A 144179-nucleotide genomic window follows, 5' to 3' on the forward strand; every position below is an offset into this window, starting at 1 on the left:
TTAATTTGATGTCCCCATAATTTGAAACTTTATATGTATTTTACAGATTAATTTTCAATTAGATTGTAATACCAATAATAAGGAAAGCGTGCGGAATAATACATAAGAAGAGGATTTAATACAAATTCTAGCTGCTTTTCTATTCCACTTTTCATATTTCATATATCATGATTGTGTAGCGTAAAGATTGTAAATCACTATTTATTACACAAGATAATGTATACATTGAGGATGATTTTAACTACACAAACATGTATACATTGGTGATCGGGAACATTTGTTGTGGTTTTATAACGATAATCTAACCAACAAGCTATATACTATATCGCAAATTAGCAAACTTTCTCGAATATTAAAATGACCATTTTTTAATTTATTTTTATACCAGTAATTTGAAGATACAGAAAAAACAAAAACGTTTTATCGCATTCTTGCTGACCATTAAGAATGCTGTATTAAATAATTTACACTCGTGAAAATTTTGAAATACAAGTTCACCTAAACCACAGACAAATACTAAACAGCGTTTGTTATTGTCTGTCAGTCAAGCCAATTTTGGGATTTCGACTACAGAACAAAACAAGCCAAATATAGTGTACACTTCAGTGACACAGAAATGATACCGTGTGGCTGTGCATACATTACAACACATCTACGTCAATACAAAATGTATTTTACTTTTATTTATTAAATGTATTAAAACTTAATTTTTGACGCCACGTCATTAGTTTTGTGTTAGACAATAATAATCAATGACACAAATCTATACCACCAGTCCGATTATCCATGAATGACTTTAGTATGCCTTCTTCAAACAGTGTGTTATTTTCGCAAACAATTTGGACTTACAACTTGACTCGGAAAACAAAGAAACCCTCAACGTTCCTAGACAATCGACAGAAACAACAACAGCTAAATTTACATCCCGTTATTGTATCGTAAACTTCCAATGTTACAAAACTGACGCTACCTGATCCTGGTCCTTCATCAGTGCCGTCTCGTGTTAAAATTTTCAACGTTGTAGTACGCATTCGCAGTTCATCCACCATGGTCCTAAACGTTGCTTGTTGGTGAGAATCGCAATTGACAAAGAAGTCATAACTATCATTACCTCTCTTCGACGGACGAGACTCTATGTGGGACAAGTTCACCTTGTGTTTCTGCAATACCGGAATTACTCAATCGTTATATTCACGAATTTAAAGAAGAATATAGAGTTATACATCACTCCGTTATCAATGACGATAAGTTTAATGTGTTTTGCACTATTGCAATTATTAGCCAAAGTTCGATTTCTTCATCAAGAAACTGATACACTGAGTCATAATGGCGTCCTAAATATTTTTACCTTACGTTAACAATAGCACAATATCTATTCTAAATACAATTCTAAATACCCCCTGATAACAAGGTATGACCTTTACCTAGAACTTACCTTGAAAACTTTGAGACAGCCAGCCAGTGCCCCGACCTCCTCTTTCGTAGAGAATAGGAGACTGATGGCGTTTTTATCGTGTTCCTCCTCAATGTAACCATGATATGTCTTCAGGTCACCATCTTCCTACAGTTTAAAAACAGATCATAAAGACAGTAATTTTTACTACATAACAGAAAGAGAATATTGAACTTTTTACAAAGAAACATTAGCTTAATGTTTCGGAAACAATGGGCTATGACTAAGTCTTGGTAAATCAGGGAAAATGTGGATCCTTACATGATATTGAGTTTTGTATAGTCATAGTAACCCGGGAAAGAGATGGCATCATAAACAATAAAATAAAGACAGATGTAACATACCACGCTGTCAACATTTCTCAAACCATTTACTTATGATGGCGAAGGTGTCTCTAATGTTGTAAAATGTCAAAATGTCGACATTTCCTCATAATATTTCACAAACCATGCATGTGAAATTAATATATTCTGTCCTTACTACATTCCCTTCCGCCAGTCTCCTTGTCTCTCCGCTTACTAATAACCTTGAGAATGATTTTTCCCCAGTCAATATACTGCTACAAGCTACACTACAGGTGAACCAGCGAGTTGTAACGTGTGTTTTGTATATCATAGTTTGTGTTAAATGTCCTTTTCAGAGCTGTTGTTACGGTGATTAAATATTACAGCACGTATGACTACTTGATTTCAATATGCATGCTTCAGAACCATGACACTCAAAATGGAAAGAAATTTTGGAGTGTTCCTTTATAAATGGACAAAACAACAACCTATTGACGTAAGATAGAGATAAAATATCGAAATGATCAAAGTTGAAACCATAAAAACTTTCTATAAAATATATCGAACTTAAACTATCTTCATAATTATATAAATATATACTATCAAAGGTGTCATGCTTTAGAAAATAAATTTCCCGTAATTGGAATAGAGCTACACGCCTTTCATCTTCATTGGTAAAGTGTGACCTATAACAAGGAAGACACCCAACAAAACTGTAAGCTTCCCCCGTCTTTACGTGACAGCAAACTGCATCAGCACATTTTTATCGTGGAGCAGATAAAACATATAAACGGGAGTTCACGGTCAGGTCGACTTAACTGAAAGTCGATAACACTTTGGTACACCCGGTGTGTTTACCAAGCACTGTCGTATATTACAACTTCATCTTCGATTTCTTGCATATGTAAATATAATGCTGAAGAATAAGATTTTTCAAGCATTAACCGTGCTTACACAAACTATAACACGCCGTTTGATCAATATAATTGCATTTTAATGCTTTCCTCTCAGTACTTAAAATTGCATCGATTCTTTGAGCTAATTATACATGATAACATGTAGCAGGGTTTAACAAGCCATCAGTACAAAACACTATAACCAAATCATGCATTATATTAACGTTATGACTCTCTCTTGCGTTGTTGGCTAATACATGTGACGTAAATGTATTAAAGTATTCATAATGGAAAAATGAAATTTCAATCCTCGTCATTATTATTCTGTACAAAGCACGTTAAATGCAGACTGGATATTTCATCTTATCCTTGATGAGGTCGTTTATAAACTGCATGTCTACAGTACATCCTACGTCACGTATCATTCCGTTATCTAACTGGCGTGTTCGCATGAATTTAGCATTGCATTATAGTACATTGGTTTGCCCTTATCTCATACTCCATAAGTTAGTTTGTGACACATGAAACAATTACCCACGTCATATTGTTCACGTTTCAAGCTTTTACATTGTTCCCGGGTTGTTCTTTCCGTTTGCTGATTTTTTTTTTTTAAGTTTCTAAAACAATATAACTGGCATTTTTCATTCTTCTCACAAAAATATATGCTTTAAATACATATATTTCTCTTGTAATATTTTAGAAAGAATTGGCAATGATGAATCGTTTCGATATATTCAAAGTCTATGGCTCAATAGATCACATGAAAATGTGGTGTAACATCACGACCATGCACAAAAATGCGAAATACACCACCGTGACTTCCGAAGTTCTAGATAACAGCGGGAACATGAGCGTGATAAATTGATTGTGACATACAGGTAAATATTTGCATACCAGACGTGCACAGGCCTATTATTATATGAAGAAAAAAAGGACATCCGTCGGGGATGTTATAGTGCATTGAATGTGTTCCGAAATGGTCATTAAAAAGTAAGAACCGTTTATTTGTCAAAAAAGAAAAAAAATGCAAATGTGAATTTGGCTGGTTTACCTAAAACTAACTCCTGATATGTAAATTAATAGATGATGAACTACTTGGGTCACTAAGGCAAGGCTAACATGTCCATTCCAACTGACAGGTGACAGATGTAGCTATAGGCTAGAGGCCACTCGACCAACACAAGTTTACCGCATTAAAGTGGCGTATTTCATCATAAAATGGGACACGATTTTATAGTATATACAAGACGTTCGTGGAATAGAGAGTGTTGTATTCTAGACACTCATTTACATTAAGCAGGTGATAATGTTAAAATCTAACACAATTTTATACAAGAACATTTATGACTTGGTTATTAACACAGGGTATTTATACAGTTATCTTCTGGGTTGCAGGAAGTTTGACATGTATAGGCATTCTATATTGAACTTTTCGCAGCGAAGAATCGTGTGGGTTTAAAACATCTGTAACTATTTTGCCAGGTATTTGTTTATTTCTAGTTATGACATTTTAGTATTTACAACTGAATGTACCATTGGTTATGAAAGCCCATGGGTCGTGTGGGAACGTGATTAATTGAAATATCAAGCCATTTTGGGTTAAGCTTGCCAAAGGGGATTACACGAGATTATCGTTTGTCAGTAAATGCCATATAAAACGAGCAATTGATCTATATTGAGGTTATATTCCAATATTGCATGTACTATGCAATAGCCAGCTTCCTTGGTAAAAGTCTATAACAGGAGATGGTTATTTTAGCAAGCATTTTTGCACTAAAAATATAACAGACAATAAGATTAGCATAAATCGATATGTGGCTATATTTGCCAGTCTGTGTTTAAACACACGACACAACAATACACATGCACAGTTGTTTTTCAACATAGAATACACACTGTAAAATTTATTTGACGCCGAACAACTTTACTAGCCAGCTAATTGTTGGCATGTTTCCAAAAACAGTGACGCGCTGATATCGGAGTGGTGATTAGTGTTTTTCGCTTTACAAAACAAATTCGATATGTAGTTAACATAATTTATATATGATTATCTCTATATTTCAGTGATACACACTTACGGTATTGCCATTGTCGACTTTTGCCCGTTTTGCTGGACTAATCTCCGCATCCATGTTGTCCTGTCAAAACAACGAATGTCTGTTTACAGTAGCAGTCTACACAATATGACCTCCACATGCACACCTACAGAAAGAACGTTTTCATTGGCCAATACAAACACACCTCCCGACCACTACTATAGCCCGTTTCAATAATGTCTTCCTATTTGATAAAAGAAATTATATTAATTATACATAAGATATTTCTTACAATTAAGGATATATATGAGTATCCTTTTTATATACAAGTTCTTTCATATAGTGTATAAATTTATCATATGTCTTATCAGAGACGTTATATATGTCTCTGATCTTATACAAGACTAGATTTTCCATGTGTATCAAAATGATACTTGTTTACCTTGCCTTGAGAGTATATACGCTGTTAAACTTGTACACAATGAGTTTGTTATTTCTGTTGCAATAAATTAAATAAAACAAAATATACCACCTGTCATCATTAAGACAGCCGTGAAAATGAAACCACTATGCATAAGGTTAATCAAATGGGAATCATTTACGATCTGATTACGTTTTTGCGAGAACGAATGTATTGTACATTCAAGGGTTCTAGTTTGTTTGTTTTTTCCCAATGTGTACAAGTCTACTTAATGTAAAGGTTTTACACCGTACTAATATCATTGCAAAATATTAAAAACATTATATGTTATAGACTTTTGGAGAAATTATCCGTTCCACAAAATCCCAGCCAAATACAGTTGTGACCAATGTGATTTAATGGCTCAAAAGGTATATTTTCTTAGCATTTATGAACATATACGATAAACCAAATAACATAATATAGATATATATATATATAAGATGGAACTAAATTTTGATCTTTTAATCGTAATGTTGAATATAAAGTTATCTGAGCTTTATATTTTTTAACAGAGGTTTATCTCGATAATGGAATAGAGGTAAGTTTTCTTTAGTACAAATTTCAAACCTTTCTGTCTGCGCGTACATTACCCATGGAACTGTATACATTATATGTAATTTATATTACCATCGCCTACCGTGTCAATTTCTGTCTGAACCTCATAGTGTCGAAATTGATATAGTTACAGAGGGGATTCTCGACGTAGGCTTTGTATTCGCTCTGCCAATACATGTATTTTCGTTATAATGTTATTCCCAAGAATTTTATAAACTCGTTCACAGCCATTAATTCTTGAACGAGGTTAGCTGTCTGACATCCACCAAAATCAAGAATCGAAGTTTGTATTCTGTCAACTTCGCTTTTTTCCCCAACAGTCATGCAATTTATACACTTTTTAACTGTCAACAAGCCATTATGGAGTTCCTGTCTCATCGGGTTAAAATTGATTACCGTTAGTATTGATTTATCAACGTCAACAACATTTAGAAGAAACAAGAGCTTTTGTTTAATTTTTTTTTTTTTTTTTTTTTTTTTTAATTTGTTAAATTATTCTAAATATCAAGCATATGAATCATTTTGAATAATTGCTATATGCGATACATGCATATTCGTGTCCTACCTTTTTTTAATTGGTCAATTCCAGCCATTGTGTGGACCTTAACTATTACCGTTAATAGAGTCTAGCAGATCTGTCATGATTCACTTTCCTACGAATGTTGGAGACTCAAAGATGATTCACGTAAAAAATAAATAAATAAATAGATAAATTGAAGTTATACTCAAATTAATCGATACGTCATTTCTTATTTCTTTATAAAATTGACGGAACAGTTTTGCTTTAGATGCGCTGAGAATTTCATGTGATACCAACTATGTATTTTAAAAACACACCAGCAGTTTCAGTTGAGGAAGACCTTATCAGAAGATGTTTAGGAATAGTTGTTCAGTACTTACATCGAATGAAACATCAATCCAGTTATACTTGGAACTGTTCGTGATGTCATCAAATGTCTGGTGACATACCCCAGGGCCTATTCTGATCCTCTCCCTCACCAGCTCACCTGAACTCGCCATACCTTGGCCAGTTTTTGAAACTCAGGCAGAAGTTATGTAAAATGTCTCGAACACAGAAAATCTTCTTTTTCAAAATTATGTACACATTTGTTCTTTTCCAGATTTTAAGCTCTACAGTTCCTTCACTCTGCAGAATATGAACATGTTCAAATCCAGATTTGTTTTGTTATCTGATGAAAACACAAAACTTGACCGGGATAAAATCTTGTAGTGTTATCGGTGAAGGTTGTGTCATGCCAGCATAAAGTGTAAACATATGACGACGCTGCGCAGAAAATTGTCACTTATGTATTGCCCACCCTGTGCATATAGTCTTAGAAATTATCCCTCATGACGTCATATTATTACATGCATCAAAAGTCAGGCTGACCTATTTTCCAGTGATCGCGACAAGGAAGCGTATAGTCCAGGTTGACTACCGCTTGGGATTAAATACAGAGCTGTAGCATTTTAAGTGAATTGAACCAAATAAACACCATAGTACCTGTCACTTTGTAATCAAGAAATCAATACAAAGAAAATGACACAATGGAGATATTGAAATACACTATAATTTTGACTAAATCAACATCAGTTAAATCACTGCCTATGCAGCAGAAATTGAACTGTGTAATTGATTTGTGATCGGATTCCCTATATACAAAACATTATAGGGGGAGAGTAGTGTTTGTATTAACACGTAAATCTGTTTAAATGGTTGGAAATATTACACATTTTAGCTATACTTACTCACTAATACAAACCTTGATATTGAAAAACAAACGCGTTGATGAAGTTGGAATCCAAGAAAAGAAAATTCACATCAGACCACACTATAGAATACACAACATCTGTTACACCTACTCTCTCAGCATTCAGTAACTGTAAGGACGTCAGTTATAGTAACTCTACCACGTGACTGTGTCCCTTTCAGTAACTGTAAAGACACCAGTTATACTTACTCTACCACGTGACTGTGTCCCCTTCAGTAACTAAAAGGACACCATTAATACTAACTCTACCACGTGACTGTGTCTCCCTTCAGTAACTGTAAGGATGTCAGTTATAGTAACTCTACCACGTGACTGTGTCCCCTTCAGTAACTGTAAGGATGTCAGTTATAGTAACTCTACCACGTGACTGTGTCCCCTTCAGTAACTGTAAGGATGTCAGTTATAGTAACTCTACCACGTGACTGTGTCCCCTTCAGTAACTGTAAGGACATCAGTTATACTTACTCTACCACGTGACTGTGTCCCCTTCAGTAACTGTAAGGACAACATTAATACTAACTCTCCCACGTGATTGTGTCTCCCTTCAGTAACTGTAAGGACAACATTAATACTAACTCTACCACGTGATTGTGTCCCCTTCAGTAACTGTAAGGACAACATTAATACTAACTCTACCACGTGACTGTGTCCCCTTCAATAACTGTAAGGGCAATATTATTACTAACTCTACCACGTGACTGTGTCCCCCTAAGTAACTGTAAGGACGTCAGTTATAGTAACTCTACCACGTGATTGTGTCCCCTTCAATAACTGTAAAGACATCAGTTATACTAACTCTACCACGTGACTGTGCCCCCTTCAGTAACTGTAAGGACATCAATTATTCTTACTCTACCACGTGACTGTGTCTCCCTTCAGTAACTAAAAGGACACCATTAATACTAACTCTACCACGTGACTGTGTCCCCCTCAGTAACTGTAAGGACATCAGTTATACTTACTCTACCACGTGACTGTGTCCCCGTCAGTAACTGTAAGGACGTCAGTTATACTTACTCTACCACGTGATTGTGTCCCCCTCAGTAACTGTAAGGACATCAGTTATACTTACTTTACCACGTGATTGTGTCCCCTTCAGTAACTGTAAGGACAACATTAATACTAACTCTACCACGTGACTGTGTCCCCCTCAGTAACTGCAGCTATACTTACTCTATCACGTGACTGTGTCCCCTTCAGTAACTGTAAGGACGTCAGTTATAGTAACTCTACCACGTGACTGTGTTCCCTTTAGTAACTGTAAGGACATCAGCTATACTTACTCTACCACGTGACTGTGTCCCCGTCAGTAACTGTAAAGACATCTGTTATAATAACTCTACCACGTGACTGTGTCCCCCTCAGTAACTGTAAGGACATCAGTAATACTTAATCTACCACGTGATTGTGTCTCCCTTCAGTAACTGTAAGGACGAGGAGAAATGTATGTAGGAGGCGACGGGTATCACAAGAGATGTATAGACAGGAGACGATGAGGATCACAAGAGATGTATAAACAGGAGACGACGAGGATAACAAGAGATGTATAAACAGGAGACGACGAGGATCACAAGAGATGTATAAACATGAGACGACGAGGATCACAAGAGATATATAAACAGGAGACGACGAGGATCACAAGAGATATATAAACAGTAGGCGACGAGGATCATGTAAGATATATAAACAGTAGGTGACGAGGATCACAAGAGATTTATAAACAGGAGACGACGAGGATCACAAGAGATATATAAACATGAGACGATGAGGATCACAAGAGATGTATAGACAGGAGACGACGAGGATAACAAGAGATGTATAAACAGGAGACGACGAGGATCACAAGAGATGTATAAACAGGAGACAATGAGGATAAGATGAGATGTATAAACAGGAGACGACGAGGATCACAAGAGATGTATAAACAGGAGACGACGAGGATCACAAGAGATGTATAAACAGGAGACGATGAGGGTCACAAGAGATGCATAAACAGGAGACGATGAGGATCACAAGAGATGCATAAACAGGAGACGACGAGGATCACAAGAGATGTATAAACAGGAGACGACGAGGATCACAAGAGATATATAAACAGTAGGCGATGCGGATCACAAGAGATATATAAACAGGAGACGATGAGGATCACAAGTGATGTATAAACAGGAGACAATGAGGGTAACAAGAGATATATAAACAGGAGACGACAAGGTTCACACGAGATATATAAACAGTAGGCGACGAGGATCATATGATATATGTTAATAGGAGTCGAGTTGTAAACAATGGTATAAACAGAAGGCGTCAAGAATCACAGAAGATATGTATATTAAACAGAAGGCGACGAAAAGCATATGATATATGTAAACAGGAAGTTACGACGACTAAGGATAAAATAGTAAAGACAGTAAGTTGTATACGAGAGATGGTCAATTGCATAACAGCATTTCCTTCGTCAGAGAAATGCAGTATTTACATGTGCAAATGTATTTGAAATGCCTGGTTGCACAAACCACAGGTATCAGCTACGTACGCTCAAACATTATAGTGTAACCGACTGGAAGGTACCCGCACGCCATTACCCGGTTATCACATTCTAGAATATGTTAGTGGGACAGGAGATCTGACGATATGAAGGTCGGCCTAGGATACCCTTTTCTGTCCATTGTTTTCAGTGTTGGTTTCACTATAATGGTGCCTTGCCCTGAACTGACGGAGTGCAGCTGTGATGAGACTAGCATTCACTGTCACAGTAGCGGTACAGTCAACACAAGACTCAACCAACAGTTTTTCGACGAATTGTATGCGTTTATCGGACCGACCACAACACATCTTACGGTCTCTGGTGGTAATATCACAAAGCTCAAGAGAAATATGTTTGGAAAATGTAAGGGCGACCCATCAAAACGTCTCCATTTAACAGACGTCGTTTTGAGAAACAACAACATTCGTACTATCCACAGGAAAGCGTTTTACTGCATCCCCTACCTTAAACACTTGGATCTATCGTTGAATAGTTGGTCTATGGATGAAGGAAATATTTTTGCAGTCTTTTCGAAAATCCCGAACCTTCAAAAGCTTATATTGACGAATTCAATAAAGAGGTCAGACTTTGGATATCTGTCTTCAGCTTTTCATGATACTCATATGGAAACATTGACCGAGCTCTACCTCGGAGAAAACAATATTTGGACATTTGCTTCAGATATGTCATCAACTGTATGCAAAGTTGCAACAAACTTGCAGATTTTAGACTTGCACTCAAACAATTTAGCCAAACTAGTGCTTGATCCTTGCTTTAGCAACATGTTAAACATGCAGCTCCTTAACTTGAGTGACAACAGTTTTAATCGTGTTACCTTAACGACGATTCGAATGTTTGATCAACTTCATGAAAGAAACGTTAATTTCACAGTGGATTTACGAGGGAATCAATGGGCTTGCGACTGTAATATTGTGGATTTCAAAAACTGGCTAATGAAGACCAATGTCAATGTCGTAGACAGGCAGAACATGACATGCCTCGATGGTCATCACTTTGGTAGAAACTTGTGGGATATATCTCCGAATGACTTGGTGTGTGTTGATTCCACAGTACAGACCAATACTGGGTTCATCGTCATAAGCATACTCTTTGCTGTAATCGGTATTGTCGTTGTCGTCGTCTGCAACATCACGGTTTTCAGATATCTAGGTAAACTCGGTAACACAAAACAATCACAGTTTTCTCTTTTGTTTGAAACGATGTCAGCAACAATTGCGATTGGTTTGGATAAAGATAAAGGACTGAAGTTTTCAACTCTAACCTGAAATACACGGAAGAGCAATACAAGACATTCAGTTCTCGTTTGATTATGAAACTGAACGTCTCTTTATTATGATCATTACTGTTTCACGTGTGTATACTGTGGATTGTATTCTTCATTTGTAAACATCTTTAGGAAGTGCCTTGCGTCGTAGCCTAGATGATATACAAAACGGAACGTGTTCGGCTACACTTTGTTGATAACAGCATGCCCACTAGTGTACATATAGCACGTAAATATGTAAAATTTATGTTAATATCAAAAGTCTAAATTGTGAATGCTAATATAAATTATCGTAACATTTTTGAACCACTGATAGACAGATTTAGACTTTAGAATTTAAAGAACAGGACATTCAACTCTCAAAATCCCTCAAATCCTGTAGTCTATATGCTTTTACTGCTAACTTCTGACTAGGATTCACTGTTTGTATCAATTTTGCCACGGATATACACACATTTCCTTGTTTACATTACCACTGTTGACAAATATATGTGTCATCATGTTAAAATATCTTTGTTGCAAAACAGTTTTATTTCTACGAAACTGACAAGCCGAAATCATTAAAATCTTATAAAATTGTACAATAATATCCTGTTTATATATTTTATAATAACAGCTGTGTTCTAACCACAAACGCGTATCCAGAGATGTACCTACATGTATAGTATTACTGAGTAAACATTGTAGCTGAATCATGATCGTTCGATAAAGATTTTCCAGTAATTTAAATTGATATGTTCGGGTTTCGTTATAGAACGACATATAGTGACTAAAATAGAATATTTCACCGTCAACCCGAAAAACAGGATCATATGAGAAATGTCCGCCTTCTGTCATGGTCAGTCAAAGATTAAGATTTTTCAACAACTGGTTAAAAAACCTAGGTGATTGTTGTTTTTTATCATTATTGTTATCATTTTCCCCCAAAATTTATGGACTCCTAATCTTCTGATCGATAACATGAAGGTTTATAGTCTATTTAGAATGTTGTAGGTACGTATCTAAAGGTGTCAAAGCAACATTTCTAAGCTGGTCATAAATCCAATATGACCGCCACGGCGTCATATGTTAAAACAAATTAAATATCCATATCTCGACAATAGTTGATTGTACAGAGTTTGTGCAGTTATATTATTTGTAGATGACCTTTTTTTATCTGACTTTTCCTCATTACATGTTAATACAAAATATGTCATAAAAAACCCTCGTTGTTGGGTCAAAAGTCACAATTTTTTTCTCATTTTGTGTTACTTATGAAAACTTCTTTGCAGACGGAGGCAAAAGGTCATTCCGATATATTAAATGCCTTCGGGTTTTCTTCAATATTTACCGTTCCGCTTGATCTCTTAAAATGCCGACAAATTGATAAAACTTGTTTTAGACTTATATCATTTACTTATATTTTGCTAAACTGTTATGGGAAAGGTTACCCAAGATGTTTTCTACTAGTTTCAACTTCATCAGGAAAACAAATGGCCACTATGACGTAATGTCCGATTTTAACTTTAATTCGTCATACTAATTATTGACCGAATATATTGTATTTGAATATATTTTAAAAACAAACAAAAACAAATCAACAATTATCAGGACCCTCTCCTTTTTTTCATTTAGTCAATTGTCAGCTTCCAGTTATCAGTAAGGATCAAAAGCTCAAATTCTATAAGGCCTACAGACAAGATATTTTACATTTATGATGCTCAGGACATTGGCTATCTAATTTGTTCATATAAATGACCTTGACCCAATTTAAGGTAACAGAGGGCAGCAATGTCATAATATCTAAGTATCATTTTCTCAAAGACCAAGAGGAAGACGGTGATGAAATTTTGCCTGTAGCATACTGTGGTCGATTGCTATTGAATGTATTTATAGGAGTAAAAGTTGAAAATTGCTATTTTAGGTACATACTGAGAAATTCTCAAGTTCTGCAAGGTCAAGGGCCTTGATATATCAAGTATAATTATGGACAAGGAAAACTTTAAAAATCTTTGAAAGTGGGTATTGATGTATGAAATGTTAAGTTAAAACACTTTAAATCTCCATTGAATTGCTATAACACCAGTACTAGACCTGATGATTACATATGCTGGATGGGATGAACTTGGATGGGGTGGGTGGGTAGAACAAAAACACTCAATGTAACAGTTATATCTCATATGTTTACAAGTACATAGGTAAAAGAACAGCAATACATAGTCGATAATATAGGAACATAAAAAAAATCCGATATATTCCAGGTGTACAGATGAAGTCAGCTACTTACAAAAGACCTAAAGGCTTAGAAAGAAATATGTTTGCTGATGGGCTGAAACACTGAACATATATGGAAGTAGGTCTGTCAGTGATGTTCTAGGTGTTAGGTTCTAAATCATTCAAATTTATCATCCTGATTGTTGCGAGTATTTGCGCTTAATTTCAGCTTAAGGCAGGTCATCTAAAAAGGCGCCATAATTTCCCTCTAAAGGTGATTGTTTTTAAAACCATGTTGTAGGGCACAGCTGCATCAGGTCACAGTAGTATCATCAGAGTTTGAAACAAATTTTTATTGGAAATAACTGAAGGTATAGCTGGACATTATCTTATGAAGACTTATAACAATGGGGTAAACTTCAATAAAAGGCTTATAACCGGATATCTTGTTTATTGTCCAATCTATATCTAAGGTCATTCAAGAAGGTATTCCCTAGAAGTTTTCAGGAGAATGCAATATATTCAGGTATCTTTGTGATAATGTCGAACTGAGTTTTGTAGTTTGTCACAGATTGTTTAGCTGGGAGTAGCTACTACTAATCAAGGTATGAGGACGGAATCAAAGGCTTCACCACAGGTGCAACCACTCCACTAAAGGCTTCATCACAGGGGCAACCACTCCACTAAAGGCTTCACCACAGGGGCAACCACTCCACTAAAGTCTTCACTACAGGGTCAACCACTCCACTTAAGGCTTCATCACAGGGGCAACCACTCCACTAAAGGCTTCACCACAGGGGCAACCACTCCACTAAAGTCTTCACCACAGGGTCAACCACTCCACTAAAGGCTTCATCACAGGGGCAACCACTCCACTAAAGGCTTCACCACAGGGGCAACCACTCAACTAAAGGCTGAAATTGAGGCAGTGTCAAAGACAACATTTACAAGAAACTATTTGTTTAGAAAGAAGAGAGTGTCAGGTGCAAAAAGTCACTTTTTACAGAAGAGGGGACTACCTACCTAGATGAAGGATCACCTGTATGCAAAAGGAAGGATCGCCTGTATACAGAAGGAAAGAACACTGTCTACAGAAGGAAGGAACACTGTCTACAGAAGGAAGGATAACTGTCTACAGAAGGAACACCATCTACAGAAGGAAGGATCGCAGTCTACAGAAGGAAGGAACACTGTCTACAGAAGGAAAGAATGCTGCCTACAAGCAGAGGAATCACATATTTAGATGAAGGATTCACCTGTTTACAGAAGGAGTGATCACTGTTTACAGATGGTGAGATCACCTGTTTACAGTCTGAGGGGTCACTGTCTACAGACAGCACAATCACCTATTTAAAGACAGAGGGGTCACTGTCTACAGACAGCGCGATTACCTATTTAAAGACAGAGGGATTACTGTCTACAGACAGCGCGATTACCTATTTAAAGACAGAGCGATCACTGTCTACAGACAGCGCGATTACCTATTTAAAGACAGAGGGATCACTGTCTACAGACAGCGCGATTACCTATTTAAAGACAGAGGGATCACTGTCTACAGACCGCGCAATCACCTATTTAAAGACAGAGGGGTCACTGTTTACAGACAGCGCGATCACCTATTTAAAGACAGAGAGGTCACTGTTTACAGACAGCGCGATCACCTATTTAAAGACAGAGAGGTCACTGTTTACAGACCGCGCAATCACCTATTTAAAGACAGAGGGGTCACTGTTTACAGACAAAGAGACAAAAATATGATGGTAGGCTTAAAATGTGACATTGAAAGACAAAGGCAGTTTTGAATTTAAATTATTTTTATTAAGTAGTTTCACAGCTATTTTCCTACACAAATAGTCAGGAATCATTACAATACAGAATTGATTACAATTTCTATATTTCACAACATGCAAAGGAAGTAGACTCGGCACTTGCAGCATACAAAACATTTCCTTGGGTGATGCATCATCACATGACCAATCACATGACCAAGTATTCATAGAAGGTAAACATTCCAAAATTAGCAACTTTCTTATGCACATAGGTATGTACAAAATGTAAATGCACAAAGGTATTTTTATATGTAATGTTTCCATGGCAACCACATCAATATTATATAAACTAAGGTCAGTACTAGAAAATTCACTAAAATTTTATCTACATACATAATTCAACATTGTGTTGCTTCAGGTGTCGAAGCCTGCTGCAATCCAATTTGTCCTTGCAACACCCAGAGCATCATCAGTCCAAGCTCCATCAACAACGGGAGCTTCTAAACTTTCTATGAAAGACACCTTTGATGTTGGCTATTTTCTAGGAACTATCACAAATTTGGCAATTCATGGCATGGGATCACTCAAATGGAGTAAGTCCCTATGCATTTGATTTAGGTCAAAGGTCAAAGCTGACCTGTATATAGCACTGGCCATGCTACATATATAGCACAATGTGTGTAAACATCATTAAGGGAAGGAAAAAAGCAAAACAAAATCATACATAATACTGTTTTAGGCATAAGCCATCATGTAAAACAACCCCCATAAAACTCTGAAAATGCTGAAATCTTGATGTTGGGAAATAGACCCGTACTTCAGTCACACTCTATGTACATCCATGGCAATATAACATTTAGATGTTCTGTTATGTAGTATTACAATGTATAAAATTATATAATATTATATATATGAATATCTGAGGTCCCATTTCATCTGCAAGAATCCATTTTGTTGAATATTTGTGCTGAGTTGTTTCCCTTTGACAGTTAATATCTTTTATTCTATAAAACAAAGAGGAATCTTGTGTTGATAAAAAAAAAAGTTAGTCATGAAAATTGGTTATCTCAAAAACTGGCTTATTATTTTTTTAAATCAGTCTGCGATTGTTAACAGATAACCTTTGCTTTGTAATACATCAGTAATGAACTTATCGGAGACACCGTAACCAATGTATTTTAGAATCATTAGAATTTTCTCAGTGGATGTTGGAGACAGCAGTGAAAAGTACCACACTGTATCAAACACAGCTGGAATGCATAAGTGAGACCCTTTATGTCCTGGAAATACAGCTTCTCTATATCACGTTCTTCACTTATAGGTACATCCATGGAGTGTGGATCACAGCTTGACTAGTTTTGGAAAAATATTTCTACAAAATTCCTGAACAAATAACTTAAACAATCAAGTTCCAGGAATTGACAAAAAAGCTAGAATATGAGATTGCTTCCACCAAGATTAGAAGGAAAAGAGAAAGAAGTAGGAAAAATATCCAGTACTACCTTCACATAATTTGTCATTAATATTTTGGAATAAATGTGGTAAGTATGCATGTCCAGAGTCCAACATGTCACTGTGGAACACCTACACCCACATCGTCCACTATTGGTCAGAACTCTGTTAGCAATGACAAACAGTGGACAATGAAGGCTGTGATATCAGCATTCTTACCAGACGTATCCATCAACAAGTAATAATCAAGTAATAAAGATTCCCCATCTCCCAAACCTTTCAAAAATAATTCATGTTTGACATTTACAAATACCTGGTATGATTTCAATATATCTTCAAGAGAAAATTGCTTAAAAACAGAAATCTTTTTTAGATTGTCGCTTTTTATTTAGTTGAAAGAAGAATTTGAGGCAGAAATAGAGGTGAAGAAATAAGGAAGAGAGAGACTGACCTTGCAACATAAGCTATCTACTCTGCACACTACGGTAAACCTAGCTAAACAATTAGCAATAGCAAACTTAAGGTCAGTCTAACTAATTAGACACTTATGTAAGTGTAGCACAGCTATCAATATTGTACAAACTTTGGGTCCAACATGTCACCGAAAGACAGTCTTCCCCAGTCCTCTATCACCAAGGACGGACAACTGGGGTGCTATTATGTACAATACCAAATAATAACCATCAATACACCTGGCTCTGCTAAAAGTAGACAAATACAAAGACCAGGGACATCCAGTTATTTTGCTAGGCTACCATAACCGAGGTCCATACACAAACAAGTGGCGACCATACCTGTTTGACATAGTAACACATCTACCATTCCTCCATCCAAGACGAAATTCACGACAAAACATTTGCACCGAAAAGCTCTAAAGTGAGCTAGGAAGCGATGGTGGTAGGTGTCTGTTATGTCAAGCAGTTGTTAATACAGTAAAGGCAGGGAAAAGCCCCCAAAAACATGAACAAGCAATAAATATATAATATTGTACAGTTGCATAGGGAATGACAGTATAGACTTGGTCATAAACCCTGCATGCAAAAGTAACAACAATAAATGGCAACAATTAACAATAGAGAAAAAACAACAACAATCAAAATCGGGTGACTTTAGGATTTAAAACAGCCAGAGGTCAAAGATCACCTATCCAGAGCTGACTCTGGGTCCAACATGTCACCCAGAGAGACACAGAGGCCTCGTCCTGAAGGTCAAAGGTCACTGACAAATGATTGTCAGTGACTCAGGCCCTTGAAGACAAGGTCAGAGTTCATGTAAGCTCAAAGACCTGGTGCTTTAACAAACAATGGTAAGTCTATGTGTAAGTTGTGTGCAGTCCATCTTGTTACCATGGCAACTTAGCTGTCGACATTGTAAGCAAGCCCTAAGTCCAACATGTCACTTAGGGAGGCAAATCTGCAAAGGTCAGAAGGCATCAAAGGTCAAATATCACACCAATGAAATAGAAGACCAGGGACAGGTACGGACCAATTGCAGTTGCAAATCTGATGCTTATGGCCAAGAGATAGGTACCAAATTTAGCACAAGACCTAACAACACCAACTTTGATGAGTTTTAAGGTTAACAAGAGATATAACCTGCAGCAATGTAAAAGTGTCTGTCTGGTATGGACATACCAATTCAATTTGGACCCAGTAATGTCACTGGGGATATTACAATGTCAGCTGTCCGTATCAGAGATACACTACCAAGTTATCAACCTATTTAAGTGAAACCCAGCAAGATTTGGCAGTAGGGAGTGCCAGGCGCACAGTTAGTGGAGAAGGAGGCCATCATCATGGCCATCACTTGCATTCAAAAAACGTAAAATATGTCAAAATATAATATTTGGAAAATAGAGCTTTGACAAGCCATAATATCTGAGATCAAAATATATATATTCATAATATAGACATGTACAATTGTTATCGAACATTGCTAGAAACATAATGCATATTTAGGGTTTAAGACTAATATCTAACATTACTTGTCCCAAAGCGACTATATGTACAATATATACATATATTTACAAGTTTTATTATTTACAATTGGCATTTTTCACATGTTTAAATAGCTATACAGGTAATTTATGTCATGTACAAGTAATCATACATGTTTAATCTCATATTGGAAGTGGAATAGTACTGAATTTGATATCATTTGTTCTTCTTCTGATGATTTTTTGCACACCTGATGATGTATGGTGGAATAGCTGATGACTTACTTAAGCTATATGATGAATTAATCATAGTTAATGACAAAATTCTTCATTTAAATAAGACTTTTATTTTTGGATCCTGAAAGTTGAAGATCGTGCCTGACAGAACATAATTTCATTACATTTCGCCACTTATTAATTTAATCTAAAGATTCAGAATTTTGGGTGATAGAAATCCTGACGACGAATTTATCTTATTTAACAAAATATCATATAATGCATGTTTGCACACATAATGCAAAAACCATGTCCAGAAATTAGCTGACCAGTAACTGGTTTGGAAATGAAACGTTTCAATAATTTCTCACCACACAAATGGTAGATAGGAGGGAATGATTCAATCTGGTAGGTCTGCATCATCTGATGTCATGTTCAGAATATGGTAGTATGGGATTGATGGTCACAGGTGTCAACCTGGTCCGATGAATCAGCGGGGAAGTCTCCCGACATTCTACATTTACACAAATCTGACTACTGTATGTTACAATCAGGATTAAATCCTTTCAAAAGGCTGAGCATTATCCATACATAATTTATCAACTGTAATGAGCACAATCAATCAAAAATTACAAAGTACTTATGAACACACTAAAAAAAAAAATTTACATTCATGATTTATTTGTGGTTGCCATGGAAACATGAAAGAAGTACAATGTATTTTGCGATTATTAGCACCATATTGTAACATGGAAAGAGAGGAGTCATGTGCAGCACTATCTTATTAATCCTCCCCTCTGACTGGTCAATGTGAAGTCATGTGACTCTTTCTGATGTCACCGCAAGAGAAAACTGTCCTGGGTCCTACAAATGTGTCTGTATAGACCATATCAACATAACAAGTGCCAGTATAACGTAAACAGGCAGCAGATACATAACGGACTACTACTCTCAAAACAAAGGATATCTACTATTTCCTTGTACACTGTATTGTGAAATCTTACACAAGAATACATACAATTGTTTAAGACTTAAATAGGTAACAAACAATGAACTATCTGGGTCACCTGTTAATATTCCATGTACATGTTTTTTAAGTAAGTTAGCTTGACGTTGAGCTACAAGAAGGATACATAAATACATATATGGTAGTTAGCTTTCGTTAATCTTATCATCGTGTGTAGTATAAATGTCCCTGTGCAAATATTACATCTCTGAGGTCAGGAGATTAAACAAACTTTAATCAAGGGAGGTAACTTCATAAATTAGCATTCTGCAATACTCAACAGTAATCTCTGACCTCACAGACAATGTGTTACCTTCAGTGACCTCCTATAGTTTTTCCTACAACTCCTTAGCTAAATGACTCTTTAACAGAATTTTTTTATCATTCCTGGAACATTCTAAGGAACATCGTGGTCAACTGCATGAAGCATAAAAAATAAGGTTTTCAAAAAAAAAAGAGAATACCGACTGTTATAAAATATGGATGTACCAAAAGTTCCTAAATAAATATCCAAAAGTGGGAAAAAAACCAAAACCCATCAAATCAAAATGTGCATCAGACAAAAACCACTCTGTAACGACAGAGAAGCCTAGAATTTTCTAGCATGTTTTCTATCCCCTTAAGTGTTGAACAGTTAGCCTACTGGACACATTTACAATTACAGACTTGAGACAAAGAATGGGATTAAGGTACATGAAGAAATGTACCTATTTATCATATGGATATACATGTACTTTTGGAAAATTACACAAATTTTCCTCTACCCTGTGTACATTAACACATAATTCATGAACAAACACTCTAACAAAGTCACTTTTAGGTTCATGTTATAACTTTACTTCTAATATATTTATTTCTTAAAACTTTAAGAAACAAAAAAAAACCTCTATATTCCATTTCAAATTCAAATTTATAGATATCTATTGTTCTTTCAACAAATAATTAGATGCACATTCATGAATTGAGGATCCACTTCCTTAAAAGGATTTTAAAAAACCGATGCTTGATGTCTGAAACAATGAGGAAAAAAAAAAAAAAAGTCCCCCCTCTTTTTATTTCTTACAAACTAAACATAAAGAGTCTATATCTGAAATAATTAAAAACAACTTTTAATTTTATCTCATTCAAAAATATGAAAAAATTAAACCAGTATGGCCACAAATGATAACATCTTAATTTATATTGAGTTTTAACATATCTCGTATACAAAACAGTATTTACGTACCTTCGCAAGGAACTGAATGACGAGAATAAAATGTATTTTGATCAATTTCAGACTGTTTTAATTTCTGTTATTGAACATGTACATTAAATTGACATTAACAGTTTAAACCTCCTTTCTAGAACTCTTTCTTTAACAGTTATTTATATGACCCAAATTAACACAAGGGACCTTTATGGGGTAGTGTTATGTCTATTTGAAAGATACAGTAGCAAAAGGTGATGTCTAAACACACTTTATCTCTGTCAAGCAATGATAAAAGTAAATATAAATTCTATTTATAGTTTCAATATTAATTTACATATATAGTTCCTATACAGATATATTATAGTTCATTTATTATAAAGCTATATACAAATTTATGCTAAGCTTAATATATTAGGTACTTTATATGAGCACCTACAGACTTAACTTACTACTGACGAGAGCTAAAGTGTGGCTAAACTTCACCTCTGTCACTGTTACTTTACACCTGATAGAAAGAGACCAAAGAAGGTAGAAAGTGACCCAGAAAATTAAAACCTATCAAATAAGCTGAAATTAAGAGTCAGTTTGAAAGATGACAGATGATATGACATTTTTGCTAAAAAAAATTGTGGGTAAGAACATATTGTATTTTAAGTCAACATCTGTGTCGTTCAAAGATGACTTCTGTCATCCTACTAGGACAAGCATGTACATTCACTATAGACATAATTCCTCATATGTCTAAATGCTTGGCACGTAATGTATAATCATCACCTCGACAATCTTGCATGTTTTGATGTCCACTTTGTCACTGATGTTGCTAAATGCACCGCAAGGAAGCATATCCCGAAAGACGTACGGTGCACATGTCAAACTAACGCAAATAGCATGTGATAAAACTGGGTTGCAGGACCTGTGTTTATCCTGTGTCGGAATATGTTAAGGCAGGAGCTAGGGTTATGTCCTCGGGACTGTTAATATTACATCCACACATACCGCGATCCAAGTGTTCGTCCATGCAACTATCTCTGCTATGGAGATAAAGTGCCTCCACTATGTGCCGAGGACCACCCAAATCAACGTCCACACACATGCATACACTCCTTGTAATTCCAAATGTCACTGCATCCCCTAAGAACATTGCACCTTCCGTTAAATTCGCTGTAGTCTCCCAACTGGTTGGCCAAATGCTGACCATACCAGCCACCTGAAAGACTACTTTGACAGTTTGCTTATCACTCGGATTAACGCACCATTCTCCTCTTTTAAGCGCTTGTTATCATCTTTAAGTTGATCCATTTTCTGTAAAAATTGAAATTTGTATTAATTCTGAGGGAACAAGATAATACATACATACATTCATTCTGAATTATTCAGAAGGTTGTTAATAATGTGCATCAATGAATGAAAGATATTGGTGCTGCTGTTTATTGTTTCGTCTCTAACTATAGACATGAGAAGTGATAGATTACAATTATGGTAGTATTTCAACTAAATGTAGTAGAGTTATCTCCCTTGATTTACACACATTGAACTTTGTTGGTATATACTTAGATTAAAAAAAAAAAAAAAAAAAGATTATACAAAAGTATCATACAAACAATGAACTGATAACAAAGGTCAAAAACATTATCTACTTCAATCAAATATATTACTGACAAGCAATACTGCATCAATCTATCAAAATCAACATATCATGAATATATTGTTGAACTAAATCTACACATGAGCATATGTGCTGGTTAATATAATATCTATCCACAAAAAATTGGAAATCCACGTTGCCTATACAATAAAAAAACTTCATCAAATTAGTAAAACATTGAAAACAATCATAATGATACTTTCCAACTATCAAATTATCATGTATCTGTTTCATTAATGGAAAAAAACACTAATCCAGCTAAGTCATGCATGTCCATATATAATGCCAGTACTTTTGGATGAATATAAAATGTAGTGTTTTTTCTGACCCAATCACCGATTCCTGTTACTTATATATGTTACATCTTGATGACATTACTCCTTACAGCTACTAAGATGTACTAAGATGTACTAATTCTAATTCTGTGTGTCTTCTGTACTACAGCATTAATATCATACAGTGTAATTAATTCAAAAACACCACAAAATCCTTCATGCATTCCCATTTATACCATTCTGTGAAGAAGCTAAATTTAACTTAACTCAATAACAAAAGAAAAAAAAGAAAAAAAAAAGGTACAATCAAAAACGAGACAAATATACCCAACACAACACATGACCCTACTCCAATTCTGTCACTGCCAGACGTGTGATGTTCACTACGGCAAGCCCGTTCTATCACAAGTGTGCAGTTCTGAGTGGTAAATAACATTCTGCTGCACCTTCATACATAGTGAATCTAACATTGAATGTTTTGTGACATCTAATACTCCTAAAACATCCCATCTACAAACCATTCTGACTAAAAATGATCAGATATAGCCCTAACAGCTGCATGTAACACCAAGAAGAAAGGGATACAATAGTGTGTATTCCTATTCATGACAGAGGACAAGAAATGTAGGACACTGAGTGTGCAATACTTTTAAATGAAGAAGACTGACAGACTAGTTTAACTTTCTTTCAAGAGAGAGAGAGAGAGAGAGAGAGAGAGGGAGAGGAGAGGGAGGGAGGGAGGGAGGGGGGGGGAGGGAGAGAGAGAGAGAGAGAGAGAGAGAGAGAGAGAGAGAGAGAGAGAGAGAGAGACTGCAACACCAAAACTCTGACAGATGACAGAAAAAAAAAATCAGTAAATATTACTATTTTGTCAAATTATTAAAAAAAAAAATATGAAAATATGGATTCCTTCAACCCTGATAACTATTTCTAATACTTTAAATGATATTGGAAGTTAATAATACATTATGAATCCAAACAAAAACATAAGATGTATATAGCATAATACACCAGTGATGGGGAAGCCAAGCTACAAACTAATACAAATGTTTACAACAAATATTGTTTATCATATCAACACAAACCTTAGGGCCAGCCAACCAATGGGTCATGATTTAAGCTTTGCTGGCATTTGCAAAAATGGTTTGTCAAAACCATACATTATAAGGAATATCTATTGATATCAACTGGACCTGACAAACACTTAAAAAACAGAAACAGAAAATAAAAAGTGCATGATATAACAAATAATAACTTCAACATACGACATGACAGTCACAGAACAAGTGCATCACAAAGCCATGGCAACAGAGTTCAAAGCTCAATCGACATAACAGCTTATTATGTTTGGAGTCAAGTGTTCACTTTCAGGTCTGATATCCTGCCATACAAAAGCAATGATTGCAAAACAACAATAGGGAACCAAAATATGGCACTGGGGAAAACAATGAGTTATACATAATTTTAAAACATTCAGGTGTGAGATAATGATCTCCCTTTATCATAATATCACTATACTGGACAGTCTCCTACAACTCTCCTGTTATGTTCAATATTCAATCCCGAGAGAAAATTTTGAGTCACATATTTGGTTTTATTTAGGGGTCTCATCAGATTCATCAACATTTTGGAATCTGATATACCTCTCAGAAATTAAATTTATAAACATTTTTAAACTGCTGCTAAAAAGTCAAGTGTAAAGACCCCAACAAAATTCACTGAGAAAGTGGGTTCTTATTTTTCACTTATGATTTCAATACCATACCACAATGATGATATTATTTACTGTACAAATCATCACAGTAAAGCTGGACAAAACCATATCTATTGCATCACAAAATATAAATCTGAATGTGCCAAATCCACCCTGATCTGTTACAATTAATTTGGCAGTGATAGTATTGGGTTGGTTACAAAAACAGATGACCAAGTTGTCACCTTAAAAAGGGTAACTTCCAGTCTAAAAGCGAAACGTTCACCAAAATCAAGAATAAAACAACAAACAATACCAGATACAATATCCTGCCCTAAAAGTTACAAATTGATAAGAATATTAACTAACACAGGACAAAATAACATACCTTGGTACACATAATTTGGAAATTCTTTGATGTAAATGAGGCTCAACATAGGACTTTACCAAAGAAATAGAAATAAATGCAAATTCTAAATGAAACCTTTCAAAATATTGATGTCTTACATTTGCATGTGAACTCTAACGTTGATGTCATACAGAGTAGAAAGACTGATTAAAACTCTATCAATTAATACCATCTCCTTATTTGTAGCAGCGACATATAAACTGAATATTTTACTGCCTAAATGAAACAGCTAGCTACAATTGACATTGCGAGTCAGTACTTATTAGTTTATATATCCAGATGGTAGCCATGCTCCTCAAATGAACCCCAAACTTTCAAAGACTTCCATACCAAGGGCTCCCACAGAAAATTAAATATTCTCCACTGCATCATATCAAGCTAACATTACATGACTAGATAGTGGTAGTTCTGTGCCATCTCTTCCTATCATTAGAGGAATTCAGTATGAAACCTATGATTTCAGTCAATTTTTACATTCCTGAGTTTCAGTAAGTTTACCTAAAGGACTTAGAAAGGTTTACATCACAAACAAATTAGGATACTAATTGATACACTTCTAAAACTACCTTAGTGTTATGATTCGCTACAGAATTGTCCATGTAACTTGTCATTTTTGTAAATACAAATTATACCCTTGCTTATTGACAGTTTAAAATTGTTGCTATTTGCAGAGACTGTGGGAACCCTGCTACTGATCTAGGAACAGTGACTACATTAACGGTGTGTCAGAAGATGTGAGAAGAGGCAAACAACGCATGCATAGTCCAGTTAGAAGGGTGTTCCAAACTGTCTCAATGCAGATTAGGCAAAGGACAATGTTACCTATTTTGAAAGTTTCGATATGACTCGAGTAAGTGCTCTATTTTCTTCTTTTAATTTTGTGTTTTCAGCTCTAATTTTGTCCATATGCTGGAAATCAAGATAATGTTACAAATCAATTGTCTTGCCACAAAAAGTGCAAGGAAATTGCATCAAGGGAGCTAACTCTACTATGAAGTTAAATATGACAGGTGCCTTGAATAATTATGAAAAAATTGAATTACTGTTTGTCAATCGTGTTGTTTTACTTTTTCTTTAAAACCTTTTTTAATAATAAAAAAAAAGTAAACAGCAATATCAAACCATTCAAAGCATCTTTCTTTACTCATGACTGCATGATATTAGTAATCTAAGATGTTACCTGTTAAAATGTAATCTTAAGTTTTGCCACCATCTTTTTTAATCATTTCAATTCATTATGGTACATCTTTTTTTTCTTTTTTTTTGAAATCCTTGGGACTTCAAGAGCAGTTGAAATAAGGATAAACCAGGATAAATTTGATTTTCTCTTCTATTTCCTTTTTTCCAATAAAAAATTGTTATTGCAATAATACAAGACCATAATCTTTAGAACTTGCTGCAGAATACCAAGACTATAGAAAACTTGTTACAATACACTAATATATCAATTGTGTTCCTAAATTCCTCAAATACAATTTTTAACAGATTTGACATGGAGTGCTTGAATATATAAATCTCTCCTTATTGTTTTATGTTTTCAGCTCTAATCATAGCTTTATGCTGGAAGTCAATACAACATACATCAGCTACCTTTATGTAAAATAGTGTGAAGAATCTGTATCAAGGGAGCTAACTCTAATACGAAGTTAAAAGATAGGTGCCATGATTGTTTATTTCATTGTAAAAGTGTATTTCTTTTTGTTATTCACTTGATATTTTTTGCTTTTTTCAAATCAATGATTAAAATGACAATTTGTATTAGAAACTCAGAGCACCTTTCTTTGTAACGATAACGAGATATTAGCAATGAATGTATTTTAATTTGAGTTAGTAGAAAATGAAAAGCGAGCTTTTATTAATAGAGAAACATCTGGCTTACAGTTAAACTATGATTTCAGTTTTTCCAAAACTTAAAATTAATTGGTATGCAGGAATAAGTAAAATATCAACATATGTTGCTATTGTGACTTTAGAAAAACTTGAATAGTCAGTAAGGCTGAACAGATTCATATTTATCTGTATTGATTGACATCAATACGATACCACTACAACTCTTTACCTTCAATTCTTCTTCCATCTCAGAAAGTTTTCGTTCTAATGCCCGTTTTTCCTGCAAATACAAAACATACAAAATTTAAATTGACATAGATTTGCAATTTGAAATTTTAGCCTATTAAATCAAATCTTACAATCAAGTCCTAGTTGCCTTCCCTTCGTAAGCAATTGAATACTTCAAGAAATATATTGTTTCAAACATGAACGTTTTTGGGTTCATTTCAAGTGTTTTATGTTTATTTATAATGAAATTCACATATGAACCATTATGGAAGAAAAATAATTGCAACAAATGACATTAAACTTTGTATATTATTTCAATCTCTTCGTAAGAAGAACTACATAATCTAGCATGACTTACAAAAGCGTTTAATATATTTTTACATAAAAGAATTTAAATTAAACATAATCAATTTCAGCCTCAATTCTTTTATATGTATACTGTAAGATCTTTTATGTCCTATTGTATTGGAAATGCATACTCGTTTATCATTTGAATCAGATGCCTTATTTGCCTCCGTCCGTTTCACTAGACGATCAAGTTCTGCCTTAGCATCTAGTAACTCCTTCTTTGTCCTATCCAGCTCTTTACGTAGTCTGTCTGTCGTATATTTTTCGTCTTCATATAGCTAGTGGAGAAAAATCATTAAAGTATGGTGTAACATGAAACAAATGGCATCCACGTACATCACTACATAGTGCTATATATTATACACTTATAACATCTACTGTATCTATATGGAAATGAGTACATGCCTGGTAATACACACGCTCACAGATATTCCTGTTTAGTAAAATTATCAACTGATTCAAAATTATTAACCTGTAATAAGCTGACCTCGTAAGCTTAATGCAGAATAAGACTGATCTAATTTGCAGTGCATGTCGGTGGTATCAGCATCACAGTTAGATGGAATCAGACTTATCAAACAAGACCATGATTTGATTAAACTTACTACCAGGGTAATTGGTTTTACATTAAAGAAACAATCGATACAGGTTATTTTAACATCAAAATCTCCATATTTGTAACTAAATCATACAAATGACAGATCCTAAACAGAACTTAGAGACAGGTACGTGATTAGACTGATCACACATTCACATCTTCACAACTGCTGACAAAACATACAGCAATTAAACTAAATCAACTACATAGTAAAAGACATGAAATAAAAAATAATCCACAATATATAAATCGCCTTACATACATGTAGATGGTTTTGACAAATGGAGATTTCCTAGAAATATCATGAATGACCTTGGTCCTCTTTGAGAATCTTAATATTATTATAGGCCAACATCTCATCACTAGCTTCTCTACCTCTCTCTATATATTTTCCATATTTAACCGTTTATCCCAGTAGTTCATTTGTTAGAAACCTCAACTTTGAGAATATGAACCTTTAACCTTATAGAATTTTAGGAAATCCCAGAAACAAAAGTAGATGGATAGACAGATGCCTTCATATAAACAATTAAACTCATGTTTTTTGACTGATGTATATATAAATAGTATATATAGATATATGAATATGAATAATATAACTCTAACATATACATAAATAACCCTTAGATATATACAAATAGTACAACCCTTAGATATATACAAATAGTATAACCCTTAGATATGTATAAATAGTATAACCCTTAGATATATATAAATAGTACAACCCTTAGATATATATAAATAGTACAACCCTTAGATATATATAAATAGTACAACCCTTAGATATGTATAAATAGTATAACCCTTAGATATATATAAATAGTACAACCCTTAGATATATATAAATAGTACAACCCTTAGATATATATAAATAGTACAACCCTTAGATATATATAAATAGTATAACCCTTAGATATATATAAATAGTACAACCCTTAGATATATATAAATAGTACAACCCTTAGATATATATAAATAGTACAACCCTTAGATATATATAAATAGTATAACCCTTAGATATATATAAATAGTACAACCCTTAGATATGTATAAATAGTACAACCCTTAGATATGTATAAATAGTATAACCCTTAGATATATATAAATAGTACAACCCTTAGATATGTATAAATAGTATAACCCTTAGATATATATAAATAGTACAACCCTTAGATATATATAAATAGTATAACCCTTAGATATATATAAATAGTATAACCCTTAGATATATATAAATAGTACAACCCTTAGATATGTATAAATAGTACAACCCTTAGATATATATAAATAGTATAACCCTTAGATATATATAAATAGTACAACCCTTAGATATATATAAATAGTATAACCCTTAGATATATATAAATAGTACAACCCTTAGATATATATAAATAGTATAACCCTTAGATATATATAAATAGTATAACCCTTAGATATATATAAATAGTATAACCCTTAGATATCTATAAATAGTATAACCCTTAGATATATATAAATAGTACAACCCTTAGATATGTATAAATAGTATAATCCTTAGATATATATAAACAGTACAACCCTTAGATATATATAAATAGTATAACCCTTAGATATATATAAATAGTACAACCCTTAGATATGTATAAATAGTATAACCCTTAGATATATATAAACAGTACAACCCTTAGATATGTATAAATAGTATAACCCTTAGATATATATAAATAGTATAACCCTTAGATATATATAAATAGTATAACCCTTAGATATATATAAATAGTACAACCCTTAGATATGTATAAATAGTACAACCCTTAAATATACATATATAGTATAACCCTTAGATATATATAAATAGTACAGGCCTTAGATATACATAAATAGTACAAGCCTTAGATATATATTAAAAGTACTGGTACAATCCTTAGTACAACCCTCAAATATGAATTGGATGGATTTTTGTACGTAACTCTATGTGGCTCCTCCACAATACAAACAAGTGGGGAAGGGTATGAAATTGTAAAATCTTCAATGTGTTTTTTTATCGCCTTCTGGTGACAAACCTTTTTATAATTAGAGTCGAGGGAGGGTGTTGACTGATAGTGGTCAGCATAGGAGCTAGGTCGGGACGAATACTTGTCACCAACATCTGATGTTGAACTGTACTGCCCTCTGTGGCGATAAGAACTCTGGAAAAAAAAAGTTACGCCATTTCAATATAACTTTCAACCTGAACATTAGATTATGACTAAAAAGTAAAAAAGAACACATATCTACCAATATAAATTACCATATGTCTATCAATTCTTAAACTGCATTTTTACACATGCATGAGGTGTATCTAACCTGTGCCGTTATTCTACTGTGATCCTCAGAGAAGAACCTGTGCAGTAATCGCCTCTGCTTGGACACTTCCATATCACATCTACTAAGTTTACATAATTATACAATTGCTTTGAGTCCTCCTAGCTCTCTGTAAAATCTACAAACTTCTACACATGCTTCTTAAAATTTCAAACCATGTTTACATTCATAATACATTTTTTGTGTTACTTTCCAGATGATAATCCACTTCTTTTATACACACAGTCACTCAACATCCATATATCAAACGATGTTTAATGAAACTTGGCAAAAGTATGTTCAGATTAAATGCACATTAACTCCGATACCAATAATTTATAAATAAGTTTGATATCACCAAAAGTTATTTATAAAATGTTAAAACATCCAACAATAGAACTACACAACGTCCTCAGAAAAAGTCAATATGACAACACCATTTGACATTGAACAATGGTACCAAAGCATAGGACAGTAGGGTAAAGTAGGTGCCTGGAACACTCCACACTGGGTCAGATACACTCATTATACAGGGATGTCCTTCCCAGGCTAAATGTCTCGCTTTACAAATTTACAACAAATACTAGATTTTTCTTTTGGAAGAGCAAAGTAATATTTGTAAAACGAAAACTACTTCCAACAAAGAGGCCAAGTGTCATTTTACTGTCAAGGTATTTTAAAGTTTTAAAATTTTAAAGGATTTATTCAAATTGAGTTTAAAAGGTTTGACAAAGTGGCTTATTGATGCGTAGTACATGATAGGTAATGGCAGACCTACACCTATACCTTTCATCAGAACACTGTTTACAGTATGCATCACTGCACACAAATGTAAACTAAATCTGCTGGAGCATATAACTTAACTACAGAGTTACTATTGGGTACTGTGTGTGGTTTTTTGGTACTTCAGCTTGGGTGTCATTTATGGTATTTATCGTGAGATTGTGGTAATGGGTACTATTTGGGGTATCTATAGTGAGGCTGTGATACTACAGAGTACCAGTTGTGGTATTCATAGTGAGGCTGTGATACTACAGAGTACCAGTTGTGGTATTCATAGTGAGGCTGCAGTACTACAGAGTACTAGTAGTGGTATTTTTGCTGATGTTGTGGTACTTAAGGTACCATTTGTGGCATTTATGCTGAAGATGTGGTACTACAGGTACCAGTTGTGGTATTTATGCTGAAGATGTGGTACTACAGAGTACCTGTTGTGGTATTTATGCTGAAGATGTGGGACTACAGGTACCAATTGTGGTATTTATGCTGAAGATGTGGTACTACAGAGTACCTGTAGTGGTATTTATGCTGAAGATGTGGTACTTCAGGTACCTGTTATGGTATTTATGCTGAAGATGTGGTACTACAGAGTACCTGTAGTGGTATTTATGCTGAAGATGTGGTACTACAGGTACCAGTTGTGGTATTTATGTTGTTGCTGTGGTACTTAAGGTACCAGTTGTGGTATATACCAAAGGTTGTATATATGCTGAAGATATGGTACTACAGGGTTCCATTAAGAACACAATAGACCACAACAGGCACTGGTTCATCAACAAACAGTTACTACCTTAATGTTACACACTCAGAACTGTGGAATGTACTGCAGACCAAAATAGCATCAGCACTGCAAAAACAGGAGCGAATTCACTTGGAGGCCAAGCATTTTTCCCAAGAGGGATAAAAACATAAGTATGCTGGCAAATGAATTGCTGGAAAGGGTTCAAAGACTTCTAGTTTAAAGTGTGTTATCAATTCAGAGAACTGCTCCACCAATTACAAGTCACAAAGAAAACGCTGTATGATCACTTAAATACTTTTATAATGAAACTGCTTGTAACCAATTGAAATTTCCTTTAACAACCTATCAAGATGCAGTTTACATTGCGAATGTTTAACTTTCAGGATATAATTCCTTCCAATTTATATACTCAGAAGAACTACGCAATATCAATAACTCCATTTATATAACATAGATGCTTTTTAGAGATGACTAACACATCCTAACATCAAACCCTAAAGAAACATCCAATCTTGAATTACTGATTGGTAAAAACAACAATTAACGCATTGAAAGGTAGAGCAGGGACGGGAATATAAGTAAGTGTCCACGCCCAATGCTAACAACATCCTTCAGTCTACTACTCAACAGACATAAACATGGAAGAAGGCTGATGAAGTATGAGTCATTTTCACACTGGAATCTTAGAGAGGGTAAGAGAGTTCTATAAATACAACAATGCTTTCCCACATGCAGCTCCTTTCCACTCTAGGGAGAGGGAGGACAAGGTCACATGTGTAAGAAATAAGCTTCCAGCTCTGTATCTATTTCTGTAAAGCCTCACCCCCAAAGTCGGCTAGTGCAAAAGATGAGTCAAAGTTGAGTTCATCAAAGCATCAAACATTCTACACTAGTAAGCTAATAACACTAGAATATCTGTAATCATGTTGTTTTGAACTCTAGATTTCAAACATTCTACACATCCTTCTGAAGGATGCCAGAAGTGTTCCTGGGTAAACATTTAAAAAGGAGTAAACAATGATGTCCTAATTTTGATGAATTAAAGAGAAAGGGGTCATGAGCACAAAATAAGAATAACTAGTAAATATCACTCTCTCTCCCCTCCCCCATCCCCAACCCTCCTCACAAAATACAATGTAGGTGTTCTTTTGGTTACCATGGTGACTAAGAGCACCTTTTGAAAGAAAGTACCAATGCATTTGCAATCCAATCTTTCATCTTATTTGAACAATACTGTATATATTACCAATCAGCAGCCTCCATTGTGTTTCCATAGCAACAATTTTGGAAACATCTGATGTATCAAATAATAGGCTTTGATATAAAATTGAGCTATGGGCCATTACATAAACACATATGTATAGTGACCTGGTTACTTAGACAAGAGATGTTTTAGACATTTCAATTCTGATCAATCAGAACTCTCCATTATTCCCTTTGGTTACAGTTCTGGAAACACCTGTGTATCAAATTATAAGCTTTGATAAACATTTAATCAAGTTTCATTAAAATCAATCTACAGGGCACATGACTATGGGTAAAGTGGCCTGCTTACACTGGCACCAATAACACTTTATTAATAGTGATGGGATTCAACAACATAATTTTCTTAAAGGGAAGGGGTCCACAACACTATTTTCAATAGTGATAAGTGTCTACAACATACAATTTTTAATAGCTATCTAGTCTACAACACTATTTCTAATATTGATGGGGGTCTACAACACATTTTTTTAATAGTGATGGGATATTTAACACTATATCTGATAGCAATGGAGGTCTACAAACCTATGGAGGAGAACTTTAAATCACCTTCTAACATGGAAGAAGGGGGCAACTCCACTATTTCTAATAGAGGACGGAGTATAACACCATTTCTTGTGGAAGACATCTAGAGTTGACCACCATTTCTTATGACATAGGTGATCTACCGTTTTAGTAATACTGAAAGGAGGTTTTCACACTTTCATGTAAGATGGGGTACACATCAGCTACTTTTCATAAAGGTGTGGGTCAAAATTCTGATATAGTTTGGGCCACAGAGTCCAAAACAATGTGAGAACCTTTTTGGCAGGAATGTTGCTTATAAATGGGGATGAGATTTTCATTTCAGACATAGACATAGCTAGCATATCGTTTTAATGTTGAAACGTGATAGCCTAGTAATATCTCCATGTATCTTTTTATACACCATTAGAATTTTTTCAAATAAACAACATTTAAGTTTGATCAGGTAACATTACCAATGTTTTTTGATGTTTATAAACAATGTTTTCCCCTCAGTTTAGACACAGCTAGGAAACAGCATCTTGTGAAGATTAAGCCCAATGTTTCTATGTGATCAAACAGTGTCTGTGAATTTACCAATTCATATCAGGAGATCCATGAGGGAAAAGTCTGCATTTTAAAAATACAGAAAAAAAAAAATCTTTACGGATGTTTCTTGGTTTAACAAAAGATTTCATTAATGTTTTTTTGAACACATTTGTTAATATATGGAAAAGGCAATATCAGTGTTTATTGATGAAACCATGTAAAAATCATTGAAATTTCAAAGCAGGACCACGCATTGGAAACATAGGCAATGGTCAATTGCAGTCAATCAGCTAAACTATGAGAAGAGGAACTATATGTTGAGAATATCTGGCCAATTTTTGCTCAGATGAAATGACCTAGATAAATTGAGGTGTCTGGTTTGGTGATGGGGGCTGCACATATGGGCAGTGGGATTGTTATTATGGGAGATAGCAACCTCGAGTAGGATGCTGGTGCCCAAAGGTCAACAGAGGTCAACAAAAGGAGATGGCAATCAGGACTCGAAATCAACAACTTCCTGTGTGTATGAAACAATCTGTATACTGACCTACTATAGTACGTTTATAGTACAATGACCTACTATTATGTAGTGTCTACTATGGCTTAATCTTATTTAGTTTGTGTCTCCCTCCCAAAGTGTAAAATGGCCTAACCTTCAATAGGTAGTGTCTACCAGACAGACGTTACAATGGCCTAAACTTATATAGGAAGTGTCTACCAGTCAAATGTAAAATGACCTAATCTTACATAGTGTCTACCATGCAGGCCTTACAATGGCCTAACCTTAGATAGTGTCTACCAGGCAGATTTTACAGTGGCCTAACCTTAGATAGTGTCTTACAAGCAGATTCTACAGTGGCCTAACCTTAGATAGTGTCTACCAGGCAGATTTTACAGTGGCCTAACCTTAGATAGTGTCTACCAGACAGATTTTACAGTTGCCTAACCTTAGATAGTGTCTTACAAGCAGATTTTACAGTGGCCTAACCTTAGATAGTGTCTAACAGGCAGATTGTACAGTGGCCTAACCTTTGATAGTGTCTACCAGGCAGATTTTACAATGGCCTAACCTTAGATAGTGTCTACCAGGCAGATTGTACAGTGGCCTAACCTTAGATAGTGTCTACCAGGCAGATTGTACAGTGGCCTAACCTTTGATAGTGTCTACCAGGCAGATTGTACAGTGGCCTAACCTTAGATAGTGTCTACCAGGCAGATTTTACAGTGGCCTAACCTTAGATAGTGTCTACCAGGCAGATTTTTACAGTGGCCTAACCTTTGATAGTGTCTACCAGGCAGATTTTACAGTGGCCTAACCTTAGATAGTGTCTACCAGGCAGATTTTACAGTGGCCTAACCTTAGATAGTGTCTACCAGGCAGATTTTACAGTGGCCTAACCTTTGATAGTGTCTACCAGGCAGATTTTACAGTGGCCTAACCTTAGATAGTGTCTACCAGGCAGATTTTACAGTGGCCTAACCTTAGATACATAGTGTTTACCAGGTATTATACTGACACATAGATGCCCTTAGATAGTGTGTACCAGGCAGATTTTACAGTGGCCTAACCTTAGATAGTGTCTACACCATATAGTTAAGGGCCTAACCTACATATACCAGACTTAATTTGCATTTTACAGTGGCCTAACCAAATTTCATATTTGTTTGGCAGATTTTACAGTGGCCTAACCTTAGATTCAGTATATAACCAGCAGATTTTACAGTGGCCTAACCTGGCCTAACCTTTGATAGTGTCTACCAGGCAGATTTTACAGTGGCCTAACCTTAGATACATAGTGTTTACCAGGTATTATACTGACACATAGATGCCCTTAGATAGTGTTTACCAGGTATTATACTGACACATAGATGCCCTTTGATAGTGTGTAGTAGGTAGTCTCAAGAACAGCCTATTCAAAGAGTGTCTACACCATATAGTTAAGGTAATATTCCTACATATCAGACTTAATTTGCATTTGGTCAGTTCTGATGTTTGATTGCCCAAATTTCATATTTGTTTGGTCAACTTTATTGTTAACCCACATCAGTATTCACTTATATAACATATCAGCATGTGCTTGGCCTCATCACCTGTTTACCATCACCTGCTTACTAGGCCCCATCTCAGTGTAATCATGGCCCCATTTTGTGTTTACTTGGCTACATCTGGTGTTTGATTAACCCCATCTGGTGCTTACATTGCCCCATCTCGTGTTAACATGACCCCATCATGTACTTGTATTTGGTTGGCTCCATCTCCTCTTTACTTGGTCCCTTCTCAGCAAAAACTTAGCACTATCTCATTTTTATTTGGCCCCATCCTGTGTTTGGTTGGCCCCATCTCCTGTTTACTTTTCTCCATATCAGTGTTTACTAGACCCTGTCTCAGAGTTTACTTGGTCCTATTTCAGTGTTTACGTTGTGCCATCTCAGAGTTTAGTTGTCCCCATCCTGTGACTACTTGGCCCAACCTCCTGTTTACTTCGTCTCAACTCAGTGTTTACTTTGCACCATTTCATATTTACTTGGCCCCAGCCATCTCGGAGTTTACTTATTTGCCTATCTCAATGTTCACTTTACACCATCTCTTATTTTCTTGGCCCTATCTTGTGTTTCGTTGACCCCATCTCCTGTTTTCTTGGCCCTATCTTGTGTTTCGTTGACCCCATCTCCAGTTTTCTTGGCCCTATCTTGTGTTTCATTGACCCCCATCTCCTGTTTTCTTGGCCCTATCTTGTGTTTCGTTGACCCCATCTCCTGTTTTCTTGGCCCTATCTTGTGTTTCATTGACCCCCATCTCCTGTTTTCTTGGCCCTATCTTGTTTTCTTGGCGCTATCTTGTGTTTCATTGACCCCATCTCCTGTTTTCTTGGCCCCCATCTTGTGTTTCGTTGACCCCATCTCCTGTTTTCTTGGCCCTATCTTGTGTTTCATTGACCCCCATCTCCTGTTTTCTTGGCCCTATCTTGTTTTCTTGGCCCTATCTTGTGTTTCATTGACCCCATCTCCTGTTTTCTTGGCCCCCATCTTGTGTTTCATTGACCCCATCTCCTGTTTTCTTGGCCCTATCTTGTGTTTCATTGACCCCATCTCCTGTTTTCTTGGCCCCCATCTTGTTCCATCTTTACACATTTTAGTGTTTACTTAGCCCCATTTGGAACCTCTTGGGACATCATCCGTTTATTATTTGTATTCCTCTACATCCCTTCCTTGAGCTGAACTTAGTCTATCAATTTTTACTTGGCCCACTATCACTATCTACTTCATCTAATATTTATTTGATATACTCCACCTCATTATAAAGAACTTTTAATTTCATCCAAACCATGCTATTCAGAGCAATTATTTTAGATGTCATATTTAAGTACAGGGATTTTTGAAAAAAAAAAAATGCTCAACTTCAATAGAACAAGCCAGCAATCAACTAAACACTTGACACACTTGTCAAACTATATAAATATTCATTACTTACAATTGACCTTTAATAGCAGAATCTAATCCCACCCTATCTATCAATCCTTACTGAATACAAACACAAACAGTTGAGACACTTAAGCACCTGGTTCTATACACCACACCAAGTCCCTAGTTCTCTACAACCTTATCAGGGAACACCTAATGTATTAATTCAATAACATTTGCATCTATTAGAACCTACAGGATTAGCTTGTTGATAAGAAAGCTACAACCTTAACAACATGAACTACAAAGTTCTCAGACAAAATTGCATGAAAAGAACTAGCTTATGGTGATATAGGGAGGAGCGATATATAGGTACATATACTGGGTCAAGTAAATCAGTGGTAACTCACACTTGGTCTAGGTCAGGATGTCAGTGGTAACTCACACTTGGTCTAGGTCAGGATGTCAGTGGTAACTCACACTTTGTCTAAGTCAGGATGTCAGTGGTACCTCACACTTGGTCTAGGTCAGGATGTCAGTGGTAACTCACACTTTGTCTGGGTCAAGATGTCAGCGGTAACTCACAGTTGGTCTAGGTCAGGATGTCAGTGGTAACTCACACTTGGTCTAGGTCAGGATGTCAGTGGTAACTCACACTTGGTCTAAGTCAGGATGTCAGTGGTAACTCACAGTTGGTCTAGGTCAGGATGTCAGTGGTACCTCACACTTGGTCTAGGTCAGGATGTCATTAGTACCTCACAGTTGGTCTGGGTCCAGGATGTCATTAGTACCTCACAGTTGGTCTGGGTCCAGGATGTCATTAGTACCTCACAGTTGGTCTGGGTCCAGGATGTCAGCGGTAACTCACACTTTGTCTGGGTCAAGGATGTCAGTAATAACTCACAGTTGGTCTAGGTCAGGATGTCAGTGGTAACTCACACTTGGTCTAGGTCAGGATGTCACTTGGTCTAGGTCAGGATGTCATTAGTACCTCACACTTGGTCTAGGTCAGGATGTCATTAGTACCTCACAGTTGGTCTGGGTCCAGGATGTCATTAGTACCTCACAGTTGGTCTGGGTCCAGGATGTCATTAGTACCTCACAGTTGGTCTGGGTCCAGGATGTCATTAGTACCTCACAGTTGGTCTAGGTCAGGATGTCAGTGGTACCTCACAGTTGGTCTGGGTCAGGGTGTCATTAGTACCTTACAGTTGGTCTAGGTCAGGATGTCAGTGGTAACTCACACTTTGTCTGGGTCAAGGATGTCAGTAGTAACTCACAGTTGGTCTAGGTCAGGATGTCAGTGGTAACTCACACTTGGTCTAGGTCAGAATGTCAGTGGTAACTCACACTTTGTCTGGGTCAAGATGTCAGCGGTAACTCACACTTTGTCTGGGTCAAGGATGTCAGTAATAACTCACAGTTGGTCTAGGTCAGGATGTCAGTGGTAACTCACACTTGGTCTAGGTCAGGATGTCATTAGTACCTCACACTTGGTCTAGGTCAGGATGTCATTAGTACCTCACAGTTGGTCTGGGTCCAGGATGTCATTAGTACCTCACAGTTGGTCTGGGTCCAGGATGTCATTAGTACCTCACAGTTGGTCTGGGTCCAGGATGTCATTAGTACCTCACAGTTGGTCTAGGTCAGGATGTCAGTGGTACCTCACAGTTGGTCTGGGTCAGGGTGTCATTAGTACCTTACAGTTGGTCTAGGTCAGGATGTCTGTGGTACCTCATTTATTTGGTTAGATCAATTAAATAAATTGAACTACATATACAGCCTGGGTCAAGTTGGTCAGTAGAACCTAATATGTATTCTCAAGTCTGGATCAGGTATATTAACATTTCCACTTAGGTCATGTTTAATTTTTGACTTATGTTATTTTAGTCCAGATGTTCTAAACATGTCATATTAATGTACATAGAATTTCCTGCCTCTGAATGAACAATCCTTTGTCTAGCTTAGTAGATAAGTTTCTAGCTAAGTGGATGTTCTTCAAGGTCTGGTTTGTTTAGATTTTGGTTTCTTACCAACTAACAGGTATACCAAGTAGGTACAAGGCAGTAACTACAAGTTCAGTTGATAACTCTCGGGTAGAGTTTCTTTTATCTGTAGTAAACCTCATTTCCACAATATCATATAACACTATAGAAATAGGGCTGATTTTCTTACCCTCAGGAGTATCAACATGTGTATTGATCCAATAAGATTTATAATTTCTTTCCATCTTTGTAAATATCAAATTACTTCATTGATCTCCTACTTACTCTACACAAAAAGAAATCTAATCCAATAATGCTCTTATAATCATCCTGACTAGTGCTTTATTTCTGATTTTTTTTACTTTAGCGAGTATATTTTCTTTGTATACTGTATAAAGTTCTCAGGACTGACTATCAAATTTGTTACCACCAAGGGGATACACATCATAAAGGAAGGATATGAATTTGATACAGGAGAATGTGAATTCTGATAGTATCAATGCTTTATCTATCTCCTTCACAGCATTCACATCAAATAAAAACAAAAACAAGGTATGGGATTCCTTAAAAATTTCCACAATTTGTTTTCCCTCATTCCAATTTTTGTACGTATTTCACATGACATTTCGGTAAAGTTGTTTTTTCTTCCACATTAGTTGTCTGCTTTTGTTTTTAATGCACATGCGAGTCTATCACAGATTAATATGAGCAGTCCATACAAAACCTCGGCAGTTAGAAAGTGCAGCCTGTTCATAGTAAGATAGTAAGAGTTTGGTTCCATTTACAAAAAACCCATTATCTTATCTATCAGTGGCAATTGTACAATGGTTCAATGATTCAGATATCTATTACATATATACATTTAAAACAGTAAAAATTTCCTATCCTGACACCCTGTCTTACCTAACTTATCAACTCTACTAATCAAGAAAACCTGTTTATTTTGACATTCTGCCTAATGTCACTTTTGTCCTATTACAGTTTGCAGTAGATATAATCCCAGCTACTTTTCCTAGTTCCCACCAATCGAGTTGGCCATATCCTGTTATATTTCTTCCCGCCCAGCAGAATTACACAATGTTACACCCCATCCCAACCTCAGACATGTCTGAAAGATAAGAATCAATTCATTAGCAGGTTGATATCTGCCCGACTTCATCAGTCTGCCATGGTCCACATTGTGTACTGGGATAGAGAGAGCCTTGTATTGGTGTAGTCAGTAATGTATAGCCACTGCCCAATACCCACTAATAATTACATACAAGTTACATACAACTGTCACTGTTAAAATAAGGATAACTCAGTGTCAAGTCAGTTCTGTCTAAACAAAACCAAGGTGATTAATCAGGTTCTGTGATTAACCAGAAAGTTCTATGTACTCGGTGATTAACCAGAAAGTTCTATGTACTCCGTGATTAACCAGAAAGTTCTATGTACTCGGTGATTAACCTAAAAGTTCTATGTACTCCATGATTAACCTAAAAGTTCTATGTACTCCGTGATTAACCAGAAAGTTCTATGTACTCCGTGATTAACCTGGAAGTTCTATGTACTCCGTTATTAACCTGAAAGTTCTATGTACTCGGTGATTAACCTAAAAGATCTATGTACTCCATGATTAACCTGAAAGTTCTATGTACTCGGTGATTAACCAGAAAGTTCTATGTACTCGGCGATTAACCTGAAAATTCTATGTACTCGGTGATTAACCTGAAAGTTCTATGTACTCCATGATTAACCTGAAAGTTCTATGTACTCCGTGATTAACCTGAAAGTTCTAAGTACTCCATGATTAACCTGAATGTTCTATGTACTCCGTGATTAACCTGAAAGTTCTATGTACTCCATGATTAACCAGAAAGTTCTATGTACTCCGTGATTAACCTGAAAGTTCTATGTACTCCGCTATTAACCTGAAAGTTCTATGTACTCCGTGATTAACCTGAAAGTTTTATGTACTGTGTGATTAACCTGAAAGTTCTATGTACTCCGTGATTAACCTGAAAGTTCTATGTACTCCGTGATTAACCTGAAAGTTCTATGTACTCGGTGATTAACCAGAAAGTTCTATGTACTCCGTGATTAACCTGAAAGTTCTATGTACTCCGTGATTAACCTGAAAGTTCTATGTACTCCGCTATTAACCAGAAAGTTCTATGTACTCCGCTATTAACCAGAAAGTTCTATGTACTCCGCTATTAACCAGAAAGTTCTATGTATTCCGTGATTAACCTGGAAGTTTTATGTCAGTTTTACAAGGTAATTAAGTATGGAATATGCTCTATAATAAGCATACAAAGTAATGCTCATAGTAAATGAATGTCAACAGTACTTTTGGCTAATATTGATGTAAAACATACTTTATAATTAGTCACATAGTGTTTACAAAGTGTCAACAAAAGTCTATAAAATACCATTCTCTTTCACACTGTTAAATCATATAACTACAAGAATGAACAGATTATTTAATTTTCTTTCCGAAGCCCATTAACGTAATATATACCTCCTGAATGAGCCATTAAATTGTATATTGTAAAACGAACTGATATTGACCGACATGGAACCTTACAGTTTATCAAGCTACTGATCTGGTGTCATATACTATGTAACTTACATTAGAGTTTCAATGTCATTAAGATATGGCTTTACAAATATCGTGTAACCGAATCCAGAATTTACTGGTATTATATCAACCCTAGTAAATTGTAAAATTATTTTGAAAAAACGTACATTAAGTATAAATGCCAAATGGTCATTCATCAGGCTATATTAATGAATCATAAAAATCATAATTACAGGTTAGAACTATGGCTATCATATGACACAATAACAGGAAATATGCTGACCGGCCGTGATATTGACGATAACCCATAAGAACTTCCATACAATGACCCTGATCCACCTCCAAGGCTTGATAAGCTGCTCGTCGACCCAGATCGAGAACTGTAGTTGGACCCAAGGCCTGAACTCATCCCAGAACTTAATGGAACAGAGCTAGTAGAACTTCCATAGGAATTTCCATATAGTCCACTTGTATAACTTCCTGTCAGGCTGCTGGGATAGCTCCCCAAGCTGTACCGATTATGGTATGAACCGTAAGACATAGTTATTGGTATATCCCAACTTTCGAAAAAAAAGTGTAGATGTGTGATTGATGTGGAAGTGTGTTGAAGCTGAAGGAATTCTGTACACCAAATCTACACAAGTACATTGTTCATGATGCAGCCAGAAACCTAAAATCTCAGCACTAATATATCTAGATAAGGTGACTGAATCTAACACAGATCAGCACCTGTAGGCTGGCATAATGTCACTCCAAAATCTAGGCACAAGTTGATGTGGAGATCTTTATACCGTGTGTTGGACCCTTACACTGTTACATCATGTAAAACAATTTTGTACAGTTTTTCACACCCATAGGGCTTTGTTTCCCAAAACACCTGTCTCTGTGACTCCAGGGGAGCTGTTAGTCCTAGGTGGGCTGGGAGGGGGAAGTCGAAAGTAATGATGTATAATTAACAATGATGAGGTATGCACTGTAGTTGTGAGCCAGTGTAAATGTTAGCATGCTTGTCTGCTAGAACACTTCCTGAAAATACCAGAAATACAACATGTAGGTGTTTCCTCACACTAGGAACATAGTCCCCCTCCACACACATCAAACTTATGCCAGCAGCATCAACTTTGTTCAATTCAGCGTATGGTATGGTCCATCTGGTACAGATTTCCAGAGGGGTGTGCAGGTTATTCCACTTCACCAGACCTGTAAATCCCAGTAGGGAAAACTCCAGGAAGCAAGTTAAATGTAGGCCTCCTAGGTATATTTAGTAGTGAGAGTACACACACCTTGGATATATATACACTGAACAGACCCCCACCCCTGGTTAATATACATCAGTATATAGACATAGCAGATCAATTCTTTACTTTAACAATCAGGTAAAGTTTCCGAACTTATCCATGAGTGCCCTAAAACTAGTCATGTGATACCACGCAGCTATTTTGATAATATCTTAACACATGTAATTATGAGTAATAAGTTGTGAGCCCTTCACTAGTGGTACCTATATGTAGGTGTATCATGTGTGGTACACAGGTCAAAACAGCTGGGCTATCATCAACAAAACACAACTTCTGTCAATAGATAACATACACACCATAGATCAATCTACCAGATATACAAAGCAAGTGGCTTTTTCCACTTCCTTTTTATCTATGTTAGGTCAGTATATGAACATGATAGATTTTATTTTCATATAAATTGTCGTATCTTAAAATGGAAAATTTGTGAAATAAAAGAAACTATAAAACAAAACACCCAGATAAGATAGGAAAGTCTATAAGACAGAAGTGCCCAGGCTTCCATACAGAATGTAATCATCTGTAGAACTCGGTATCTTTTATGTGACATTTTGGGTTAAATATGAACCAAACCTTGAAACTGATTCTGAACAGGAAGCAATGTGATATAATGGGGCAGATGGACAGACAGGATTACAGGAAATGTCTCTATTGTCTACCAATCTAATATGACAATGACCAAACCAATAGTTCTTGTCCTTTTGATGTTGACAAATTGATATACAAATAAAATGAAGACATCATAGCTCTGTACAAAGTGTATTTACATATCACAGATTGTACACAAACTGACACCATTATGATAAGCTATGGAGTTAAACCAAGTCTATGACAGGGGCCACCTAATTAACGTAGAAATCCTGTAGTAATTTCAATCTTCCTGTGTTATTATAATGTAAACTCTTGCGTATAAAATTTTCAATATTATCAAAAAGGAAAACTTAAGTAAAATTTTATTTTATGACAATTATAAAACATATCGTCCCAAGATAGAAAAGAGCACTTAATGTGGAAACCAGCTTAACAGGGATAAATCACAACGAAAAGCATTTAATTCTCTAAAACCAACGTTAGATTTCTTATATCGCATGTAAGTAAAAGCACAAATAAACTTCTTTAACTTGACTATCCAATAAATACAAGAGAAATAATTGCCACAAATAAGTTGCCAGTAAGAAGGCACATATTAACAAGATAAGTCTATAATAGACCACCTCATTCCATGGACAGATTCAGTATATTAATGTGGATTTTTATGTAAAGTGATCTGAACCGGCTACTGTGTTTGAAGTGCCCAGCCCAGCACCACACACAGCCATGTGATCTAGTAAGCCTGGTGACAGCTGACTGGCCCCAACTATCTTTGTCTACATATCTAATCTAGGAATTATAAACATATACTGATGTTGAAACAAGAAGCTATTGTTTATCTTAAATATAATTCACATACATTACTTGGGAGGTATTCCTCAACAGATGGGCCCAGTTGGTATTTTCTAACTATTTGATAATGTTATCTAGCTTCCACATTAATTCAGAAGACAACTAATTTTTCTAATTAAACAAGAAAATAGAGAGGTATAACTCAGTTTATACTGAGGGCTGAGACTTGAATTTCACAACTGATGTTCAATCTGAAAAGTATTTAGATTTAAAATTTGGCTAGGTAAGGTGTGCATAGGAAAAATTTAAACACATTTGACAAAGTGACATAATTTTATGTTTAAACTGGATACATACTTTGGTTTAGCACTTGTAAGTAGAACAGTGTGTGACAATTAAAATTCAGACTGTCTCACTAATAGAAAGAAGGACAGAGTACAAACCTGTACTGACGACAATGGGAAACTACCAATGTTTCTCCCATGTTATGAACAGGAAGCAAACACATATATCTTCTGATTTAAAGTAAAAAGGAATACTAACAGGACAACAATAAATCATTTAATGGCTTTCTGAAATAGATGTGGGTGGGCTTATTAACAGACATGGGCTTATTACTGAATAAGCAATAACTAGCATCATTTTAAGGAGGGATATGGACAGTTAGTGCAATAAAAATCCCATCTTGGCAATGTAAGAAAGTATGATATAATTAAACTTAAGACATCAAATTAAGTATTCTTTTTTTTAATCATACCCTACATCATATTGATTCAGCAAGTAACACCTAATGTTAACAAGGAGTTCTTTATTATGAACAAAATGTCTTGATCTTTTCTCACATCAAAACTGAAGCATACTTACAGTAAATCTAAACATTTTTTTTCTGATGAATAGCTCTTTCATGTTGGAGATACAAAACCTCCAAGATTCCTTATCAATTTATCTCTCCCTTTTTTTCACAACAGACTTTGATGTCAGCTCCGATTCATTGGTAGAGCTAGGTCACCTGATTACTTGATGAAATACTCATCAACTCAAATTACTTTCACTGTAATTGTTGCACAACCATTGCTATCTTTATTTAAGCAAACTTAACGACAAATTTACTCATATTACTGCAATATCTCCGTCTGTATACCTTTCATACTGAAAGACACTTTTCTCATTAAAATGTGAAAACTGATTCATCACATAGCTACCGTGTTATTCCACCCAAATCATCTAACTACTGTAAACAGACATATCATAGCAGTAATCTAATTTTAGCCCTCTTCCGCTGTAACTACTATGCTAAAATATGATAGAGCTAATTGCAGTTTCTGGATGTGGTTGATACACCAATCATTGTAGATGTTCTAGTCCGTCAGTGCATTTACTTGCCAAGAAGTGATATTGTGCTAAAATTTGACTGCACCATTCAAGTGTGTTTACAGTATCTTGTTTTCAGTGACATAACATCTATTCCATAACTACCCCTTTATCAGTAGTATAATATCCCCTGAATTCCTTACTAGCATCTATTACATCAATCTGTTATGAATACATATTTAGTACCAGAGATAGTTGGTTCTTTAATTATGCATGAAAAGAGCTTATAAATAAACTATGGTTCTCTGTGTAAGTACCCATTAACAAAATGGGTAATCCGAAAATATTTTTATTTCAAAATATTAGCATGACTTGGCCTGACCATTGAGATGCCCAACTTTAGCATTAAGTACTAAGAGATTAATACAATCAGTGTACACAGTACATGCATTCACGGCTGTACCAATATCACAACCTTATCTAGAGTAAACAATCAGCTCATCCTACATCAATAAATCTACACTGATATGTCAAAGTTTTTAGTGTTGACACAAGATTAGCCCTACACAGTTTAACAAAAGGTTATACATCCTAAACACCTGCATATTTAACCAACTTTAAATAAAACACTTTCTTATTTCATTGACAAATATTCCTTTTAAAATAATTGTGTATTGCTCAAATGTGCATGACATTCCTCCAACAGATATAACTACAATAATGTAGGGTTTTATTTTATAACTAGAAAGTGTTTATTTTCTACTAAAAACAACATCAAATTTCTCTTTGATGTCTATTTCAGCAGTGAATATGGTTAGCTTATAAACCAGTAATCCTTAAGTAGAGTTGTGAGCTGGTTCATTGTAATAAGATACAGTCCATAACATCAAGATGACAAGGCAACAATGCACGAAATAGTGCTCAACTGTATACAGATACTTTATGTGAAAGCAAAAACTATAAAGGTAGTGTGGTAGACTGAAACATCCTCAACTGTGAGCAGATTTTAAGTTGGTGCAATTCTCCTATTGGTACAGATCTTAAAAAAACTTTAATAAACTTTTTGAAGAACACAAACACTTGAATTTCTTATTTTGCAACTGCCATACTAGTACCTGGGTATCAACATCAGACTATAATAAAGGTATCTGGTAAACATCAAACTACAATACAGGTATCTAATAAACATCACACTACCATACAGGTATCTGGTAAACATCAAACTACCATCAGGTATCTGGTAAACATCAAACTACCATACAGGTATCTGGTAAACATCAAACTACCATACCAGGTATCTGGTAAACATCACACTACCATACTAGTACCTGGTATCAACATCAGACTATTATAATAAAGGTATCTGGTAAACATCAAACTACCATCAGGTATCTGTTAAACATCAAACTACCATACAGGTATCTGGTAAACATTAAACTACCATCAAGTATCTAGTAAACATCAAACTACCATCAAGTATCTAGTAAACATCAAACTACCATCAGGTATCTGGTAAACACCAAACTACCATACAGGTATATTGTAAACATTAAACTACCATCAAGTATCTAGTAAACATCAAACTACCATCAGGTATCTGGTAAACACCAAACTACCATACAGGTATCTGGTAAACATTAAACTACCATCAGGTATCTGGTAAACATCAAACTACCATACAGGTATCTGGTAAACATCAAACTACCATCAGGTATCTGGTAAACACCAAACTACCATACAGGTATCTGGTAAACATTAAACTACCATCAGGTATCTGGTAAACATCAAACTACCATACAGGTATCTGGTAAACATCAAACTACCATCAGGTATCTGGTAAACATCACATTACCATACTAGTACCTGGTATCAACATCAGACTATTATAATAAAGGTATCTGGTAAACATCAAACTACCATACAGGTATCTGGTAAACATCAAACTACCATACAGGTATCTGGTAAACATCAAACTAACATACAGGTCTCTGGTAAACATCAAGCTACCATACAGGTATCTGGTAAACATCAAACTACCATACAGGTATCTCGTAAACATCAAACTACCATACAGGTATCTGGTAAACATCAAACTACCATACAGGTATCTAATAAACATCAAACTACCATCAGGTATCTGGTAAACATCAAACTACCATACAGGCATCTGGTAAACATCAAACTACCATACAGGTATCTGGTAAACATCAAACTACCATACAGGTATCTGGTAAACATCAAACTACCATCAGGTATCTGGTAAACATCAAACTACCATACAGGTATCTGGTAAACATCAAACTACCATCAGGTATCTGGTAAACATCAAACTAACATACAGGTATCTGATAAACATTAAACTACCATCAGGTATCTGGTAAACATCAAACTACCATACTGGTATCTGGTAAACATCAAACTACCATACAGGTATCTGGTAAACATTAAACTACCATCAGGTATCTGGTAAACATCAAACTACCATACTGGTATCTGGTAAACATCAAACTACCATACAGGTATCTGGTAAACACCAAACTGGCATCTTGTTAAAAAATTCCTACCTTATCTTCAGTCTCTTTCTTTTCTTCTTTTTCCTCTTCTTTTTCATCATCTTCCTAAAATCAGAATTGCATCTCTGGTCAATTTCATTCTATAACAATTACCAATATCATCAATACCAAACTATAATAACAGTGATATTCAAATTTGTGATATAATCAATAAAAAGAATTTAAAGACAGATAATGTAACAATTGCGTTGACAGAAATTGGTTTAATTTTTTTTTTTTTTTTGTCAATACACCTGATAAGCTGAAAACATCAGCACTGAAAAAAAATTGAACTTGAAAACAAAAGTATGTATGGAAGACTAAACAATATGGCTACATAGACATGCTGAATATATAATGAAACATTTGTAATGGATTAATGATGAACACTTTCCTTTGGAATGATTTTCTGAGGTTCAGCAGAAGGAACAATACAGAACATGCTGTTTGGACGGAACAGAGTGTGTTTTCTAAATAGGAAACAATTACTCACTAGTCATAACTGAATTGTATGTCAAAGGTACGACATATCTACACCAAAGCAGGGAAAGTTTTCAGATCAGCATTGTCAATGCCTTTTACAATAACAAAGAATGGTTTAATCTGTTGGGTGTAAATGGCTAGAATGCACATTCTGATTTCCTTGACAAATGAATTATCACTTGTACACATCCTGGGGCAAACTGCAGGGTGCAAGCATGAATAGGGAAGATTGCATGCATAATGTTTCTGGAAGTGAACATGAATTGTGTTCAAGGCAAGTATCAAAGTAAGGCAAGGAAGATATTTTAAGTGTGAAGCATGAAGCAAGTATCATGTGTAAGGTAATAAATATTTATTGTGTGTAAGGTAAGGAACATGTATTGTGTGTAAGGTAAGGAAAATGTATTGTGTGTAAGGTAAGGAAAATGTATTGTGTGTAAGGTAAGGAACATGTAGTGTGTGTAAGGTAAGGAAAATGTATTGTGTGTAAGGTAAGGAACATGTATTGTGTGTAAGGTAAGGAAAATGTATTGTGTGTAAGGTAAGGAACATGTATTGTGTGTAAGGTAAGGAACATGTAGTGTGTGTAAGGTAAGGAAAATGTATTGTGTGTAAGGTAAGGAACATGTAGTGTGTGTAAGGTAAGGAAAATGTATTGTGTGTAAGGTAAGGAACATGTATTGTGTGTAAGGTAAGGAACATGTATTGTGTGTAAGGTAAGGAAAATGTATTGTGTGTAAGGTAAGGAACATGTATTGTGTGTAAGGTAAGGAAAATGTATTGTGTGTAAGGTAAGGAACATGTAGTGTGTGTAAGGTAAGGAAAATGTATTGTGTGTAAGGTAAGGAACATGTAGTGTGTGTAAGGTAAGGAAAATGTATTGTGTGTAAGGTAAGGAACATGTAGTGTGTGTAAGGTAAGGAAAATGTATTGTGTGTAAGGTAAGGAACATGTAGTGTGTGTAAGGTAAGGAAAATGTATTGTGTGTAAGGTAAGGAACATGTATTGTGTGTAAGGTAAGGAACATGTATTGTGTGTAAGGTAAGGAAAATGTATTGTGTGTAAGGTAAGGAACATGTATTGTGTGTAAGGTAAGGAACATGTAGTGTGTGTAAGGTAAGGAAAATGTATTGTGTGTAAGGTAAGGAACATGTAGTGTGTGTAAGGTAAGGAAAATGTATTGTGTGTAAGGTAAGGAACATGTATTGTGTGTAAGGTAAGGAACATGTATTGTGTGTAAGGTAAGGAAAATGTATTGTGTGTAAGGTAAGGAACATGTATTGTGTGTAAGGTAAGGAAAATGTATTATGTGTAAGGTAAGGAACATGTATTGTGTGTAAGGTAAGGAAAATGTATTGTGTGTAAGGTAAGGAACATGTATTGTGTGTAAGGTAAGGAAAATGTATTATGTGTAAGGTAGAAAACATGCATTTATTGTGTGCAGGACAGGGAGTATGTATAGTGTGTAAAACAGAGAACATGTATTGTGTGTAAGGAAGAAAATATGTATTATGAGTAAGACTGAAAACATGTACTTACTAAACAATCTCTCCATTGGTTACTGTACTTTTAAATATTTATAAAGGCCATTGCATGCAGACCAAATTCTTATAGTGCCATATAATTCCTTCTTGTAAGTTGCATGAAGCCATTATTATCTTATTTATCCTAAACAAGCATGGCAGTCGTTCTAGAATGTGACCTATAACCCGATGACCTATTGATCCCAGGATGTAAAAGGCTATTGTAAACCTCTGGTAAACTTCTGCCATGGCTTCAAAGTAACAGTGAAAGTCCAGAAGATATCATTGTGATTCAAATTAAATGGTATCATCAATTGAATCCACAAGAATTTTACTTTTAATTCAAATCTTCAAATCAACCTGTATACGATTGCAAATGATGGTTCTGGATGATTTGTTTCAGTCATAAACACATGAAAGGAAGGTACTCATAAAAAACTTAGTACCGTCTCTTAATGTGTACTGGTGCGCTTTCTGTCTTGTGAGGGTTTTTTTTTTCCATCCTACAGATTTTTTTTTTGGTCCACATAAAAGTTGCACCCATATACAAGCATGTATTGTGTGTAAGACAGAAAACATGTATTGTGAGTAAGACAGAAAACATTGTGTAAGCTTGTAAGGTAGGGAATGTATTGTACATCAGACAGCAGAATTATGACAGAATGGTGTGTAAATATGAGTGAAGGCCAGCAAATAACCTGTTTACCTTTTTAAAACAAAAATCTATGGGCAATGTTAGAATTTTCTACAAATGAAACAAAAACACAACTTGCATTACACAAGGTTAATGATGTAGCAGCAGATAAATGTGGAGATTAGTGTAGACAGTGATGATTTAATACTCACAGCAATGACAACATTAACCCATGAGTAAAGTTACAAACGAAGGACATTAAAACACAACAAATGTGAATTAAAATGAACCATGATTAAGATAAATAATTCCCTCTACAAATTACAGGTTAGAAAAACACATTAATAAAGAACTTGTCAAATACATATATTCCATATGAAATCAAATCCAAGGGAGATAACTTACATCATTTTTGGCATCATAGGACACTATACCCGTTGATCGTCTTTCCTTTCTTGTTCTCCGAGCTCGTACTGTCCTCATATCATGGGATTTCTCTTGTGAGTCTGAAGAAACCAAAATTAAATTAAAGCAAACAGTTTCATTTAGTTTCTGTTTCAGTATTTTCAAAATTTCCAATTGATCAGTTACCAAAGTTTGTTTTAATAGATTTACCTAGTCTCCAATTTTTAGTTCTGCAAGCACTCCATTTAAACATCAGAACTTGATCAAGATAACATTTCCCTTTCACTTGAAAAATTCAGCTCTTCTAATAAAATTCAATATACATTGCTCTATTCCTTCCCTTGGAAGTCAATATCTTTTGTCAATTTGTTTGATGCTTATCTGACACACCTACATTTCCAAAACTCAATGTTTACTGATTAAACTCTAAATAGAAGTCTGAATTATGAGCTTCCTGAAGATAACACATTACATATACATATTCTGTAAGAACACATTTGCTTATTTTTGTATGAGCACACACTTTTTCACATTTTTGAAAGCACACAACAGCCAGCTGATTGACAAACACACACTAAGCCAGCTGATTGATAAACACACACTTAGCTACTTATCTGATAAACACTCTTTGCTAGTTATTTTATAAACACACATTTCAAGTTATTTTAAAAACACACAAATCACTAGCTATTTATTGAACACACCTGGTTAGCTATTTGATTTAAACATAACACATATTGCTAGTCATTTCATGAAAACTCATCATCTAGCATTTCAGCAAGCTATCAGATATAGGAATACACAAACAGGGACATCTGGAATATATTCAAACAGCTCCCAACTATCTGTGTTGTGTTTTTACCATCTTTAGAATCTTTAAGCCGTTCCTCTTTCTCTTCATTACGACTTTCTAACTCTCCATTGCGTATCCGGTTGGTGCGTAGTGAGGAGGCGCGCGTAAGCCCGGACCCCGTGTTCAGACTAGAAGTGGTGGAGGAACTGTCTGATGTTGACAGTGTGTTCCTCTCTCGCCGAGGTATATATGCTGAAATCAAAAGGCAGTATTAGGGGAGCATGCAGGACATTATACTGGAATACATTAGCCAGGTGAAAAATCTGCCAGTTTTGTTTGCAAGGTTGAAATATGTCAGCTGTAAATATAAATATTTCTCAAAGAGACAAATTGTGTCAATCTTTCAACTTGGTAAACAAGTAAGTTTGGTTTCAAGGGGATTGGTTTTCCAAAAATATATCAAAATGGAAATGTTGAAGGTCCTTATGAATAAATGCAATCAGCTATCTCTGTTACATATCACATGAAGAATTGAGAGTTACCATAATCAAGTATATATACATGTAATTTAGTATTCATTTCTGTATAGACTTGGTAAAAGTACTAGCCAAAATATACTGCTAGGATAGAGAGATCCCTTCTCTCTATCCTAATCGGTAAAGTATAAGACTATAGAGTCAGAAGTCGCGGGTTTTAATCCTAGTAAAGGCATTGAAATAAATAATGACCTTGGTTTTATGTTAAACAAAATCCCTGACTACTGAAAATTTATTTCTACTATCTAAAGTTTTAATGTGGTCAGTGGTGATATAGCTGATATCATGGTATCATCTTCCCCTATCATGATTCAATTCGAATGTCCAATCGGACAGGCATTTACAAGTGTATATTATCCAAATTTTCACTTCTAGTTCATATCTGAGGTGTGGAAACAGTGCTGTTTCCTTTTTATATTCCAATGACTTAACAGCAATGAATTTGTTCCAAAAAAGATGACAAATGTAAACTGTGTATAACGTTAACTGCTGTCCCATGCTACGGCTTCTAGCAAAGTTTGAATTGAAAGAAATTACACTCAAAGATTGAAGTGTCCAATATTAACTCTCCCATTCATGAACAGTACAACATCTTCGAAATAACATACAATTTGACCTATTTTTGGCCCTGCCCATCAGCCCCTGGGGCTCAGCAAAGGTCAATAGGTGCATCTCATCAAACTGTCAGCTTATACTAATGATTCTTACCAAGTTTGAACTATTTCTTAAAGAAATAAACTAATTGCGTCAAAAATGTAATTTTCCGGTATAAACTATAGTAAATTTTACCTCCTCCCGAACGGGAAATGTGAGACCCTGAGGACATGAAACTCACTGTCATCTTATACTTGTAACTCTTACCAAACCTTAACAACTTCCAATAAAAAAATAAACAAATGATGTTCAAAAAAGTAGTTTTCCTATATAAACTCTACTACATTTTATCCCCTCCATAGGAGGCAATGCTAGATCCTGTGATGATGAAATTTACAATTTGGTGAGTTATCTGAAGGCTTTTCCATCCATAAAGAGAATTTGATTCCACCATTTTTTTTCTCACACCTACAGCTCTGAAAATTATTCAATATTTTATCAGAGTTTAGTATATCCCGTGAAAGCCTCAAACCACCCACACAGCATCTTCACGTTTGGATAATGCTACGTACACAATGTAGGCCGCAGCTACAAGGAATCTGAACAACATTTTTACAATGACATAACCTACTTTTTTGTTGAAATGCACAAGTGTAGGTGCCACTTACATGTGGATGACCTCCATGCGTTAAAAATTCCGTAAAACTTATGTAAGGGTACCAGACAGATCGGGCGAGATAAAAAAATCTAGGATAGGATATTAAGCGGGATATTCCTGTCTGAGGTGCGAGAAAAAAAGGATTGCAATAGTTCACCCTGAGACTTTGACAGTTCCTTCAACACCTCCATTTAAATAGAATTCCGGAATTTTCTCTTCTTGGGTATATATAAGTAGCAAAGATTTATGCTTGTTTACTCGAGTATTCTCTTTTTCAATTCTGTTTGTATCATCTTCAAGCAAACAGTAGCACATTCATATTATATCAGTTACAAATTGTAAGGAAATTAGTCTCCATTCATAAGTCTGACAAGATGCAGAAAAATGAACAATGAAACGTACCAGATTGGAGTTTTTATTGATATATTGAACCAATGAAGAGGTTAGCGATATCATCATGACTGGGCGGTGCATATCAAGAGATAAGGAAGTAGATGGGATTCAATGGAAGGAAGCTATGATCATGATATAAAAATGAACATGCATATTATACTTAACTGTAGGCATTCGATGAATTGCATCCCTAATTGTTTGACAGTTCAATCGATGTGTTAAGGTTGATGTAGTGAGTTGTTTAAATATACCTACCAGAATCTGTAGAGTAATCCTTGGTGGCATCTCGAGACTTTCTGTAACTGCCTCTCAGGTCATCCTAAAACATAGATGTATCATGAAACCAATACCTATATTGTTAAAGGCAAACAGTGACATCTTATCAAAAATATCTAACAGCATTTTCAGGGATAATTTTAGAGGGTTCGCGGGGCCTCAAAAACTCTTACTGACCCATTTATTATTCCATTTTTCTTTTAATTTTACAAAGGATGTCCAATCATATTTTTGAGATTGACAAAAAATGGCTGAAAATGGTCCCCTGTTCTCCGCTTCCAGCTTCCCTCAGGTTTATTTAACATAATAATTTGACTGTTCTAACCTGTCGACGTTCCTCTAGAGTACGCCGACGTAGCACCGTGGTGTCCTCTGTGGTGCTAACTTCCTTCTTAGTACTTTCTAGTCCAGGTACACGTTCACTGTCCTTCTGGGATCCAACCTCGGGTACTCGACTCTTGTCATCTGTAGAACTAGTACTGCTTGTTGTAGTTGTTGTCGTCCCAGTTGTCGTGGAAGTGACCTTTGATGGATCCTTTAAGGCTTTTTCTGCTTGCTGTATATCTTCTAACGTGACACCCTAGAATTCAGGCCATAAAAGTTTTTTCAAGATTATCATAAATTCAATATTTGTCTTCATACTAGATCAGATTTCACAACTCTTGGCAAATATTTCAGATTGATAGGATCTTGTCACAATTGAAAGGATGCAAATATCGGGATGCAGATATCAGGAAGAGGATATGTAAGATTATATTGTATCAAAATTCATCAATGCTGATATGGTTTGAATGTTTAACGTTCTGTATGTCATCTATGTACAATTCCCAATAAACTTACATCTCCTTCATTAACACAACTGTGCAATGTCTTGGGCAAGTATATTCACATTTCTTTGTTAAGCATAATGCCATTTCCTAAGAGTATTCTATATGCAGTCCATCTTCCTATCACTTTAACATCCCAGCCAACAAGAGTGATTAACAAATTGTTACTGTATTTGCTGGTATTTAACTACCTGTGTGGACCTCCTTGTCTCCCGAGCACGCTTGGCCCGAGCCTTTCTTAGCGTCTCTGCCTCCTCATCTCGTTTTGGTGGTTCGTAAGATCTAGGTGACAGTAAACAAGCCATTGATAATCTCTTGAAAGATCTATCATCATGGTTTCCTATATCACTATAAAGTCTACATTCAATTCTCAACAGTAATTGTTAAGTTCAAGTCAGTATGTTATTTGACCTTTTCAGTGATTTGAATGTGAAACATGGCACTAGTATTAAAATCAAATTCACATGAAAAAAAATTCATAAACAACTTGATAGCAAGATTTCCATGTGTAGTTCAAAATTTCTCTGCTTTCCCAAATTCATACTTTGAATTAAAACTGGTAACAAACAAGCAAACAATGCAAAAGTGCAAACTGAAGCATGTCAACTTCTGTTAGTGCATTCTCATGAAGCATTCTCTTATGTTAATTATGATAATTGTTTTCTTATAAAAATCTGATCAAAACATTTAGGTTAAAATCTTATAAATTTAACATTTCCAAATAATTTGATTTTGGATATTATGTTACAGGTCAGCTATGGTTTTGTAACAGTTGTGATTACAGTTGGGAAGACGCCCATTTGAGATAATGACATGTGATAGATTATCTGAGAATTAAGCCTGATATTTCTCTTTGCAGATTAAATCCAAATATTTCTCTGCAGAAATAATCTTCAGGTAAAAAAAAGTTGTTGTTTTTCAGTTTATCTATTCCAATACAAAATGTATTAATGTGGATGTTAAGTAATAACTGCGACAATGAAACAGACAAACCTTTTACTAAATTGGTAATTAGAGTAGGGGGAGGTAATGATGTTAGATGATGACGATGATGACATAGACGATGACATGCTTGATCCAGTAGATGAGGTGGGTGTGGTTGAGCCAGAGAGGCGTATGTTGGCTGCAGCTGCTGATTCTCTTTCTCGTTCACGGCGTTCATTGTTCTCCTGCTGACGTGTGTAGTAGGGGATGTACGCCGGTAAGTATGATGACGAGGTGGAGGTAAAGGAGGTTGGTCGTCGATAAGGTCCAGTGGATGTACTGCTATACTGTGAACCATACCTGTAACATGAGTATTGCCACGATGGCAGTCACACTACAGCATGCCCAACATGCAATGTTATTGTAACCTGGTACTCATGCTAAATCGTATGTATAACCCAAACTTGTACTTACTAACTCCTCTTCTTATCACAATGGCACCAGGGTTGAAATTGAAATGCAGCCATTTGTTGTGGGGATTTTCAGAAATTTTAGCATAAACAGTTTTTCTCAGAAAATGAAGCTTGACAGTAAGAAATTCAAAGATCAAGTCCCATATTTTGACAAAAACCCAAAAAATTACAGATTTCTAAAGATAATAATAATGGTCTGAGATTTAGACAGAAAAACTTTGAAATTGATGACATTTCAGTAAAGATAAACAGGCTAGTACCTAACAACATATATTAACATGAGCACCGGGTATAACATCAATGTAACAAAAATCTGACACAGACATTGTGGCAGTCAAAACAATAAAACTATATTAGAAAATGGGTGATTCCTTAATAAAAACGTAACAAAAACAAATCAAGGGTAGAGCAGAAATTCTTGTCAACAGTGAAATGCATCAATTTCAAATTAAAATGTAGTCAGCCATGCATGAATTGATCCAGGCATCTTTAATGACAGCAAATGATAATTAATATTTTAATAATGAACATTCACCAGCATGATGAAAGAAAGGATGATGAAACAATAAACCTTATTTAATACATACACCTTGAACAATAACTTAACAATATAGACACAGAACAATTGCCATTAAACTTTGCCTGACCACTATTAAAGACTTTCAACCAAATTTTTAAACATTTTTAATGACATATAAGGAAAGAGATTTATAATTTCGATAAATTCTCAGGAATTTTTGCCACAGATTTTCTTTCCCCTAAATGGGCCTTTTTGACTGATAATATCAAAAATGCCCAAATATGGAATGAATTTCCATCTTGAAGGTCTGAAATTTGTTGAAGATATAGACAGCTAACAGAAGGAAGATTTATTCTACATAGTTTTACACTTTTTAGCACTTTATATAGACAACCGTCTTCCAAGAACAACCAGTATGTTATACACATCAGCACCAAGACAACACTGACTGTCCCTAAGTACCAAACCATCATAATTCTGTAAAATATCCACCATTACCTCATAATCTTACTCAACAAAAAGAAAATTACTATCAAACATTGTTCCTTTTATCTAGCTCGCCTAACTTCCAGGTGCTTTTGCTGTGAGATGACTTGATAGTAAAGAACATACCAACATGACAGTAATACCTCAAATTTAGAGACAAATGACTTGTCTTTATATTGTGAAAACTGTTGCTAAGCAAAACTTCACAAGATTGGTCAAAATGTATAAATATATAGCTGTTAAAACCTATATAATAAAATCTAAAGACATTGAAAAAATATCTATCCTAGTTTATAATAAGCATACTAGATATGTTGTTACACAGGTAGGAAAAGTATCTGTCTATAGGAAACAAAAGGAATGCAGATATTTATAATAGAACAGCCACAAGTGAGAAAGCCAGAACAGAAATAGACAAAAGAGAAAGAAAACAGACAGAAATAGGACCGGTCTCCTGGAAACAGAACAAAATCACCATATTTATACTAAAAAAAGTTAAAATTATGGACCAGAATTGGAATGTTGACTAATCCAATAAGTATGGGACTATAGAATCATAGAGTGAATTAATAAATACAATTTCAATACATATCTATTCAACAGAATCATTCTTTCTGTAAGGTATAGCATTACAAAATATAATTAATAACCTTGAGATACTTGACCTTGAGCTTAGTTTCAATGAATTGGGTGGCCTTGAACTTAAGTAACCATCATCAGAGTGGCCTTCAGCTGAGTTACTGCTGAGAAATAGCTAGATGACCTTAACTTAGTAACCTTGATTAGTATGGCCTTGCACTGTGCAATCTTAAGCTGAAAGACTCTGATGAGTAAACATATGATTAAGGTTGAAGGTAAGTAACAAAGAGCTGAGTGATAACTACTCTTCACGAGAAATGCAGATCTACAAAAGATATCTCACACCCCCTAAACACAAATATAAACTCAATGATTCACTTCATCTTAGTTCATGAACTAATTTACTCATGAAAATTCTTGTGGATGTAAACAATACAAGCTACAAACCACACAAATACTATACCTGTCAGTGGATCGTGAATCAGATGTCTCCGATACAGTGGACGCGGGGAATGACACCTTGTGTCCCGACTTGTCCTGTAAATTCACAAAGAAATATATAACTTTAAATTGGAAGGAATGACATGTTATTTTTGGACTTGACCTTATGAAATTCAAAGTTATCAGAGAAGAAATAAGACACTATTCTAAAATATTGGTACAGAAGATAACTTTACAAGCACCTGTTTCCCCTCCCGTTAGTAACATACCTAAGTTAAATCTAATCAGTTTATAGTATGCTGAAGTCAAGATAAACCAACCACAGAATTCTTACAACTTCGGAGACAGAAATTTGAACATAGTACCATAAAACATGATGATTTTAGTTTTTATATACTACACATATCTATACAAATGGTGCTGCTTTTAAACTAAAGAATAGATATACAATACATGATCCTTGTATGTATAATAAATATCGAGGCACTGTTCCTGGTTGGTAAGACTTGTATAATGCAGACTTCACCACTTCATCAATGTCAATAATTAATGTCTTAGTGTTCAAATTTACCCCAAATACATTTCTGACATTTTGGTTTTGCTTTGTAAAAGAACTGATCACATGAACTCATGATGGTATGAATGAATGATTTAATAAGCAAATAACACAATACACATGTATAACATGCATGGAAACCACACACACCAGCAACTAACATTTACTTTACAATTATTTCACCTAATGTGTGTCTGTATTATGCAATTTATTCCAGGGACGATAATGAAATGAATAGTTTTTCATGGTTACATATTATTTTTCTTTTGTTTTGATTTTCAAATAGCAATCTTAACTTTGTCACTCAGACTCTTACATAAATGACATCAGATAAACAATGTTCAATCCTTGTTAAAACCATCCTTCAACCATGCAGTCATGCGCACTTGGAATGAGGTGGAAAATTCAGTTTAGTAAGTATCTTATCTGGGAAATAATAACGTATTTTTTTTTGTAAACCATAAATCATTACTGCAAAACCTCCGCTGGGTACCTGGTTGTTGTCGAGTCGCGGACTGGACGCGGACCGCGCCAAGGGTTTGTCAGTTTCTTTCTCTTTTGACATAACCGACCCTGTCACTTGACTTGTGCTGCCTGTCTTCCTAAGCCCTGCACGCCAAGACGGTACCTCCTTGGTGTTGGTGGGCTTACTGATCTCGTTAGGGAGGGGGACCTGTGGGATATCATGCTTGGAGGTCAACACAATAGCCAGTAAACGATCAACATAAACACAAAAAACAGACTTCTGTCCTGTTTCAATTATACACACATTCTTATATTTCTGATATATTGTCCAATGTGTATTTTTTTTTTTCTTTTTTCGCTCTCAATTTTTTTAAAAAGCATAATATCTTTTTTTTAATAATAACTGAAATGTAATTTTCCATTGAAAACAGGACAAAATTTCACTCTTGCTGCAATCAGAAAACAATACAGGCACCAAAACACTAAGGTATTGGCATTCAATCAAATAACAGGAAAGGGAGGTAAGAAAGATTTGTGATATAAAGCTACATGTAGTCTATAAGCCACCTTTAGAGGATCATTAGATAGGTCACACCACAACACATATTCTCATGATTCATGAATGTTACAGGTAGTTCATCCCTTTCAGTTTATATGAAAAGATGAAAGTTATTTTCAGTGTGAAGTTCTCATTTACAAAAACACCATATAACAGAATCTAAAGTCAGGTTAAAGCAAAAATAAGGAGGTTTTACCAACAAAGAAAAAAACAAACAAAATAAACAACTGAATGAGAAAATGACTTGAGGCAAATTTTGATCTAATTACATATATTGATTGTCTGAGAAGTGTAAATGCACCACAACATGTGATTAAAGTCTTGAACAGTCTGCCAAGAATCTGCACTGCCTTCATATTACTATTTAGTTCTAAACAATGCCAATACATGTAGTTTAAAACTGCGTAGATTGTGTAATTGTGTGTACCAGTGCTGATAAAGGTTGAGAAATATACAACTAGACCATGTTTGTCACAAAATATATGTATAGAAATCTTGTAATGAAAATGTCACAAACAAAACATGTGAAATGATAAAACGAAAGTAAGGATAATGTATTTATTCTAACAAACGCCCCTTGAGTTTCTTATTCAAAACATAAACTAGGTGTCCAGTTTAAATATCTTCACATGTGTGCACCAGACAACAAGGATACAGGTGAGTCCAAAACAAAACACATTAAGTATACCAGAATAAAAATTATAGAAGAAACACAAAAATTTCGATTCATAATGATTTCAGTGCAAGTTAAGGTGTATCACTCACCTACAGACATTCCAATCTTGGCTTATTTAAAAGAAGAATGTCTACCTTTCTGGGCGTTTATTTGAATAAATAAAGTAAATGAATCCTAAGCAAATATGTATGTATACAGATTTCAGACATAATTCATGCTGTTAGTTGTAGCTCATTTTAGATTTTTCTAGAAACTAGCAACAGAAGCCTTCCAAATGTCAGATTCACAACAGTTATCTGCCCCTGAAACACTACCTGTTCCTGAGCTGGCAGGGGAGGTTCAGGGGCACTTATGGATCTGGAGATTGGCTCTCTCACTGGGGCCATGCCTGTATCTAGACCATCGTCCTTAGCAGGAGTGGGAGGAACTACCTCTTTCTCCTCGGTTTCCTTTATTTCTTCTTTCTTTTCATCGCTTTCCTTTTCCACCTTGTCCTGTTCCTTCTCCTTGGCCTTGAGATAAGTTTGCAAGCAAAGCAAGTGAGAACCCCTGTCTATGTCAGTAGAAGGCACACTAACCAATTCTATTGAATCTATCGCACCATTTCTATGGCCTTAGGTATCAATCAATATTTGAATAAAAGAGTTTAATTCAATACACCAGTCCACCCAATCTAGAGAACATACCGCGATTAACAACAGAATTTTGCTATGGTTTTACAGATCTTGGATAAAATCTTTAAAAAACATCAAACAACTATTAAGGAGGGGGATACAAACAATTACACCCACTGGACTTACAATACATTATTGTTTTACATGTGAAAACATCATTCATGTGTGACAAATGAACTTGTCATCTATAATCTTCAAGACAATTAAAATTAATACAGCAATATCTGATAAATTTAGTTTCCATAAATTCAAATGTCTTATCTCCCCTGGGCCAGTTTTGTAAGTAAGTCTATTGAAACCCATGCAGCCCTCAACATGAACAGTATTGCTCCCATCAGATGCTCTATGAGCAGGAGTAAAGCATGCTAATGACAGCAGAAGTCAAAAAGCAGGCAAAAAGCCAGCAACAGTTGGAAAGGGGAGGCTACTCTAGACAGGTATTCAATTTCATTAATTATGTCTTCTATTTACTGCTTTCAGACTTCAGAGTATAACTATTGCTAGCACAGGATTATATATCACTAACAATTTTAAATGCTATCTAGCATGTTCTTTAGTGATACATATGAAGAATATTGTGAATATGAAACACACTAAAGACACAAGAAACAAGTATATCAATTAAAACAAGAAAAGAATTTGCAAGAATGAAATAAAAACTTCATTAGTCAGCAGGTTTTTTAATTTATGGAATATGCAGTACACATCAATTTTTATGTAATACAGATATGCACTTCCCATTAAAAAATGACTGAATATTGCCCTCCCCACTTTCACAATACATAAGAAATATTAACCTCTTTCTCTTCTTTCTTTTAGAATATTGCCCAAACAGTTTTTTTTTTCATAAAATGCCTAACTCTGCCCTTTTCTCTAAACTAAAAAGTAGGAGAAATTGTCCTTCTTCCCTTGTTGAAGTTGCCTAAAATGTGAAGTTCCTGCTGTCTTGTCAAATAATTGTAAAATATATCTTGAAGAAACCGGCTCATTATGTAGTTGCTCTCCTTCTAATAAGAAAACTTCTGAAATGTTACTCCCCTTCCCAACCATCATCCCTCAAAAGATTCCTTTGATGTTGACGTTGCCCTTCTGCCTTTTCAAATACCAATGAAATATATTTTGCGGACACAGAATAAAACATAAATTAACATAAAAAAAAAATGCCACAAATCGTAAAAAAAAAAAACCTGCTGTTTATGATATATAGAAAAAGTAAATGAAAAACCAAAAATACACACGTTACACATTAAAGCGGAAATAAATATTTCCCACAAATATCACAAATTCTAGTCCCATATAGCTGTTGGTCTAGGATATAGCAAGACAGTAAGAACTAGACTACTATACGGGCCACCTGATTGGTTACTTACAGTCAGCTGATTATCACCATCTCCTATTCGATCAATTCGGGGCACTTGGTCCTTGATACTTATTTCCACCTTATCTGCCTCATTTTGAGTATCAAGGTCATTTGAAATTTGTCCCAATTCACCTTTTTCATCGATTTTAGGCATTTCAGGTTTCTGGATTTCAACAGTAGTAGTGCTAGGTTTATCGTGGACCTATCGTGCCAAGCAATGGAAAGAAAGCAAAGCCACAATCAACACTAACCAGTGCTTATTTCACATCATCACAATATCTATGTCGGGAGAAAATGACCAATAGGCAGGAATCAGAAAATGAACAAACATAATACACTGGGATATCTCTAAATATTTGTGCACAGAATTTGCAAAATGTGTAATTTTACAGAAAAGTGAAAAAATTGTGCTAAAGATATGTATAGATCAATGATAGTTATAACACTTTGTGTAAAACAAACACAAACAAAAAAAATTTCATCAATCAAATTAACTTTCTGGTGCAGAATTAAGATCCTGGGTAAGTACATTTTGTCAACAAAGAGAAGATTCAACAAAGTCTCTGCCTAACGGCCAAAGCAATTAAATCCAATTAGTTCTAATGCTCAGCTAAACTAAGTAAACCTTTGGCCTCATAAGTGATTATCAAAGCTATTTCATTTGTGAAATAGTTATTTCTGATAAAATATCATGATCAATAGACTTCAAAATTAATGCTAAAGCCCTAAACTGACCTGGATTTTTATTCCTCAAAGGGCATCATTTTCAATGAAGTAAAAGAATACTATTCCTCATAATGATTTTTAGTGAACACAGAAATAGGCTATTTATAACATAAACTGCTATTAAGGACAGAACACCATATTTAAATTACCTTTGTACTTCGAGTGATTTCCCTTACAAATCACCATTTTTAACTGACCTATTGTTTTTTTTTTATTTTATTTTTTTCATCACTACAGGGCAACTTACATCTCTAATTACCTGGTAATCTATCCCTATCTAACATCTATTTATCAAAATTCCGTTTTTCCTCTAAAGGGTGATGACCAGTGCATTGTTAAGACAAATACCTTATAAAAGCTTGCGCAAGCAGTTTCTAATCAGTGTTTTATTTTTTATGACAAATTATGCATCTTATACAGATTTTCTACTAATCAAGTATATTCTTCAAATTGCACTATCTATTTCAAATCATTTTATAACCATTCTCATTACAAGTGTTTTTAGTAAAGTAGTAATAAAAACTTTTCCAAAAGAGAATCTTCCAGTCACGGATGTTTTCAATCAAATATGACAAAGATTGAAGAAAATATGAAAAATGCAAATGTTGCCATGTGAATATTGTACCCTGATTTGCCAGTTTGTTGCTGTATGAGACGTTACCTATTTTTTGTCCACTTACCTTTTTAACACCTGAGGTTTGGTTATTGATTGCATTTTGTTTTTCTGAAAATTAAAAATAAATATACAAATAATTCTGAACAATGTTCTTCTGTTTTTATTCCACATTATATTTCACAATGTACCTTTTTTTCATAATTCTACCAACTCTACATAATACATTATAGGAATGTTTTACTGTCTATTTCTAGCAGATTCTTACTTTGGTCCAAAGTTCATCTACAATATTCTAACGTAATTACTGCCCCTCTATAATATTCTAACATAACAAATGTCCATTTATAATAATTTAACATAATTACTGTCCCTCTATAATACTTAACCATAATCACTGTCCTGCTTTGATACTCAGAAAATAATTACTTTATCTCTATAATATTCAGACATAATTGCTTTACTCAGACATAATCACTGTCTCTCTATAATACTCAGTCAGACATAATTACTGTATCCCTGAAATACTCAGACATAATTACTGTATCCCTGAAATACTCAGACATAATTGCTTTACTCAGACATAATCACTGTCTCTTTATAATACTCAGTCAAACATAATTACTGTATCCCTGAAATACTCAGACATAATTACTGTACTCAGACATAATTATTGTACCTCTATAATACTCAGTCAAACATAATTACTGTATCCCTAAAATACTCAGACATAATTACTAAACCCAGACATAATCACTGTATCCTTGAAATACTCAGACATAATTACTGTTCTCAGTTATAATTACTGTACTCTGACATAATTACTGTAATCTGACGTAATTACTGTATCCCTGAAATACTCTGACATAATTACTGTACTCAGACATAATTACTGTTCCTCTATAATACTCAGACACAATTACTGTATCCGTGAAATACTCGGACATAATTACTGTACTCAGACATAATTACTGTACTCAGTTATAATTACTGTACTCAGACATAATTACTGTAATCTGACGTAATTACTGTCCATCTATAATACTCAGACACAATTACTGTATCCCTGAAATACTCAGACATAATTACTGTATCTTTATTCCTTTCTCTATTCATCTATTAAATTCTCTCTCATTTGCATACAATTTGTTTTATCAAAGTTGCCAACACAAGTATATTTGTTGCCTTTTTCACCTTTAACAATTCCATTTTTAATTTGTTTTTACCTGTCTCTGACTCTGATGATTCTTCAGCCTCGCCTTCTGAACTGGAGCTGGTTTTGCTCGTGGGATCCTTTTCACTAACACTCTCTGGTGTTGTCTGGTGGATGAGGTTGGGGTCTCCTCTCTCTTTGGTTTTCAGTGTCACACTCTGCTTCTGGTCCCCACTCATACGTGTTACAGAACTCCTGCAGATGGTGAAGCAAGAGAAAAGTCAAATTAAAACAAAATATGTCTCTTTGGAAATATATTCTAACAGTTTCTTTGTACCAGGATTACAGACATCCACCACTAATCCAAAGCAGTTTCATAAATTCATATAGAAAATTGTTTGAAATCAAATCTTGAACTTTGTTTTGATCATGACTTAACCTTTGTTTCAGAATTGTACTTCACTTCTAAGTTACAATTTTACACAATTATGATTAAAGAACCCAATATTCTCTTACTTACTGTTTACTCTAATGACATAATGGAAAGGTCACTTCCATTTATGGGAAAAAATACATCAATTCTACATATAATAAAACAATGGAACTTTGACTGACTAAAGGCCTGCAAATTCAAGTCCAATACAAAATTCACACAATGAGAGATTTTTAATTTAATATGAGAGAGCATTATTCCATCTGTTACCTGTATTTGTTTTTGATAAAGGGGGTTTTACAAGGACCCATTAAACACAATTTATTATATAGGATGCTTTACATTACATTTACACATGTTTGTTTAGCATGTAAAGCTAACAAAAACTTCCTCATTCTCATAGATGGATTTATTTTTTAAATCCATTTATCAACTTATCAAAGAATTCAACTGGCAAGTGTACAATGCTTTCCTATTCTATGATTTCATGATTAATGCAATAAAACTTTTATAGCAGTTTAACATGACCATGTATCAGCAATCTATCATTAGAATACAAATGTAGTTCCTATGAACACCTGAACAACATCGATAAAAACAAACCTGTCTACACTCAAGATATGTTATGAGAACTACAAGACATTTCATGTACTGATGATGAACAAATATAATGCTAGGAATGACACAATGCTCTGAAAGGTAAAAGGAGGCTTCGGTATTAATATCCAACTTTATCCACCTTCAACAGTCACCCCATACAAAAAATTATCAGTTTATAACACTGGATCTGTCCCAAGAAAAATCTTTGAGATGAACCAGGAACAGACTTGTCTAGAAAGTTGTTTGGGGTCAGTGTGGCAGGAGTCAAAGTTCATGGGTCAAGATCAGGGATACCACTACAATACTCTTACATATTTACTGTTCCTCTATAATACTCTGATCTGACATAATCACTGTTCCTATTATAGAGAGAGAGTAACCACTGTCCCTATTGTAGAGAGACAGTAAACCCCCAGACAGGAGTCCAAATTCAGCATAGAGTTATCACAGTATAAAGACCCTGTCAATGTAGGGCCAGTTTGGAACAGTGTGTAGACTTGAAAAAGTTTAATTCTTATTAATTTGTCTCAAGTATTTCATTTCTTTGCATATCAATCACGACACTGCTACCACCTGACCACAGCCAAACAAAGGCCTTACTGTACATGTTCTTGAACTCTATGAAAAACCAGCCAATGATACCTGGTTGATAACATATAGCTTTGTTTTATGTTGAAAACAATCTTTTTCATTATCAGTGTTCAATGAATAAATGAATCTGTAAACAATATGTCTATACAGAAAAGTAAAAAGTGATTCATGCTCCAACAACAATGTTTTAGTGCACAATTAATTGAGTAAAACATAACAAAATCACAACAATCTAATTTTACATGCTGAAATAAAATTTCATGTATAATACGAAAGAAGCTACCTAATTGTTTACACTGCAATGGGTGGAGTACAGAACTTAGAAAAACACACTACTGGATGGAAAGTCAGACATCACCAAAACAGGAAAATCACAACAAACTGAAAATGTACCAGCCACATGAAATAAGGCTGTATCACTGTCTGAGGAATACACACAGGAAATTAACATTCTATCAAGTCTAACCTTCATAGAACACAAAGATGTCCTACAATCATCCTCCAATCATATTCTATATCACTGAACATGTCCTATACACATCCATTCTATAATGTTTAACATATCCTGCATACAGCAATTTTATATATTGCTAAACTTGTCCTACCGAGATCAATTCTACATCACTGAACAGGACCTACACAAGACCGTTATACTGCTGTATATATTGCTAAACTTGTCCTACCGAGATCAATTCTACATCACTGAACAGGACCTACACAAGACCGTTATACTGCTGTATATATTGCTAAACTTGTCCTACCGAGATCAATTCTACATCACTGAACAGGACCTACACAAGACCGTTATACTGCTGTATATATTGCTAAACTTGTCCTACCGAGATCAATTCTACATCACTGAACAGGACCTACACAAGACCGTTATACTGCTGTATATATTGCTAAACTTGTCCTACCGAGATCAATTCTACATCACTGAACAGGACCTACACAAGACCGTTATACTGTATATACAACTTGTCCTACCGAGATCAATTCTACATCACTGAACAGGACCTACACAAGACCGTTATACTGCTGTATATATTGCTAAACTTGTCCTATCAATACATCACTGAACAGGACCTACACAAGACCGTTATACTGCTCTATATATTGCTAAACTTGTCCTACCGAGATCAATTCTACATCACTGAACAGGACCTCTACATCACTGAACAGGACCTACACAAGACCGTTATACTGCTGTATATATTGCTAAACTTGTCCTACCGAGATCAATTCTACATCACTGAACAGGACCTACACAAGACCGTTATACTGCTGTATATATTGCTAAACTTGTCCTACCGAGATCAATTCTACATCACTGAACAGGACCTACACAAGACCGTTATACTGCTGTATATATTGTATATATTGCTGTATATATTGCTAAACTTGTCCTACCGAGATTCTACATCACTGAACAGGACCTCGTTATACTGTATATATCACTGAACAGAACAGGACCTACACAAGACCGTTATACTGCTGTATATATTGCTAAACTTGTCCTACCGAGATCAATTCTACATCACTGAACAGGACCTACACAAGACCGTTATACTGCTGTATATATTGCTAAACTTGTCCTACCGAGATCAATTCTACATCACTGAACAGGACCTACACAAGACCGTTATACTGCTGTATATATTGCTAAACTTGTCCTACCGAGATCAATTCTACATCACTGAACAGGACCTACACAAGACCGTTATACTGCTGTATATATTGCTAAACTTGTCCTACCGAGAACAATTCTACATCACTGAACAGGACCTACACAAGACCGTTATACTGCTGTATATATTGCTAAACTTGTCCTACCGAGATCAATTCTACATCACTGAACAGGACCTACACAAGACCGTTATACTGCTGTATATATTGCTAAACTTGTCCTACCGAGATCAATTCTACATCACTGAACAGGACCTACACAAGACCGTTATACTGCTGTATATATTGCTAAACTTGTCCTAAATCAATTCTACATCACTGAACAGGACCTACACAAGACCGTTATACTGCTGTATATATTGCTAAACTTGTCCTACCGAGATCAATTCTACATCACTGAACAGGACCTACACAAGACCGTTATACTGCTGTATATGTTGCTAAACTTGTCCTACCGAGAACAATTCTACATCACTGAACAGCACCTACACAAGACCGTTATACTGCTATATATATTTCTAAACTTGTCGTACCAAGAACAATTCTACATCACTGATATGATTATCCTATATCTTGCTAAACATATCCAACACCACAAACCAATATGTCCTACATAGTTCACTTCTATATATTGCTAAAAAGGTCCCTGCTAAACTTCTTACCTCAAATAAAATACATACCTGTTTATATCCTACCACAAACCTCACCTGTACATACCAGGTATGCAGTTGATTTCTATAGAGTCAATGTTTCTACACCAAAATGATATACATACCTTTTAAGATAGTAATGCTGATCATTACTTGCCCTGTACTATAAACATATAGAACAGTTTTCTATTCAACTTCTATCGTTAAAAGAACCTCTATCATAAAATGTTTTGATGGTCTTAACTTTTCATCCTGTATATATACTACAAATCCTCTTCTGATTCCTTTATTACTTAATAGACAATCTTTGAGTCTTCAATCTGTATTTTTCTGACTTTTTCAAAATTAGCCAAAGTGTCTCATGAAAATACAATCCCCATTGATTCAATCGGATACCAAATTCAGACAGTGATTGAAAAACAGTACAGGACAAAGGAAAGGGCATATGTAAGAATGGTGGAATGTTACATAGGCTGGAGGGCTCATAGCCCTTGTCAGCCAAACATTGGAGGGATTGGGAGAAGCTTTAACAGTGCTGTCAGATTAACGTAAAGGTGTAGAAACAAAGGCATTCCCCGTACATATACCTGGGGTCAGTGTCTGGTTGGTCAAGATTTGTTATTGTTGTAGTCACTGGCCTGGATAGTTACACAAGAGAAAGAAGAAAAAAATCCAAGTCAACAACATGTATATTTCCATGTCAACAATACTGATAACAGCATGACACAATCTATACATACAATGACACATAGATACATGAATCGGCACAAAATAGAGGCCAAAAAACATCACTCAAAGTCACTGAAACAACAAACCCAAGCTTCACAATGTGCAATGCATAACAGGATTTTGTTCAAAACACACAACAATTTCAAAAGAAATCTCAATTCAATGTTTCAAAGGGAGGTGTATAATCAAGAGAGGTAAAAAATTTCCAAGGAAGAAAAAATAAAAAAAAGCAATAAACAATCCCTAACAAAGTTATTATTAGTTTTAAAAAAAAATTGAAAAAAAAAATAAAAATATAGGCTTCTAAGAACAATTTTGAAGTTTTGAATTACCTTCCTTTTCAATGAAGTCCATCTTACCAGATAACACCAAGATATTAAATTACGTTGTGTTGAGGTTTTATCCCAGCAAGCATAAATTTTATATGTGTGCACATGTATATGTCACTACACTGTGGACTCCCAAAACCTATGTTTAATTTTCAACATTTTCAATAGATTACTCACTTCCCAGCATGATGAGTAAGAGGGATTTCACCAACAATGTAATGTACAGTACATATTTATGCACACACATGTGCAGAGGACTGCAGTTAAGTGAGTGAAATACCTGACATTTATAGGTGTGTACCACAAGCATTTAGATATCTGTCAATAGTACCAAATAAAATATGAAACTGATACCAAAGTTAAGTGATTATAATTTTAAGAAAATATTTTGTAGTTTATTGTTTTAAGCCTGCAGTCATATATACACTACATTTATGTTTGTGTACTGTTACACTAATACAGTTACAGTTAAGACATAGAGAGAACTGTAGGTACTTGCCTTATGGTGAAGCCTACCTTGCACAACCCATATTTACACTGGGTCAGTATTGTAGATCTACCTAGGTATTCATCAGGTAACAAACAGAAAATGTGTAACAGATAAACCTGCACGTATGCCTTGTTGAGTCACATGTATCTTAAATTCCACATTCTTCAAGACAACAAAAAAATTTCCTTGTCCTGACTTGTCACTGTAACGACCTTGACTGCTGCCAGTTACACAAGTTTCTTCAGATTTCAGTTTCCATGACACCGGTACATCAGATTATCTGCTTTGAGTCACTTTTTTAAAGAAAATTATGCCAGTCTGAATAAAACGAACAACTTGACCTTGACCTTTAAACCTATACGTATGTTGAATTAAGATTCCTTGAAAATTCTACAGTTTCTGTACTATTTACCAGTGTCTACCTGGTAGGTCCACATATTCAGCCTCAAGTATCTGCCTGTCCTGTCTCCTGCATTCACCTAGATACTTATGTTAATTAATTTTTTCACCTGTCCTCAGGCCTTTTCTTAACCCTTGTGTCTATATACACTTGCAGCTTTTCTTTTGATGACCTCTTGACCTATGAGTTGATACAGATAAACAAGTACTGTCATAATTCCTCCTGGCTATATCCACCAACATTCGGCTGTATCATCAACCAGACACAGTTGTGTCCCTTCAAATAAATGGCTGATCCCACAACATTCCAAGCTAGGTCAATGACCAGGCAGTGAGTTATGTCCCTTTGAATTAGGTTATCCTAAACAAGAAGCATATCGTTGGAGACAAATCCATGCAACAGAAACAACTGTGAGGAGATTACCTTGATGGCTGAGTAAGCAAAATTTAGAATTTAATCATTGTCAATGAATCCACCTTTTACACCAATGACATAAGAAAAGGTGTGACAGCTTCCTCACAGGTGAAAGTCACAATTGTCATTTGTTATACGAATCAATGACTAGGAACTTCAGACATTAAAATTCTGTCATCAGATACATTACTTCACTGTACTTCACTGTCGTTAGGTTATATTGATACATGCTGTATATGGTTTTTTCTAATAAATAAACTGGCTCGTGACAGATATTACCTAGCGTCTGTATAGTACACTAAAACTATGCGCACACAACACTTCTAATCTGTCAATGGTGAAAACAACAAAGGTTTACTTGATCAGTGGCTTTCCAGACTGGGGCCACTGTGAAGTAACCACGGCTGATTGTAATTTCTAGATTTCAATCAAGTCGTCCATGTGGAACAATGCTTTAATCGGGAAGGTGTTTGTTCTTCAGACGTTTTACCTGTGATACCTGGCTGACCCATGCATAAGAAACAATAAGGCAAATACACATCCTCTCCTTGCACATGAGCTATATTGCAGTGATAAATGAAGCTCCTAACAAACCTCCAACACAGATAATAGTATATAGAAAACAACACCTTGAAATGTTTAGTAACTCCTATTCTCCACCATGTAGCTTGGTAATTTTTTTAAAAACGAAGATCTGCATTATTTCCTTAACGAAACCATCATCATGTGAGTCACAAATATTTCAACAGTCCAAACAATTTGCTACTTTTATCCCTTGAGTTGATCATGCTCAGTATTTTTTTTTTCCTTGTAAGATAAATCTTGTCTTCATAAAGAGTGATAAAAATCCAAGACAGAGACTAAGTAACAGCCATATCTATGACAACTAATGTTGCATTCATTCACATTACAATATCCTACAACTGCACAATATCACAAAATCCTTTATAATCCTCAATGGTTCTCTTGTCTTCTTATATTACTAGGTAAATCCACAAACACCACACATGTTCTTTTCATCTCAATGCATAGTACATATGTTCTGCCAAAATTAGCCCATTACCACAGGTTTGGCAGTTAAATGTTACCTATCCTTACTTACGCTGATGGACAGCAATTCAAATATCTAACTTGAATTTAAACTGAATGAAAAGTATAAAAGAATCCTAAACATATGTCTAAACTTTGACATTCCACATCAAGATCTGTAACTCACTAAAGGTTTGTTTCCTACAAGGAGAAATAGCCAGAGAACTTTTAATTTCTAAAACCACTAAATGTTTAAGTTGCATGACATTGCTGTTTATTACACAATGGAAATTTTTTTTTTTTCTTTAGTCAACACATACTTTGCTAATTTGCAATCATACCTAATCTATGATTTTCAACATGAAAACTATGTGAAGAATCTCTGATCATTTAACCGCTGCGTGTATAAACCAATTACAACAGGAAATCCTTTTAGTGGAAAAACAGTTCAAATATCATGTCAACAACACCAAGTAAATGTCCTTGAATGTCCTAGTCTTTTTATTTTTATCAAAAAAAACAAAAAAACAAAAAAAACAGGCAAGACCAAAATTTCTTTGCTTAATCATGTTAACTACACTAAATTTCAAAGAATTTTCGCTGAATGAAACAACTTTTCTATTAGATATAAATGCAGAATACAGTTTAAAGAGGACAGCATTTGACAGTGTTAATTGAAAAGTATTGCAGCTTATTATGGTACATTGGTATTTCAAATTTTATCAGCAGGTCAACAAATTCATGTTATGACAGTCCCAAAAATATGCATTAGTGAAAAATATATCCTAATTGAAATGGAGCAGGAAAGGAAAGTAGGAAATTTACAAAGTTTTCAAATCAAGTTTTAGAGATAGGATTAAAGTAAAGGTTGATCACACAGGAAATGAATAAAAACAAAAATACACATTTAAAACAGACAACATGCAGACTGATACAGATCACAACCATACTTCTGTCTGCAGCCACAACAATGAACACTTAGCATACTCTTTCATCGGGAAGACATTGACTCTAGGAAAACTGATATTTCTACACATGAAGCCCTGAGAACCATGTATATTACTGTTCTTTATAGTCTTGACAAACATGTCAGCTGAGAAAGTATTCAAATGTTCGATTAGCAGTATATGTATTTTATGAGTCATGATATATACCTACATCAATTTAGAAGCCTAGCAGTTTCACTTTTGTGGTGTGATTTATCTATTTGAAAGCATATTAAAATTCACATAAAAAGTCTTTACCTGTAATTGTTCTTACAGTTCACTGCTTTTATACAGTAGCATACAGCTTGAATTTGAAAAATGAACAGGTCACCATCTTTATAGTGTATCAAAATTTAAAAAGAAAAAAAAAAAAAAAAAAACACAAATATAACATATGTCAGCACAAACATCATGCTGATAGGAGAATTTCTAACTCTCACGATCAACTAGTAAAACATACTTAAATGTCACTATTCAAAAAACTTACTTCTGCTACTTTCATGGGAAAATATTACAATGTTTCAATGAAATCAAACAACAAAAAGGGACCTATATCAGAGATTATATTTCCTTATACAAAATCAAATGTACAGGAAATAAGAACACACAGACAAAAAATATAGATTATTCATTAAAATGATTGAGCAAATCACAAATTGATGAAAAAAGATACCATCAACTAGATGAAGAAATATTCATATTTAAAAGTTTGATGATAAAATGTTCCAAGGGAATTAAGTTATGAAAGATTCAGAATAGTTTAATAATTCTAAAAATATGAAAAACAGTACTGAAATGAAACTGATGAATTATCATCTAGGGATGGATTAAAGCATCTACATGTTACACACAAATACTGTCTACAGGAGCTCAGCATACATGCAGTCACTGCACAAATCATTACTGATCAAAGGGAAGCAACTCTAGCAGTAGAGACTGGTTCTAACTTAAATCAAGAACCCGTATAAAGAAACTATGCACTCAAATCCAAAGCAAAGTGCTTGAATAATACAATTTAGTTCTGAACATAACATAGCTAATTTCATTGAAATACTTACTAAAATCAACTGAGTTGATTCATAAACAATCAGTAATTTACATGTGTATTTTGATTTCACATGGAGCAATATCCTTTAAATATCTATAAAACACATACTTTAATTTTGAAAATCAGTGGAACCCGTCTTCAACATGTCTTCATTTTTTGTTATATAATTCTAGGTCAGACTCTAAAGGACCTATACTTTTTCTTCTAAGTACCTATTTACATGCATGGCGAGAGTAAAATATCCCCATTTCATACTTGGCCAAAGCTTTGTAAGGCAACAGGCCTCAGTGGTTATTGTTGGATTAAGGTACACAAAGATATTAGATTGATCACACTTATTGTTTAGTTAGAAGAGTGTTCTATATACAACTACCCTGAGTAGACAAACTGATCTATAGCTGTGGTAATCAGATGTTAAAAAACTTTGGCATAGAATTGTGAAGAAATCCAAAACCAATCTTGGTGGCCATCATCACAAGATCTCAATAAGTTCTAGGGTAATTTCATATTTTCTGTTTTTTCCTCTCAATTGTTAGTTGTATTATGAATTATGTCAAAAGGACAGATGTAAATGAATCAAGTGGTAACATACTCAGAATTTCATATTGTTAATTAAAAAATTTCTTCATGAAATGAGATTGCGATTTGACCTAGTGACAAGAACTTTTCATGTAAAAAAAGACATCCATGATGGCTGTTGGCTGTTTAAACCAAACATAAACAATTAAAAAGGACTCTACTAAAAAATATTTGACAAGAATTATTTGATTTTGGACAATGTACTGATGTCTTTGGCAAAGACAAAAGAAAATTGAACAACTAACCACCTGACATAGGTTGAATGATGAAACTCCTTTTAATCTTTAAAAAGTATATCACCAGTATATATGACACTGAATCAAACCATGAGACCTTTATATAATTATGACCTTTGACCCCAAAAGCTATTCATGCATCATTGTTTTATTAGCATTTGAAATACCATATCAAGTTTAAGCACTTCAGACACATTGAAATACAAGTTATTGTGCTGAAACTGTATATCTGCTGGAGCTGCAGTGACAATGATCTTTAATTTGTTTCTTTTTAATAAGCAACAAAAATGCAAATTTTAATACTATGTCAAGCAACAAAATACTACACTACAACAGACAAAAAATGCAGAGCAATGTTATCCTCAAAAGAAGACCTAAAATAATTAAAACGCTGTTTCAATTACACATTTCCCAACCACAGCATCTATACCTTAGCTTGCTATATGCTACCATCCCTCAAGTTCCGATCCAGCCGCAATATCAGCAATTGTATTTTGACTTCTATACAACACTATAATGGTCATGCCTATATAGCCTGTTATACAGAAGACATCACCAGCATACAACATCTACTGACTCTGGGCCTAGGCCAAACATTATCTGTCCAAACCAATCTGTGTATCAACAATCCACACTGTAAGGTTGGTTTAGTAACATCACATTGAACATCACATCAGGCTTATGTAAAACAGATCCTATAGTGGAACACAGACATTCTTCACCAGCTGTAGGGGTCACTTATCAAAGTTTCTTTTTCTTTTTTGTTTTTTCTTTGTCATCGATAATTAAATTAAAAACAATTAAGTTATCTTACGGTTCAGTCTGTCACCATATATACAATCAATGTTTTATGTTTACTATTTCATAGATACATGTACTGATTTTCATGGTCTATTGATTTGGTTTAACTAGCAAGTCTAATCACTCATATATGTTCACTGCTATTATTTACAGGTTCATCCACTGCAATCGCAATAAATTGTGGAAGTCAATATATAATGAAAGCAATATCATGTGATTTTTGTCTATAATTTTCTTTGTTAATCTTGTAACGTGGGATATGACGTCTGTGTTCCATTACAGTCACTTTGAAGCATACTTTTTGTGTTGGTAGGTTAGTGTATATGAAATGATATATGTTAGTCTAGCCTGCACAGCATACAGATCAGTGTATATATAAATTTGTATGTGTTATGCTTGACTGTAAACAGCATACAGCCCAGTAATAGCTACACAAATAATGCTGTACAGATAGTGGAAGTAAAAACAAAATTAACCTGGTGGAATCACTCCGGCTGTCAAAAAACACAACAATCAAATGCTCAGCTATATAAACAACAGGCTTTGGCAAGTTAGTACATGTCTAGGCCAAGTTTGTTAAGGGGAGATAACTACAACATCATCAAATATCATTTGCTGCAAAAAAAAAATCTCTCAACATTTTTTCACAAGGTATCATCAACATTACCTGTGAGATGTTTCTCATTTAAAGAGCTAGTAATATACAATATGCATATATACTCTAACTTGTAATATGGGCGTGCAATGCTTTAGAAACTTTAACAGTTGTCAGTAGGCTTGTCAATTACAATATTGATACATTTTACCATATGAATGATTCTCACGAATTCAATTACAACCCTTTACAACTTTCACAATTACTTTTCATCCTATCAAATTTGATATCCATACTATAAATAAATGATCTGTTGAAATAAGTAATTTTTGAAACGCTGGTGTTGATCGATCAATGAGAATCACTCAATTAGAAATTAATAGTAATATTGCTTGCATTTTGGATGCCTAGTAGTTACTGGTTCTAGTAAAGTCTAAATTTTGTATATATTTCACTCTGTCACTACCACTAGCCAGAATTTTAGGACATATTTTAGGGATCCATTTTGGTCCAGTGCAGATGACAGGTGGAATATAGCAAAACTAGACTGATCACATGTCAGTATCATCCAATGTTACTATAATTAACTATGGCTATTGAAGCATAGACAAATATTACGTCAGTTATCAGTTGTCTCCCTTTTATAAATATATTAGTTTCTATTCATTGCATTATCTATAAATTCATATCATTAACTCACTACAAAGATATGAATTTGTGAGATATATGAATTTAAAAATTTCAGGACAGATTAATTTTGAATTTTAAAAAGCAGTTAAGCATCATTCTAAATTACATTGCTAATAAACCAGTAATTATTTTCAAAGAGGAAAACAAAAGGTAAGGGAAGACAACCTTAAATTATATAAGCATTGTCTACACGTTCTAACATGCAGCAAATATGATATACACAAATCGATGACCTCTGTCCTAACATCAATAACTTAAACAGGGGCTCAAATCAAATGACCTGATAGCATAATTTCAAGCCTCAAGTGAATGCATACCTTCTCTTTTGGTGTTGACCTCTGTGTTGGATGATCTCATTCTGTACATCAGCTGTGTCTTTGAACTGAAATACATAATACACAATATCTTCATAAAATGGCATAGAATTTTTTTATTTAAATACTGAATTAAAGTTTGATGACATGTTAGAAGAGGAATGGAGAGATACTCCTCTCTGCAGAACTGTCATAGTCAGTCCAGTTGTGTCACAATATCATTATTATTAAACTAATGCCATATCTGGTCATGCACAGTAACAAATTTTTAAACTACTTAAACATGATGAATTATGAACATCACCTCTACACAACCTGTTATGTTAATGAGCCTTTAATTCAATCCACCAAACCTTAAAATTACATTCATGAATCTTGCCCAACCTTAAACCATTCCCAATATGTTATTGAGTTTTGAACATCACTTCAATTCCATAAACTTTGTCAAGTCCACATGAACAATTCCCTAAGCTTGAAATTCCCCCACCTCCAAACCACATGTATTTGTTAAGGAGCATTATTCCATCTCTGACCTGCTGAGCCCAACCCCACATCCAAACTTATCATCTTGATGAGCAGTTACTCATTTCCATACCAACTGGATAACATCTAGACACTTTAATTAAACATTTAGTCTTCATTGACACAAAGGTTTAAATGGGATGAAATGTAACATTTATTGTCCATTATGTATATATATATGGTGAGAAACTTACTGTTGCTTGTTTGATTTTCAGTTCTTCCAAAAGTTTGATGATCTCAGAATCAGCCACATCAAAAGCTGACTGGCCCTGAAAATTAAAAATATATCATTTCTGAAACAAGCCACAGTCTGATTTCAAGGTTATAGTCTCAAATATTGATACAGGTAACATATTACCTATGTGAGTAACGATCCTGTATTAAAACAGTTCAATCTTCTGTAAAGTAATCAAGTTCCCCCTATTTAACTTTTATTTTTTGTTTTAGTATCAAAAAGCATTGTTTTTGTTTCCACTGTACCATACATTTCACTTCCACTTTTCTAATAAAAATCATTAATTTTCAACATCAAAACCATACTAAAGTATTAAATATAACAATCTGCCCCTTAATGACATAACTCATTACTCAAATAAAATTGTCAATGGTAAAAACAGTGTCAGTGCTGCTGATTCTGACTCAACAAAACTTATGTTCTAGATCAAAGTCAAAAATCAGTATTGAAGCGGTGTTTTTACAGAAAAAATCAATACAGATGTAAATGGTTGAAGTGTTGGAGGGACTCACAGCATTATTTTTAATTTCCATGTCACACATGTGTTCAGCAAGGACCTTGCAGGCCTCTTCCTGTCCCCAGTGTGCAGCTGCATGTAATGGCGTCCACCCATCACAGTCCTTAGCATTAATGTCAGAGCCTGCCTGTATCAGGACACTGTGAACAAATTTAAGTTTAAAACACATTCTAAAACTAAATTACTTATCATAATTACAACATATCATGATATAACATTTGAGAAAATTTGTCATTTGCATTCTCAGACAATCTTTCTAATCATTGATTTAACTGATGTATAAATATGATATTTAAAACACTACAGGGCATTGAGCTGAATGCATGTTCAGTAACCTGCATGTCAAATTTTAATGCATTCAAATAGTAGTACGGTTCACAATACATATATGTCCAAGACATTGTTCTAAAATTATCAGATATATGACAGTTGCAGAATTCATGGACTTGTGGACCTCATGCATCTCCCCATCTAGATTTTTGCTTCTACTTTGATTACTTTGGATTGTCTTCAATCACCTCCTAGGCTTAAAAATGAAGGCTCCTAGCATCACTAACAAGTCCTAGATGGATGAAACAGCTATATGATGTAGTTTTAATTGTCTGGCTCTGCTGGATCTAACTCTTGTATTACTGAGTGTTATTCATTTGTTTGTTTTTTGTACAATCTTCCTCCTCATAAAAAAAAAGTCAAAGTAATTTTTAAAGATGTTTTTTTGCTTCTCCAAATCTTTGCTTTGTTCTGATTTCAGTTACACCTCATATGATTTCACTACCCTGATATCAATAATCTCAACATAATTTTGTAATGATGACATGGATGAGGCCAACACTAGCAGAAAAGTAACACATTAGTCTTTTATAAAAGCAAGACAAAAACAGCGAAAAAAATCTGGTCAAATACTGACAATATTGGTACCATTGTTTATCAAATAGCTTAAAACAATGGCTGCACAAATTTTATTCTTTTTTTAATGATTCCCAAACAGAACAAATTTTTGTACCATTCAAATATTACTATATGTTCTGTATTATATGTTCTGTATGTTAAATCTAAGTTACAAATTATGATGTGATAACCTACCTTATGACCTTCATGTAGCCTTTGGCACAAGCGACATGAAGGGCTGTGGCTCCAGTTTTTGGGTGTCGCTTTTCTTTGACGGACTTATTACTCAGCCATTTGTTGGCATCTGCCAACATCTGATTCTCTTCTTCGGACCGAGCTGCGTCTGCATCCACCCCTGGTCATAAGAAAATACAGGTAAACAGCTATTGCATAATATATCTTCCCCACTGATCAATGTACTATCATCAAATTCAAAATGTTATTTCACCTGCAAATTAATTCTAATGATATTCTATACCATTTGCACTAATGCCAAAGATGCGTTACAACAAACTAACGTATATACGACATGGTAATGTTAACCTAGCTCTATCCAGTCAATTTTCCAGAAATGTGACAGTTAAAAATTCTCTCTGCATTTAATTACCCTCAAATTCTTAGTCATAAAACTGAATGCATGACATTCAATGAATTTAGTTACTGGGTACGTTACATTTATTTGTTACAGAATCTTACTTAATTACAAATTAACCTAATAGTAATAATTCCTAGTGTATCATGTCATACAAACTTTATTCAATAAGATAAAGGAAATATTTTTTTTTTTTTTTATGTTTTTGATATTTGTTTATGACAAATTTCCTTCACATTCTGATTTATTTAATACAAAGTTTAATATTCATTTTAGTGATTTTGACATTATCAATTTTTGAAAACTTGTTGACAAGTTGTGAAATGATTGTGACCTGGCTGTGGCTGTATCTTTAGGTCGGTTTCCTGTATCATCACAACCCAAATATTTCCTGATTTTTCTATCCTCATTTGAGTATCAAGAGGAGATCACTTCAGTAAAGTTGAATGGTTAAGTGTTGTACCATTGTACATTCTCTCAATATCATGTATTGTACATATGACAACTCAGAGGGCACATTTATATTTTTCCCCTATGAGATAAGTATTCCTTAACTGTGCCTATAATATATATTCTATAAAATCAGGTGCTAGAGTCAGTATATACTGTAACTGTATATAATATTCTGTTGTTGATTAATATTTCATCACATCAAACAGATATGAGTTGGGCTGAAAATTGTTCCAACACTACAGCTAAAAAATCTAGCCTTATTCAGCCAATCTCTTATACACCTCTATTACAGCCAGAATATCTGTGTTATTCAGTCAATCCTGTGTTATTGTGTCATTCTATCATCCCCAATCTACAGCCAGCAGACATTGTTTCATTCTGCCAGACCCCTTTCTACAGCTAGCAGATAATGTGTTATTCTGATTGTACCCACTCTAATGCCAGCAGACATGTGTCATTCTGCCTTTGTCCACTCTAAAGCAAGCAGACGTGTCATTCTGCCTGTACCCACTCTAAAGCCAGCGGACATGTGTCATTCTGCCTGTACCCACTCTAAAGCCAGCAGACATGTGTCATTTTGCCTGTACCCACTCTAAAGCCAGCAGACATGTGTCATTTTGCCTGTACCCACCTATATACCAGCAGATGTGTCATTTTGCCTATCCCTACTCTATAGCCAGTAGACACTGTATCATTCTACCTGTCCCCACTCCATAGCCAGTAGACACTCTATCATTCTACCTGTCCCCACTCTACAGCCAGCAGACATGTGCCATTCTACCTGTCCCCACTCTATAGCCAGTAGACACTGTATCATTCTGCAAATTGCCATGTTATATACATTTTGATTATCCCTACCCTACAGCCAGTAGACATTATCATTACACTAGTTTCCACTTAACTCACAGTAGACCTTGTGTCATTCTGATTGTCTCAACCCTACAGACAGTAGACATTTTCATTATGCTAATCTCCACAACTAAACTTACAGTAGACCTTCTGTCATTTAGTCAGCCCTTATTGTGTCATTTAGTCTGTTCCAACTCCACCGCCAGTAGACCTTGTGTTATTCTGCCATTCCCCACTCTACTACCAGCAGACCTTGTGTTATTCTGCCATTCCCCACTCTACTACCAGCAGACCTTGTGTTATTCTGCCATTCCCCACTCTACTACCAGCAGACCTTGTGTTATTCTGCCATTCCCCACTCTACTACCAGCAGACCTTGTGTTATTCTGCCATTCCCCACTCTACTACCAGCAGACCTTGTGTTATTCTGCCATTCCCCACTCTACTACCAGTAGACCTTGTGTTATTCTGCCATTCCCCACTCTATAGCCAGCAGACCTTGTGTTAATCTGCCATTCCCCACATTACCGCCAGTAGATCTTCTGTTATTCTGCCATTCCCCTCTCTATAGCCAGTAGATCTTGTTATTCTGCCATTCCCTATTCTATAGCCAGTAGACCTTGTGTTATTCTGCTATTCCCCTCCCTATAACCAGTATACCTCGTGTCATTCAGTCATCAGTCTCCAAACTAGAGTAGGTACACATGGTGTACAGTGTCAAGAGGAAACAACACTTATCTCAATTTGATTTTTGTTCCAACATTAGAAGAATTATCTGATAAAGCATTTATAACCAGTCATAAAATTCACAACTTTATTTGATTTCAAGATTTTTACAGCTGTTTTACAACCATCTACTAAATTGCCAATTCAGAGACATGTATTCAGAAACCACAGTCTACAGTCAAACATTTGATTACTAATGAAAGAAACTATTTCTTATTACAAAGTTATAATACCTTGTAATGAAAATTAACTAAACAAAGTATATCAGGGATGTAGGAAGTTCATTACAAGCAGATCTACCCGTACTAAATTGTACCTGTCAGAATTCAGTTACTTAGCATAATCACCAAGCACAGCCCTATACAGCCCAAGCTCACATCTTAACAGCTAGCATCCCCCTGTTCTTGTACACATACTCAATGTATATTTATCAGCCTTCAGTTCATGTGTACCTATCTACCTTGCAAAAATTAACATCCTCCTCTTCCCTTTGATACATCTAGGTGCCCAGTGTGCTAATTAGCTTCAATATAGTCTGTACTGCTACTTAGCACATCCTAGGAGAAGTAGACTACGGTAAACTGTTTTGTTAACACTAACCATAAACATGGTGAAAGTGTCTTCCCTCCTTCATTTTTATTTTATTCAGGAATTTCACTAAGACAACAGATTTTTAAGTCTGATAGCAATACAGAGGATTCCAAGAGCCCCATCTGAGAATGTATTTTCGCTATCCAGCAAAACTTGCTTCTACTCTCTCCCCTCCACTTTCCTCCTCTTCCCTCTCAGCTCCCCCCAGTGTAAACATCGTGGGCTATTTTTACACTGTTGGAAAGGCAATCTCTCACCAATGTATACCTATTGGCTCTTTACCATACAAAGCTGATGAATTTATTTCATCTGGAAGAAAGTTTCTGTACTAAGTTCATTTGATTAGCTTGTACATTCACTTGTAATTGATTTTACACCTGTAGAGCCTTTTGAGTTCTGACATGCATTTTTCAATTAAATACCTATACAGTGTTTATGTTCTTCCCATAATAGAATGAGGTCATTAAGTCCTAAACTTTAAAATCTGCAAATGTCAGATGTATATTTGTGCCAAGGTTTATTAGAGATTCTAAAATAAGGTGTATTTAAACAGCCAGACCTAAAATAACGCAATTATTTAGTCATACAAAATAAAGGAATACCGGTATATTTTTATGAAACAAGCACTGCTTGATTCATTTATTCAATGTCTATCAGTCAATACCAGATAGGTACCTTAGTGTGCTTTACCCATCAATACCAGATAGGTCCTTTAGTCTGTCTGTACCCATTAATATCAGATAGGTCACTTAGTCTGTCTGTTCCTATCAAAATCACAGAGGTCCCCTGGTCTGTTGATACCCCTCAATACCAGAAAGGTCCCCTTGGTCTGTCTATACCCCTCAATTCAAGAATAGGTCCCCTGATTTTGTCTGTACCACTCAATACCAGATAGATTCCCTTGTCTGTCTGTACTCCTCAATACCAGATAGGTCCCCTTGTCTGTCTGTACTCCTCAATATCAGTTAGGTCCCCTTGTCTGTCTGTACTCCTCAATACCAGATAGGTCACCTTGTCTGTCTGTACTCCTCTATACCAGATAGGTCCCCTTGTCTGTCTGTACTCCTCAATACCAAATAGGTCCCCTTGTCTGTCTGTACTCCTCAATACCAGATAGGCCCCCTTGTCTGTCTGTACCACTCAATACCAGATAGATTCCCTTGTCTGTCTGTACTCCTCAATACCAGATAGGTCCCATTGTCTGTCTGTACTTCTCAATACCAGATAGGTCCCCTTGTCTGTCTGTACTCCTCAATACCAGATAGGTCCCCTTGTCTGTCTGTACTCCTCAATACCAGATAGGTTCCCTTGTCCTTCTGTACTCCTCAATACCAGTTAGGTCTCCTGGTCTATCTGTATGCCTACTAAATATCAGATTAGTTCCCCTGGTCTGTATGTACCCCTCAATACCAGATTAGGTCCCCTGGTCTGTATGTACCCCTCCATACCAGATTAGGTCCCCTGGTCTGTATGTACCCCTCCATACCAGATTAGGTTCCCTGGTCTGTATGTACCCCTCAATACCAGATAGGTCCCCTGGTCTGTATGTACTCCTCTATACCAGATAGGTCCCCTTGTCTGTCTGTACTCCTCAATACCAAATAGGTCCCCTTGTCTGTCTGTACTCCTCAATACCAGATAGGCCCCCTTGTCTGTCTGTACCACTCAATACCAGATAGATTCCCTTGTCTGTCTGTACTCCTCAATACCAGATAGGCCCCCTTGTCTGTCTGTACCACTCAATGCCAGATAGATTCCCTTGTCTGTCTGTACTCCTCAATACCAGATAGGTCCCATTGTCTGTCTGTACTTCTCAATACCAGATAGGTCCCCTTGTCTGTCTGTACTCCTCAATACCAGATAGGTCCCCTTGTCTGTCTGTACTCCTCAATACCAGATAGGTTCCCTTGTCTTTCTGTACTCCTCAATACCAGTTAGGTCTCCTGGTCTATCTGTATGCCTACTAAATATCAGATTAGTTCCCCTGGTCTGTATGTACCCCTCAATACCAGATTAGGTCCCCTGGTCTGTATGTACCCCTCCATACCAGATTAGGTTCCCTGGTCTGTATGTACCCCTCAATACCAGATTAGGTCCCCTGGTCTGTATGTACCCCTCAATACCAGATTATGTCCCCTGGTCTGTATGTACCCCTCCATACCAGATTAGGTCCCCTGGTCTGTATGTACCCCTCCATACCAGATGAGGTCCCCTGGTCTGTATGTACCCCTCCATACCAGATTAGGTCCCCTGGTCTGTATGTACCCCTCAATACCAGATTAGGTCCCCTGGTCTGTATGTACCCCTCAATACCAGATTAGGTCCCCTGGTCTGTATGTACCCCTCCATACCAGATTAGGTCCCCTGGTCTGTATGTACCCCTCCATACCAGATTAGGTCCCCTGGTCTGTATGTACCCCTCAATACCAGATTAGATTCCCTGGTCTGTATGTACCCCTCAATACCAGATTAGGTCCCCTGGTCTGTATGTACCCCTCAATACCAGGTTAGGTCCCCTGGTCTGTATGTACCCCTCAATACCAGGTTAGATTCCCTGGTTTGTCTGCATCCCTCAATACCAGATAAAGTCGCCCAGTCTGTTTGTACCCCTCAAATACCAGATAAGTATATTTATACAGGTACTCATCAATAACAGATTGTGGTGTAGTTCTTTTACTTCTAGTCTACTAAGGCCTGTTCTTGATCATCTATACCAGATAGGAATGTTACAAGAATGGTTAGTAAATTCAAGTGATTTTATAGTGTATATATTTAGCATTGAAGGTTGAAGCTGCTATATGAATGAGGTGACCTTTGACCCCTTCATACTAATTGTGAATGAACCTACGACTGGGCTTTAATTGTGATAGCTTTGACAGGCTACAATAACAAATCAGTTGTCATTATGGTAAAAAAAACAGTCATTATAATAGTTAACTATATACACACACACACACACACACTGCTGGTCAATCAATAAGCCTAGGACTTGTTATATTTCTAGTAAGAGAAAATGGAAAATTTTAGTTGATTTTTCATTCTGAAGTGAGATTCATGGCATCTGTGTGGATCATTTAGAAAAGCAGTTACTATTTTTTGCAATGATTTTTTCTTCATAAAATGGTATTGGGATTACATGAAGCATTGTAACATTTCACTACAATTAACTCATCTAATGTCCAATGATATACATCTTTCCCATCTAATGTCCTATGTTGTACTACTTTCCCATCTAATGCCCTAAAAGGTACTACTTCCCCACCTCATGTCCTATGTTGTACTACTTTCCCATCTAGTGCCCTATGTTGTACTACTTTCCCACCTCATGCCCTATGTTGTACTACTTCCCCACCTCATGTCCTATGTTGTACTACTTTCCCACCTCATGCCCTATGTTGTACTACTTTCCCACCTCATGCCCTATGTTGTACTACTTTCCCATATAATGCCCTATGTTGTACTACTTCCCCATTATGCCCTATGTTGTACTACTTTCCCACCTCATGTCCTATGTTGTACTACTTCCCCACCTCATGTCCTATGTTGTAATACTTTCCCACCTCATGTCCTATGTTGTACTACTTTCCCACCTCATGCCCTATGTTGTACTACTTTCCCACCTCATCTCCTATGTTGTACTACTTTCCCACCTCATGCCCTATGTTGTACTACTTTCCCACCTCATGCCCTATGTTGTACTACTTCCCCACCTCATATCCTACGTTGTACTACTTCCCCACCTCATATCCTACGTTGTACTACTTTTCCACCTCATCTCCAACGTTGTACTACTTTCCCACCTCATGCCCTATGTTGTACTACTTCCCCACCTCATGTCCTATGTTGTACTACTTTCCCACCTCATGCCCTATGTTGTACTACTTTCCGACCTCATGCCCTATGTTGTACTACTTTCCCACCTCATGCCCTATGTTGTACTACTTTCCGACCTCATGTCCTATGTTGTACTACTTTCCCACCTCACCTATGTTGTCATGACCTCATGTCCTATGTTGTACTACTTTCCCATCTAATGCCCTATGTTGTACTACTTTCCCATCTAATGTCCTACAACTCCACTCCTTATGTCCCAAGTATACCTCCCCGTAAGATCATCATTGTTTAATGAAAACTTTTGGTCAAGGTGTAATGATGTAAATACGAACCCATCCAGTTCATCAACACTATAACTTTAGACTTGCCAAATACAGACATCCATAAAATTCAAACCCCACCAAATGGACAGATTACTGGTTACAATTCTAACCACATCCTGTCAGTTCATAGATGGTCAGTACTCAGATGACCCCTCTGTGCACAAGGCCTGTGACACTTTAATGTCCACCTAAATCCTTAGAGTGACCATGCGAAGTTGACTAATTGCCTAACTTGGACAGTCTCCCACTCATATCATGGCTAACTACTACTTTGAAAACTGTCTTCATACCAATTGACAAGAAATGCTCTCATTTTGTTATGGACCACCAAGCTCAGCTTAATATGAATAATGAAATGCTCTGACCACTTAAAAATTGCCAATCACTAATGACACTTATAATGTTTGAAGTTCTGACTACCTTTATAAACAATTAATTAATAAAGAAAACTAAATGTAAAAATAATGCTGACTTCTTCAATAATCTGAATTCGGAAGCTATTGTGCTGTCCCAGTAGATTCTGTGTAAACATAATAAATATTCTTATACTGCATAATACACTACTCTTATAGATGATCTTGTTAACCCTTAAGGTAAAAACACTTAATAAAATGTACCTTTAGGAACAACATTACAGATCTGAGCGGTCTTGGTTTAATCAGCTAAACAGCCTACTGGACCTTTTACAGTTATCTATATCAACTCTATCTTAAATCTATCAGGATCAATTGTACTCTTAACATACCACTTGTCAAAGCCTTTGTGTTTGTTCCCTTTTTTTACCATGTAGGCCTCAGTTCCACAAAGCATAGATAACAAGAAAATTTAAACACATTCAGATTAAAACTATAACTTTGATATAAACATCAAGCAGAACCTTTCTCCTAATTACCTCAAGTTTCTGACAATTTACTTTAATTTATTTTTGTTCATAAATTATGAAAAATTTGAATTGTACATTTGACAAATTTGTATTTAAGCTATCCAATGTATTAACTATTGAATAGTTGGGGTCATCCAAGTCCTGTAAGGGTTTATCCATCTACAGACATACAAGGTACACTGAGTTAAAAAGAGCACCTGATATCTCAGGCAAAATCTCCCCTAGTCCCCAGATTTGCGTCCTGAATAGATGACATTAGTGATAATTAGCATATCTCTGCTCAATCTCTCAGCTAGTCTATTGATAAGTGTTAATTATAATGATACATACTGCTCAGACAGGTATCACCTAATCAACTATGCAAATTAGCCTTGATAAGGCAAATAAATTTGAAGCAATATGTAATAAAACCATTTTAATTAAGTCAGATATATTTCTAAACATAAACATTGACATTTTAACTATTTCTTGGGTAAATACTTATTTGAAGAGGACATAATAGTTATCAAGATTTTTATCTCAATGCTAATACATATATAAGTAAGGATATCAGCATTAGCTAGAACCTGTACATTGACAATTATAAGCTACATCTTTTATCTGTGACAAGTATTGGGATTAATTCTATCTTTGACTTGCACTTTGTTAGAATATTTTCCTTTTACAAGTAGTTCTTAAGAGTACAAGACTTGGTTTTATAGCTAAATGATGACTCTACCATGAACTATGTACACATAAACTTATATAGACTTGCACCTGATTAATACTAAACAACATGTGAATATATAGGGATACAGACTTCAGAATTTGCTGATCAAATAGGGTTTGACAAATCTAAACTTTTGTCAAAAACATAAATGAACAAAAGAAACTAGTACTAACACCTAATCAACACAATCATCTGCACTATTTATCGATGATTGATTGGGACAGAGGGGTAGGGCTCATTATAGCAGGGATTAAATGCTTAAACAGCATTTCCCTTATTCTAGCTGATAAAAGTTATCATCATTTCTGGACAAACAAGAATAATTCACTTTTGGGAACAGAGGGGATGGTTCGAAAACAAAACACTTGGATCTTTGATTAACCAAGGCAATTAAAACAGTTCTGTTCATGATTTTGGCATTATTATTTGTTACTTATAAAATGAAGACTGCTACTGCTTCTGACAGAGATGTTTTCAGAATTGTTATTTTTCTGAAACCTGATAAATGATTTCAAACAATTTGGTTATAAAAATAGCCCAAAGTCCTGCATAACCATATAATAGTTTTGTCTTTCTTTGGTTCCATTCCCAATCTGAAATGGTCACCTGGCTTCTGAGATAGTTTCAACTAATTTTCAACTTGAATTAAGTCTATTTAACATTTTACATGCTCTTGGGACCACTTAAATTTAACTGCTTTTAAAACATGTAACAGTTGTGTCCCTTTGAAAAGAGCTATTTCCTAACAAAAGAGGTACAATTCATAACAATAATGACTGCCTATGAATCACAAAAGAGCACCTGTAAAAAGTTTCTTAGCATATTACCTCATACTGACCACCTGAACTCTTACACTGGGGTAAATATATCACTATTCATGGAAGAAAACTATGTATAAATTTATTAATTTATCCAGAGTACATGTGAGTTCACAAATTACCTTGTCTGTCCATTTCCTCTTGTAGGAGTGCTTCCATTTCTCCATCTTCACAAATGTCGAAAGGTAGGTCCCCATCATTATTGACTGCTGCCACATTGGCACCAATACGTATGAGGTACCTGTAGATAAAAGGTCAAAGGTTAAGAACATCAACTACATGTAATTTCATGATCAAAGGTACAAAATTAATATTTATTAATTACTTACATAGATACAAGATTAGAATATTTTTTTGCAGACATAAAGAAAAGCTTTCCTGTACCTGAAAACTACGTCTTTATGAAATTTTGATTTACAAAAGGATCTTGTATCAGGCTCATAGCACCTTTCACAGACTTGTTCGGATTATAAATAGTCTGTCTTCTATAAAGATCAAGAAGTGATCAGTTCTAACTCTCCTAATAATCTGATTATGGTTATGGAAGACACCCACAGCCTCTGTAAATTGTGTCTTTCGTACGTGTCAGTGATTTCTTGTGTAATCATATAGGTAGTGGTCCTGTCACTGTCAAAAATGTCCTGAATTTGTAGGGAAGTCTGCCTTAATTTACCTGTCTTAGTGTATGAAGGCTTTACTTGTTAAAACAACTTAATTTTTTATTCAATTACAAGTAAAAGACAATGTACTCAGATTTAAGGAATTATCACACAGAAATATTATTTCTCATCTATGCTAAGCTGTGTAAATAAAAACAGAGTATTTGTATTGTCAGTATAGATCATGGAAATTGTCACTAGTTTGGAGTCCATTTATACAATGGGTCACAGAGACATACATCAGATCAGTGCATAACAGTGAAAAACTTATTTTCTAGATTTAACAGAAGAAATGTAAGAATTAAAAAATGTGAACATAAAATTTAACTACACTAATTCTGAACATGACAATTTTTTTTTCTTTTCTTTGTTTATGTCTTCTTTAAAAGCTTAAATCTTGATAATGATGTCTACAGGAGATGGGGGCCAGTCAAGAGTTGTCTCTTTGAAATGACATCACCCATAGTAGGACATCACATGTTGAACTTGTCACAAGACCTGAGGTTACTGAATAGGTCACTTTTCATCCTCTGTTGTCAATAACAGGTGATGACCAGTCATGATGTTAGAAAGTGAAATTTATTGAAACATCTAGGCTTACATATGATACAGACTCATATGTACTACACATGCCAATTCTTCCTTATCAATACAATAGTAGTGTGGATCCTGACAGAGCCAGTTGTTGGTCTGCACTAAACATGCCAGTATCCTGTACAGGGTTTTTATCAATAGACCTAACAACTAAATATATCCAGTGAGGGCTGTATCAGGGAACGTGTGTGTGATGTATGTAGACTGTCAGAACTTATATGCCAAGGTTCACCAATTCTTACTCCATAATACATGTAGATAGTTCTGTTATAGGAAATCTCCTCTGAAGGTTGAAACAAACAATTAATGGAATGATGGAGCTTGTCTGTACTTACTGTATATCAATGAATTGGTCTATAACATCCTACATGAACAACAAAATGAAACCTTGTTCAACAATCAATATATAACATACTTTAGACAAGATGTATCTTTCTTTTATATTTTTTTTTAAGTATGTGAACTAAAACAGAGGTAAAAGTCATTAAAAGCTACACATAGTACACATAACTCCATATATAGATTCTACAATCAAATAAAAACCAGAAAAACCATGACAACACAGTCACATTGATGTCTTTGTACATGATATGGGATCAGTTTAAGTAATTTGGTTAGACATTTGTCAATGTTTTTATTCAGGTTTCATGAAAACAAACAAATATGTATATATGTATATTCCTACATTGTACATGTATTTATCCTACATCTGAAACTGGTCCACTATTCTGAATCACAATGCACCAGAAATGTCCTAACCTTATGATACAAATCATATTTTACTAGAACGACCCCAATATCTAGTGTGTGAGATTACTTACTGTACAAAAATGTTCATTTCCTGTTCAATTGATACTGGTATATGACAGTATGTTTATTTCTATCTCATTTATAGGTCACCAAGTTCATACAACTAGTATGCACTCGATAGTCAACAACAATAAGAGACTCCAAATATATATACATACTCATATTAATGATTCTTGTTGATAACTTTTAAATATATCAAGGCTCATCTTCAGACATAATTTTTTGATAAATTTTCTAAATTGTTCATAATTCCAAAATTTCAATCGGTTTGCCAGCAACTGCATGCAGCTTAAAAAAAACTTGTTTTAAAGTCTTCCTTTCTCAAAAGATATCGTTTATATATGACCTGGTGTCATCTTCACTTTGAAAGTTCTGAAAAGGTAGCATGTATGTATTTGAGCAGACTTTTCACAAACAATTCAGAACTCAGGTTACCAGGTTATAAGTCAATCATATCTTCTGGATATTAGCGGTTTCTTCGAAGCCATAGCAGAAAAATAAAACTTATATCTGGATAAATACAGCATTTTCAGCCTATGGGACACCACTAATATCCAAACAAAAATACTGGCAGATAGGTAATTGGGTAGCCCAATGGAGAGTACTAGTCTTTCACTGATGACTGGCCTTTAGATTTCCAAAGTGATGGGGTCACTTGCTCTGGGATGGATAGTTTCATACAATACAAAAATTCCCTGCAAACCTCCAGCCAAGCCAACTAGAGTGATTTTTATATGTCGACACGACTTATTTTATAACTGTTGTGAATGTTTAATGTCAGCTTTCTTACAAACAGAATTGTGTTTCACATGAAAAAGACCAGGCTTATTTGGAAGGCTTTTTTGGAACCAACAACGGCCCATTTACAGGTTAAATTATTCCAGATTTATGTCAAATTTCTAAAATTTGCAATTTTACTCGTGAAAATTTCTTCTGAATGAAGCAATAATGCCCCATCGCGAACCAATGAAAAAGTCCCTAGATTACATACAAACTAGTATTCTAATACTTTAAAGAATTTGTATATTATCATATTCTTCTAACAATACAATGTGAATCCAATTACTTTAGCATAGGTTAATGTATGAAAATATATATATATATTTGATCACTTTAAGTGCTTCTTTCACAATCCAATCTACAACATACCTGGACTTCCTTTAAATGTACAAACTGTACATGTATACAAATTTTACTGACCATATTTCAAAGTAGACTAAGGGCCATATAAATAGGTCAAATATTGACACAAATATTCCATTTCAGACTTGACCTACATCCAGGACTGCCTATTGATAAACTACCAAACAATCTTGACTTTATATAAGACATTTTACCGTCTTTATTTCACACACATTGTACATAAGATTTTTTTTTTACATTATTTGATTTGAATACTGATTGTGTATACTGTATATTACTTTCCTGAATAGAACATCTTCTATATGAATTCCAGGTGTTGAAATGTGATGTTTGTTTATAGTATTGGTACAACAGTCTACACTAGTCATTCCTGTACTGTGGAGTGCTACAGGCCATACAATACATGTGGCATTATTATGTATCTTAACCTCTGAGGTCTCGCTCTAATGAAGGATGTAATACACCATTAGTAGACACACTAGTGTTACATGTGGTCAGTAGAGTGTATTGATACTGCATTATAAATGATCTCCCCATAAACACTAGGACAACCTGTCTCAAACCCTAATAAAACTTCTGTAAAACAACATAGGATGGCTAGGCAAAATGAATAATTCATATTGATCAAATAAAGGTAGCTAAAAATCAAGCTGTTATATAAACAACAACAGAATAAAGGTATCAAACTGCATTACAAACAGCCCTGGTATAACTAAATCTGAAAATGAAATGTTACATTTAAAATAGGATGTGTTATATTGAGGTGCACACAGAGTAAGAATATGGAGGTGTGTTTTTTATGAACACGTCAGAAGGATGAAGATGGTATGTATGCCAAGTACACAATATGTTACAAAATGTTTATGTTACCTCACATACCAACAGGCATTGTTTAAGTAGGTCCATCTGGAACTGGACTGACCATCAGTAATGGACAAATTCCTACAATGTCTCTATGCATGTTTCCATTTTGATATCTAAGAAACAGTGGCGGTTTATTTCATTCCCTGAATATTTTTTCCCAATTAATAAAGAAAATATAACCAAATTACATGATGTATTGCATCAGTGATCAATATCCCAGTTAACAAATTTCAATAATTGATGGTAACTTGCAAGTCAAAATTTTTCAACATTCAATACCATCAAATTATACCAAACTTTGACATGGTGTACAAGAAACAATATGGTGGGATTAATGATGACACTTGTTAATGACATACCATATGACACTATAATGTTACTGAATGATATGATACCACATGACATTACGGTCAGTGATATTCCAGGCTATACTAAGTCTGTCTGACACAACCATGTATGCAGTAAAATGACCAACAAGACTCATAAAATTTACGTCAAGTAGTTGGGGATGGGCAAAGCAATGAAATAACATTTCCCTAGTATTCTTATTGAACTTCAATTTGTATGACTGCATTATAAACAATGTATATATGTTTAACTTGTTATCTACTTGGCTTGTTGTATGAAGTACTTGATTATTTCTGAGAAAACCCAGAATGTAAGGCTGTGTGTAATACCTGGCTATTTCTGTGAAACCACATGATGCTGTGGCATGAAGTGGCGTCCAACCCTCGTTGTCGCACACGTCTACATCGGCAGAATGCTCCACCAGGAACTCGACCATGTCCAGATTGTCGTCGATACATGCCTGTAAAAGGATAATAATCACTGTTATTGTAATCCAAAATTGCAATGCAAAACAAAAAAGAAAAAGAAAAAATTCTTTCCATGAAAAACTGGCAACGATGAATACCAATTTAATTCTTGTGGGAAATGAATCACTCACAAATTGAAAAATTAAATTGAGTACTATAAATATCACATAGCCAGGCACAAGCATGTACCAATTATAGTTACATAATATAGCTATATGTTGCAGTTATTGTATATTCGTAAATACTGTTGCCAGACTTTCCCTTGTGATCAAAAACTGACTCATTTTACTTTAGCAAAATTTCATGTCCTTAATGCTATCAGCAATTTTGATTCTCATACAATGAATGCGTTTTTTATATTATTATGCTTGGAAATCTTTATCCTTTCTGCTGTCTCTATAGATATTTATATCTATGAATGATAAACAATATGCTAAGAATTGAGAAGTCAAGTACAGCAACAGAAGTGAGAAGCAGTGTCTGGGTGCTAGGAGCCTCAGTAGCTCAGTTAGTTGGAACTTTGGCCAAGGTGACCCAGGTAAAATTAAGATGCAAGTTGTGTGGTTCAATGCTCCCTACAGGTCAGGGTTGAGGTTTCTCAGGAAACTGAGAAATGAACTGATCTTTGCTGATGTGGTTGTGTCCTTGGGCAAGACACTTTACCCTAACTCCTCTGAATGGCATGCAGCATGCCTTTCATGTGTTATTCAGTGAGATAGCCACTGAGCTACTTCAAGGATACCCTGCCTTAAAATGATTCCAACTGTTCACCCAGCAAAATGATGTCCAGATATTATCATAGATATCAAAGTCATGCATTTTAGTCACATAATTGTGTGACACAACAAACATGTTTCATCTTTCTGCTAGGTGTTTCCCTCAGTTCACCATATATCTTAAATCAACTTCTTAAGTAAATAAATAAAAAACAAGAGGCCCATGGGCCTTAACGGTCATCTGACAAAAAGCAAGCCAAACCTAGAAAGTGGGTTGAGGTCATTCATTTGAACAAATTTGGTAGCCTCTCCTCCAAGCATCTTACAGGCCCAATATCAGCACTCATGGACTTTTGCTTGTTGAGAAGAAGTCGTTTGTATATTTTAACATATTTGACCCCTGTGACCTTGAAAGTGGGTTGAGGTCATTCATTTGAATAAACTTGGTAGCCTTTCCTCCCAGCATGCTACAGACCCAATATCGGCACTCATAGACTTTTGCTTATTGAGATGAAGTCCTTTGTATATTTTAACATATTTGACCCCTGTGACCTTGAAAGTGGGCCAAGGTCATTCATTTGAACAAACTTTGTAGGGCTCCATGCCAGCATGCTATGGGCCAAGTATTAGCCCCCAAGGCCTTCTAGTATTTGAGAAGTTATTTAAAGATTTTGACATATTTGACCCCTGTGACCTTAAAAGTTGTTCAAGGTCATTCATTTAAACAAACTTGATAGCCCTTCATCCCAGCATGCCACAGGCACAATATCAGCAATCTGAGCCTTTTGGTTATTGAGAAGAAGTTGTTTAAAGATTTTAACATATTTGACCCCTGTGACCTTTAAAGTGGGTCAAGGTCATTCATTTGAACAAACTTGGTAGTCCTTCATCCCAGCATGCTACGGGCCTTATTTTAGTTGCCTGGGCCTTTTGATTACTGAGAAGAAGTCCTTTGAAGATTTAAAGACATTTGACCCCTGTGACCTTGAATGAAGGTCAAGGTCATTCTTTTTAACAAACTTGGTAGGGCTTCATCAAAGCAAGCTACAGGCCAAATATTAGTTGCCTGGGCCTTCCAATTATTGAGAAGAAGTCGTTTGAATGAAAAGTTTACGGACGGCGCACGGCGCACGGCGGACGACGACGGACGAAGCATGATGACTATAGGTCATCGGACCCTTCGGGTCAGATGACCTAAAAAACAAGAAAATCAAAGCTATTTTTGTAAAAGATTGATTCTACAATCAACAGGATCATTTCATGGCCATTTTCACAAGGTGCTAGTATGACAGAAGTAAAACCTGAACAATTACTACCTTAGCTTTCAGCTGCAAACATACAGCTAAATTGAGCGTTTGATAGTACTCTCACAAACACATCAAAAAGATATCAATATTTTACCATCCTAGTATGAACGTATCTATCAAACAAAAACTTTTCTGAGTCTAATGTCACCATACCAACCTTCACAAGAATAATCCGTGCATTGATAGTGTGATACAAATCAAATTTCAACATGTATGTAGTCATTCAGTTTCCAGCTGAAAGGTGATAGCAAATGTTTATACCTGATGCACTGCACAATGAGCAAGAATGTAGGTCCAGGTGAAATTTATACCAGAACATATGACATATGAAATTCAAATCTTGAAATGTTCTTGCACCTAAATACTCTTTACTACAACATAAATAGATCTCATATGATTAGGAATAACATGGAAACAGGTTCAGCTTACAGTTGTAGACCTCATCTTCGTTTTGTTTGGTATATCAGTATCCTGCTCTACACACCAAAGATAAGATATGTGGATATTGGTTTCAGGGAAGTAACATAAACAGGTAAATACAATGTTAAATTACACAGAGGAATGAATCATTTGGATGTGTCTTAAGTATCAAGTATACTATTACAGAAATACAAGTATATCTTTCTACTAAAGGACATTTTAAGGATTTCTTCACAAAACAGATTATATATATATACACGTTTGACTTCAATAAGTCATTTTTTCCCATATCAAAATAAGTAACTTTTGTAGAATATTTGAAATGTATAAATTTACTTTAAATTGTTAAAAGGAAGTCGATGGTCTGTGTTTTAAGAGGAAAACCAAGTTAATTTCTTTCTGTGACTAGTTTGTTTCAAGCTCATAATGTGACTCAATCAAGCATAAAGAAATTTTTTTTTTCAATATGAAAAAATACAACAAATAAAATAACTTTAACATGAATTTGGGATCTTTTTTTTTTTTTGGGGGGGGGGGGAGTGGAGGAGGGGGGGAGCAGGGGACTATCAAGACTAAAAGAAATAATGATTCAATTCAAAAATAAACATTTATCAACAGAATGCAAAGTCAATGACAATAAATGGATTCTTTTTAGTCTTCATAATAACACATTTCACTCTAATACTCTGATTGACAAGTAGTTTTCTGGAGAAAAGTTCATAAAACCTTTTTTTAACACAAATTTAATACAATATAAAAAATCGTAGAAAAATGAAGTGTAAAGAATTATAATTTAAAATCATGTGTTTAAACATATTCCGTCAAAGTTGCTTTCTCTTGTACATCCCAATTGCCTGACTTTGTACTGTAAAGCTACAAATGTTCACTCTACCTTCACCTGCTTTCAACTGTTCATGATTCCCAGTCCCCTCTAAATGTATAGTATTTATCACAGGTAAAAATCTGTGAACTTAAAAACAATACCTTCTGTGTTCAAGGTAAAAATAGCAGTATTGTATAAATTACAACTATGTATATACCCTATGTATGAATAGGTAAAGTAAATCCTTGTGTGCTATTATATATGTCGATGTCGGTTAAACACTTACAGACCAAGTTAAATTTTAACAGACAATGCAATTTACTTCACAATGGATATCTATATATATCACACCAGAGCATGTGTGTTTTCATTTCATTCATAGTAAACATATTTGTTACAATACCACTTCACCATAATGATGACAAATTTTCAGTCACAATACATATGATCAGTTTTTCCATAATGATAAGTTTTCAGTCACAAAACCACTTCACCATAAACATTGTATTACAGATTTTCAGTCACCATACCACTTTACCATATATAATGATTACAAGTTTTGAGTCACGGTACCACTTCGCCATAATAACAAGTTTTGAGTCACGGTACCACTTCGCCATAATAACAAGTTTTGAGTCACGGTACCACTTCGCCATAATAACAAGTTTTGAGTCACGGTACCACTTCGCCATAATAACAAGTTTTGAGTCACGGTACCACTTCACCATAATAACAAGTTTTGAGTCACGGTACCACTTCACCATAATAACAAGTTTTGAGTCACGGTACCACTTCACCATAATAACAAGTTTTGAGTCACGGTACCACTTCACCATAATAACAAGTTTTGAGTCATGGTACCACTTCACCATAATAACAAGTTTTGAGTCATGGTACCACTTCACCATAATAACAAGTTTTGAGTCACGGTACCACTTTACCATAATAACAAGTTTTGAGTCATGGTACCACTTTAACATATATAATGATCACAAGTTTTGAATCATGGTACCAGTCCACTTCACCATATATAATGATTACAAGTTTTGAGTCACAGTGTATCTGGTGTAAGGAGTTTGGGTGAGGGACCTGGTCATGTAACAGTATTACCTGTAGAGGAAGTTGGGGACACACAAACAAGCAGTTTAATTATTGCCAGGTGTGTATGGTAAGAGAGATAGGGTAGGGAACATTTGGGAAAGGGAATTTTATCTTATTTGAGAAGAAAATTAATCACAGGGAAGGATGTTTTCACAATTAAACACTATATTTTGGGAATTTGGCATTACCAAGAAATAAATCCAATTGGGAATTGGACCCATATATGAACTAAATAAAAGCCATGATCATGTACACATGTAGTTGAAGCTGGGGCACCTAACTTAACTACACCGCCAGGTGTGTCTGGTGTGTCTGATGTTGGGGGACACCAAGTAGGTATATTCAGGATGCAATTGATTGATAGTGATATATTATACTCAAATTACCTCCACAGTTGAAAAACAGGTTAGCTCTAGCCATTAGCTGTTTTCATGAACCAGCTTTTGAGCATAGAGAAGTTTGAAATTATGATGGTTTGGTTGCCTGAAAACCATCCTTGTCTTCAAAGATGAAGAGTGAATTTCCATGTTTGAACATTAAAGATTTGCTTCCTCATGTTTCTTTCTATATATTCCACCTTTGTTTTCTCCATATAATTAGGTTTCCTCCAATTCTGAGACCCTGTGTATGCCTCCACCCATGTTTCACATACTGTTGTTCCAACTATAGATTATTTTTAAAGTTTGAAATTACACGATTTATATATTTTACAATACAATGTCTGTTCTAAATCAGTGATATAATGATTTACATGAAGGACTGTACGCTAATTTATAAGAGTCATTTTTTTTCACTCTCTATGTGATTATGGTTTAATGGAGCTTTTTAAATTATTTAAATTTGTTAAACTTTTGTATGTTAAATGTTCTGTAAAAGTGTCTTTATTTCTCTAATTGGAAGTGCAAGATATTTTCAAAATTGTACTACTGAGGGTTTTATGTGTCTCTAACAGCACCAGATGTTACAATAAGTATATATACATTGAGTTTATTTTAAAAGAAACTTTGGAATCAAGAATTATCTTACCGACACTGCAGGTTGCATTTCGGCTACAAAAGTTTTTTTTTAATAAGTTCACATGTACTACCTTCAAAATTAAAAGTTTTATATGTATTAGCAATAATTCATTACAGAAAATGTCCTTCCCTATATCTTAGTATGCAAGTACTGGTCTTTGTAAAAATGTCAATAAAACAGAATTCCTTAAAAGAAGTTGCAAGAATAAGGATACAAATTTGAGATGGGATGGGACAAAATAGACATCTGGAAGGGGCAGCGAGAACACAGAAGTTGTGTGCGGTATGCAAGAGAAACGTGGATCTCTGACATTGATAACAACTTCCTAAACATCCAAAGACTATTGAATATTGATGTTAAAGAGATCCTGATATAATTCTGTTATCTTATGGATATTCTTGCTACCCAATAGATGTAAAACTTACATGCGAATACATGGTACTTATTTCCTAACATCAAACACTTTGCAAACCCAACTGGCTGGTATAATCTGCATACTTAAAGCTGCTTGTAATGTACCAATAGTCAGCCCACAATGAATAGGATCTGCTATCTATGTACACACATACATACAGTCCAAGCAATGTTTGCAGAAATTTAATAATTGTGTCTGTTTTTTAATTTCTAAATAATCAGTGCATGAACATATATTCTGAACCCCATTAGCAACAGTATTTACTTATATACTGTGTAGCTTCAATACATATACATCTAATAGAGTTTTATGTTGCAAAAGTCCTTTTTGATAGCTTATGTCATTTTAAAAACACATTTTGTCAATTTTCCTAGCTTATTGACAAAATGATTCTATGAAATCTTCATCATAGATAGGCTGGATCAAGGTAGTGCGTAATGTGATAAATACCAAGGTTGTGATAAGCTTCCCAATGACAAGGACAATAAAAAGGCATAAATTTCATGATGAGTTTCTAGAAAGCAAAAATGCATCCTTTGATATGCACTCTCATATTGTCATTATGGATTGTTCCCTTTTAAAGATAAAGAGACACTATGACAAAAACATTTTTAGAAACTGAATTGACATATCTTACTACCTAAATTATGTTGTGATGCTATCTCTCTTATAGTTCATCCTAAATGTTCAGTCTGATTACATAATTTATTTTAAATTAAACCTAAATAAGTGCCAATGGTTAATATACATAATATGCATCCTTCCCTAGCTGATCCTTCTCAAACCGTTCATTTCTTGAAACCAAACAAAATTACCATGTACTGAATGACATCCTCTTCATTATAATAATGAAAACTGTCTCAATATTGATTCCTATCAATTCGAAATACTGGCCCAATATTGTGGTCGAAATGATTGAAATATACTGAAAATCACTTCTGATAATTCGCCTAACTATCAAGACCCAAGTTCTGACTAGTGGACTGCAAAATCAACACCTTAGGTGATAGTTGTAAGCTTTGTCCCCCGCGCTTACCCCTGTCACAGGTAGGCTTTGTACACAATACCTACCCTGATCGAGAGGATCATAATAAACTTAAATGAAAATGGTCTGCAATGATAAATTGAAAGCATATGAAACGTGTCCATTGTTTCATGGAAACATGAAACAGATGAAGATAACATGAAAATAAGTACTAATGCAGAATTAGAAAGTCACAGTTGCGCATCTAAATCGTGGGTAATTGAAAAATGTTATTTTAATAAAACAGAATGGAAATATTTATCAAGTGTTATCTTAGAAAATAAGTTTTTATACCGGTTAAGAAAAACACATATTCATCAAATATGTTGGTTGGTAAGACTTTTGGACGTGTCGACCATCCCACTGAGGCTACTTTATGCAGTGTGACATTGCTTTCAAGATTGACATGACAATGCGAAGATTTCTTTTCGACTAAAGCCACATGTAGGATACAGGTATCATAGGGTTTTATTCACTTTACCGAAATATTTTAACTCTATAAATTTTGTTCCTGTATTCAGTGGGACATGTGCAGTGTAAATGCTTAATGCTAATGGAATGGTTAATGTAGTGTACAGAACAGAATTGATTCAATTATATCCAAGTCTTTCCCGGTCGACTTGCTTCACTTCTACATACTGAACTCTCCCGAAACCTTCCAGATAACTATGTCCCATACATTGTCAGTTTCGAGAAGTGACACTGTAGCTATAAATTGCTTTATTTTTTGGAACCATTAAAAATTCTGAAAGGCCTTCGTAATTGATTGTCATGATTATCTGATGAGCAAAACTGACAGAGGAAGGATTCATCAATTTATTTATGAGCAACAATGGTAAATAACATTATGTCTGTAAATATTAATGCATCCTTGTCAACACCATCCAAAACCAAGGGGAAGAGTTTAAAAAGTGATAGCGAGTAGCAAGACGAAAAACTATAGGTCGGTATAAACAGTACACTTTGTGAAACATTGAAAAATATATTGATTATCTATGATTATCTTTTGAAACGCTTAGATATTCGACTGGTAACTAAAGGAAATGACAGGTGTCATATCTATTCTTCTTTATGTTGAATATCGTAATGAAGAAGCCATCAGAGTGTATGTCTGATTGTGTATGGTGGAATTTAGTGTTGACTGGTAGTAGTATGCAGAGTGTTAACTAGTTAAATTGATTCCACTGGTGTTAACGAAGCATATCTGTAAGTCTTGAAATTACTTACTTGTCTTAATAAGTACAGATAGTCTTGACACAATTATCTTATCAAAAAGTGTAGTAAAACAACATTGTTTGAAAATATACACATGCCTACATTCAGTGCTCTGTATACCTATTGCTTCCAATACAGAATTAGGATCTTGGCTTGTGTCAGCTGGCATGCACACATGTGACAACAAGACATTGAAATAAAACTTCACTATGGAAAACATTATAACCTGATTTGGTAATGCATAATATCATGTGACAATGATTATAAAACCAGAAGTTTACATGTTATAATGTCTCTGGTAAATGTTATAAAATGATACTGGGATGACTCTTTCTTGTACTTGAAACAACCACGAACAACGAGATGACATTGCTCTGCAGTTATCAATTGAGATACACAATGCACACATGTACTGCTGGTGGTCAAGGACAATTTATGTCTCTGTAACTCAACCAGTTTTACAAATACCAACATCTAAACTTCAAACAGTAAAGTATTATATTCATATTAATGATTTATTCTTTGATGAAACTAATTTCCTTAACGCTTCACATTTAGCCATGCTAGCACTATCTGTATAAAGTCTAGAGGTGTTAATGTGCCAAGATGTTGATCCCCCTATACATATTTTTGTATCTGAAACTAAAACTTTTTGTATGTGTCCCATGATGTTTCATGATTATGCTAGCTTATTTGTATAAAACATTCATCTGTCTACATGTGCCAATCTGTCAATCTTACTAGAGTAAAATTGTCATAACATTTTTTTCACAGAAACTGAAACCTTGTATATTAATATATTATGATCATATTACGTAATCTAGTACCATATTTTCCAGATTAGAAGTTGCAACTTTTTCCCTCGTAAGTTGGGCCTGTGACTTATGTAAATGTAGTGTACCAGTACGAAACAGTACTTTTTTTCATTGATAACCTGCCCACCATGTGTTTGTGACTGAAACAGATTGTGCAGAACCGTCACTTGTAATTCTGTATACAGAATGATTTGAAGAATTGCAATAGAAATAACATTCTCATGTATCTAATTTACCATACCTTTGTACAAATCACAATAATATCTTCTTGAATTTAATGGCTACTTTGCAGCAATTGCACAAAGGCATGGCGGAAGTTTACAGTAGCTTATTGCATGCAGGGATCAATAAGTCATTGGGTAACAGGTCAAATTCTAGAATAAGCACCATGCTAATTTACGATATGACTGGCTTCATGTAAATTACAAGAAATAATATTGGACTTCCAGAATTTTGTCAGCACGCAACCGCCTTCATTGATATTTAACATTACAGGCTCCAATGGAGAGATTGTTTAGTAAGCTGTATGTAACATCAGACCCTGTATCTGTGCATAGACAATCTTGATCAAAATTAATGTGTACACTTTATTAAAAACTTCATTAAATGTTTGACTGATGATCTTGATACATTGTATTCTGTTTTCTGTTATATTTACAAACTTTGGATACCATAATGTTTATCATATCATCAGAAAGGTTGCGGCTTATATTTCGATGTGGCTTAGATGTGGATGAAATGAAAAAAATCAATAAAAATTGGCTCTGCAGCTTATATACCTGTGCAACTTACAACCCAGAAAATATGGTACTTTAAGATACAATTTGGAAATGTTGCCTTCCAGTGTTACATAATGTCGCTGGCAATCAAGGAAAATTCAACTCTGTTACTCAACCATTTTTACAAATATGTACATGAAATATTATAATCATATCTTTGATGCCACTAACTATATTTGTTATCTTTATATTTTCACTCGGACCTTGTCATGATTGTATGTGTGAGTGGTGGTGCCAGTTAATGCCATGCCATTGAGGTTTCCGACAAGTTGCTGTTACTTCCTAAGTCTTAAGTATGCATACGGAGGAACAATTTCCAAAACATCAAAGAATGTCTTTCAGATGTTTGAAGACAAAATAATCAAACATGAATCAAACTTGATGTACCTATTTTTGAATAATAAATGAAACATTAAATCGCCACAAATCAATGCTGTATGAGTGTTGCAATCCTTAAATCCACATCAACACACTTTTCATATAAAAATGAAGATGTCAAATAAAAGATTTGAACATAAAAATTACATTAAATGTTGATGATGTAAGCAACTTTCCAAGACCATTTTCTCAGGCACAGAACGATTATAGGGATTGCTGAAGATGCAAAAGATTTTTGGTCACAATATTGTCTTTCATGTCATTAATTTATGTTTAAAACATTATGAAGTGGGCATAAAAATTCTGTTCTCAAACAATGTTTTCTTCACAAGATGCAAAAGATTTTTGGTCACAATATTGTCTTTCATGTCATTAATTTATGTTTAAAACATTATGAAGTGGGCATAAAAATTCTGTTCTCAAACAATGTTTTCTTCACGCTATGTTTCACAACATCTGATTGGCAATTGAAAAATTAAATAACAACCAATGAAAGTAGCATTTCATTGGACAGTTCATCACTTAGTAGTTTTTATGGTGGCAATAGCTCAAAGAAAATCATCTTTCATACATAAATCTATTGAAGTTGCCAAGATTCATACCATATATATGTATCAACATTGCAGGTGATATGAATGAATTCTAAGAAAAAATATCAGCTGATGACATGTAGTGTCTCATACACATGGGCGTGTAGCCAGAACTATCATAAATTTAACATGTACTGTGAATATGGTATAATCATTCATGATAAACAAATATATAACAGTTCACAAAAAAACCCTTTCTTTTCAGAAAAATGAAGCAAATTACATTTTTTCCCTCAAACAATCAATGTGATGAAAACAAAATAGATTGCATTTAGTGCATCAGAAAATTCACTTCCCTGTTAAGAAGGCTACAAAATGTGTGAACTGTTATGTCACATTTTGGTTAGTACCATCACATTTACTTCTAACAAGTTGTGACATATGATCTAAAATAGTTTTCACTCTATTCCCAAAAGAATTGCATGCCAAAAGTTAAAACGTACAAAAAAAGATGACTGAATTATATCTACCTTCATTACTGACCATTGTGGTTTGAGGATTAGTATCATCAAAAATACTATTTGTTGGTACCAAAATCGTATCATTGTGTTGGTTTGAAGACATAGACCCACTCATAGATCATAACGAGCAAAATGAACAAAAAATAAAAGTTTTTTTTAAAAATGCCATCCTCATAATTTAAAAATATATCACTGTTTATTTACAATAACAATGTTAAGACTTAACAAGATATCTGAGATGGATCTTGGCATCCACCATCATTTTATCTTTTCATGTTCTTTAAAAGCTTTATCTTTTTCCTCCTTTCCATATTTGTTTCTGCTTTTGCTCTTACTCGTATCAAAGTTGAAAAATTCTGTTTTCTTTAAACTGCCAAATCCAAGATAGCCCCCTTGCTGCCCTTTAGTCATTTTATTTTTCCCAAAATGGAATGGGCACAACTAGAGATCAAGGGGAACTCACATATGTGTACCTGGAAAAAGATTCATCCAGTGCTTTTTGAGAAATAGCAACAAACTTTTACAGTCACAATCCATGATAGCCATCTGATCAGTTTCAAAATGATACTGGAACAATTGGGGACTAAGGGAATCCCACATATGATATTCAAGACAGATCCATCTAGAGCTCCTCAAAAAATAGCACCGAACAAGTTTTCCTTAAATCTGTTAATGGTGAGCTAAACATTTTACAATAGTTTTTCATTTGAATTTGATTTTTACTTTTGTTTGCTCGTGGCATCAGCACTATGTTTAAGCTAATTAAATGCATCTGCTACTGAATTCCATCGAAATTCCATAGTAGTACAGAGTAAGTATCCAATTTATGGATTGCATGATTTACAAATCACATTATTTGCTAAAGGTAAAGGTGCATGTTATCAATACCATTAAGTTCACTTTTAGGAGGTGCCCATTTTATATTGAAGTGCTCAATTATGTAACACTGACCATCATATATGTAGTGAAATTTTAAAGCATCAAACACATTGTACTTAAATGATAGTATACAGGCCCAGGAACTATTACTTTCAAAAGCATTTACAAATCTGTCTTTAGAGATCTAAATAAATTCTGAAACACTAGACAAGTCATTAAGAAACAATCTTAAAGTCACACGTGTATTGTGTGTGTGTGCAGTCCTGAGAGCGAATGTGTATTTGAACCACTTAATGAAAATATGTATAGCAAGACTCTATAAAATAGATCCGGTGGTGTGCGTCTATATTTACCAAAAGAAACTAACTGAACATAAAAAGTCACGTAGTTCACGAACGATAGAATAAAATAAAACTTTCTTCTTCACCTCCTGAACTTTTCCCCGGCAGTAACCTTATCTGGGTCACTGCAAAACTAAGGTTCCGTGATGAAAAGGTGAAGTAAACAGCGATGTTTATATCGACCACACGATCAATCTCAAACCAATACTTACGAAAGTCCTTAAATCACTAATATTGTATCCGTCAGCAACTATATAATTACCTGATGCAAAGCTGTAAGTCCATCAATATTTGCAGTGTTGATATCTGCATTCTTTTCGATCATTCGTAAAACTTCATCACAATCTCCGCTTGAACACGCGGCAAGGAAAACACATCCATCCTGAAATTTTACTTTTTTGTTATGTGTAGACAGTGTAGTTGAAGCCTTATTTGTGTCAGATTCTTCCCATCGTTTCAATTGATCGTGCCTTCTTAGCAGGGCACTAGGTTGTTTTTCGTCCGCCATGACAGCTGCACACTGAAATGCAAATTCTCGAAAAGATCTCGCGATAAATCACTGAAATCTCGCAGCGACTGTCCAATGCAAGATGGCGACTATCATTGCCACCGGGACGAAAGGCATGGGTTGTATGCGGTCAGCTTCGACTGTTGTTCGCAGACAAACCAAGTTACGTGCTCTGGAAGCATCAAGATGTTGCTCTACGGAAACAGTAAATGATGACGATATTCTAAATAAGATGATCAGAGTTAGAAAGTCTGGTATGTGCTTGTTAGGCCCAAGTTTAGAAATCGTTCAACTATTTAAAGGGCCCAACACGAAATGACAATACAGATACCAGCCTCATCTATCTATACACTCATTGTAAAATGCATTATACGATGAAGATATTGATAGAAGTGGCTAGTGCCTATTAAAACATTAGGTCTGGCTAAATTTCTTGAAATACTGCATGTCCTAACTATTGATACAGGTACTGGAGCACCAACAAATCTGCCTATGGCTATATAGTCAAATCTTACTATACGTATATTGTAAATAACTGAGTTATACCTAGTCACGATCATGGTGTGCACATCGAGAAAATGGACGACCAATCTCGTGAGTTGTTAAACGGGATGATTTCTGTCATAAGACACCATTTCCCGTGATTGAGTTGAGATTAGTTTCGTCATGGCAAGTTTTGATACTTCTTCACTTTATCCACATATTCTGGTGGTGAGACATGATTTTCCTTAATTCATTATTAAAACACCTTATATCTCACTTGCTTCCACCACACGATTCACATTCATTGCAGTTTATAAATTAATGTATTATTTTTATATTTTTTTGCACTGAAACATCATGCTGTCAGCACACCTGTGTTCAAAATCTGAGCCAAAGGGATGTTTATCTGCAGATGACACAAGATGTGAATGACACCATATTGGATGGACTCACTATAGAGTTTGTTACTAAATAGCAAAAAAAAAAAAAAGTAGACACTGAAAAGATGTAATGATGAAAATTTTCTTTAAAATGCCTTAAATAACAAATATGTCAAAAACTTTCATTTCACTGACTTACATGTGACCAGACCTCACCTATTTACATTTGCCCTATATAAGTATAGTTAAATTTGACTATGTAGCCATATTTGCGTATATAGGCAGAATTGCTGGTGCTCCAGTACCTGTAATATGAAATATGGCAAAGCCATTTGGAGCAAGCGTATTTGGTGACAATAATTAGGTTAACTGAAAATAAGGAACTCTTCCTTCCTTAAAAATATTGTATTGATTGTGTTCCTTGCTAGTTCATAATGTTTTGCTTTTCTTCATTTGTCCTTTCGGACAATCACTTTTTTAGCTGAGTAAGACACTAATCACTTAGCCAGATCCTTGTTGTCTACACACGTGATGAAGCGTCTTGTTGACAAAGACTACTTGTTGCTATGTCTGCCAAGTTGCTATCTGCCATTGGCCAAAAGCATTACTTTTAATTCCACTTTCTTGTCAAAACTTCATGACTGATAATATGTGTGGATTTTTTAACATTATTTTGGTGGGGCCCCTTGAGCTTCACTACCTATCAGGTCAAGGGAAACTACAAATTTGCATATATTAAAAAAACAAGTCTATTAAACAGGGTATGGATTTGTTACTAAAAATAGCAAAAATCCTTTCAACTGTAATTTTTACAACGTGTCATCACTTCTTTTGAGACAAAGCCCTGTCCATCCAGTACATGTACATTGCCATAATCGATCCAGCTCTCTGGTATGGACTGTCACAGTAACTCAATGACGTCTTGGGTAATGTTGAAGCAGTCTTCATTGGTCAGATGCTATCCCTAAAGAGAGTCATTGTTTGGTTATAATATTATATACAAAATTGCTCTCCTGATACTAGAATATTTGCCCAGTCAAAACAATTAATTCCAAATTAACAGATTTTCTGCAAACTATACCTAGTTTTAATGTGAAATATTATTTAGATGAATAAAAATAAAGTAAAAGTGTGATACAGCATACATCATTGCAACATTTGTGATATGTTCATATAAGGGAGATTACCCTTATCTCTGTCACCAAGCCATTTGATCTCTTCATAGAATTTTCAAGAGATTGTTGAGCAAGTCTATTTCTCCACCTGAGTATTGTTTCCAATTTAAGAACCATGTGATTATCATTGGCAACATATGGGAAGGGAAGCAACTCTTGTTTGATGTGCCATTTTCCAGCTATGGAAGAGTTACCCTTGGGCACCCACAGCACTGGGCAAAAAATGTAATATATGAAAATATCATGAAAACAAAATTGATAGAGAAGTATTGTCGAAAAGGCAAATTCTGGAACCGTATAATGTACCCTTGGTCAAATCCTGAAAAGAACGCATCATTTGCTAAACTATCATATGTATGTAGAATTATTACATAGCTTTACCTGACTGAAACAGGTAGCAGACTAACATAAAGCATAGACATCTATCATTAAGATTGTGAAAATCTGTAATCATAATTTCTCCAAAACTTGGTTTCTCTTATTCCTGAGTTGTGCTCTTTTGATTTTTGGTCAGATCAGAAAAACATGATGGTTGACAGGGAGTCGTCTTGGATTTTGAATAGGAAAGATTGATATAGCTATTCCTTGAGAAGTACTGAATGAACTGTCACAATTCATAGATTTGTTATAAAACATAATACCTGATAGACATCCATCTTGGATTTTGACTATGAAAGTTTTATATTGTTATTTCTTGAGAGATACGGGATGGATTTTTCTCAGATATCTTATACAGGTTCCCCGTGGTCCAAAGGTGTTTCCTTTTGAATTTGGACGGATCAAAAGAACAAAATGGTCAATAGGCAACTATCTCGTATATGGCAGATATAATTATCAGGAGTTAACAATTTTCATATGATAAAGAGCCAAATCAAAGAAAAGAAGAGAAAATCAGTGAAAGATCAAACTTTTAAAAGTAAAATGAAGATTTAACAATTATGTGTGCAAAGATCCCCTCTTGTTATCACGTAAAAATTTACAGTGCATGCAGTACATGTTGTTCATTGCTGACATGTTAGATGGATATATGAATTTTATCAAACCAGTACTGACCACAAGTCTTAATTGGTTAATAACACTCAAGAGGTACTGATACACACTGGCCACTAATTGGGTTTCCTGCACACAAAAGAGCTTCAGGTCCCAATTCAAGACATAATTTGATTGAAGTCTTGTGCTTTTTGACATTACTGAGGTAATGCTATTTATAATTTACATAACATTCAATTATGCTTCTCCAAATGCAATATGTATTTATTTCACATATTAAGATTGAAAAAAAAATAATGAAAAATGCTAAATATGTTTGTTTAAAAAGTATCAGTCATGAACCACGGTATGTAAAACTTTAGTCATTGAGTTCATTGGACATTCAGTAAAAGTCATTTAACTTCTGTAAACTCAAATGGAGTTGCAAAATGAAGGCCATATATTACATCTGTCATTTGAAACAAACATCCATGTAGAGCTATATGCTATATCAAAGTTATTTCATGTAAATAAAACCTAGAGTTCATATCTTTTTAAGTGTAGACATGTGATACACTATTATTTTCTAAATCATTACTTATTTACAATTACTTAAATATAAATTTTGTACATATATTATTAGCATTATATATACAAGGGTTTCCAGAAAAATTTAAATAGTCACATTGGACATTTGGGATGAACTTTGAATATTGCAATAGCAGTATGATATAGTTAGGGGTGTAGAGAATGTGTACTACATTTATCAATTGAAAAAAAAAATCCCCTGACTTAAAAAGGTTCACTAGAATGTCCACTTATCTTTTGAACATGAATTGCATATATCTCAACATGGATTGAATTTTCATCTAAGAAAATATTTTGTTTTATTTCAGACAACGAAGATTTTATACCATTTGAAATTAAAGGAAAAGAAACACGACAGCTTATACGACCTAGTAGAGTCTGGAAGAAATTTTCATTCTTGGTAAGGAGTTATGTATAATGGTAATTTCCTACTCATACACTACATTTTGCATAACTTATTAGAAAAAAAATTGTGGGATGGGTAAGGGGGATGACAATAGTTCTAAGCTATGGACTTTACAGCCCCAGGTGAAGATATGAGATGTTGGGTTGTTATACTGTTTTTGGGATCAAAATAAAAATTACACTCCATAAATTTCAATCAAATCTGTTGAAATCTATTTGCCTATAGTTTCTTTGAAATGGTAGAGTGACATGCATAGCCAGTGAGGATTAAGTTGGTCACAGATAAATGGATCAGCTGTCTTGGAGGCTTGGGACAAATTGGTCATATTGGCTGAAAGTTTTACAAATAATTGGACAGACTTTCCTGGAAACTGAGGGCTGCGGTACATAGTGGTCATAATGATAGTTGAACTCTTTTGTCACAGTGATAAATCTTTGTATGAGTCCTGTACTCATAGAATTTTGATAGAACTTGTAGAATTTCTGAAAATGCTTTAATTTTACATTATGGAACCCACTACTTTTAGCAATAAAGTTGAAAATGAATTTTAGATTGTTAACTGTAGTTGTTGCCACAAAAGTTTACATCACAAATTTTGGGACAGCATCCTTAGACTATGGAATCAGAAGTTACAGGTGTGAATATTTACACAGTCTATACTCTTCAACCTCTTTTACAGAATATTTAATGTACTTTAGTGGTGAAGCTTGCCATTCTGTCTCATTCTATATCTCTTTGGTGTGTGCTGCATCTTTATCTAGACTTGGTTCATGATCATCAGTAGATACATTTTAGGTCAACACTTCCCCCACCCCATCACCCAACCCCTCAACTCCATCCATGCTATGTAGTGATTTCATCTATTTCCAGATTTTAATTCAACATAGTCAAGTGTATGATTATTGTCGAGATTTTACATATAATTGTTATTATTTGTGAAGATTTGTGAAGAAAAACTACATGTATCATAACTTAAATAATTTGTTCATATAGAAACATGAGGACAGACACAAAAAGATGTCAACAGACCAGGACTGGACCAAAGCATGGCCAACAGCAGGAGTATTTAAATGGTCTGCAGTACCCCTGTCTCTCCGCCAGGGAGCTATAAGGGTGGGTATATATAGTAGGAATATTTTTGTAAATGAATGTTGAATATGAACATGGGCATGCATTAATATGTACATCATGTGCCTCTTACTTGTTGATATGGATGATTTGATACCATGACAGTTTACAAATAAACCACACATCACCAAACAATCTTTTAGACTTCATGATTTGGTTTTTCGAAAGACCTTCAACATTCAATTTTTCTAATAGCCTTTAATTGAAATGATTTAATATTATTTCAGAATGAATCGGAAAATGAAGGAATAAAACCAGGGAAAGAGGGAAACACAGAATTGTTGAAGATCCCCAATTTCTTACACCTGACACCACCTCATGTGTTTAAACATTGTCAGGCATTGAAGAGTATGTTGCAATATTAACCTAGATTCGCTGAACATTTTCTTTGTCAAAAGTAAAGTAGAGCCAAAGATGATCTCATTCAACTGCCAAAATATCAGTTTATTTTAAAAGAATCTTAAGATTAACACTGAAGCAATGTCATTGGATAAATGATGGAGAAACTGTCATGATTCTGACAAAATATTGGAAAACATGCTAGAATGAAAGGTCCAATCATTTGAATCAACATTTTCTTTCACCTTTAAAGCTTAACATATATGCTGTATTCTCTAACATTTTAAATTTTTTGCAAATTATTTTGTCATTACATGTGTTTTTCCTTATCGTTGTTTGTGTAAAACATGCTTGACTTCTTACAGAATTCTGCACTCCGTGGCCAGAGGGTTTAGACAGTAAAGAAGACTGTCGTCTTCATTTCCCAGTTGAAGTGGTAACCAGTGATTACTGCTTTGCAGCACCATCTATCCGAGATCCAAGGTCACGGGTTGTCACAGTCAAGGTTAGCTATGAAATATAAAAAAACAAAAACAGCTAGTTGAAGATTCTCTTAGCATTCAGGCTTGACCACAGTTTCCTTGTTTACAGTGGGAAAACAAGCACTTTGATGCATTTGTCATTGAATAATTAAGAATGGACTTTTCAGTTTTCATCTAATTCAGGAAAAGGGATTTGGCAATGATAGGATTAGTTGTTTTTGTGGAAAATCCAATAATGTCACTCTTTGGAATTCCTGTTGGAAATTGGTTTGCTTCATTGCAAATACAAATTGTTAAAGGAGCTTAGCAATTTCCCTATACATGTATTTAATGTTGGTGTGATGCCAATCTTTACAGAATCAATCCAGCTTTATTTATTTTATTTCCATGTACTTACAATATCATTGAATAGTGTAGGATATGAAAATTCTCTAATATGACTAAGACATTTCTACTTCAGGTGAAGTTATCAGATCTAGAACTAGATCAACATGCACATCAGAAGCTGCTGAAACTAGTGGGTGATCGATACAACAAGGAAACTGATGTAATCACGTTCAAGACTGATAAGTAAGTGTTATATTTGCAGCAGCACTATTGTAGTACATAGTACATGAAAACTATTTTGATGAAATATGGAAATCGCATTTTTAAAAAAAAAACATTTTTTGGGTGAATAAAATGTCAACCATCAAGATAAAAGCTTCGAGGTCAAGCAATTAGTTTCTTGTGGCCTTTGCTGAACCTATTAAATCTGACCTTTTGATGATATCTTTGTCAAACTTGTTAAACTTGGTTCACTGGTATAAAATGGCATCATTCTGAGTTAAAAGGTGAAATTACAACAAGAAAAAAATTCTTCGAAAATATTCAGGCTCAAAAGAGATTTTTTTTTTGTATGCTGTATATTTCCATATGGAGGCTGTCTGAAACCAGTAGTAAAAATGTTTTAATTGTTTGTTGAACTGACCATGTTTCTGACTCCATTGAACCTACATATACATTATCATATTATCACAAACAAATCTGCTAGAGTTCTTTATTACTTTCAAGTTCAAACATCTTCAGTACTCTATACTTTTAAATGGCATCCCTGTATTGCTGGCTGTAACCTTGAAAAAATGACGTAATTCATAGGTACAGCTATAGGTCAGAAATCAAGCATATGTGCCACAATAGATAAAAAATCATTTACAATGACAGAATTCATTACATGCAAAATATTCATTTTATTGAATAACAAAGTAAACCGTAGGAAATCTGTCAAAGACATACTGCTTGGACGACTATTATATAATTGATATAAACATGTAAGGTTAAACACACACATCTGGCCTATTGAAGCTCTGTCATCTTACCTTGAAAACAGCTTGCTTTCACCCTCCAAACATAAAACTGCATGGAGCATTCACCTTTGTTTCTTTTGTCTATGTGCTCGGGTTAATATACCTTAATATGGACACAGTATGTATCACATGACTGAATCACATTTCAGGTATAATCACATGACTAGTATAAGCAAATTGACGGCTAATATGATGTGGTAGAAGCTTTCCGCGTCTCTAATGAATCATCATTTGCATATTCAAAGTCATTTCTAGATCAGTGTTCACGGAATCAGATGTTTACAAATATGTCTGCAGAGGTGAATGCACAAAATAAAGTACCGTATTCACAATATCTAAGTGATTTACAGAATCTACATTTCACACCCATCTTGTTTGACATGTAAATTCTATAATTACAAGTCTAAACATTATACGAAAATAAAATAAAAAAAGTTTGGAAATTTATCTGAATTTCATCACATCTTCATATAAAATCATACCAGGTAATATAAAAGATTATAGAGTAAAATTCTCAAAGATGTTTCCTAGAGGTATGCTTCATACATCGTACCTGCTCTCCTTATGAAATTAGACCTATTTATCTCAAAATTGATTTTGAAAAAGGTGCTGGAAACTGAATTAAAAATGTTTTGCTTAAGAGTTTTGGTACTAATCCATGTTTTCGTTTGTTGCTTGCAGATGTCCAACCAAACAGCAGAATAAAGATTATGCGCTGTATTTGCTGACTGCTGTTTATCTTGAAGCCTGGGTAAGTGGGAGATACCTGTTTCTGACAGTACTGAGACACTTGTTTTACAGTTTATAGTCACACCATTTTCTTCTTACAGTCAATACTCCAATATTCACATACCTGTAATGAACAGCTATTTCTGAATCGAGACATCAGACTTTTATTTTGTCAAGTAATGAGACATCAGTCTTGTTTATTTGAAATCAATATATTTCGTTCATAGGTGGATGTTCATTATGTTACTAATAATATCCTCTGTGACTGAACTTAAGTAAATCAATCCTATGCAGATTTAGATAACATCTTCCTTTCCAACTACACATACTCCAACACTAGCACTAACTTGCAGCAAGTTTCATTCAAATCAGACGTAAAGAGAACAGGTAGCAAACTCCCTCTGATTCCATATCACATGGCACATTTTGTGATCACTTTGACAAAAAGTTTAGAGGAATATACATGTACTTCCAATTTCACATGTGCTTAAATACATTGCGTCATATTTCTAGCTCACCTGCACTTTTATTTCTCACAAATGAATCATTTGGTTTAACTAAAATAATGTCTTTGCTCTGATGTGTTTAGAATAAGATGTCTTGGGAGGATGATATGGAGGCAGATGACTACCTCCATTACAACTGGAATATTTCGAAGGCAAAAGACAGAACTGTTGTAACCTTGATGTCTATCGCTGAGGGGAACAAGGTGGGTAATTATTGTGTGAGGGAGATGAGTTTGAGGCAAGTGAAAGCAAGTTATTGTATACACTTCATAGGTTTATTATAGTTGATTCATGGTTGTACCTGAGGGACTCTGTCTTAGCATTGTTTCTGTGTTATTTTTGTCTCCAATGACAAATTAACTGAAGAGGATGTTGATGTTACTTGTGCATGAGCATTCACATCTTTGAATAAGTACTCGTACAATCAGGTCTGGCTTATAATTAGAACATTAGGTCAACAACTGAAAATAGAATAAAGTTCTATATATAGAACTTCTAATGAAGTTTTGGGTGAAACATGTAAGGTTTATATGGAGTATGAAAATTGCATAAACTTCATCAGTGATTTTCAAAACATTTTACATACTTTCTCTAAAGAATAATGTTTGATATATCAAATAGGTTTTGATTGGACTTGTATTCTTTTGATTCTGTTTTTTTGAGGGACTAAATCCTTGTTCTTCGATACTTTAGAGTTATCTCCCTTCTTTGACATTAACTATGAATAGGTATTCTAGCATTAGGTATATCATGAACTATTTATCTGAAAGGTTGTTTCAACAGATCATCAGTTTGTTTTGAATGTCTTTCAGTTGTAATAAATATTTTTCATGATATAAATCATTTCAATCAGTTTACATACCATGGTCATTTTTAGAAAAACGTGTTGTTATGACATGCAACAACAGTCATTTGAGTGAAGATGTATATTGTAAATGATATTTGAATTTATTCCTAGTAATTGTTGTGTAATCAGATATTAAAGAAATGACAAAATACTTTTTTTTCAGAACTCAGTGTATCATAATGAAGAAGAGGAGGCAATTCTGGAAAAAGAAGAAGTGAAAAATTATGTTGAGACTGTTTCAAAAATTTACAACAATGAAGAAAATGTAGAAAACCTAGAAAAGTTAAAACAATCTGTACTTAACATGTTGGAATTAAAACCTGACATCAAGTGACAGAAAAGTAAGAAAGCCAGAGTATTGATAGGAATGTGTGATGTGTGTGAGAAGAATTACTGATAATAACTATTACTTATTAAAACAAAAAATAAATGAAAAATACAGTGTTTTTCCTGTCTTTGTTCAGTTTATCAACTTATGTGCTCTTTAAAGTAATTGTTTCATGATGTCCACAGCCACGTGTAAATCAGAAGTAAATGTAAAATCAGGGATGACATTTAGTAAATATTATGACTCCCCCAAAAAACAGGACTGCCATAGACTAACAGGATAACTATGGTCACTCAACTGTCACAGCATCAATCACTACACTACAGTTTGCCATCTAAAATAATTACCTTATGTGACTAAGGTAAATTTAAGACCATCTGAGTTCATCTGTATACCTTTGATTGTTAGGCTTTAGAATTAGACTTACACACAAAGAGATGAACTAAGGCAGCTAAAGTACACTTAAGGAATGGGTTAACTAAGGTAACTAAAGCACATCCAGAGTATCACACTATTAATTATGCATGGAGGGAAGAGATGATTTGAGGCAGTCACAGTACACAGGAGAGGTGATCTGAGGTAGTCACAGAACATAGAAGGGAGAAGTGATCCGAGGTAGTCAAAAGAACACAGAAGGGAGAGGTTATCACAGAACACAGAAGGGAGAAGTGATCCGAGGTAGTCACAGAACACAGAAGGGAGAAGTGATCCAAGGTAGTCACAGAACACAGAAGGTAGAGGTGATATGAGGTAGTAACAGAACATAAAGAGGAGAGGTGACCTGGGGTAGTCAGAGTATATAGAGGAGAGATGTGACCTGAGGTAGTCATAGTACATGGAGGGGAGATGTGACCTGAGGTAGTCATAGTACATGGAGGGGATGTGACCTGGGGTAGTAGCACATAAAGAGGAGAGGTGACCTGGGGTAGTCAGAGTATATAGAGGAGAGATGTGACCTGAGGTAGTCATAGTACATGGAGGGGATGTGACCTGGGGTAGTAGCACATAAAGAGGAGAGGTGACCTGGGGTAGTCAGAGTATATTGAGGAGAGATGTGACCTGAGGTGGTCATAGTACATGGAGGGGGATGTGACCTGGGGTAGTAGCACATAAAGAGGAGAGGTGACCTGGGGTAGTCAGAGTATATAGAGGAGATATGTGACCTGAGGTAGTCATAGTACATGGAGGGGGATGTGACCTGGGGTAGTAGCACAAAAAGAGGAGAGGTGACCTGGGGTAGTCAGAGTATATAGAGGAGAGATGTGACCTGAGGTAGTCATAGCACATGGAGGGATGAGGTGACCGGAGGTAGCAAGAGTACATGGAGGGATGAGGTGACCGGAGGTAGCAAGAGTACATGGAGGGATGAGGTGACCGGAGGAAGTAAGAGTACATGGAGGGATGAGGTGACTGGAGGTAGTAAGAGTACATGGAGGGATGAGGTGACCGGAGGTAGTAAGAGTACATGGAGGGATGAGGTGACCGGAGGTAGTAAGAGTACATGGAGGGATGAGGTGACACGGGGTAGTAAGAATACTTGGAGAGATGAGGTGACCGGAGGTAGTAAGATTACATGGAGGGATGAGGTGACATGGGGTAGTAACACATAAAGAGGAGGGGTGACCTAGGGTAGTCAGAGCATATAGAGGAGAGATGTGACCTGAGATAGTCATAGTACATGGAGGGGAGATGTGACCTGAGGTAGTCATAGTACATGGAGGGGGATGTGACCTGGGGTAGTAGCACATAAAGAGGAGAGGTGACCTGGGGTAGTCAGAGTATATAGAGGAGAGATGTGACCTGAGATAGTAATAGAAAATAGAGGGGGAGGGTGACCTGGGGTAGTCCACGTAAAGAGGAGAGGTGACCTGGGGTAGTTAGAGTATATAGAGGAGAGATGTGACCTGAGATAGTAATAGAAAATAGAGGGGGAGTTGACCTTAGAGGTCAGACGTTGCCTTAGTTTTGAGGTTGCCACTTGTTATAGTGGAATGAACATAAAACATAAATTCCTGCACAACATCACCATCCTTGGACCTCCCATTGTTAGGACAGACTTGAATATGTTAAACAGAATAGGTCAATAGTCCTTAGAAATATTGATTAATTTAAAGGTAAATCGAAGTGTTATGTGAACCCCTTGATCAAATTAATACTGTGTGCTCGGATTTTCATGTACACCATATTGGTGGCAGCGGTAGGATACATCAAAGTTTAAAAAAAACGTGAATTCGACACCTGAAGAAGAGCAGACGGTAAAGGAATAAGGCGATTTATACCTGTAATAAAAGGACTTTGAATACAAATGAATTAGTGTGTGCGACTGTAGTAACACAAGATGACTGATGGCACAGTGCCTTTTTGAAAACCTTGACTCAAAGAAGTTGTTCTGGAATATAGTGCGATGTTCCTCCGATTCAATATGTGAAGAACGGTGATTTATCTCGGGACGGAGAGTCATATTATACCTTAAATGTAACATGACTATTGATTAATGTCGCGCCAGAAATTGTCCACAACGCTCAACAAATTAATATAAACCTTTGCCGAGCACAGAAAGGATTATCTCCGACGTCAGTTGAAGATGCCCACTAAAGAAATCCGTTACACTTCTATAGACCATACACATAAACCCTGTTGGCATATGGTTTCCATTGAAATGGCATATATGATGCCATGTGCACTGATCATTTAAGTTAATGAGAAAATAAATTCTGATATTTATGTGGAACATGGCCTTCATTTTAGTATATTATAGAAACACTTACATGAATGTAGTGGGCAACGTGATTCGTTTTACAAAATATAAAATGTTTTATATCGGCTGGTCATCATTCCTCCTCCCACTCAAAACTCCTCCAAATTGTCAGATAATCCTATTGTTCTCATTGCTTGTTGTTTATTTGTTGTTGGTTGTTTCTTTATTTTTGTGTCATCATGACATACACGCACCTGTGTGTCGTTCTATATTATAGGAGTACAAAATAACAGCGAGCAAAAGATATCATTCAACTATTGATAGGCGAATATTCTCTTGACTGCAAAAATATTGATGCATATTTCTTACTCGGAGTCAGATTTAAGTCCATTAACAAATGCAGCAAGTTTCATTTTGAACCAACAGTATCCCGTATGTTAATTGCATTATTAAGGTTATTTATCTTTCAGTTTGAAACTGTTCAAGATGTGGTCATTCAGTATCAATCTTGAACTATCCATATATATCATTCCTTACTGAAACGACTGAGTGAATCTGCTGAAACTTTAAGAGCCGTGAAATGGAGAATGAGCTCTTAACGTTCAAATCTGATAAAAATATAAAGATCCGATATCAATACGTATGAAGCAAATTGAAGTTCTGTGTTACATGCCACACGTTGGGACTGGTATGACATTATGGATGACCACTAGTAACCCCTTTTAATTTTGATAGTATAAAACACTGTTATCGACATTTTCAAACGCTATTTAGAATTGAATTGGTCTTCAAACTTAACTGTGGGACCCTTAGTGTTTTGTTTCAATAGTTTTTTAGTAAGTTTAATAGCATGCTATTTAAAATGGGCGACTATTGACTATTTTGGATTTTGTCATAAGCAGTTTGTTACCAATGAAAGGGCACTTTCAACTTGAAACAACATCTATAGGAATTTTACATTACAAGTCCCACTGTTGCAACAGATACCAAGAAAAAAAATAAAAGAAAACATAAAATTATTTTTTTCGTGTCAGGGGAAATAACTCGATGTCATATTTTTTCCTCCGAAATCTTCTGTGTTGAAGATAACAAACGTTACATCAGCTGCGGCACGTTTGGAAGTGCACCGTCAGGTAAATAATATGTAATAATATACATTTTGGTCGACTTGCATATCGACAAAAAAATGTGGAAATGAACTTAATATCGTGAAGACCTATTCATATTTGTTATTATCTGATCAAAAGTCATTTAATTATATCAGCATATTTAATATCAATGACATGTACAGTAAACACCGAACCAGAAGAAAGGATTTTGATGTTTCTTACCCGCCATTTTCGGTGTTGATTCAATTCGATTTAGTATGGTAAAAATGCGAAGAAAGTTCACTGAAAGTAATTCAGTGTCACCCTAGTATCGTATAGAAGTCACCATTTGAATATGAAAATTTTGATATAAAGTCATAATGCAATGCATTTTACCAAGATCGCAAAGCATCTTCCCTTCCGAATGACAGAGACGAGATGAGGCTATTTCTGAAAAACGTCCGCTCATCATGAGCACAAAATTACAAAGCGACATAGAGCTTCAATTGTATGTTGTTATATATTGTTTCCATGAGATTTCAACGCACAATTGTGTGATGAAGATGTCAATTGCAAATTTAATTCTACAAGAATGGTGGATTTTAGGGAAGAGAAAATTAAATATTACTACTTGTACAATGGGGAATACATTTGCATTCTACAAGTATTAAACATGCCTGTCACCTGATGATATAATCAATTAGTTACATTTGAGAGCTTGTCAGATTTTAACTGATAATTAATTTGATGATTTTTGGGATGCCAATATTTGAGTCCCAGATTTTCTCTTTTGGACCTATTCAAATTTTGAGGACCAACAATCTATCATATTTATATACTTTTCATCAGAATAATGATAGACTTTTAACTTAATTAACATCTCTGGTCGATATTTGTTAATTTGATACCAAGTTGAATGCAGGTCCTTTGTATGCTTACAGAGGTTAACATTGATAAATATACATGAGATGATATAAGAAGCTTTATTTATTTAACAACAATTGCGAAGCAAGTTTTCCCAACTTATATAAATCACTCTTGTTGGCTCGGATGGAAGTGCCCGAGGGGTCTTATTGTGGGAGGAAACTGGAGTACCCAGGGAAAACCCATGTGGTCGGGCAAAGATACGGATAACAATAGTAAATAAATAAAAAGCATGTTTCCTAGCTTTAACAGTGATTTTTGGGACTCAAATGTTTGAGTCCTGGAATCATGCTTTTCCAGTAGGACTCATGCAAATTTTGAGAACCCACTCTTATGTTTTTGTAACTTGACTCATCAAAATTTATGAATTGGTTTTCTTGACTCGTCAAAAAAAAACAAAAAAATATCCTTCAAAATTACTGTTTTAGATTTCAAAAAATTGAAATGGAAATAGTTCACTTCAGTATGTTTTATGATAGGCATGCAAAAATGGTTCCCCAATTATTATGTGAAAATGGAGAAAATATATTTCCTTATCAACTGAGAGTGCTGAAGGTTCTGGATTGATTAAACTGGAAATGTTTTGAACAGAAAATTTTATAAAAAAAAAATTTTTGCAAGTGTTTGGTAATAAGACTGAATCTGCTGTGACATAAATTCAATACTGTTGAATTCATTTATGTTTAAACTTTTTGGCAGTTTGTACCTCCTTCTCATTATTCCACATAGACAAGATACATATAAGTTTCATATAAAGATATATGTTTTAAACAATGTCACATACTCTCAAAACACCTATTTCTATGACAAAGAACTATAACATAATTTACAGAGTTGCATTATAATGTCTCTGTTCAAAAGTACTGTAATTGTGATGTCCAATTGTAGTGATTACTTACTTTTTGACTTGTGTGAAGCACACATTAGAAAATAATGATTTTTTTTCCAAAATAACCATTTGAATGTCAACTACAAGTTGCTTATTGTCCACACTTTTTATCATAGGGACAGATTTCTGACATTCATCAGAATAATTCAGACAACATGTGTATAAAAATACTACACAGAAGTGAATTCATGGCTATGGTTCATGAAAATTTCAGGAATCTGCTTGGTGTCAATCCATCAATATCATGGACATCACAGGAAATGAAATAACAGTAACATACATATCATCAGTCTGTTATTAATTGGTAAGCTATGACCTGATTCACTCAGTATTCGGTACACAGTTCAGGCATCTTAATGAATTAATTGGTTGGAAATGTTACCAAGTTGGATTTCAGAGATAAAGTATGAATGAAAATGCCTTTTCATTTGATGTAGTAACCATTGTGTTGACATTAGTTAGCTAATGAATAGTACACAAATAATCCTTTATTCTATTGGCGTGTTTTAAAAATGTAAAATCTTAAAATCATCCTGCATACGATTGCAAAGAACAGTTCTAGACAATCTGTTTCAGTTAAAAACACATGATGGACAGGTACTCGTATAAAACTGGTGTTTTAAATCACTATTGTTGTTCTTGTGGAAGCTTGATGTGTTACAGCTACCAAAATTATCAGAGTGGGAGGTCACGCAGGTCTATAGTGCAAGTGAATTGCCATCTCGAAATGTTTAACGGTCAGGAACCGATATCTAGATGATAATCTTCATTTTTTCATCATTCTGATGATCTTTTTTCATCCTTATATAAGCTTCATCTGTATATAAGCTGCATGCCTGAAAGCAAATGGGGAAAAAAAGGGCTTATAAACTGGAAAATATGGTTATACAAAACTTTTGATGTTGAAGATATTCATGAATATAATGAACATGCTCTGAATAAACCTGTATATGAATGCAAGTTATAGCACTGATTTAATTTACTGTTTTCAATTCAGATTGCAGCCATGAGCAAGTCTGGTAAAGGTGGCCTAAATTCCCTTCTGAGCTACAGATTTGTTAAAAAGCCTAAACCAAAATTGCAACATGAAGGTTCAACAAGTAGCCAGGACAGTGACGAGACCAAGTGTCCTTCAGATGACAACACAAATCAGTCATCGGATCCAAATTTGACGAATTCTATTCCAAACGGAAAATCAGAAGATCTGAAGAAAAAAAATTCAAATTCTGTCAGTTCAAATGAATTAAAAGATACAGAAAGTTTGGATGGTACACAAAAATATTGGGATGAGGCAGATGGGCCAGACACTGTTATATCTGTGTCTGTTATTGACAGTCGACAGGAGGATATAGGTAAATGTGTAAATAGAAGCAGTCCAACTTCAAATATTGACCATATTGTATCCATTAGGATTATAACTGGATGTAATACTAATGCTGATGGGTTTAGTCGCAAGTATAAGACATTCAGGATCCTAGAACAGCTAGTGAAAATAATATGCTCTCTCAAGTTAAATGAACCACAATACATTGTATTTGATCATCACATTACCAAAATCAAACTGAAGCATCAAAATGTTTGAATATGGTGAATTACTTATGTAAAGAAATGTCATATTAATGCAGTTTTAATTACTCGTGAATATTTTCATCTTGTAATTAAGCAATGGTTATTCAATTTTTCCTAATGGACAACTTACCAATCAATCAGTGTTGTTTTGCATGTTACTGGCTTGTTCTGCATATCACTATAATAGTTTCTATTAATTATAAGATTTAATGTGATAAAAGAACATCTTTAAGGATTGAATATTTCAATGTTTAATTTTAGAACCCACTACAGTCCCAGAGACTCCTGCTTCCCCTCTGTCGCAGGCTAGTTCCCCAGAGTCACCTTTGTTTAGAGCGAAGCCCAAGAATATACGCAGTAGAGCACTTGAGGAAGAGCCATCAGAGGCTAGTGGCTCATCACCTTGGATGTCTAAAGAACAGGGCAGACTCACCAATGGTTGTGGATTGAAGGCTAAGTAAGAACAAAAGTCTGACAATAATTTTAACTTCATTTTTAGTTGATTTCTAATGTCTTCAATAAAAAGTAAAGAAAAATAAATTAGAGGAAATGAAATGTTGAATTTTTATTTATTTTTTTTTTCTTTCCTATTTTTCTTTTCATTTCCAGGAATGAACTGTTTTCACACACACACACACCACTCCCCCTTCCCCCTCCACTCTGCCCCATTGATTCACACATTCATGCATCCTATACTAGAGAGTCTTTTGGCTCGCAAGAAAATCCTAAAACATTTTGTTTGTTTTTTAGAGGTCGAGTACTGTCTGACTCAAGTGATGAAGAAACAGAGGAGGAAGACAAAGGTATGTCTGCTGAGGACGAAGTAACATTAAACAATCTGAAAGAGGTCTTTCCCAGTCAGCCACTTCATGTTGTACGACAGGCTTTCCTTGATGCAGAGAAGATCTATGAGTTAGCTGTGGAACGTCTTGTTGATACAGGTGAGATTCTGTTTTCAGAAATCACACTGAACATCATCTCAGTTTTACAGAAAAAACTTATTTGCCAAGAAGATAATCACATGTAGTGTCCTATGAATTGTAAACAGTTTCTTCTGTCAATTAAAGGACATACTAGTCACTTACCAAACGCTTTTTGGAAGACTTTTTTTATGTCTGAGCTTTAATCTCTTCTTTCATTGAAATATTTTGTGAAGGTAATTACCTTGGTATGTGTTTGTAGGTTTATGGTGTTTTGAAATACAAACAGTAAAACTCCCAAGGAAGGATATAGAATAGGACAGGAAAACTTATTAGTCTACCAAACAGATGAAATCTGTAATTGCCCTATTTACATTTTTTCCTTAACTGTGGATATAAGACAATTTAAATAAGTAGGATATCAATGTCTGTTGTCATAAGAAGTTGTTTTAATACCGTTTTATTTTTTTGTTATTTTCATTTAAGATCTTTTTATTAATAGGGAAACATAATTTCAAGAAGAAGAAACGAGTGATGCGAATGAACAGTAGCGACTCTGAGATTTCACAAGAACCACCATCGAAACGAGCACGTTCTGTTATATCAAGTGATGACCAGGAGGAGGATGTGGACAGCCAAGCTACCATCATGAATAACTCTCAGAGTCAAGATGGAGTCATTGGGTACACCACTCAAGAGGAGAGAATTAAGTTCCTATCAGAATCATTCCCAACAAGGTCACGCAGAGTGAGTAAAAACTCATGTTAACAAAATTTTGCCGAAAAAAGGAAGTAGTTTAAGAAGGAAAAGTAGTGAGTATGTTTTTTGTACAGATAATTTGATAACATGAGTAGGATGGCTACTGTTACCCAAACATCCAAATGTTACCTTGAATGCTATGGCACTATAAAAAATATCACAAATTTTATGTCTATTTCCCATAGTTCAATATTGTGAGTTTATTTCAAATAGGTGCATACTACAGTAAAACTGCCCTGCAGGAAGTGCATAAGAATTGTGCCTGTTGACCTTACTTCATGATAATAAGTGCTGACTAAACTTGGTTTAATTATTTTCCTCTCTTTTCTAAAGACCTTTCTTCTTTTTAATATCACTGTCTCACTTTTTGGCCTTTACTTAAGCATTCACCCTTGTGAGGAATACTTTTCTGTCCTGAGACTGAGACATACCAGCGTCTTTAAAAATGGTAGTTACTACCCAGGTACTTCCTGCTTAAAAGTATAGCATTGTAGTAGTGTAGTGGGGTGGGGTGTCCTGCTGGGCAGTATACTTCAGTAAATTAGCATTATAAAGTCAGCTTCAGTTGCAAACTGTCACAAGAAGCCTTACATGAACAATTCACAGCCTCCCAAAAACACATGGACACAGTACATACACTCATCTTGTATACAAAGGGAAGCCATTCTTAAATAATCCCGGCTGTTGATAGAAAATTAATCAATATAAACAAAACCAACTACTGAAAAACACAACATTTTGGATAACCAACTGATTGTATATATATATCTGAATTTATTACAGTCGATATACAGAGCCTTGGAAACTAAAAATTGGTTAGTGGATGAAGCTGCTGAAATGTTGGATCTTAAGAAAAAAGAAAATGGCAGAGATGATGATATGGGTAATACTTCTCTGTGATGATATAGATAATACTTCTCTGTGATGATATAGGTAATACTTCTCTGTAGTGATATAGGTAATACTTCTCTGTGGTGATATAGGTAATACTTCTCTGTGGTGATATAGGTAATACTTCTCTGTGGTGATATAGGTAATACTTCTCTGTAGTGATATAGGTAATACTTCTCTGTGGTGATATAGGTAATACTTCTCTTACTTCTCTGTAGTGATATAGGTAATACTTCTCTGTGGTGATATAGGTAATACTTCTCTGTGGTGATATAGGTAATACTTCTCTGATATAGGTAATACTTCTCTGTAGTGATATAGGTAATACTTCTCTGTGGTGATATAGGTAATACTTCTCTGTAGTGATATATAATAGTGATATAGGTAATACTTCTCTGTAGTGATATAGGTAATACTTCTCTGTAGTGATATAGGTAATACTTCTCTGTAGTGATATAGGTAATACTTCTCTGTGGTGATATAGGTAATACTTCTCTGTAGTGATATAGGTAATACTTCTCTGTAGTGATATAGGTAATACTTCTCGATAGTGATATAGGTAATACTTCTCTGTAGTGATATAGGTAATACTTCTCGATAGTGATATAGGTAATACTTCTCTGTGGTGATATAGGTAATACTTCTCTGTAGTGATATAGGTAATACTTCTCTGTGATGATATAGATAATACTTCTCTGTAGTGATATAGGTAATACTTCTCTGTGGTGATATAGTTAATACTTCTCTGTAGTGATATAGGTAATACTTCTCTGTAGTGATATAGGTAATACTTCTCTGTGATGATATAGGTAATACTTCTCTGTAGTGATATAGGTAATACTTCTTTGTGATGATATAGGGTAATACTTCTCTATAGTGATATAGGTAATACTTCTCTGTGGTGATATAGGTAATACTTCTCTATGGTGATATAGGTAATACTTCTCTATGGTGATATAGGGTGATATAGGTAATACTTCTCTATGGTGATATAGGTAATACTTCTCTGTGGTGATATAGGTAATACTTCTCTGTAGTGATATAGGTAATACTTCTCTGTGGTGATATAGGTAATACTTCTCTGTGGTGATATAGGTAATACTTCTCTGTGATGATATAGGTAATACTTCTCTATGGTGATATAGGTAATACTTCTCTGTGATGATATAGTTAATACTTCTCTGTAGTGATATAGGTAATACTTCTCTGTAGTGATATAGGTAATACTTCTCTGTGATGATATAGGTAATACTTCTCTGTGATGATATAGGTAATACTTCTCTATGGTGATATAGGTAATACTTCTCTGTAGTGATATAGGTAATACTTCTCTGTAGTGATATAGGTAATACTTCTCTGTAGTGATATAGGTAATACTTCTCTGTAGTGATATAGGTAATACTTCTCTATGGTGATATAGGTAATACTTCTGTGATGATATAGGTAATACTTCTCTGTGATATAGGTAATACTTCTCTGTGGTGATATAGGTAATACTTCTCTGTGGTGATATAGGTAATACTTCTCTGTGGTGATATAGGTAATACTTCTCTATGGTGATATAGGTAATACTTCTCTGTGGTGATATAGGTAATACTTCTCTGTAGTGATATAGGTAATACTTCTCTGTAGTGATATAGGTAATACTTCTCTGTGATGATATAGGTAATACTTCTCTATGGTGATATAGGTAATACTTCTCTATAGTGATATAGGTAATACTTCTCTGTGGTGATATAGGTAATACTTCTCTGTGGTGATATAGGTAATACTTCTCTGTGATGATATAGGTAATACTTCTCTGTAGTGATATAGGTAATACTTCTCTGTGATGATATAGGTAATACTTCTCTGTAGTGATATAGGTAATACTTCTCTGTGATGATATAGGTAATACTTCTCTGTGGTGATATAGGTAATACTTCTCTGTAGTGATATAGGTAATACTTCTCTGTGGTGATATAGGTAATACTTCTCTGTGGTGATATAGGTAATACTTCTCTGTGGTGATATAGGTAATACTTCTCTGTGGTGATATAGGTAATACTTCTCTGTGATGATATAGGTAATACTTCTCTGTAGTGATATAGGTAATACTTCTCTGTGGTGATATAGGTAATACTTCTCTATAGTGATATAGGTAATACTTCTCTGTGATGATATAGGTAATACTTCTCTGTGATGATATAGGTAATACTTCTCTGTGATGATATAGGTAATACTTCTCTATAGTGATATAGGTAATACTTCTCTGTGATGATATAGGTAATACTTCTCTGTGATGATATAGATAATACTTCTCTGTGATATAGGTAATACTTCTCAGTGATGATATGGTTAATCTATCTCAGAAGACTTATCTAGGTAACGATTTGCTGTGTTGATCTCCTACATTGTCATATATTTAGCAATGTTTGTAGTCAGACTATGTGCATTATTTCAGACTTATCTGATGAGGATGAGGATTTCCAAAGTGGAGATGAGGCTGAAGACAGTGAGAACAGTTTAGATGTAAGTTAAAGATGCAAACAGCTTTCTGAAGCATTGTATATTTCACAGATTTCTAATGAGCTTTGCTTAAGTATACACCATTGTCTTATAATATCCACTTTGTTATACAGGAAACAACGTTTTGAGAATTCAGCTACAATTGATTCAGAAGTGATAATTCTGGAGTGATTCGTTAAAATACAAGGACTTTACCAGTGTTTAATGAGTGTGTACCATTGCTATATTGTAGGAATGTGCTGAAAATGTAGTAACAATTGATTGTCATATTTTTAGGATGGTGCTGATGAACATCAAACAGAAAAGGAGATGATCCTGGCGTTTTTCCAGGATGCCAATCAAGATGAACTAGCTGGGACTCCAGGTTGTTCTAAGAAGAAGGCTGAGATTCTACTTAAAGAAAGACCATTTAAATCATTTGAAGACTTGGTATGAATTTGATTCCTACATGGAAATGACAAGTACTTTTTAAGAGGAAGACCACTGTTTGCACTAGGCACTGCAATTGTTTTACACACATTGGTGGGAAATAGTCTTTGTATACTCTGGTAGATAAACATTTTTGTTATATGTCCTGTTTTCTTCTTGTCTTGGCTGTTTGTGAGCCATTTTACTTTATTGATTAGTAATATGATGCAAAGGGTTTGTCTTTGTCACAGAGAAACAAAAGGGTTTTTCTTAAGATATTTACTTTATTTTCAGCACAACAAGTGTGCCACTGTGAAAGGATTAACAACAGATTTGATAGGTGGTTGCCGGGAAATCATTCGTGTGCGCGATGTCATCATCCGTTTAATGCAAAAGTGTGAGAAGATTTCGATGGAGATGGAGAGAGTGGTGACATACCTTACACAACAAGACAGCATTGATGAGTCTGACAACAGGATCCATATCACCAAACAGCCTGCTCTACTGAACAGCGAGTACGTAAACTGCAAATAAAACTAAGAGAGGCCAGATGTACGTCTTTCTGATAAAATCCGATATGTGGCAATTACATCATCACTGTACTGATTGATGAAACTTGATTGCTCCAACCTACATAACTGTATAATGTAGATATACAACCATAGAGAGATATCTTAGGATTGAAGTTTTGTATACTCTAGCCTGGAACCTTGATCCTTTTTTGACTCTTTTTTTACCTTGGTTTTTATGTTTCTTAAACTGAACCAATTGAGGATTATTAACACTTTCCTCTTTATCTGTAAGTTTTGGTTTGGCTTAAGTTTTATTACAAATGTATGAATTTATCAATCTGATAAAAACTTACATTGTCACTGCAGTGATGATAAGAAAATCTGATGTTATCACATGATGATGTAATTCTTCCAGTATTGATATAATTTTCATAGTTTTACAAACCAGAGCATGGTTTCTAGTCACTGCATTGAAACTCACCAATTTTTTCTGTCCGAAGGCAAATGAAGTGTATGTTGAATAAGTTGGTTTTCCATTCAACAATATTCATAATGTATATATTTAGATACTTTTTTTTTGATAAGGAAAAATAGTGTTGTAAGCAATTCTTACCAGGTTACAGCATAAAATGGTAGCATCAAGGTAAAGCAGGCTCTTAAAATGGCATCGCCTTGTTGTCAAGCATAAGCTTAAACTCTGATGTCAGAGGATGTGATAATGTTTCCCGAAGTTTCTTAACGGTTTGCTTTATGTAGTGGTTAGCATTTTTCCAATTGTTTTTCCATTAAAGAGTGAAATATTTCTGATATTAAATGAAAAACCATTAATTATCCTCCTTTGCAACTTTAAGCTTAGTGTCTGTAGTCATGATGCATTTCATATGTTGATACACTAAATCTGTAAAACATTTTGATTAAGTTGTATTTTTCATTTGACTGCCTTGAATTAGATTTTGTGTGAAGATCAATTTCTATGGTTAGACATTAAAAGCTCTATTACTTTGACTTTAAACAATCTGAAATATACGATTTACAAATATTTCAAGTTCACACTTTTATTGATTTGTAAATCAAATCTGATCGAATTTGAAAGTAAAGGTGATTCTGTCATTCCAGATTCCAACTGAAACCTTTCCAGATGGTTGGACTGAATTGGCTGAGAATCATGCACTCTAAAGAGATAAATGGCATTCTGGCTGATGAGATGGTATGAAGATAATATAAATAATTTTACAGAAGTTTTATATATAATACACTGTATTTCCAACATTACATGTTTTTCTTTTAAAATAAGATTGCCATTCCGAAATATGTATTAATTACAAGACACAATTTTATTTTAAACATTTAAATATTTTTTTAAGAAGCAGTTTATGAAGGGAATGTGCAGTATGGCCGGTCTTAATCTAAGGAAAAACTTCAAAAAATATTAAACTCAGAATAATATTCCACTTTTTATGTTCTTATTATGTATGAAAAACAACCTTTGATATTTGGTTTACATCCTGTTTAATTGACCATAAGTTTTGATGTATTCTAATACTGCTGACTAATCTGTTAGTATTGTCTTCGTTAGAACTAAACCAGCAAAGTTACAACTTGAAACTTTCAGTTGAAATACATATACACATCAGTTTCTAATTCTTTAAGATGTCCATCCTGTCTCATCACATGCAGAATTAATGACAAATTTTAGAACCTTTCAACATTTTTTTTATATACATACCCAATAATATCATAAGATCCAGTTTTACAACTTTCTTACACCTTTTACATCTAATCATCTTTAAGTCGTTATCAGTAAAAGTGAAGGAACAAAGGTCAAATTATGTATGGAAGCAGGGTCATTCGTATGTTTCAGATATTTTCTGGTTAGAACTTGATATAACTTTGAACATTAATATAGAAGTTCATAAAGCATCATATTTAAGTGACTGATCAGTGTAAAATTTTCATTACACAGGGCCTTGGCAAGACAATACAGACAATATCATTCATTGCCCACCTTCTGGAGGAAGGAGAAGAAGGACCCCATGTTATCATCGTCCCCTCCTCTACCATTGGTAAGTCATAGTTGTCTCTGTCATCCTCATCTTATGTAGGAAACAACATTCCCTAGTTGGTCTGCCTTAACCATTAGGTAACCACATTCACTAGTTGGTCTGCCTTAACCATTAGGTAACCACATTCCCTAGTTGGTCTGCATTAACCATCTCCTGTATATATATAAAACATACCATTAGTCATTATCAGCAGCAATCATTTCTCCTGCCAAGGGTACTCATTGTAGCTCCTCTACTTTAAGAATTGTTTCTCTATTATAGATATGTATATTAAAGAGTATAGAACTAATTATTATCATCCATAATCATTTATACTCCAAAATCATTCTTCCTGTTCTGTTCATAGGTACTGTCTTACTGATAAACCATTTTCTGGCAATAAACTGATTTCGGAAAAATTGACAGCAAACAGTTTTATATCCTGCAATAAGTTTATCCCCGTCAATAAGTAAGTTTTGTTTTGACCTCTATAAATTGACTTTTTGCAAGATAAATGCTGTTAAATTCATCTCCTATAAGTAATCATTATCACTTCTTTGTGAATGAAATATCATTGTTTATGACATTATGATATTCTGTGATAGATAACTGGCTACGGGAGTTCTCTGTGTGGTGTCCAGCTGTCAAAGTGTTGGTATACTATGGCTCTCAGGAGGACCGGCGAGTCACACGAAGGAGCATTCTGTACGAGGACTTTGAGGATTTTCACGTCATTCTTACCACGTAAGTTCTGTTTAAATTGGTTTTGACCCCTTATTTCATAATTAGAGGGAGCACAATTATGCGTCACCAAATATCTGACTTGCTATGTATATATTAATTTTTTGAATGATTGATTTCCTTCTGCATAATTTTCATCTGCACAAAGTGAGGATTATCAGTAATTGCAACATTTGTAGATAATTTTTCATTATCTGTGCCAAGTATTTTAAAACCAACTAAATTTGATTTTCATTCAATAGATAATGGCTGTTCAATGCATTATTTCCCATGTTTACATGCAGATGTTTTCACCTATATTTTGTAGCTACAATATGGCGACAGGCAGTGTAGAAGACCGGTCGTTGTTTAAGAAGTTTGAATTTCACTATTCCATTTTTGATGAAGGCCACATGCTTAAAAACATGTCATCACTACGATACCAAAACCTGATGAAGATACAGGTCAGAAACTGAAATAAGGAATACATTTTAGCTGTAATACTTTTCTGATCATGTCCATCTATCATCGTAGCACCCATGAGCCAGATTGTAATATTTTACCAGTTTTAATCAAATGAAGGTATTGATTAATTGATTGTCTGTATTTACTTGAGTGTCAGTTGTACATGATTTAATTTCATATTGCTCAAGGGTTTACTTTAACTTAGCTGCCATCCACTTGTAAAGAGAAGAAATGTTCCCAAGCTAAGGGTAATTTTGAGTGTACATGTATTCTTTTGAATAGATTGTATAAAGGTTTGGAAAGTTATTTTACACCTTATTAAGAATTGTTTTAAGAGTCATTTTACACCTTATTAAGAATTGTTTTAAGAGTCATTTTACACCTTATTAAGAATTGTTTTAAGATAAATTCTAGGATATAGCTTCTATAAAAGCAAAAACCAAATTCTGCTGTGGACAATTTAAACAGATAAAATACTTATCAGTCAAAATAATATACACACTACCTTGTTACATCAACATATATTTCTAAATGATTTTCTAGTCTGAGCGTCGCCTGTTGTTGACTGGGACACCCTTACAGAATAACTTACTGGAACTGATGTCACTGCTGTGCTTTGTTATGCCTGACATGTTCATTGGCAAGACTGATCATCTCAAGCGAATGTTCTCCATGATCACGGTAAAGAGTGATGAAATACTGACAGCATTAATCACAGACAGGATAAAAAATAGATATTTTGTCATGATAATGTAATCATGGTAGCTGACTAGCTGCTTATTACCAAATCAGCTAGGAGAATTTCTCTTGAGCTGAAGCTGTAGTGTCAGTTAAGTAAGCAAGAGTTCTTCAGTTTAATGTTTACCAAAGGTATTAAGAAAGAATTACCTTTGTCTTAATGAAAATACAGCAAATATGATTCTTTTTCTTTAGTAATGATTGAATTTTGTCCCAATTTGATCAGAAGCATCCATCGGTAAATGCAACTTAATTTTGTACAAACGGAGCATCTGATCCCAATGGGGGAGAGAAGCAGGGCCTAATAGAGGGAATAGATACAAATCTATAAATGTTTTTCATTTATTTACATTTTTACAATATCAGCAAACTAAACCATGTGAGTGATAAAAGCCATGTAGGCCTCTTGTTCTTTCTGTTAATGATATATATCTTTTAAAGGAGCTTTGTTTAATTTTTCAGAAGTCTGTTGATGATAAAAGGAGCAAATATGAAGCTGAGAGAATAGCCCATGCAAAGCAGATAATGAAGCCGTTTATACTTCGACGACTCAAATCTGAGGTACATTCAATTAAATCGAAATTTTACTGAAGCATGCTAAATTTGTGTTTGTTCCTATAACCATTTGATTTGTATTAATTTTACTTTGCCATTTCCAAGTTATAGGTGGATGATTGAAAATAATTGAAAATTAATTAGAAATGTAATGAAACCAATTGACTAATGCCCAAATGGAAAAGAAGTTTGATTTGAAACATTTTGGCTTTGATGGCAATTCAGTTTTAGAAGTCTTTACCTTTTATTTAAAGATTTTAATTTTAGGATTATGAGAAAAAATGTTGATATACAGTGTTGATAAAAGCAAAAATAGCATTCGGTATTAAGATGTTCAACAGCACTCAGTGGCTCATTTCTTTACATTATAATCCATTGAATAGTGAGACTTATCCACCAAAAATTCTGATATACTTTTATCAGGTCCAAAAATATTCATGAAAATATTTTTTCATTTGCTTCATTAAAATCACTAAATGGTATGAAACTTGTCTCTTTTGCAGGTACAGAAACAGTTACCTAAGAAGTCTGAACGTGTAGAGCTCTGTGAAATGATTCCAGAACAAGCAGAAAATTACCACAACCTTGTGAACAAGTTTCAACAAGAGCTGCGGGAGTCATCAGTTGGACCTGGGGAAACCAAAGGAGGGGCATCCATGTTGATGCAGTTACGAAAGGCAGCTAACCATCCACTGTTACAACGGAGACATTATACAGACAAACTCCTTAAAGAAATGTCCAAACACATAGCAAAGGTAACATTTACCACTCTTCACATATGGTTCATGTGAAAGATTTCCTTCATCCTCGATGCTCGAGGGAACAGATCACTTTTGCTCTCAGCACCACTGGGACATGTCATGGCAAAACTGAAAGCACAAGCAAAGTAATTCCCAGGTTATATGTCACACTGATATATAGGCCACACAGCCAGTTTTTTTTAATCAAATTTTTCAATTTGATCCACATATTAGTCACACCAGAATATAAGCTGCACCCTTTCTTAAGATATAGTAACCATTATGTTGACTAAAGTTTTTTGATATAACAGAGAATTGAAGGTCTGGTCCGATACTGATAGCAATGTCATTCCATTATTTATCTACAAGTCATATTCAAATCAACAGTCAAAATTATTCTTTAAATTGTTCATATAGAAAAATATATATGTATCTTGACTTGCATGGAGGCAGGTCATATTGTTTTAAGAAAAGACACAAACAAGGTATATGTATGAAGATTTTACTTCATTCTTAAATGAACAAATAGATGTATTAGAGTTATTTTCTGATGTTGTTCAATCTAGTTTGGCCTATAGTTTCTTTGTAATTAATTTTTTCAATTTTATTCTTTAAGTGTCAACATTAATTATATGAATTTCATTTTGAATAATTCAATCTAGAAATGATGCAAAAAAAAAATGGTCAAAATTAAGATAGGCATCTTATGCAAACGATGATAAAAAGATTTATTTATGAATATTGTCTAACCCAGCTAATAACTATATAACCAAAATATAACAATGATTACTTAGCTATCAAATTTGTTATGTTTTATAATGAATTGAACTAGGTATTTGAATTTGAATTCATCTAGACCAGAAGTTTCTGTTGAAGACTGGATGCTTGACTAAAGTTACAAAATCTCAGTTGTCAATGTCTTGCTAATTAACTTAAGAATATCCACTGTTTTGAATTATGTATATAATATGTTATGAAAAAATATAAATGGTAATTTCTATTATAATCTCTCAGTAAATATTAATTTCGTTTATGTAGATTTTGCTTTCATTTGTATATTTGTACCATGTACATTTGACTGTTTCCACTTTCAAAGAAATTTCTTCTTAGAAAACTTATTTCCATTATTGTATACTGAAAACATTCCATGACAACAGATATATATCTGCCTGCAGACGTAGGAGTTATACAATTTACAGAATAAACCAAAATTGACAATTGAAAGGGAGATTGACCATTGTGTTTGGATTGCCATGCTCTATTGATTCAAGGTCATATTGAACATTTAAAGTGTTTGGTAATTAAATCTAGTCATTAATACAGTTTAAGGTGGAGACTAAATGAGGAACTTAAATACACAGATAAAATTGCAATCTTCTTCAGAAATATTTTGTTCACATTACATTTTGAGTCAAGAATTTAAAATAAAAACCTGTGATTTTTAAAATGGGGCCACTAGGAGGGGATTTGTGCTGTTTAATGGCTTTAAAATGATGATAGAATCAGCCTTGGAATAGCATACTTCAAAGGTCAATTGATATGTTGAGGAGTTAATCAATCAGTGTCTGTTTTACAAAAAATTGTCTTTGTAGCATTTAATAGAAAGAAAATTTTAGTAAGTTTAAGTCCTATTTAAATAACTTAATAATTATGCATGCAATATACATTTTGTATTGATAATAAATACAATCTGATGACCATGCAATAGTGAAATGTAAATATCCAGAAATATGTTTGTTCTTTTTTAGGAACCATCTCACAGGGAAAGACAAGCCAATCCGAAGCTCATTTTTGAGGATATGTGTGTAATGCACGATTTTGAGATTCACAAACTATGTAAATTTTATGAAGTAAGTTAAGATTTAACTTTAAAACATAACTAATTGAATATTATTCTACTGTAAAATATGTAATTTATAAATTGTGAATTGACTGAGTTTGAAAACCTTATAATTAAAATGATTTATTACTAAGCTGATCAGGTTCATATAGTTTCATGAATTGATCTTCTACTCTTTTCCTATATTTGTAAGGGAAAAATGAATATTTTTCTTTCATGGGAAGAAAAAAAAACCCAGCTCACAAATGATGAAGGACACTAAATAGCCCTGACACATTACCGTTATTGTATTCATGGGATTTATATTAGGTGTTTGTATTCTGATATAGGTATTACCTGTATTATGTAAACTTACTGTGTAATCTACATTTGTTACAGAAACATATTGGTAAATACAGCATGCCACCATCAGCTATTCAGGATTCAGCCAAGTTTCGAGTTTTGGATGATTTACTTGTGAAGCTGAAGTCTCAGGTAACACCAGTGCACATCAGGATTTCTTTCTTGTGATTCTCCCTTCAGAATAACATTATACCTGTAGGGTTTCTTATTAAAATTAATGTTAAATGCATGTATCCTTTCATATTCACCTAATTTTTTGTATTCATAGACACATCACAAAGTTACATAAGTCTGGCATGTTTTCATTTGACGACATCCCCTATCTAAGCTCACTTTGGACACAGACACCAAAATTTCTGACTCATTACTCACGGGACCAGTTAACATTCAAGGAGCAAAATTAACTCAGCTTGTGAAAAAACAACCTTAATTAGATTCTTGATTGTTGGCTGGATTGGCCACAGACTGTTTCACTGAGTGGTATATATTTAATACAAGGTAATATATGAATATATATGTACATATATTGCTTTGGAAGATGCATTCAGTGGTCTTCCTCTTGTATAATTGGATTTACCTGGTAGGTACACATTACTTATCTGTGAAAAATTAGGGTTTCTGATACTGCAGTAATTTATTTTGGTATATGCTGCCTTCTGATGTAGTTAGGTCAATTAGTAAAACATCAGACTTTTAACCTTTATGTGATAGTCAGAGTGATTTGGTTCAATGCCTACTCAGGGTCAGTTTGTTTCTCTCAGAAATTCAGATCATAAACCATCCTGTCTTATCATTGTTGTGTCTTTAGGCAAGACACTTCATCTCAAGTGCTGTGGATTGTACGTAGCGATCCTGCAGAATACTCATATTCTCATTGAGGTAGACATCAGCTACTACAAGGTGACCTCACCTCAATATCTGAAGACAATTAGGCAAAGCCTTGTGCTGAAGTAAAAATGTTCATAAGTAAGGATTTCATGCTCAGAATTAGAGAATTGTATCATCTCTTGGTGAGATTCTTCTAATTTGACAATGGGAATTATGATGTCATTGTGAAATACTAATATCAATAATATGCACTTTGGAGGTACTTTATTGACATAAACTGTAATGATACTCTTCATGACTTTAAGATGGCCCTGTGTCAATTATGTAAATAAATTTATTTGTGGTTTCAGGATGACCGTGTTCTGATATTCAGCCAATTCACTATGATGATGGACATCATGGAGGATTATCTCAAGCAGAAAAAATATAAGTACATGCGACTAGACGGGTCAACCCCAGTACCAGACAGGTCAGTGGTAACTTCATTTAGCCAATGAGAAATAACAGCCTCCCAGCTTGTAGTGTCCATTGATTCTGACAACATTTTCCCTCCCAGAAGTCTCGTTAATTACTCTTTATTCAGAGAGTGCTTCCCTTTAAATTCAGCACATTTTTCCTTTGTGATATATATTATTCCCTGCTTAAATGTGAATCTTCATTTTGGGGTGTGTCTGTCCATCCATCTGGTTTTAGTTTCCATGTGATAACTTCACTATATATCAAAGAATTTTGATCAGATTTGCTTTACATGTTATTTCCTTCAGTCTGAGCCTGACTATCAACATTGTTCATTGACATTTATGCATAATTTATCAGGGAATTCACTTCATAATGTGTCCATTTGCATAGTATTACCAGTGTTCATGTTGTTTTTTATTACAAATGAAATGTCATATTATTTTACTCACTAGACACAAGCACATTGTAACTGACATATTTTTATAGAACACAAGTTTATTGTAAACAGATTCTTACATTACCCAGTAGATGATAGTTCAAAAAAATGCATGTTCATTTCAGTATAACTCCGGCTTTGTAGTGAAAAGATAAAAAAAATGTGAATGTTGGTTGAATATTCTATTCACAATTTTGAATATCATACTTTCCATGCTGAAGGGAGCAACACATAGCTGATTCAAAGTCAAGGGCTGAACATGTTACAGGACAGTTGAATTTGTGTGGGGTGATTACCAGACATGGGCTTATTGGCGGATTGATAGACCATATTAAGGGTGTGACTTGTAAGTAACATAGATCTTTTTGTTTCAGACTACAGATGATTGATGAATATACAAACAACCCAGATATATTTATCTTCCTGTTGTCTACAAAAGCTGGAGGTCTGGGAATCAACCTAACGGCAGCCAATGTTGTTATCATACACGACATAGATTTCAATCCATACAATGACAAACAAGCAGAGGATCGTTGCCACAGGGTGGGACAGAAAAGGTAGTCTAATAGGACAAAAAAGAGTGTTGGTTCTTTGTGTCTTTCAAAGTCATCATAACATTTCTTCAAATCTAAAGATCTTAAGAAAAAATTTTGTCTTTCTTTATGTATCCTCAATAGTCAGTGCCTTTTCACATATCCTCATCAGATGTCCACATCCTCAACACAGTATAATCAAATATAGTGGTAAAAAAGGGAATATGCAAAGATAACACCTGAATTTTAGCCAGATATATTTTGTTTCAATTAATTATACAATAATTACCAGTAAGTAAATCCAATTAGTTAATGAAGTGCTTCAGGACAATGAGTGATGATGTTGATTAAGACATTTATATATAAACAGCTAAGAAATTGCTTAGCCAATGTATTCTGTATGAATTTTTTACATTCATGTTCCAGGGAGGTGTCCATAGTGAGGCTCATCACAAAGGATACTGTAGAGGAAGGAATGCTGAGATGTGCTCAAGAGAAACTTAAGTTGGAGAAGGATATCACAACGAATGAAGGTAGGGTTAATAGAAGCAGGGCTTTTAAGGGTCAGGGAAGATTTTCAGACTGGACACTTCAGTTAATGTGTACAGTGGAACAATGTTACTTTGGAAATTTCAATTTGAGTCTGTGAGGTCATCCATTTGAAAAAATCTTTGGTATCAGATATCTCACTGATCTCTAAAGATGTACTCCATGTTTTCTACATCACATAGGACAACAGTTATTATCTCCCTGCTTGATTTTTGTAAGAATTTACAAAACAGGGAATTTTTACTTGCCAAAAAAATTTTGCAAAACTCAATATCATCAGAAAAATGTGACAATAGTGACCAATGGCATGAACTCGTCTTTCATTGCTAAAGGAAATCATGTGAAGATAATTTGGGGGCTTATATCTAACTTTCTTTTGTACTTACTATATATATACATTAGAAAGTAGGTAGTGTCACTAACCTCTATTACATCTAATCTCTGGTAAAAGCCTTCAAATTCATGTATGTGTTTGAAAGGGTTATCTGGTAAAAGATCTTATTGTCAATTCTCTCAAGAGTTATCATATTTGAATGTGTTTAGATGATGTAATGTGTTACTTTGACTCTCATATTGACTTCATCAGATCCAAAAATTGATTAAAAAATACTAATAGCTGTTCAAAAAATCAGGTGATTCTAGCATTTTACCAGAATTTAAGCAGGTCAATCTTAAGACTAATATCAGCTTGATCTGATGAGCTCGGTGAGTTGATGACAGTTGAAGGAGCATTGAGTTATTTACCTTGACGTTTCTTATTCTATCATACTCATTAATGATTGGCTCCTACTTAAAGTCAAGAACAAATTAAATGGTTATATGTTAACTGTTGATAAATGTTTCAGGGTCGGACAATGAGACTGGTGCAGATGTGGCATCATTACTGAAGGAAGCCCTAGGTCGGGGAAAGGTTTGATGACAGTTGTCTATAGGCAGTAGATAATTGTAGTATTGTTGGACATGCAAGTGACACATGGTCAAGGAATGTGGATGTTTGGTAGTGCTGTTGTGTATACCACTTACTTCAAATCAACTGCAGTGAATGTTTTGAAGTGTACAACCTGTGCAATGAGTACATATGTGCATTCAACCTAACTTAGGTACCTATTTCAGTGTAAGGTGTTTCCAGTTATTAGGCAATGAACACCATCAGTGTTGTAATACAAGGTGCATGTAGTTGACATTGTCTAGGAAGTGTAAGATCTCGCGATTAAAACCTGGTGCATACACTTACACAGTGCTAGTTTGCTAGTTTGGACCAGTGCCAACATCCTTAGAGAACAGATTCATCTTTGTGTCCTTACTCAGGGAAGATAAACTTTCTAATTGAGTCTGATGAATGATCTTAAATTAATGAATGATCTTAAACGGAGGCTGATGGATGATCTGAGAATGAGACGAAAGGATGATTAGAGACCAAGGCTGATAGATATCAGGGACCAAGACTGATGGATGACTTCAGACCAAGACTGATGGAGGGTTTGAGACCATGGTTAATTAATTATTTTAGACTGAGGCTGATAAAGATCTGGGACCGAGACTGATGGATGACTTCAGACCAAGACTGATGGAGGGTTTGAGACCGTGGTTAATGAATTATTTTAGACTGAGGCTGATAAAGATCTGGGACCGAGACTGATGAATGACTCCAGACCGAGGCTGATGTAGGGTTTGAAAGCGTGGTTAATTAATTATTTTAGACTGAGGCTGATAAAGATCTGGGACCGAGACTGATGAATGACTCCAGACCGAGGCTGATGTAGGGTTTGAGACCATGGTTAATGAATTATTTTAGACTGAGGCTGATTAATGTTAGCAAAACTGAGGCTGATGGATGATCTGAAATCTGGGCAGACAGATGCCAATGTGGGATTCAAGACAAAAGCTGATGACGGATGCTGATGAAGGATTCCTTTCCAAGGATGATGAATAATCTTAGGATTAATTTGCTGAGCAGTTTGAATGTTATGAACAACATGAAATCTAGATGGCTGAGGAATGATACTAGACTGAGTCTGATGAGAGAATGGAAACAAAGGATGATTCAATATCTTAAAGAGTCTGATTATAATGCCAAAGGAAATAACATGTCTCTATGATAAAGAATTGGATACCATTTTATGTGATTGGATGTGTTAAGAGCTTTCGCCATCAGGAAATTTTTCTCCGGCTCAGGGTTCTTCATGTATGTGATCTGGACTGTAGTGAAAGGTCAGCTAAGGTCAGCAAAGCCTTTCAAATGTATATACGAATCGAAATGGTTACGTGTTAAGCTCTGCTAAATTATTGTGAAGGATGAATAAATTACATTTTTTAATGAGCTTGGTATGTTCAGTTGCATATTCAAGATGCAAAAGAATATAGAAGTAACTTATCTGCTACAGGAATTGGCCAATCATATTGAAGCTTTTTCTTTTCGATTAAATGATCGGTAGCAATCATTACAAGAAAACCTTTGATAACCAAATCTACGAATTGAATAATAACCATTCTAGATTCTCTATGTATAGTATGTTCAAAGTCAACATTAAGTTTAATCAAAGATCTGGTTTTTTTTAGTATTGATTCGAAGAATATGATATATAGTGCTACGTTATGAACAATTACTTCTCTGTGTGTTAATATAGACCCACAGATATTTATTGATGGGCGTACAGTTTGTCAGAGATGAAATATGACTAGTATTTTGTGGACTGTTTCTCTTGCCAGTATTTTCCTACCATTTTGTTCAAGATGTTTTCCATTCCCAATGAATTTAGTACATTGTAATTGTTTTCCCTGGTTTAACAAAGAAAATTCCCTGCAATCGT

General features: G+C 34.8%; 5 protein-coding genes across 9 annotated transcripts in view; 3 read left to right on the plus strand and 2 right to left on the minus strand.

Moving 5' to 3' along the window:
* The window catches only part of LOC132549330 (phenylalanine-4-hydroxylase-like), a 14272-nt gene extending 7629 nt beyond the window's left edge, over nucleotides 1-6643 (minus strand). The window contains exons 1-4 of the mRNA XM_060213256.1: nucleotides 6588-6643; nucleotides 4712-4771; nucleotides 1436-1561; nucleotides 971-1160 (exon numbers count right to left, since the gene is read on the minus strand). Of these exons, the coding sequence (XP_060069239.1) occupies nucleotides 971-1160; nucleotides 1436-1561; nucleotides 4712-4765 (370 nt within the window). The 5' untranslated portion in view covers nucleotides 4766-4771; nucleotides 6588-6643. The remainder of the gene's footprint in view (nucleotides 1-970; nucleotides 1161-1435; nucleotides 1562-4711; nucleotides 4772-6587) is intronic.
* Nucleotides 6644-10150: 3507 nt separating this feature from the next.
* LOC132549324 (trophoblast glycoprotein-like) lies at nucleotides 10151-11269 on the plus strand. The gene has a single exon (XM_060213247.1). It carries the CDS (start codon nucleotides 10151-10153, stop codon nucleotides 11267-11269), a length of 1119 nt encoding a protein of 372 aa, XP_060069230.1.
* A 3988-nt stretch (nucleotides 11270-15257) lies between these two features.
* LOC132549337 (protein phosphatase 1 regulatory subunit 12B-like) lies at nucleotides 15258-108250 on the minus strand. Of its 5 annotated transcripts, XM_060213265.1 has the most exons (24): nucleotides 108005-108250; nucleotides 95324-95454; nucleotides 90699-90817; nucleotides 80994-81153; nucleotides 79906-80050; nucleotides 79353-79427; nucleotides 78640-78704; nucleotides 70584-70634; nucleotides 66110-66291; nucleotides 64951-64994; nucleotides 63555-63746; nucleotides 61825-62022; nucleotides 59277-59350; nucleotides 56023-56113; nucleotides 55330-55584; nucleotides 54984-55047; nucleotides 52617-52799; nucleotides 51755-51855; nucleotides 48722-48775; nucleotides 30098-30223; nucleotides 27589-27735; nucleotides 27111-27161; nucleotides 25874-25960; nucleotides 22247-22331 (listed from the first exon to the last, which is right to left on the minus strand). In XM_060213265.1, the coding sequence occupies exons 1-23, from the start codon at nucleotides 108248-108250 to the stop codon at nucleotides 25874-25876; spliced, it is 2841 nt and encodes a 946-aa protein (XP_060069248.1). In that variant the 3' UTR covers nucleotides 22247-22331. The 5 variants fall into 5 exon arrangements, with proteins under 5 accessions (XP_060069247.1, XP_060069248.1, XP_060069250.1 ...); XM_060213264.1 differs by lacking the exon at nucleotides 25874-25960 and having other exon boundaries at nucleotides 15258-22331; XM_060213267.1 differs by lacking the exon at nucleotides 63555-63746.
* Nucleotides 108251-108332: 82 nt separating this feature from the next.
* On the plus strand, nucleotides 108333-118062 carry LOC132549335 (small ribosomal subunit protein mS35-like). The gene is made up of 9 exons (XM_060213260.1): nucleotides 108333-108504; nucleotides 112154-112245; nucleotides 113245-113364; nucleotides 113607-113727; nucleotides 114084-114223; nucleotides 114661-114770; nucleotides 116228-116297; nucleotides 116865-116984; nucleotides 117792-118062. The coding sequence occupies exons 1-9, from the start codon at nucleotides 108333-108335 to the stop codon at nucleotides 117960-117962; spliced, it is 1116 nt and encodes a 371-aa protein (XP_060069243.1). The 3' UTR covers nucleotides 117963-118062.
* Nucleotides 118063-124561: 6499 nt separating this feature from the next.
* LOC132549332 (SWI/SNF-related matrix-associated actin-dependent regulator of chromatin subfamily A containing DEAD/H box 1B-like) lies at nucleotides 124562-143613 on the plus strand. Its single transcript, XM_060213258.1, has 21 exons — nucleotides 124562-124907; nucleotides 125386-125581; nucleotides 125875-126065; nucleotides 126547-126791; nucleotides 127587-127686; nucleotides 130138-130205; nucleotides 130479-130631; nucleotides 130905-131125; nucleotides 132239-132329; nucleotides 133086-133185; nucleotides 133770-133908; nucleotides 134213-134348; nucleotides 134893-135030; nucleotides 135550-135648; nucleotides 136146-136397; nucleotides 138131-138232; nucleotides 138601-138696; nucleotides 139743-139861; nucleotides 140662-140844; nucleotides 141247-141353; nucleotides 142215-143613. The coding sequence occupies exons 1-21, from the start codon at nucleotides 124562-124564 to the stop codon at nucleotides 142283-142285; spliced, it is 3153 nt and encodes a 1050-aa protein (XP_060069241.1). The 3' UTR covers nucleotides 142286-143613.
* The last annotated feature ends 566 nt before the right edge of the window (nucleotides 143614-144179 follow it).

This window comes from Ylistrum balloti, unplaced genomic scaffold, assembly GCF_031769215.1.
Source record: "Ylistrum balloti isolate Yb309-2 unplaced genomic scaffold, AGI_CSIRO_Ybal_v1 Utg370054, whole genome shotgun sequence".
NCBI lineage: Eukaryota > Metazoa > Mollusca > Bivalvia > Pectinida > Pectinidae > Ylistrum > Ylistrum balloti.

Excerpts from the sequence above, each read along its gene's own strand:
- LOC132549324 (XM_060213247.1), top strand. The coding sequence starts at position 10,151 with ATGGTGCCTTGCCCTGAACTGACGGAGTGCAGCTGTGATGAGACTAGC.
- LOC132549337 (XM_060213264.1), bottom strand. The coding sequence starts at position 108,250 with ATGGCGGACGAAAAACAACCTAGTGCCCTGCTAAGAAGGCACGATCAA. Across the intron at positions 80,051-80,993 it reads GGCTACATGAAGGTCATAAG|TGTCCTGATACAGGCAGGCT; the intron begins GTAGGTTATCAC and ends ATTTGTTCACAG. Across the intron at positions 63,747-64,950 it reads AAACCTCAGGTGTTAAAAAG|GTCCACGATAAACCTAGCAC; the intron begins GTAAGTGGACAA and ends TTGGCACGATAG.
- LOC132549335 (XM_060213260.1), top strand. The coding sequence starts at position 108,333 with ATGGCGACTATCATTGCCACCGGGACGAAAGGCATGGGTTGTATGCGG. Across the intron at positions 108,505-112,153 it reads GATCAGAGTTAGAAAGTCTG|ACAACGAAGATTTTATACCA; the intron begins GTATGTGCTTGT and ends GTTTTATTTCAG. Across the intron at positions 116,298-116,864 it reads CTGTTTATCTTGAAGCCTGG|AATAAGATGTCTTGGGAGGA; the intron begins GTAAGTGGGAGA and ends TGATGTGTTTAG.
- LOC132549332 (XM_060213258.1), top strand. The coding sequence starts at position 124,562 with ATGAGCAAGTCTGGTAAAGGTGGCCTAAATTCCCTTCTGAGCTACAGA. Across the intron at positions 136,398-138,130 it reads TGTCCAAACACATAGCAAAG|GAACCATCTCACAGGGAAAG; the intron begins GTAACATTTACC and ends GTTCTTTTTTAG. Across the intron at positions 141,354-142,214 it reads GGATATCACAACGAATGAAG|GGTCGGACAATGAGACTGGT; the intron begins GTAGGGTTAATA and ends TAAATGTTTCAG.